This window comes from Vigna angularis, chromosome 1 (genome assembly GCF_016808095.1).
Source record: "Vigna angularis cultivar LongXiaoDou No.4 chromosome 1, ASM1680809v1, whole genome shotgun sequence".
NCBI classification, from domain to species: domain Eukaryota; kingdom Viridiplantae; phylum Streptophyta; class Magnoliopsida; order Fabales; family Fabaceae; genus Vigna; species Vigna angularis.
In genome coordinates, this window is record NC_068970.1 from 15,424,273 (window position 1) to 15,556,181 (window position 131,909).

Here is a 131,909-nt window from a genome sequence, read left to right on the forward strand (position 1 = left end):
ATGCTTATTAATACCTTCTTCACTATGAATCCAAAAACTGTTATGGCGTTCTATAATTCGAACATTTTTTGTGTGGGGATGCTCGTGAGATTTAGCAAAATTGTTGGAGAGGTTTGACACACACATAGATCTCCACACTTGGTAAGATATTGTTCGCTTTAGGCCGAGTCCTCACGGATTTGTTTTTGGTACCACTCCAAAAGAAATCTTACCAATGGAGGTAACTACGAGTAGCCCTTTCCAACCGCCATATCTTAACGGAACTTGCTTACCTGAATACCCTTTGCCACGAAGACTTTCGGTATAGGGATCATTATACTCGTCCGAGCCTTCGAACCAGTTATATAAGGGATCGACACCACTCTTTATCCAAAACCTTAAGGCAATGGATTAATGAGTCTTTCATCTTTATATACTGCTCTACTTTTTCAATTCTATCCAATGTGCGACTTGGACTCACTTGAATACCCAACAAAAATATCTAAGTACATGTTCTCTCAAAAAAGCAGAAGCATCGAATAGGGGACCAAAACCTAAGCCCACCAATACCCTCTACGGAGACTTCGTACCCAATTATCAAATTCGTTCATTGTCCTAAAATCAACTCTCCTAATTCTCACCTTATGCTTTGCTTTTACAAACCCTTAAAAAGCCTATGAAAAGAGAAATTTCAGAGTCAGATTTATTGTGATATGAAATCGTCTTTCCACCCCACCACCTATATAAATGAGCATGTCATATCAACAATCTTCTCCTTAGAAAAAAAAAGTTGACATGTACTTGCAAATCCAACAACCTGGGACGTTTCAGACTTCTGAGTTTACATACACCGTATCTTGTTGCTTACAAAAACACATTTACTTGGCAATCTAGACAACCCTCTAAGAATAATCAATAATTTGTCCTCTAAAATTGGCTAAAGAAGAGAAAGTAATTCAGATTTGTGTGCTTTTACTGTCACAACCTTATAAATTCTATTGATTGCTTCTGCAGTCCCACAAATCAACATCTGCTAGAAATATTATCCAGTACTTTTTCTTTTTTCTGTCTTTTTCCCAAGTGCCAAAGATTTCATTCACTGCATTGTGTATGAAGTTTTCTTACCAGCTGGGATTATGCTATGTAAAATAATTCTGAACGCAATTATTGTATTTTATACCAGAAAGGGAACTGCTATATGTCATATAATAGAGGCAAGAAAACTACCAAGTTAGCGTCATAGTGACCAGTGCAATGTTGGACATCCCATTATCCCGTGTTTTTGTTATTTTCATTCATTATTATTCTCGAAAGTTATGTTGTTGCCCTAGAAAGATTCATTTCCGAACAACAAGTCCCCAACATAACTCAAGACATGTAGTGGTAAACTTAGGCATGGCCACTCAGCATGTCCAAATATATGATCTTATAGCAAAATTTATAATATATTAATTAGTGTAAATTTTATTCTACAAATTAATTTTAAAACGTTGAATTATAAGTCTATTTTTTATATTGTATTTGAGTCATTCAAATTTATTTTAACAAGATTTATAATTTGAATAGTTAATGGACCATATTATTTCTCTCTCTCTCTCTCTCTCTCTCTCTCTCTCTCTCTCTCTCTATATATATATATATATATATACTACATTACTGATGCATTAAAGATCCAACTTCTTAAAAATAAATAACCTATAAAAAGCATTAGAACTCCTCTCACTGGAAGAAAGTCTCTTCTTATTCAAAGTAAACGCGAGAAAGACCAGAAAAGTGATGTCCATAGTTTGCTTCAGAAAGGTACACAATGCATGGAAATAAAGAGAAATAAATAATAACTTTTCGCACAAAATAAAATAATAAAAAGGGTATAAATGTGTAGCGTAATCAATCTTTATGATCATGTAACAAATATTCTAAAAGCAATAGTCCAAAAATTAAAAACATAACTATCATGTTTTTGTCTTTTCCTTCATTTAACAATAATAAGAAATAACATTATTTTACTTTTCAATTTATTTTCATTTTCTTTTACCCAATTCAAATTACTTTAATTTTCTTCTATTTTTATTTCATTTTTTATTCTCAATTTCCATTAGTGGAAGAGTTTATGTGGTTAATAGGACTCAGAAAATGGTGATTAGATAAATTTGGTATGTAGGTATGCTTTTGTGTGTAGTAGAATCCATACCAAGACAACCTCACAATATTAAAGTGGGCATTATATGGTTCCAAATGGGCTTTTCATATGTGTCATGAGTTTGATACATTTTGGGTTAGCCTTGTACTTGAACATAATACCAACCAAAGGCTTTTACTTTCTGCATCCCACAATTTCTTTACACACTCCTCAAATTTTCAAAATTATGTAAAAGTGACTTTTCGGAATACACATTTCAAAAACTTTTCCGAACAATATTCTGGAATTTCCGAAACAAGATTTTCTAGAAAGAATTTTTAAAACAAAATTCTCGCAATGCATTTTTTTGGAATAGAATTTTCAAAATAGATAAAATGCATTTCCTTCCAGGATGAGATTTTCAAAACAATTTTTTTAGAATGCATACAATACCTTTCAAAATGAATGTTATGGAACACCTTTACATAAAATGTGTTTCAAAAAAAAACTTTTTGAAACGAGATTGTTTTTTTCATATTTTTTATTTTTCTTATTCCTCTGCCGTGTTTCCCCTCTCTTATTCCTAATCTACAGCAGTGATGCTGACAGAAACAATGGGGATGATAACGATGGTGACGGTGATTGTGACCAGGGATATTTAAGTTTTTTCCTCTTCCATGGGATTGCAGTTCGTAATTATGAGGGTGTACGAAGCAATAGCGGCAATAAAAAACTTGAGAACTTAAAATTAGTAACATCAAAGACTAATCTATTTACACTCCTCCATTGTAAGTTTACTCTCCCGTTCCTTTCCTCTTTTTCAAACCATCTCCTAAACTAAGTTTAATTTTCTGGTTTTCACCGTTCTTCATTTACTACACTCTCTCCCTATTCTCGTTTTTCTTGTGAGGCTCTTGTCCAAACGAAATCAATAATTTGGTAAAAAAAAGAAAGTTTACATGGACAATCAAATTTAATAGAATTAAAATGAAATAAAATTAAGATCAATTTTACGTTGTTTAAAATAAAAGAAATATAGAAAATTGATAGGAAGGATTGAGAGAACAACTGAGGTGGACAGTAAAGAATAGATCTTAGGATTAACTGTTTTTCAGAAAGAATTGCATGTTTGGTAATAAAATACATTTAAATGAAGAGGTGTGTACGTAGATATTTAGGGAAGTATAAAAAGCAAATGAGGATTCATTTTTTGTTGGTTTTTTTATTCTATACACTTATTTTTCTGTCTCAATCCTTAATATCTTTTTAATAATACTATAAATACATATCGAGAAAAACTGTAACCCACAGAGTAGTATAACTGTATTCAAATTTATGTTATTTTTTTAAAAAATAACTATCTAATCTCTCTCTTTCTCTGTCTACAATGTATGACGAATTAGCTAGGTTAACTCACAGTACACAAATTCAATATTAATATTATTTTTATTCAATTATGACTCTTTTTTTAAGACAAATTACATATGTCCCACTGTTATCAATCTTATTTTTCTTTTGTATCTATAATGTTTAAAAAAAATGTATAAATATTATTTTAAAAATGTATAAAAAAACGTCACTAAACGTGTATTGATTTTATGAATAAAGTTTACTATATTTTACAATCAGATTAAACCGAGTTAAATTTTAGAATATGAATTAGTGATTATAAACACTTAAAAATACAAAAATACATGCATACATAAAATAAAAAAGTTACACAAATATTTAGTTTTAGCACAATTGAAAATGTGGACACACAATGTGTTTTAATAATAATAATAATAATAATAATAATAATAATAATAATAATAATAATAATAATAATAATAATAATAATAATGAGGATGATGATGTAATTGTTATTATTTATTATTATCTAATGATGTATAATTTATAAATAAAATATATGCTATTAATAATATATTATTACTTTTATAGTTTTTGTATGTATGTATGACTTGTAAATCAGTTGTTATCGATTTCGGTAAGAAAATAAAGTTGACAGCCATTTTTTAAATGAATATAAAAACTCAAAATTGATTTTTGATTTGTTAAAATTTGATAATTTATAACTAAGAACTACTTAAAACGGGCTTAAACTTTTCACTTTACATTTTTTTATGGTATCAATCCTTTTATAATTTGAATAATTTAATCTGAATTTGTTCTAAATAAGCTATACTTATGGATACTATTAAAAGATACAAATATTTTCTGCATGGCCACAGTTCAATACTCTGGTTTTTGAAAAAGACGTACTTGGAGTAGCTCTTATTATTTCATGAGAAAATTCATGCTATCGTAACATTAAATGCATATCTGAAATAGTGGTAAAAGTGCTACATCACCACCTTATTAAAAGGATCGCATTTTTCTCGTTTAGTTTTGTAGAAGTGGTTGGCTTCTCCTTTCTTTTCGGATCAAATCAAGATCAGACAACCATGTTCCCCTTTCTTTTCCATCACTTAATTTTTGCAATTATAGAAAAAGGTACGGTTTTTTAAATCCCGTAAAATCTTAATCCCGTCCGAGTATAAATCACGGAAATAATAATTAAAAAATGAAAAAACTATTTAAAATAAAGTTTTTCATTTGTTAAACTTATGAATAAAAGTTAATATCAAGTCTAACATACATGCCTATATTTGGAGTGGCAAGAAAGAGAGCAAATTAAGCCTGAAACGTTAAAATGGACCTAGTGAGCCCACTATTGTCGACATTGGGCAGGCCTTTCAATGATTAGAGGATAAAGAGGTTTATAGTTCCACATGTACTCTATCATCGAATTTCTCACTTATATCCTTGACCTCTCAAGTTCCCAAGAGTCAAGAAAATCAAAAACAAAAACCATGCCACCTTATGCTAAACCACATTAATTAATTCATGAAATTAAGAAACAGTGGTCGAATTCTCGCAGCTTTCCCTTAAACTACTAATGTAAAAAATCATTTTCCTTATAATGAGTACAACCCAAGATGTCTATCCTGTACCGATAATTAAATACACATTTATCCTATGTGATGCTTTCAACTTTCAATTTCAGCAAAACAAAAATAAGAAAATTAGAAAGAAAAAACAATGCGAGATGAGGTGGAAAAGCAAATGAGGATAGTGCAAACTTTAGGAGAGGCATATATATATATATATATATATATATATATATATATATATATATATATATATATATATATATATATATTAAGGTGATATTTGACGCAGCATTGGTGGGATTTTCTACGACCATCCGTGAAGGAGTTGACGACTTGAAAACCTCTCTCGGAACATGCTTGTCTAAATTATCGCCTCAAACCCACTTGGTGTAAAAATATCACACTTCTTACTACACTATCACTACGACGATGGTGTTGTACGCGGCGGCTGTGGGCCACGGTTTGAGACCCGCGGTGGTTGGGTTCGTTTGCCCACTCGTCCTCAAATTCTTGATGGGTTTCAGATTCTTCCGCGACAACGCTCTCCACCAATCCAGACTCTTCCTTTTCCAATTGGGTCACATCGCCTTCAGCACCGAACCCCAAATCTCCCGCGTCGCTCGAATGGAACACGCTCTTCGCTTGATTTGGAGAACGCTCACTCCTTCCCCTCCGTCGCAGGCGGAGAACTCCCACCTCGTGCAGCAGAGCCTCCATGACCTTTCCATGCTTTCGCTTTGACGCTCTTTTAATCCATCATCTCTGTCTAGGTTTTTTTTCCTCCTATGATATGAATTAGGGTAATTATCATTACTCATGTTGCTTGCTTGTGCTGTTGTCTGATTGATCTTACAGCTTCTTAATCGATTCTATTTTGGCTTATGTATTAATTAACCATGGAATTCTCTCCGATCTCTTTTTCGCTTTCCCCATTTCGATACTATTCACGGACAACTTTGTCCTTTGTTGACTATAAAATTCTATATTTATTTACGGCCTTAATTATTTAGATTAAACTGTTGTTAATTACCATATACATACGTGATATATCACTATCTACGTCACTGGAAATAATAATAAGCACTATAAAGTAAAAAGAAGAGTTGATTGCGTCTTCCCGACGATAAATGTGTTGTTAAATGGGTTTGGGTAGCATTATAAACTATATTAACGATACAATTATATTAGAGATGTAAAAATGTATATTAAATATTATTTGTATATTTAAATAGTTATTAATTGACATGTAAGGTTTTCAAACTCAAAATGTAAATATATATTGTGCTGAAATTTAAATAGAATATATCAAATGATGAAAGAACAGTTGCATGAATATCTAAAAAAAAATGTGAGTGGAGAAAATAGATTGGCTTTAGTTCCCTTTGATTACTTTAATAAGGGGAAAAAGAAAGCCTCCATGATGATTAAGATATGAAGAAAATTCCTTTCTTGCTTTGTTGTTGTGCAAGTGGACTGCTCAAAGACGTAGTGGGGCATGGTTTTTGTAGCGATCTATTATTTCGCAATTCGTCATGAATTTGACTTTTAGATGATCTTTATTCTTTCACAAAACCCACCAAATCTCATAATATCTATATAAAAATAATAAAATGAATCATTAAGAGATAAGAAATGTGTTGTTAATAATATTTCTGACAATAAATAGTGATGCGATTGTAAAAATGAAATATTCCCTCTGAGGAAAGTCTGAAAGAGACAATACTAGCAGTCAAGATAAAGAATATAAGTGTTACAACAATACACCAGAAAATAAATTGTGTAAATTAAATGTTTTTTTTATCCAAAATGTTAATGAGGAAATTCAATTCCTAATCTTCCTTCTCTGGTCTTCCAAAACCTTTAAATTAAGATTATATCTTTCAAATATTAATGAGAAAAGTTGACCCTACAATCTCTTACATTCTTCTTTTCATTTTTTAATTCAAGATCAATCTTCACTAGTGCAGAATTGGCTTTTAATGTCATCTTGTAGACGTCGCACCACAAAATAACCAACGTAAATTATTGACTAGTGGCATTTTCGTAAATAAGTTGGGCATCTAAATGTCGGTTAGGAGGGGCCCCGACGTCTATAATATTATAGACGTCGGAGCCCTCCTAACACACGTCTATATGCCTGACAGGTAGGTAAAAAGTCATTTTTTTTCGCCATATAGACGTCTGATCCCACCAGTCCGACGTCTATATACGATTATAGAAGTCGGCCCCCTTGTAACAGACGTCTATATGGTTGACAGGGTAGGTGAAAAGTTAACCTATAAGTCGGGCACCCTCCTAACCGACGTCTATATACATCGCGAATATTAATTTTTAAATCGAATGGACGTCATATTAGTGAGGTCCCCGACGTCTCTAGACGTCAGACACTGGGGCACCGACGTCTTGATTCCTGTTAAATCAGAAATCGCGAACCCGCGGTTACGCACACTTCATTATCTTTCTCCTCACCTTTTCTCTCCGCAGCATTGCATTTCCAGGTGCGTTTTATCTCTTTTGAACCGTTTAAACTTACTTTTACTCCGATTAAATTAGTCTTTGATGGATTATGTTCCATTTGAACCGATTAAAATGAGTTTTCGTTGTTTTTTCGTGCAGTTTTTCTCGTATCTTTGGGTAGCGTAATAACACCTTCTTCCTTTGCTAGTTTCCTCATAAGAAAAGTTTGCGTCTTGTGTATCTCTTATAGCATTTCAACCCAAAACCGAACCTGGATCCTTGTCTAGTTCTCATGTCACCGTATTCTTTTTCATTAGCGGTTGGAATGGAACTAGGCAAGGACCTAGATTCAGTTTTTGGTTGAAATGTCCTAAGAGATCCAAAAGACGCAAACTTTTCTTATGAGGAAACTAGCAAAGAAAGAAGGTGCTACTACGCTACCCAAAGACACAAGCTACTGTAAACGTCGTAAAGTCATGTCTGACGTCTATAGTGTCCTTAGACGTCGATTAAAGGCATTAACCTAACGTCTATAGTGTCCTTAGACGTCGGTTTTTGTGCAATCCGACGTCTTTTATAGACGTCGTCACCCGTAAAGACGTCGGATCGAGATCTGACGTTAAAAGCCCAAAATAACATACGTCTAAAGCTCTTTCTGCACTAGTGCTTATAACTCATTTAAATAAATTTAATTATATAATAAACAACATTGTCTATTCTTCAGATGAAAAATAATATTCATCTTTTCGTGATTAAAACTAAAAATAATGGGAATTATATTTAATATAAGACTTGCATTAATATTGTCACAATTGTTATCACTATCATGCAAAGATAATTTTAAAACAATAAATTTTTTAAACTAACTTATTTTAAAACTATTCTAGCTAGAGTCTTCAGAGTAAAGTCTTCAACCTGGAGCATTAAAATTCAATTGCCTCTTTTTATCGTGCTCTTGACCTTATTATAAACTTATATATATTGTCGTTTATTAACTTATGTTACATTTTGTTATTAGAGTGCTAGATTAATTAAGTCATTGGTGATTGGTGGAGAAGAGCTAGCTCCATGTTTGTTGTGCATCATCTCTTAAAGTTAAATTGTTTTACTGGGTTTCTGTTATGCATTGATTATTTGTTTTCCAGTTGTTCAGTTTCTCTCATATAACCTTAGAATTGCTAGTGCTTAATATGATTCGTCTCCACATATTATTGAAGAGTATATGAAATTTGTATGAGTTGTAGATAAATTTTATTTTGTAAAGTGTATTTCTAAAATTGTTAAATTTTGAAGAATAATTTGAAAATTTAATTTTCAAGGATGAATTTTATTTGTTGAGAGAATGTAAGATTTTAGAAAATTAATAATAAAAATAAATAAATGACATTAAAATAATAATTAAAAATAAATAAATGAGATTAAATAAATATTTTAAGAAAAAGATAATAGATTCAATAATTATTTAATTAAAAATATATTCTTGAATATTGTTAGATATTATCAAATGTTATCAAATATTGTGAGATATTTTTTAATATTGTTAAAAATGGCAACAAGTCTTGTTTTATGTCCTAGATATTACTTTGTGAGTCTTTTTAGTTTTAGAAACGTATTTGCATTTGATGGATTTTACACCATGAGTTAACTCAACAAGATCCCATGCTGGATTAGACATCATCAAATCCATTTCATCTTTCATAGCATCATAAGTTAAAATTGAATGAATTTGAGAGGATTTGAAGATATTTTTTATTTATTTATTTGAGTGAATTTGGAGGTAAATGAGAGTGAATTTGGAAGCAACGTTTTTGAGAATTAGTATAGAATTTGATGGATGTGATAGATTAAAAAAATTTACTTACAAATTCACTCTCAGCTACCTCTAAATCCACTCAAATAAATAACAACAAAATTTATTTTCAAATCCTCTCAAATTCATTCAATCACTCTCCCACGAATCCATTCAAGTGAACTAAGCCTTAGACTTGTGAAAACATTTCAAGATGAACTAATTCTTGTAAATACACTTTATAATTACTAGAAATTGTTGATCTTTTAATTCTTTTGTAGATTTTCTTAATATTGTTTGGTTAACTTGTTGTTTAACATATTGTTCAACAAGTTATCTAATATTTATTTATTGTTCCTCAACAACTTGATATATATTATCATCTTCAATTATGAAATTTGAATATTTGTTATCTAATACACCTTTGGACAGGGAAAACATGAATAACTTACCCATTTATTATTTTATTATAACAATTACTTTTTAATTATATCTTTAGTTTTTAGTATACAATAAAAAAGGTCACACTATTTTTAATTATTATAAACAATGATTAATTAACACCAATACTTATAATTATTATTAATAATAATAAAATTTCTTTACGCTTGAATTTTACCTTTATTAATATAACTCATTTTTATTGTTTTACTCTTCAAAATGTGTTATTTTAAATTTAATTAATTACTCACAATAAAAAAATTAGTGACATGAAATCACAACACTTATTTATTTTATAACTATTTTTATGATCTTATTTCTTATAATGTAATAATATCTATATTTTAATAATTATGATAAAAATTATTATTTTTTATTTTTCGTTATCTATGTAATTTTAAAGGAGATTTTATATATAACTTTTCTAATTTTATTTTTTTAAGTGATTATTTTAGGCCCACGAAGTTAAAAGACCCATATATAAACTTCCATATACTCGCATTCTCTATTTGTATCAGCGAAACCAATCTCCCCGTTAAAGGAAGGTGACATCAAATTCAATCCCTAGAACTTGAAATCCAATGACTACCGCCGCTCGACCTACGTGGGCACCTGCAAAAGGTGGCAACGAACAAGGTGGTACTCGAATTTTCGGTCCCTCACAAAAGTACTCTTCTAGGGACATCGCATCGCACACCACTCTTAAGCCCAGGTATGCTTTTATTTTTTCCTAATCTTGTTAAGTTTTTCCCCAATTTTGTTTTTCGTGTATTTATTCCACATCAAATTGAACACAAATAATCTTTTCAACAAATTCATATTCTTAAATTTGGAGAAAAAACAACTTCTAGTGAGATGTAGTTTAGGGTTTTTCAAATTATGTCTAAGGAGTTACAATTAGCAATCGGGGAAATCGAAAAGAAACCCAACAGTGGCAGTTTAATCATAGTGCGGAAGGGGAAATCGCAGTAGGGAAGGAACAACGGAGAAATCGCAGTGGGGAGGAACAAAGGTAAATCGCAGTGGGGAACGGAGGTATATCGCTGTGGGGAGGAACAAGGGTAAATTGCAGAGGAAGAATAGCGAAGAAGGAGATTTCGCGATGAGTGTCGTGAACGGAAAAAGGAGATGCGAAGAGGAGAGACGCCGTGAAATGTGTTAACGGGGAACCTTATTGCAAGATTTCTCTTTTTTTTTTTCATTTTCACAAGTCAAACATCAGAGAGAGGAGTTGTTTAACAACCTGTGGCTGAGCTTGCCAACACGGTCCTAAACTCGCAAGTTCGGCTGAGTTCATTAGAAAACAATTCTATTACCAAGTTAACTCAGAAAGGGTAGTAAGCTCGTTAACTAATGCGATTTTACGAGTTAAATGGCGACTTTGATAACTGATATGGCTTGGAGTAACCCTTCTATGTGGTTGCCTTAATAATAACCATGCATGTAGTGGTGCTTAAATTTAAAATTATATTCTGTTCCTATGTATGATTGAAATGTTCATATTTCTTTTTCTTCCTTTTTTTTCTCACTTTTCTGTTCTTAAACGATTAAGAAGCTTTATTGCTCTATACTTGGGATTGATGTTGTACATTATCATGTTGGAAAACATGCTGTTTTACTTGTACAAATGTTGTAGTTTCCTCGCTAGTAATTGTAATTCGACCTTTCCAGGAAAGAAGGGCAGGACACACAAGATGAGTTAAAAAGAAGGAACCTGCGTGACGAACTGGAAGATCGTGAACGGAGACATTTTTCATCAAAAAATAAATCTTACGGTAGGGAAATCAATGTGCAATGTTTCTATACATTTCTATTTGCTGCATTTGAATTGCATCAATTCTGTCAGATGCAATTTTTTTTTTGTTTTATCGCTAGTTGTAACTGTTCGATTATATTCTATTCTCTGACAGATGACAGGGATCATGGAAAGGGTAGTCATCTGTTTTTGGAAGGTATTCTATTTACGCATTTACTAAAATACTTTGCACATAGCCTTCTATCTAAAAATGGAGGAGAAGAAATGAGAAGGGAATAACCATAATTGTATTTTGTCTTTATCTTGACAGGATCAAGGAGAGAAATTGAAGACCACATTGTTGCTCGTAGTGTTGACGCAGATGATTCTGATGTTGAAGTTAAAAGTGATGACGAGAGGTTTGTAATTTAGCATGAACCTTTTGTTTAGAAGTATCAAATGTTCATTTAGTGTGTAGTTTGTATTTACATGCAATTGATTTGTCTCAACATTGAAGAATATAAAAATGCCTGTGCAGAAATATTTATAACAATAGAAAGATTTTTATAGTGTTACATCCATGAGAATATAATTGTATTTACATGCAATTAATTAGGTTTTACAAAGCAAATAAGGTTCATTATTTTATATAGGCAGGTTAAACTAGATAGACCGTTCATGTGCATGCATTAGCAGATGAGCATAGACAAGCATGCTATTGTTTTTCCGCAATTCGGCACTTTGACATGTAATGTGATGACATGAGATAGCATGCAGTCCAGCCTTTTCGCATTTCAAGTCACGTCCGATGAGCCATTGGATATAATTTGGTTTTGGTGACGCTGTTTTTTCTGACTCTTTAATGATTTCCATTTCATTACTAATGATCTTTTTCTAGCGGACACTTTTGTGTTAGATTAATTTTGCCAGGAAATGTAGGAGTAGTGTAATTGGTTTTCTAGAAAGATGTGAGATATTTGGACGGAAACAAGTGATTTAACTTTATTGCTGTTTTCCCCTGTCTCTTGGTGCATTTGGAAATTATCTATTTGTAATTTTATTGGTATTTGAAGTTAAATTCTTATATCAAAATTCGTAATCGGACAAATGTCAACACTTATTAATAATGTTAGTATGTTCTAATCTTTCCTTGTCATTCTCAGTGACGATGATGACGACGAGGAAGATGACACTGAAGCATTGCTAGCTGAGCTTGAACAGATAAAGAAGGAAAGAGCAGAGGAAAAACTACGCAAGGTCTTATATCTTCTTTTATTCTTCCTAGCTTTGTTCATGTGATGTCATTGAAGCTTTCCATATGGGGGGAACTTGAACTGCTCTGTACACTGTATTATCTTTCTAGTATAGTTGTTACTTCACTTTGTTTGAAAGGAGGGTGAGTGGATTACAGTGGCCTTCGTCCCTTCCCCTCCTGTAATTCAATTGGATCTTAATGAAAAACAGGTTGTTGTCAGGCCTCAATAAGCTGTTGAGCTCATAACATCTTTCACTTTAACAACTTATACATTGGTTGCTAAGTGGTTCCATGACGTTAGATTGGTAAGTTGTGAATTGCCCTTGTGTACAAAAATAAAAATTGCAAATGTTTCTGCAGGAACGACAGCAGCAGGAGGAAGAACTTAAAGTGAAGGAGGCAGAGCTTCTGCGTGGAAACCCACTGCTGAATAATCCAACTTCTTTCAATGTGAAAAGAAGGTTCAACTATAGACATTCCTCAATCTGCCTGCTAAAACAAAAAAATGACACTTTTTACTGTTAACCCTGTTGGTTTGGCTCCTTGATCTAAGTTGTTGGTTTTGTGTGGTTTTTTGCGTAGGTGGGATGATGATGTGGTGTTTAAGAACCAAGCCCGTGGTGAAACCAAAATAGCTAAGCGATTCATCAATGATACCATCAGGAATGATTTTCATAGGAAATTTCTGCATAAATACATGAAGTAAGTCCATGTGCGAGAAGTCGGAGTTGTCTGGACACAACATGTCTAAATGTATGATTCAACTATGATGGATATATATCTTAAACGTATTTCAACGTGGTATTCGTAGTTGCTGTAACTTCCGTATTAATGCCAGCTGGGTTTGAGAGTCATACTATAAAAATATTATCCAGTGTCTTCGTTGTTGTGTAATTCATTTACCTCCTGCATATCTGTCATTGGCATTGCAAAGTCAATATTTTAAGATTTTCCATTCGGAAACTTATTTGTTCAACGCAAACTCACGCAGCAAATTTTATTACCCGTTCAAACATTTATATTTCAGTAGCTAATTGGAAAATGTTGTATTGTAAAGTCTATTATTTCTTAGTGGTGCGGATTTATTACAATTTATTATTTCAATTCACTTCTCCTGGATTTATTTAGTGCTTAAATTAAAATGGGTATCACAATTTAGCATAAATCTTATAAATCAATATTTTAAAAAATTACCACAATTCATGCATACCTAATAAATGTTTCTGTTGGGCACAATACTATGAGAAAACACAGAAGAGTAATTATAAATTATAAGTTATAAATATATTCATAATATCTAGGGTATTCAAGTTTTGATGAAAATTATATCCATAAATTTATGTTATTTAATATATACACTTGCCTTTGGTGTAGTATTGTAACACATTTACGTATTGGTTTAATTATAACTAACTTTATTTTATAACTGGAATAAGAGTCCACATTTCTTATTTTTGTCTATTGGTGTATTAAGTGTTAAATATTTATTTGCGTAATAGTGCGAAAGATACAGATGTGTCATCCATATTTATTTTTTCTAACAAAAAAATCAACACCTTTTTTACTTTAAAGACTACTGAACTATATGAATACTAATAACAGATGCAAAAAATAATAATTTCATGAAAAATTAGAGAAACAACATAGCACATGTTTAGAATGTCAACAAAAAAATATAAATTTTATTATTATTGTATGAAACGCATAAAATACAATATCACGTTGTTCATAGATATAAATATAAAATTCAAAGAAAACATATTATTTATCTACAATTACTATTGTTCTATGATCTATTTTTTTACAAATTTAGAAATCAAATAAAAAATAATATTTTAATATGTACTCAAACATATACAGAAAACATAACTCATTGCGAAAAATATTATAAATATAATCATTTTAATATATATACATATATATATATATATATATATATATATATATATATATATATATATAACATAATGTAATAACTCATATCTATATTGACTTTTGTGAATACATACCCACCCCATACCATATCATAGAAGCAGATATTAATTACATATATTAACTGAGACACTCATAGAGTGTCATATCTGTTATAAACTTGCACTTAAATAGGCATAGTTTAAACTGAATTCAATATTTCAATGTGATATAACTGAATTCCTTTCATGGTCAAAATGCAAAGAGTTTATTAAGAAGTTAAAACCAAAATAATCTTGGGTCCTTGTACTAAAAAAAAAAACAGACAGAGACATCACAGTTTATAATTTGTAACATTAATTTTCTTGGGTGGGAAAGTGTTTATGTCGGTCTTTTTTTAATTTATGTGCACTGAATATATTGAATGTAAAGTGTGGCAGGATAATCACTCAGTGTATTTATATCTCATTTCTTCCACTTCATACAAAGTCAAAATTTATCCAAAAGCTTAGCTCCATGTACTATGGTTTACAAAATTGCCTGACTATACAATCCAATATCTATGTTAATTTTTAGTCCCTTAAAATATTTAGTTATACTGTGAAAATCTTATTTTGCATTTAAGTATCTATAGGAGTCTATCCATAATTAGACATCTAAATTTGATCCTACCACTAAAGATAGATTCAATCTTATCTGCTTCGTCCTCGTTCAAAAGTCAACTAAAAAAACCTATAAAAAAAAGCTTATACGATTAAAATATATATATATATATAAGTTGTAGGAGCAAAGATCAACTCATGAGTATTTTTTAGTATAAAAGATCTTCCTTGAAATAAATTGCTTAACAAAAAATCTTTTATAAACATCCAAAACACCTCCTCAATTTAAATTTAAACTCATGTTAATACGAATAAAGTTTGATCGAGTATAAGTTAACTTAGGTAGTAATTTAAATAAAATAATATTTTTTTTTGTTAAATTAACTTTACTGAAATTTTAAGGTCACCATATGTCAATGTATTAATTTCTTTCTTTATTCTAAGTTTCTTTATTTAATTTCACTTTTTTCTCTCTTTTTTTAAACTTTTTCGATTCTTTATTGTCGTTATATCTCCACATAAAATTACTTAAAAAAGAGAAAGAAATAATATTTTTTTCCAAACTTCTCTGTTCCTTTGTATCGTTATATCCTCACATAAAACAATAATAATACTTTGATACACGTTAGTATATTCATTTGATATTATCTTTATTATTTTTTAAAAATATAAAAAATCAATTTTTTATAATTATTTTATCATTGTATTATTATCAAATAAATGTAAAAATACATTATCTACTTACTCCATATAAAAATATAAAAAAATAATATGTTGGCCGGTGATATTTTTAATGTCATTAATTTTAATATAACGGAATAAATTAAGTTAACTTCATCTAAAAAAAATTAAAATTCAATTAAATAAAAAATTACAAAAATAAATAAATTATATACATATAGAAATAAATTACTGATTAAGTTTTTTTTTAAGACAATCTCATCTATCCAAGTCAACCCAAATTCCCTTCGTTAGAATTTGTGGGCTTTATCTTTAATTGGGATTTTGACGTTTTGTCATCCAAAGAGGAAACTAGTTCAAAAATACATCAAAATCAAATATCAGCACCACTTGAATTTGATTGAGCGACGAAGTATTTTAGACAATGCAATTTGCCAAATTTCAGTGCATATATATTATATGTTACGTTTGGTATAATAAACAGCTTAGGAGATATTGTGGGCTACTATAAATGCAAGTGTTTGATATTACTTTTAAATTTATAAAGGGTATTCCATTTTCTATTATTAGAGATTATTATGTGACACGTAATTAAATATAATAATTTTTTTTAAGTTTAAAAGTTTCATTTTATATTATTCTTGTGAATAACAATTTTGAATTTGTAATTACATAATAATTTCTCATTAAAGATGGTGGAAAATGAAAAAGGAAATCCACAATAAGATTTCTTTATATATAAAAGAAAAAGAAAAGTTAAGATTTCTTGGAATCCATTCACTATTTTTTTTTCTGCAAATAAAGTTAAGTATATAACGTAGTTTTGTTATTTGTTGTTTCATGAACTCCATCTGCAACAAGTTGTAGATAAGATTCCAGTCTTTTGTTAAATCTAAAGAGTTTTTTTTTCACTTTTAATTCTTCTCACAGACTTTTTGTGAATTTGTGGCATCTTTTTGTAAAGAAAGTGCCAATAATACTTTTGATACATCCTTATCTAAAATCCAAAGCAAGAGTGAAAAGTGACAAGCAAAGGGAAAGTGTTGATAACATTTATACTGTTCGGTCTCACTAACCTGTACCGCTCGGTTGTATTGATTCAGCTCACAAGTCTCTTGACCGATCGTTCCATCTTGTGCTGATTCTCTATACCGTTCGGTCTAGTTTACGTGAACCGATCAGTTGTATTGATTCAACGTACAAGTCACTTGACCGATCGTTCCATCTTGTGCTGATTCTCTACACCGTTCGGTCTAGTTTACGTGAACCGATCGGTTGTATTGATTCAGTGTACAAGTCACTGTACTCTGCTCGGCCTCTCTTACCTAGACCGTTCGGTTTACTGTTTGACCTGTTTTTTCTATTATTCTGCTACTATCTCATTCTCTATATATTTCTTCTCTTGTACCACTTTGACACATATCAATAAACCTCCCTTCTTTCTCTGCCACCTTTTCTCTGGCTTCTCTCTTCTCTTTTCTCTTCCCTTTTAGCCTTTTCTTTTCATTATTGTATTGAAAATCTATGATGGTATCAGAAGAAATTTTTGCTGCTCTCTGATTTCTGCACCACTGTTCTTGTTTCTTTTCCCTGTAATGGCTACCATTGACACACATCCACCTATCTCTAACCCTACACATTCATATCTTTATCTTCATCCAAATGAAAACCCAGCCATATCCCTCGTTTCTCCCGTTCTCAACACCGCAAACTATCATTCATGGAGCAAATCTTTTGTCACAGCTCTTTTTGTAAAGAACAAGGTAGAATTCATTCTTGGATCAGCCCCTCAACCCGCCAAGACTGATGCTTCGTTTCCGGCCTGGTTTCGGTGGAACAACATGGTAGTTTCCTGGCTTCTGCATTTTGTCTCTACTGACATTCGTGAAAGCATTATTTGGATGGATCACGCTTTCGATATATGGAATTATTTGAATAACCGCTTTGCTCAAGGTGATCTTGCAAGGATATCCACTCTACAACTGGAAGTCGCTACATTGTCCCAAGGCCAGCTTTCTGTTACAGAATTTTTCACGAAACTGAGAGTTCTCTGGGATGAGATAGATAGCTTCCGCCCAGATCCCGTTTGTACTTGCAAGCCCAAATGTTCTTGTGCAGTTTCTTCAATTCTTTCCCAATGAAAACATGAAGATCGTGCCATGCAACTTTTACGAGGTTTAAATGATCACTAACTAATATACAATCTCATGTTCTTCTTCTTGACCATATTTCTCCCGTTTCAAAATTTTTTTCTCTTGTTATTCAACAAGAACGCCAATTAATGACTGATCATATTACTGCATCTGTTAAAGCTACTTCTTTGTCTAATTTCTCTTCTTCAACGAATGCTTCTACTTCTGTCACTTGCACCTATTGCAATCGGGTCGACCACCAAGAAAATACCTGTTTTAAAAAACATGGTTTCCCCAATCATGATAACTGAAGTGTTAAAACCACAAATAACAACACTCGTAAGGTCTACACATATTGCCACAAAACTAGACATACCATAGATGTTTGCTTCAACAAACACGGTTATCCTCCTGGCCACAAGTTTTTCAACAACAAACCCGGCCAAATTCACAATACTATTTCATCTTCTTATGCTGATAGTCAACCGAACCATCTTCTGCCGAACGGCTTGGACCAAGAACGCCCTTCTGCCGAGACCTTTCAACTCACGCCTCAACAATATCAAGTTCTTGCTCAGTTGTTCAAAAAATCTGAGTCCAACTTTTCTAATGTGTACATTAACCAAGTTAGAACAGTTTCTACAAACACTTCTCCAGGTAATATTGTTTTGATTTTTCAAGTACACTCTGGTAATATCTGGCTACTTGATTCTGGTGCCACTGACCACGTTTGTATTTCTTTAAAATTTTTTACTTCTTATCAAAAGATTACTCTCATTCCAATAACTTTACCTAATGGCAAAATCATACATGCTCATTACAAGGGTACTGTTCGGTTAAACACTAAAATCAATCTTTCTAATGTGCTATATGTTCCTGATTTTTCATTCAATATTATCTATGTTTCACAACTTATAGGAAAATTAAACTGTCAATTAATTTTTTCCCCTTCTGGCTGCATTGTGCAGGACATACAAATTCAAGAGAAGATTGGTTTGATTAGACATCACAATGGCTTATATCTCTTTGACTCATCTGCTTGTACAAATAACACTAATTGTAGTCCTGTAATTTGTTCTATTCAGCATCCAAATTTATGGCATGCTCGTCTTGGACATCTATCACATACTAGGTTATAGTTTTTACAAACCAAACATGCTTACATAAAAAATGATGATACTCAAATTCCTTGTGATGCGTGCCATCGGGCCAAACAAAAGAAACTTCCTTATACTGCTAGCACATCTCATTCACTGAGTTCTTTTGATTTATTGCACATTGACACAACGGTGTAGAGAATTAGCACAAGATGGAACGATCGGTCAAGTGACCTGTGAGCTGAATCAATACAACCGAGCGATACAGGTTAGTGAGACCGAACGGTATAACTGTTATTAAGTGTGGATAAAAAGATAAAGTGATTTGTGTTCTATTCTTTTTTAAATGACTTATATTATTGATAAATATTTCATGAAACACCAAATAAGATGACTTATGAGTAGAATGCTAAACATAGCCTCACACATGTTAATAAATTGACATTAACGAGTACAATATTAAACAATCTTTTGAGAGTAGTAAAATGTAAAATTATCCATTACATATATTACAACGTTTTATTATTTTTAAGATCTCCTAACATCACTTCTTTTAAATAAAATAAATAAGGCAAGAAAACAAAAGTTATCTTATATTACATACACACAAAAAAACTACTTGTATGAAATGAATTTCATAGAAATTAAAATTTCAAGCCGTCATAGATAGTATCAAATAATAAAGAGATACCAAAAATATTAATGATGCAAACTACACTTATATAGAAATTACCCCATTACTCTTATGAGTTAGAAAATTAATATGATTGATAAAAGTGACAAAAGTATAATACAAATTCTTATTGTCTCGTTAGCTAATTGAATATAATTCTTGTGATATTAGACATATCCTTAAATATAACATAAGAGAAGGGAATGTGAAAATTGAGAAAAACATTACCAAAAAAATGTTTTTTTATATCTCATTATAACTATATTTTACTATAAATAGTTAATTTAATAAAATAAGTATTAATATATTTGGTTTTAATATAGTAAAAAAAATATAATTTTATTACAAAAAATTTAACTTCATAAATTTTAGTTAAAGTACGTTAGTTATTAAGGTAATTAAATTTAGTAAAGTTACGTGTTTAATCTTGTTTAAAAATATTGTACAACATGATTAAAGATATATACTATTGAAATTACAAGTCATTGATGAAAAAATTAATCTATCTTCAACCATATATGAACAACTATGTATACAAAACGAAAATATGTAAAAACATATACATATTTTTTTATCTATTATGACATACTCCTTAACCATAACCAAACATATTTAAGAAGAGTTAGAGTTATATGTACAATACATATTCAAACTTTATTCATCATGGATTATTAGTGAGTTCTTAGTAGACTATGTTGATTTTAGGCCTTGTAATGGGTCAAATAGTCTAGGGTTTCTTTTGAACCTTGTATTTGAGTCTCTAGTTGTAGTGTAGGGTTTTGGACCTAAAGGAGATGAGTTCTAAGAAGACATATGGATCTAAGATAAAAACCTTTGGTTGGAGAGCAAACCTTGTATAAGCTAGTGGGCCCTTGACTAGTGAAATCAAATTGTTCTCTTTTTGTGAAACATGTGTTCTTGTCATGTGGCATGCTCTTAATTGAGAGGGTTTCTCCTTAGTAGTGGTCATGTGTCATACTTCTAACGGAGAAGATTTCTTCTTAATAGTAGTCATGTGCCATTCTTCTAATGGAGAGGATTTTATATTAGTCTCCAAGTTAGAGTATTAGGGTTTTGCTTCTACAATTTGAATATATACCTAGGATTACCTTTTGTGTCATTTTATTTAACTTAGGTTACCAAGGTTAAAGCAACCTTCTAGGTTTTCTTTAACCACCATTCCTCTTGAATTGACCCAATCTCTCTTAGAGAGTTCACCAAACACCAACATAGCATCTCCATTTGCTTGAGTCGTATATTTTAGAGGAGAAGTCACCATATTTCTATATCAAACCCACCATATGTGCACCATATTCCTATCATCATCAAACTTCTACAACCATTAACACATTTGAAATCTCTTACTTGAATCATATAGTTTGCAGGAACTTATTCTATTATCTATGAAAAAAACTTTATAAGCCTCTATTTTTTAATTTCAGTGATTATATATTTGGAAGAGAAAATTTTATAACATAATTCATCTTGAGCAATATCCAAGTAATAATGCTTTCTTGCAACTTTTTTTTTAAAGTTACTTTTTATAATTCTACTTTTATTTTACCTGTAGTCAAAAGATTATAAAAAGTTCTTAGACAAGTAAAAAAGGGAAGGGACAAGTATAAATAAACTATGCATTCATATTATAAGGAATGCTTTTCTGCATTCAATTTCTATGGATAAATTGATAACACATGTCACCGTTATATTTGTTGATACTCTGAATAATGTGATAAGCATATTCATAGTTATTTTATGACATCACTAGTGTAAAAACATCGTATAATGTTACGCGTTCAATGTCCAACCACTGAATGATCAAGGTTAAAAATGACCGGTGACATTTTTGTAAATAAATACAATTATTAGACGTCGTTTAGAATTGTAATTCGACATCAATTTGTTATATTGGGTAAATTTTGTGAAAATGTTTGGCGTGAAGGTGAAAATGTATTTACGTATGACGTCGAATTCCCTAGAATTAGACGTCAAAAGGATATAAAACGTCTAATGTCTCAGCGTTAGACATTAAAAAAGTTAGTGAATTCAATAAAAATTTGAGCGGGAGATTGAAAATTCATTCAATTTATCTTAGCGTGTGATATTCTCTTCTCTCCTCAAACTTTCCTGGAATGAAGTTTGACAACCATTGTAATTTTTCTTTCATTTATAACAAATGCATGTTAATTAACTACTTTAGGTATGATTTTTGTTTGTTTTGACCGATTATTTTCGTGTTATTGTCTTTCATAGGCGCATTATGCTTTCTCTCTCACTGATGACATTACTTTATTTCGAAGAACCCACGTTTGAAGGTTACTTTTCGTTTTCGTTTTGAATAACTTGTTTGGTTTGTTTTTTTGAACTTTTGTTGTTTTTGTTTGGTTGAACCTGTTTGTTGTTATTATTGTTTAATTGAACTTGTTTGTTGTTTGTTATTGTTTGTTATACTACACTACACTACACGTTCATAGTTCATGCTTTATAAAATATCAAAAACTGAAATTTGTTATTTTCCTGCTTTTCAGGTCTCGTTGAGTTGTAAAAAAGGTTCACAATTAATTAAAAAATATAAAAAAAATTGATTAACGTAGAATATTGACAAAATTCGACGTTAATTTGATTAACTTTAAATTGTTCTATGTTCGATGTTAATTTAATGTCTCCCGATATAACGTCAATTTCGAACGACGTGAAATACCGAAAAACAACTATATTATATGGTGTTTTTTACTAGCGCATATGTTTGATAAATGCTTTTTGTTTTAAAATATGGTTTATTTTTTCATATAAAGTTCAATTTTATTTTTTACAAGATTTTAATTTTTTATTCGGTTTTTAATCTAAGTTTATTCATCTTTTATATCTGAAATAATCTGATATTTTTTCAACCATTCCACATTCTCCTGGTGAATAATCTAACACAATGAGTCGCTTTGTTTGTTTACGCCTATTGCTTTTAAGAAAATAGGTTTTAATGAAAAACAAATAGATTTCTTTTATACATTTGTCTAATATCTTTATTTTACAAACATTTTTTGTTTGTTTTTTTAGATTTGATTTGTTGTGCCAATAAAAGGTGTTAATCACATAATAATGTATCCATTGAATTTTCAAAGTCAATTGACAATAGTGAAACATAAACACTACACGGGTCTAATGTGGAACAATCGCTGAGGGTTATGTTTATCTAAATTTCAATAAGAAAGATACACTTTGAGAACTTCACACTACCAATCATTGAAACAATGAAAATTTATGGAGTCTAAAATAAAAACATACAAAACTGAATAAAGGCAGAAAGTTATCAATTTTTCTAGACACACAATACTCTGTCTAAATTATTAAATATTAAAAAAAACTGAGTAATTTTTATATTAATTAAAAACTGTAGTTAAAGTCATTTGGTTTTACTAGTCGCGTTTATAAAATAATTTTTTAAACATCTTTCATTACACAAGAAATAAGAAAACGTGACTAAAAGTTTTAATTAATGGAAAATTAGTTTTCGTATTAATTAGGGCGAAAATAGTTAAAATTTATTTTCATAAGATTTGCGATTACTATAACAACTTTATGAAAAATTATAAAGGCTTCTCCACTTGGAGAGACTAACTTGTTGGGTTTCTCAAAAGTAGAAAATAATATTGTATATCCAAAATAGCCAACCCAATTTTAGGTCATCGGGAAAATAAAGAAAAACATAGTCACCTTAGACTTTTTTCAATGACTATTGTATATCCGAGAAAACGATATTCTACACAGCAAGTTTCTGTCTCTTTCTCAGATATAAAAAATAAAATAGGTTGGGATATATAATTTAATTTACGTACACAATATTTTTGAACTTTTTTATGCCCACTAAAACATGTTAAATTCTCCAACTATTGATTTCTTGTTCTTGTGTATGCATTTTTTAATTCTTACTTGTAATATCTAACTAATAGTTTTATACACATGTTCAGATAAAAATAAACTTTGCTAAATTAATTTCATGGAAGTATATAAAAAGGGTTTTATTTTGTACCTTGTTGAATTTTCTTAGTTTTTCATCAGCAAAAGAAATCAAAAGGTAAAAAACGTGGTATACCTAAGTACACATGAGATGTGTGTGATATGAAGCGGGTAGCTAAAATTCAAAGTCAATATCTACTCATGTATATTGAAGTCTGAATTCACAAATTATTGTTCAGAGCGAAGAAGATTCTCAATGATGCTGACTAAAGGAGTATGGAATGTTTATACTAATACGACATCGTATAATAATACAGAATTAAGAAAAATACTATATATATACACTTTTTTTTATTACTTTCGACATTAAAGTATTTAGCGATTAATTAACTAATGATTGTTTGAAATAAATATTTATAGGTTTGACAAGGGCATGAGGTCACAAATTATTATTCTTTTGTTTCACGATCACACATCCTTCTGACTTTATCTCCGAACTCATCTGAATAAATAACTTAAAATCTTGTCATAGATATATCTATATTTTGTATTTATCATTTTCATTATCATCATATATATTTTATATTATAAAATAAAGAAAATGTCGAGGAAAAACTTGAAGCTATCTTTTATTAAACGTATAGTTAGGAAACAATTTTAAAGTGATTTCTTTTATCGATTCATCTAAGTTGACTCTAAAAGTATTTTTTTTAATATTATCTTCTTATTAAAGAAAGCATTAATTATTAAATCATGTGAGGTCAAATATCCTCTTGAATGATCATATAGTTCGTGCTATTCTAGTTCTGGTCCTATCCCATGAGGGTGTTATCTTATGTACTCATTTAAAAATGAGATACACTTAAATATGAGAGTGGGAAGAAGTCTTTGTTTTATTATTGCAATTATATAATCCAAGTGAATGAAAACAATGGGTAATGCAAGTAACACATTTTAAACTAATGAATATAAATCTTATGTAACATAAACCAACGTATTACAAAGTAATAGAAGTAGTGTATTATGATAATTAAGAATTCATAAGAATAAACATTCAGCGTGCTGTTGTTAGCTTCTGGCATGAAACAAAATCAGGTTTTGGGCGAAAGTTCCTAAATCCAAATGCGAAGGTGTAATTTGGAACGTTAGTAAATAATGTCAGATATCAATTTGTCACTTCCTTACCAATAGCATAATAATAACCGTACCAAAATATTTCTTTTTTGTTATACGTGTAGTTTGCACACCAATTATTAACATAATGTTCCAATGCACTCAAATGTATATTAGATATTTTATTTTTTCATTTAAAATATCACTTGTATTAATTTTAATATGTTGGTATTTTGGTTATGAGATCAAGTAAGGTTATATATTTGTTGAGTTCTCTGCATTCAAGTGTTTGTTTTTTATTTGGTTTAATCAAGCTAAGAAATTATATGTATAAAATACTCTCATATATTAAAGTCAATAAAAATTTGACAAACTCAATAATAAATACATTATAAATTTAATTTTTTATTTTATTATCTTGAATTTGTATTTGTAAATTTTAAAATAAATTTCAAATTATCATCATTTTAAACACGGTTTAATTGATAATGATTATAATTTAACTTAAATTAATTATTATAAAGTTTAATTGTTGTTTAAATATGACTTAAGATTCAATCGCCTGATCTCAAAGTATTTTTAATAGATGGTTCTCATGGTATGGACCAATCTTAGAGTGATCAAACCACCATAAGGTTAAGTTAGTATTAATAACAATTATGATAGTTAAGTTGGGGACAACAATGATACGTTGAATTTGTTTCTTAAATGTTAGGCCGGACCGACCAAACGGGGAATTAATTTCCTGAGGCCACTTGGTGAGTTCAATTACTTGGGACAGCTGTACGGACTTCAAATAATTTTTTATTTCCTAAATAAAAACTATAAAATTTATCCACTTAACAAATGGTGGTAAGATTGAGATTTTTTAGTTTTGCATAGACATTATTTATTTTTTGCTACTTACACCTCATACTGCCAGGTTATTTTTTAAGAACTGGTCGGTTAATTTTAGTGTGTTTATTTTTTAATCTAAAAATAAGAATATAAAGTATATATATTTTTTATTCAGAAATGAATGCAAACAAAATATCGTTGAATACATAAGTAATCAACTCCAAAACTAAAGCGTTTTGACAGCCAGACATTTCGAAATAATGATATTAAGCAATTTAAGTGATATGTTTTTATGAAACGTTTCTAAGAGATTGTCATGCTTTACGAACATATTTAACATAAAATAAATGTCATTATAAAACAAATGATAATAATGTAAACTGTTCTATGTAGATTTCTTTTACCACTCTTTCTAAGTAACTACAAATAGTCTTGAATATAAGTTTTAAAATCATTATTGTAAAGTGGTTATAAATTTTTGTGATTATAAAATAATATATTTTTTAAAAAAGTAAAGCTTTTTTTTTTCAAAATTATAATATGTAATGTGTTCAAAGAATTCAAATCACCTGTCAGTCTTTGGTGTCATATTTATTATTTAATAGATATTATTTAATGAATGCATGTGCATCAGTAAAACTACATGTTTAAAGAATTAGTATTAATTATTTCCTTTATGACTTGCTAATATTTTTCATTATTCATTCTATATATTGCTTGAATTCTATATATTGCTTGAGTTTAGTAAATATGTCATAACATTATAAGTAAATAAATTTATACTCATAATCAATAAAAAATATTTATATATATTTTAAATTAAATATTAGATAGACCAAATAATACTTGTGTTCTTCTTGATCAAGTGTTAAAGTGAGTTTTGATATGTAGATCAATTTGTTAAAATGGAGTGGATTGAGTTGAAATTTATAATATGTCGATTTGTTTTGGTCTAATTTATCTATTTTGTCAAAGTAACATATCAAAGGTCGATCAACCTTTTATTGACCTGCTAACCTGTTTTTATTTTATTTATTTCTTAGTTTAGAAAATTAAATTTAATTAATTAAAAAGTTTGAATTTCTTATATTGTATTTTTATAAATGTGTAAATATGCATTATTATTATTATTATAACTTAAATCTTCAACCTATAAATTAAGTTCTAATTATTAGTTATTGTAAAATAATTTAATATGTAAATAGATAATCATTTAAATTTATCTAATTAAAAATAATAATTAATCAATTAAAATTTTATAAAATATTTATATGATTAAATATGTTTTAAATATTTATAAATATATACACAAATAAATTTTAAAAATTAAAAATTAAAAATGTGGCAGACCAGCCCGTTAACCCATTATGTGGTAGGACAAATTGTTATTTATGGGGTATTGTTTTTTAGTGGTGGACTAATTCGACGTGTTTGATAGGTTAGACCAACTCATTTGCCACCCATATTTTCTAGTATTATACTTATATAATTTTAATCCTCATTTTTTAATAATGCCAATCATGTTATTCAAATTTTTAAAACATTAGGTATTTAAAATAATACTTAGATATTTAAAATAATACTTAGATATTTAAAATATAAGTTAAAAATTTGGTGTTAGCTATATATTACAATATGAAAAGATATTATGGGTATGATTAAAATATGAAATACTAAAATTCAACAATTACAATAGTTAAATTTATGATAAAAAAAATGTTTTAATATAAAGTCTGTCGAATGACACAATTATCACTGTATCTAAAGTATTGTTCGGGGTAGAGTATTGAACTCCCAGTTTCATCTTTAAAAAATGTATCGAAAAAATGAACAAAAAATATATTTTAATATATCTATTTATTTATAACTTAAAAAGATCTATAAATACATATTATTAAAAAAATATAATAATCAGATAACTACTGCTTTTATATATTCATTTATCCTCTTGGTAACGTAAGCCTAAAGAAATTTTAGAAAAAAATCTCTCCTTCTTAACTTTTCAAAATTCCATTATACACAAACAATAAAGTGAGTTCGCTTCATAAACTACTGGACCAGATACCAGAAACTTGAGAATGATAATTTATAATTAAAAACATTATGTTATAAGGTGATATAACCTTATTATTTAGTGACATTAAAATATTAATAAAGACATTAGAAGTTAATAATTATATATGAGGGAGAGAGAAAAGATTGGTTCGGTGTGTGTGATAGGAGTGTGTGAGAGGTACCACTCAAAAGCTGCTTCCTCCTTCTTTCTCTCTACACATAACAGAGCTTCTTTCCCTCTTTTGCCCCCCAAACTGACCAAGACTATTCAGCCATCTCACTTTTCAACACGTTCAAAGTGAACCGAAGAGGTCCACTACAGCACAGCTTTTTCAGTTCTTATATAAACACACACCACCACCTTCAATCGAGAGTTAATTTACCTGTTTATCTAATTTGGGGATGGCGTGGGGAAAGAAGAAGCGTTGCTCAAGTAACGGAGGTTTGATGAGATTGTTGGTGGTGATGGCGGTGTTGTTATCGGGATTGTGGTGTGTGTCCTGTGAGAGAGAGAAAGAGAAAGAGACAGAGAAAAGCAGAAGGAACGCGTACGCCACCATGATGTACGTAGGTACGCCCAGAGACTACGAATTCTACGTAGCTATACGCGTACTCCTGAAATCGCTGGCCACGCTCGACGCTCAAGCCGATCGCGTTGTCATTGCTTCTCTCGATGTCCCTCCTCGCTGGATTCGAGCTCTGTAAGTCCCACTCAATAATAATGTTTTTTAATTATTTAGTTTTGGTTTTACTTTATCTGCGTCTTCTTGTGCTCTGCTTGCAACTGAAGAAATGGTGTGGAAAATGAAATGGGTTTGGGTAGGGTTGAGAAATTGGGAGCGTCAATTGGGTTTGCGGTGTAGTCTAGCTAGTACAGTGACAGCGCACAATGTTATAATGGCTTTTAGGGTCTGAACGTCCACGTCCAAAGCCCTTCAAAATCCAAAACCTGGCTCCACACACTCACTTTCTGCATCCCAAACCTTTTTTTTAACATAATACAAATTCCTAAATATAAGATTTCATTAAAATCTTTTATGAACCTTCTTATTCAACATAATATAAGATTTTTAGTGCACGTCTTTCAACTGTTTGTTAAAAGTTCATCAGACTTTTATTTCTAACCGTGCTTTTTGGTATTATTTGTTTCTTAGTCTTTTGTAAGAAGTGTTTTCACCTGGTTTATATAACGTAGTATTTTTTACAGAGAAATAGGTATATTTTTAAAACGTTCACGAAAAAAAAGTAGCTATCAGCAATTTCATTATATCTGAGATTTTTTTAATGGAATGACAAGATAAGGGTATTGTTTGCCCTTGTTTTGTCATGGAGTTGTAAGTTGTCACATGACACGTGATTTGTTGTGTTGTGTTGTGTGTTTGGGATTGCGCGTGAAGTTCAAGGGCGTTTGACGATTGTATCAACGTCCTTGAGAAATGGGATGGTTCTTTCGCGTCTTGTTCCTATTTGGTCATTGTTTCTTGCGGTCGGCAAATGCTTTTCTAAATAACTGAATTTTTTTCTTTACACTCTCTTCTTTAATAGATCAAACTTATGTGCCTCCCATTCTTCATTCTTTATTTGGTATCATCTACTTATAATGAAATTTCAGTTATAAATTACTGCAACTTTTTAAGCAAATAAAAAATAATCAAAACATGTTTAAAAAACTATATTTAAACTTAGTCTGTTGTGCTGTTTACTTTGCAATATTTTGTAAAGATTTTTATTTTATTAAAAGAATTATCCGTTTCTCGAGAAATAAAATTAATTTAATAAAAAATATGAAATAGAAAAATATGAGATAAATAACGTGTGTGTATATATATATATATATATATATATATATATTATTTTCCTAACAACATATGTACATTATTAAAGTGTGATACGTAATTTTTGTAATTAATATTTTCGGACATTTCTTTTGACGAGTTATAGTTCACATTTGTTTTGTTGAAAATTATAAATACTTTAGTACAGCATCTATAGAGGGACATTTAATGTTTTATTTGAAGAAATTAATTCTCTGGAAAAACAAAAATTCCTCCTTCTATCACACCGTGCAGTTTTAGTCTTAACAAAATACATTTGTTTGAAGTATTATTTTTAAAAAGTTGTGTTTAAATTTCTCTTAAAGTACCATATTTATTAAAAAAAAAAAGTAAGTTATTCTAGTTAACTTATTTTCAAAAGTGCCTTATTTATTTTAGTAGGAAAAACTGCTAAGGAAATTTAAACTCATTGTGTAAACGAGGGAGCAAGTTTTTGTTTGTTAATGTAATAAACTTTTTTTTAATCATACATTTATTGGAAAGTACTTAAGGCACTCTATTTAATATTTATTTATTTGAAAAGAAATACAAGTACTATTTTTAATGAAAAGAAAATATTTTTCATTTCTTACTTATTTTAGGAAGCATGTTTTATGGCATTTTATGTCAAATCCAATTGTCATATTTTCTTTTACATTATTTACCAAATCAATTACTTTTTTCTTTTTACTTTTTAATCAATCTAAACTTTTTTTTTGTTTTGTTTCAGTATTAACTAAAATGACTAATGATAAACTATAATACTGAAACAAATTTCAGTTTACTAATTTTATTTTTATTAATAATTAGGTTTATACCGAATTCAAGTTTATTTTTATAATTAAAAACTTTAATAACTAATACTATAATGAATGTTTAAAATTTAACTTAATTTGATCTTTTTAAAATAGGCATATTAATAAATATCGTTTAGCCCTGATGGAGAAAGTAGATTTTTTTTTTAATAAAATTAATTACTATTTAATCAAGAATGGCTCTGACGATCTTTGATCTACAAAGTTCTACTCATTTTAGTAGATTAAGCTAATATTTAAATTTTTAAAAAGTGAAGTCTGTCTGTTGCATATTTGTAGAAGAATGAGTATTCAAATGGTAGTAATTAATAAAATATAAAATATTTAAGATTTAATTTTATAATGATATTTTAAATGATAGTATTAAAAATTAAATCATTGAATATTTAAGATTTAATTTTATAATGATAAAAAATAATAAATATATTAAATTGCTCATGGTGCAAAGGAAAATAGTTTTTGAATTTTGTTAACATTAGTTTGTTAAAGTTAATTCAAAGTACATAAAAATATTTTAAAAACTATTGAGAAACTTATTTTTATTAAAAATATATAATAAACATTTTTATCAATAAATTTTTTTTTACTTAAAAAAAAATTGACGTCACCAAAACTGATAGTAAAAGCAGTACTATTTATTATGTCGATTCTAACAAGCTCTGTTTTTTAAGAGAAACTATTTTAAGGTGTTTTTCTTTTTTCAAATTTTTACATATTAAAGGTATTTGGATTTTACTGTCCATAATTTGGGTGTTTTGAAATGTCCACTTAAATAGGCATTTACAGATATATTGCATTTCAATGTGTTTGAAATAATTTATTTATCCTTAAAAATTCATTTGTCTTGTTTAAGTTTACTTTATCATGGAATTTTAAGTTAGATGTGTCATTTAGTCTTGCACAATTATGAGGAAAGCATTTAGGACATTTGTTTTTAAAAGAAATAGGTGCACCAATCACTTATCGTTCATTTCAATGGTTAAAACAAAAGCACCCTTCTTGTCATAGTATTCTTTTTCTCTAATTGTGTCGTGGTCGTGCCACGTCGTTTGCAGTGGAATTCATTGCACAAAATTTGGCTATTTCTTAATATTATCACTAATGTAATCATGCATTATTGTATTTGTCGTTCACACCAATATATTCTCTATTAATGTTTTTTAATGAAAAATTAGTTTCAATTTATAATTAGTATTCTTAAAATACGTATCAGAAAATTCGCATCAACCTTAAAAATTTAAACGAGAGTTTGATTTTATAACTTTATCTCCTTTAAGTTTAGGATCCTCCTTTGTTTTTGCATTGTCCCATGTAATTTTGTTCATGTTAAAAATCGATATCTTAATAAATAAAAATTACAAGTATTTATATTCTTCGATAATTTTTAATCCAAGTCCATTCAAGCTGATTTATTTAGGTAGTATTCGTTTCATTGGGTTGAGTATTAAATAATTATAAAATAAAAATAGTAAAAAGGGAGGAGTACAAAAAAAAAATATGTCTCAAAAGTTAAAACGAAAATATAAATAAAGTATTAAAAATAGATAAATATATTTTTATATTAGTGTTAAATAGTCAAGTGATATTAGAGAGATATTTGAGCGGATCCAATTAATTTGGATTTATCAATTCTAAAATTGAAGTATCTCGTTGGTTGGGTCAATTCCCCAGTGGCCACTTATAGCTTCCAAGAAAAAAGATAACAATGCCATAATGAAAAAAATGATGTTACTTGGTAAGCCTCAAATGAATAAAACGTTAAGCTTGATATACTACTATTCACAATAGATATTCTTATTATATTCCATAATTATGATGAGTACAGTTGCTTGAAGATAACTGGCATTAAAAATTAGAGTTGTGCTACATGAAACTGATGGCTAGGGTTTTAGACGGTGGTGTGTAGTGGTCCCTACGATCATGTAGAAATAAATATTGGAGGCTTAAAATAAATGAGGAAGATAGTTTTTGTGTGTATGAACAATAACTGAGGGTTGTTTGTTATTGGTGTGTTGTCCAGTGAAAAGGAAGATGGTGCGAAAGTAGTGAGAGTGGAAAATCTGGAGAACCCATATAAGCATCAAGACAATTTTGACAAGAGATTCAAGTTATCGTTGAACAAACTGTACGCGTGGAGCTTAGTGGAGTATGACAGGGTTGTGATGTTGGACGCAGACAACCTCTTCCTTCACAACACGGACGAGTTGTTTCAATGTGGACAGTTCTGTGCGGTCTTTATCAATCCTTGTGTGTTCCACACGGGCCTTTTCGTCCTGCAGGTACAATTTCACCATCTACGAAACTGCGATATAACTCCAAACTTTCCATAATTATTCCCACATTTTTTTTTAACTGTATATAGATGCCATAAAAGAGCGTTATAGTTTCTTTTTACATTAATACTAGTATGTATGATAAATTTATCAATTTCTATCATAATCACTTTATAAATTATCATTATAGTCTCATTACACGACCGTCTATAAAATTACTCAAATCTTAACTAATTTTTTAATAGTGTTTTTATGTTTAATAGCATAGTTTTGTTAGGACAAAAAAGGTATAATAACAAGTTGTACGATTAGTTTTCTCAAGAGTGTGTATTACCACCTCCAAACTAATCTTAATCATTTAGATTTTTTTATTGACTATCTTTAGAGCTCTGGTTAAGAAGCATTACATACATTTTGTTGATGCAATAAAAAAATCACCTTTGTTTCTTAGGTTGTCAAATTATTTAAGTCTAGATTGATTAGGCTCATTTGAAAGCATTTAAATTTAATAGATCACATGTCAGTTAGGGAATATCTGTGGTGGATCCAATAAGTTAAGTGTACTGTATGCTAGTCTTAACTCAAAACGTTATTTATGTGAAAAAAATGATCATCTAAGATTATCTGTGTTGTACTGTTTGATATTTGCAGCCATCAATGGCCGTGTTCAAGGACATGGTTCATGAATTAGAAAATGGGAGAGAAAATCCTGATGGTGCAGACCAGGGTTTCATAGCTAGCTATTTCCCAGAGTTGCTTGATAAGCCAATGTTTTATCCACCATCTAATGGGACCAGGCTTGATGGAACATATAGGCTTCCTTTAGGTTATCAGATGGATGCTTCTTACTATTGTAAGTATGTATATATTACAAACAAAAAGGAATGTTCATCGTTTACTTTTTGAAACTTCACTCCTGAAAACTTGATGCATGCTAATACCATTTCTTACATGTTCAGATCTTAAACTTCGCTGGAGCATACCCTGTGGACCAAACAGTGTGATCACATTCCCAGGGGCACCATGGTTGAAGCCATGGTATTGGTGGTCCTGGCCTGTCCTGCCATTGGGCATCCAGTGGCATGATAAACGTCGTCAAACTTTGGGGTAAGATTGGATTTCATTTCAAATTTTCAGACTTCATAGATGATTCTGTTCCTTTTCTTTTTTACATTTTTTCTAGGACCACTTTGATTTCTTGCACATCATTTGAGCTTATTTTAATGATAACATTCCACTCAAATATGAACCATCGTAACAATTGGCGTATTATTTAGAGCAGTTATGGTGCGGAGATGGCGGTGATACTTATTCAATCAGCAATATATTTGGGCATAATAGCAATGACACGTTTTGCAAGGCCAAGCCTCTCAAAGTTGTGCTATAGGCGCTCTGACAAGAGCATCAGCTTGGTGCAGAACACTCTGAAATTGGTGGCATTGTGGAGCATCCTTGCTGCTTACACGACACCCTTCTTCATTATTCCTCACACAGTTCATCCTTTGTTAGGATGGCCAATCTACTTGCTTGGTGTCTTTGCATTGTGCTCAGTTGCAATCAATGCCTTTCTGCTTCCCATGTTGCCAGTTTTGATGCCTTGGTTTGGAATTGTTGGTGTCTTGATGGTCATGGCTTTTCCTTGGTATTCAGATGGGGTAGTGAGAGCATTGTGCGTTTTTGGTTATGCATTCTGTGCTGCACCATTTGTGTGGGCATCTATGACTAGGATAATGATAGGGCTTCACCAGTCCCTAGAAAGGGAAGCTTTTCTGCCAAGAATAGGAGGAGAATCTTCGCCCCCTTCTTGGTTTAACAAGTTATATTGAACTGTCAAATTGGTCATGCTACAATGCTTGGGACATAGATGAAAGTTCAATGAAAAATTAAAGGGGAGAAAGTGCCATGGATTCAGCTCCATCAAGATGTTTGTTATGGTTGAAATTATATGCATTCTATTCTTTTGGAGGCAGAAGGTCATGTTGCACTTACTACCAGCGGCAGCTAGTGTGTGTATATAAAGATTGTTTTGCTATTTTTCTCATACTGTAACAATTGCACTGTTGGTTCGTGTAATCAAATTTTTAACATTTACTCAATCTCTTGTTCATATTACATATAACTTAGAGAGCAACATAATATAGTGGGAGAGAACATAATCTTAGGAGTTACTTTAGTATGTTTCAATCAGAATTCAAATTTCATGTGCACACCTCATGTCACACAAGTTCTCATCATGTTGACGAGAGAGGTAACTTGGGAGATGGATAATAACAATTTTAAATGAATATTTTATTTCTCTTTTATAATTTTTATTATATAAATAATAATATTTTGGACAAAATATAATTACACATCATCGTATTTTTTTTTTCAACTATTATTTATATTTTAAAATATGTTTTATAGAATTTTATTACGTTTCTTTTATACAAGTATAATAATTATAAAATATTTAATACCTTTTTTAAAATTTACTGTTAATAATATCCGTACAGTGTATATTATAATCAAGATAAATGTTCTTTAGCATGTGAAATTGATGAGCACCATTCTCATATTAAGCCTTTAAAAATATATTGTTTACTTATTATTTAAAAATTATTTTTTCATGTCTCAAAAATTACTGATTTAATTAATGTTTGGAAAAGTATATATATATATATAAAAAAGAAATTTGCCCAATAACTGAGATAAAAAAAAAGTTCTACAGGCCGAGGGAGCCCAAAGATGGGTCCAGTTATAGCATGAAGAAATAAATGGGCCTAAACTTTAAAATTACAGCTTGGCATTTGGATCGAGTTTGACTTAAGAACTCTAGGAGTGTTGCTCCCTCCACCACCAGTGCATGCTCTCTGCATCTCAAATTCTCTTATTTTCAAAATTATCATTAGGTTAAAGGTTTATATTTTTTTACTTTTACCACGAATTTTTAATTTATTTCTCAAACTCTAATTTTACTTCATTCATATTCCTGCAGCAGCCGCACCCTCACCCCATGTCAACTCAATCTTCTTCTACTTAGTTATATCTAATTTGACAGATTCGTTAGTCATTATGTTATCGATTGAGTATCTGAAAAAATATTGTAGTATATTTTTTTATATCATTGGATATCCACATATATATTTTATATTTTTAATTTTAAAAAAATAAAATATAAACTTAACTTTTTTAGAAATTAAATTTAAATGAATTGCAACAAAATATAAATTCTAAAAATTTAATCTCTTACAAAATAAATTCAATTTTATAGGTTTAAATAAAAAATAGAAATATGTGAACACAAAATTTAAATTATTTTAAATGATTAATAGGTTTTTATTATTAATTTTATTTTCATCATTCAAATTTAAAAGATTAATTAACTAAAATTCAATAGTAATTATTAGGTATAATCGAATACATGATAGTTTTATGTACTTCATCAACAACTAGGTAGAAGACTATTGAGTTGATATGGGAGAGGGGTGCAGTTGTTGCGTTCAGAAAATATGAATAAGGTAAAATTAGGGTTTGGAAAATAAATTAAAAATTCGTGGTAAAAGTAAAAAAGTGTTAACCATTAACTTAAGGATAATTTTGAAAATAAAAGAATTTGAGGAGGTGTAGGGAGCATGTCGTGGTAGTGGAGGGAGCAACCCTCGAACTCTAGATATGTTTTCAATTTCTAAAAAAATATGACATTTTTACATTTGTTTTTATAAAGGAATATTTTTAATCACTGAAAATGTAAAATTGTGAATATTTTGGTTTTCGTACTAAATTCATATCAATTTTTTTGAATATAGAATAAGTAACACAAATTTTGTTGAATATAGAATAAAACGGAATACAAATTTTGTGTGAATTTAAACTAACAAACTTGCGTACTTTTAGAAGAAAAAAGACATTTCAAAAACAAGTGAGTCCGATTCTGTTACTTCAAAAAAAAAACTATACAAAAAAATATAGACACATACATGGATACATATACCATTACTATATAACCTAAAGACATTTAAGGTATTTACTAAAAGAAAACATATTATATATATATATATATATATATATATATATATATATATATATATATATATATATATATATATATACACTATCTTTCGAAATAAAACATTCTTTATCATGTCTTTATATGGTGATTTTCTAAATCTGTAATTTCATTAGCTTTGCTATAGTATATTTGGACAAATCGTCACTAGAAGAATAGAAAGTTTGGAGTTAGCTTAAATAAATCAATAATTAAATAAAAGATATTTTGTAAATAAATTAATAATTATATCTTTATAATGGTGATTGAGTATTTATGAAACATTATGATCACACTTGCTTCTTATCTCCACAAAGATACAAACCTATTAACATTTATATTTACGAGAAACATCAAGAAAATAAATTATGAACACATGCAATGGTGATGACTTGATGAGTTGTTTGAAGTTAAAACCTAGCAGTATTTTGTTTTAGAATGTCACAATCTAAAATTTTAGTTATAGTTTAAGAACGCTGTATGTTGGTAACAGCGAAAAGGCATTATTAATATCACTTTTCAACTGTGAATAAGATTTTACTGCTTATTCAGCCGGTGTTCTCTGACTTCTTTTTTCTCTTTTTTTTCTCCCCTTTTTTAATTCTTCGTCTAGTAAATCTATGAAATGTCATTGACTTCTGATACCGATTTGTGTTTTAGATGAAAATTTTAATCTGAATAGCCTGAAACCGAGGATGTTAGTCAGTGTTGATTTTCGAAGTTGCAATAACGTTCGAAAAAAAATGTTGGGTGGGGGCCAACTTGTGTGTCTGTTTGGTAGAGAAAGATAAAAAGTTATGTAGATGAGTTGTTTAGGTTTTATGGTATGATACAAAATACTATTCATCATGCTGGGACCATCATGTGTCATCCACACACACCCCACTTCAAATGACCGTTTGAGCCACAAAAACACATATGCTTTACCACACTTCCATGCCAATGCCAACATCAATCATATGTTTAAGATACATTCTATAAATATAATTAATACAGAGTAACCGTTTCGACTTCATTTAACTTCGCATAAAATAATCTTTATATATATGTTATTTTCATTTTCTCTAATTAATATGTGATTCGTGTTATTTTTTCCAATAAGATTTCTGATTTACTGATTTGGTTTCTGTCCTTTTGTCATTTCTTTACTGAGAAAAACAAGTACATGATTAATAAGAATTAATAATATCATTTTTAAATTTTAAAACAACAAATACAAAATATAATAATTTTGTAATATATAAAGTAATGAAATTTAAAAAAGTTTATGTATAACATTTCTAAATCCTTTATAATAATTTTTCTTACTTTTATTATGTATTGCGAATGAATATTGAAAACGTTTTACATTTATATGTTTTATTTAACATTTTCATTAATTAATAGAAAGATTTATAAAAAAAATTACTAAGAAAACAACGCATAATTATGTCATTAAAAATAGAAACGAAAAAAATTCTTTAGTTAGTTTAAAAGAATAAACTATATATTTGATTTGTTTTAAATTCAACAAATCGATATAACATTAATCTATACCAATTCTAAACGCAGTTTAAGATTTGCTTACAAATATTGAGAATAGTAAATATCTCACTTTTTAAAAGAATTCCTAAGATAACTCAACTCTTAATAAATGTATTATTTGTATTGCCACATAAAAAGCGATTAGTTCAGAGAAAAATTAAAACAAAAAAGAAATATTTCTTCTTCAAACTAAAACAACTGTCATCCTTTTATTTAATTATTTATTATAAAAATTTAAAACTATAGTATCTTGAATTATATTAACTAATTAAAGTTAAGAGAAAAATATTTTAAAAAACAAACTAATAGGCAATTGTTTGAATTTAGACGATAATGTTGATCCCATGAAATGAATGAACACGTGGCTACATATTCCAATTTATGAAGAATCACGGGTAAATAGTTGGACCTTAAATTATGTGAAACACTGTACTTCCATCACCATGCGTATGCGTATCTTACTATCAGATGCAAACCCCACACTCTTACTCTTAGACACCAATAACTATTATTTAATATAATAGAATTTGTAAAGAAAAAGAGAGTAAAAAGTAATAAATAATAATAATAAATGGGTGTAAAAATATGTTATATATATATATATATATGAAGCTACAATGTTCTTAGAAGAGCCAAAACAATATTCACATTTTATAATTTTTATCTGCATTTTTCTAAACAGAAAAGAAAAGGTGTAAAAGTGACCGTTAGAAGAAATCGATGATTTATCTCTTATGTTCTGAACTAATTACTCACAGCCTATAAATTCTGAATGCACCTCCAATGGATCTGTTCTATTTCTTCCTCGTTGCAAATTCCATCTGCTTTTTCTTCACACGCATTTCATTCTCTTGTAAGCTACAATCTCGCTCTAGTGTACTCTCCAATGCTACTGTAGTGTCATCTTCAAAATGTTTCTGCTTTTCACTGCTTGCATGTTATTATTGCATGCAACAACTGTCACATGCACAACCTACCACGACACCATTCCCAAAATGCTGTCTTCCACAAACTCATCCAGGTGGATCGGACCCACCGGACACCGAGTTATCACCGTCGACATTAACGGCGGAGGCCATTTCCGATCAGTCCAAGCCGCCGTCAATGCTGTCCCGGACAACAACACAATGAACATTCATATTCAGATAAGCCCCGGATATTACATGTATATATATCATTCTTCTTCTACTGGTTATTATTTCATACGCATTAACTTATTATCATTCATTGCATTACTTAAATGTATGCAAGCAAGTAGCTAAATTTCGTTTTGCACGCACTTCTGTTCCATTAATTTATAGCTTTTCAAACAATTTTTTTGTTTATTAATGGCAGTAAAGTGTTTGGTTTTGTTGGTGCAGAGAGAAGGTGGTAGTGCCCGTGACGAAGCCGTACATTAGATTCGAAGGAGCGGGGAGAGATGTGACGATGATAGAATGGCATGACAGGGCGAGTGACCCTGGTCCCAACGGCCAACAATTGCGTACTTACAGAACAGCTTCTGTTACAGTTTTTGCCAACTATTTCTCTGCTAGGAATATCAGCTTCAAGGTAACTTTTCAACTTCAGTATATGCTATGCTCTGTCATTGTCAATGCATTTATTGACACTTAACCCATTTTTTGTTTGCATCTCTAAAGATTCTTTTTAACGTAACATCATAAGAGTTTTGAAAATGCATGTGAGTAAAAACTGTTTCAGAAAGATCAAGCAAAGGAACTGAACAAAATCCATTCTTTTCTGTTTGTAAAGAAGGGAAGAGAAGAACATTCCCTACCCATTTTTCTACTCGTTTCACAAAGTAGGGTTCTAATAACTTTTTTTTGTTCTGGGTATATGTGGAGTTTAATGAGAAAAAACTTGTGTTGCGTGTATGATGATGATGTATTATTATAGAGTCAATAATTATCTGGTAGATGGGTCCATGCATTGCATGAATTAACCACTTTATACTATTTCGAAGCGTTGAATTTGTGGACTTGGATTATTCCTTTCGGCTAAAAGTTTAGATGCAATCAATAAATTAATATGAAACGGTGCAGAACACTTCTCCGGCGCCGATGCCGGGAATGGAGGGGTGGCAAGCGGCGGCGTTTCGCATTTCCGGGGACAAAGCCTATTTCTCCGGCTGCGGGTTCTACGGTGCACAAGACACTCTCTGCGACGATGCTGGCCGTCATTACTTCAAAGAATGTTACATTGAGGGTTCCATCGATTTCATTTTTGGAAATGGCAGGTCCATGTACAAGGTAATATTAATTTCATTAACCTATTTTTGAGTATTTTATTCTACATGCTACCATGCACCCTTTAATTTTTATCTTTTCTTGTCAGACCAAAATTGTTTTTCTCACACTGTTCTTATATTATATTTGATCAAACATAAATTTCATTAAATTATTATTTCATCTTTTTATCCACTTTCAGTTTTTTTTGCTTTTTTTAAAATTTGCTAGGGAGTAAGTGGTGCACGACATGGTGGTTTGCATGAAAAAGGATGTGAGCTTTTTGCCACTTTGCCATTATATAAATAAATCAAACTTTTTCTAACTTTTACAGCTTCACTGTTTTGGCTTTTTGTTTGAAATTTCGTACCTACTCACACGTGATTTCATTGTGCTTTTATTCTCAAAGCTGGTTCCATTTTTTTTTTAATTTAACTGTACGTGCTTTCTTATATTGATCGTTTTCTATTTTCTCAAAACTATATTTAATAGAGAAAAATTATATACAAAATAATTATTTCTATCTAGAAAAAATACAAAAACGAAACCCAAGCGAAATTTATAACTTTAGTTACTTATAATAAAATAATGATAGCATCAAATGTTTCAAAGGTATAGCATATGGTGAATGTATTTTTTTTTTTAACAATATAATTGCCAGTAGTTTAACTTCTTCACTCATTCCGTACCAAAAAATAATTTGTGGAAGTTTAAATGAGCATAAATGAATGAATTATCTGTTGTACATAACGAGTGCTATGTTTTTCTTTAGTTTATATTTTAAAATGCTGTTCCAAATACGCGTTCTTAATAAATAAAGTTTTAGTTATTCCAACATAGTGTTTCGATTTTAGTTTCTATTTTATCATTTGTTTGTTTTTTGTTTCTTTAAAAGATTTTATCTTTTAGTTTTTTCCGTTAATATTCTTTATTAAATCTGTTAAGAACATCATCCAGATGATATAATTACATAATCACATGATATGTGAACCAAGTATATCGATTAGATAACAGTAATAAAATCATAGAAAATATCACCTCAATGTTTGAGGATTAAAAGAAAAATTTATAATTCTTGTTTTATTTTATAAGATGGATATATGTAGCTACTTAGATAAATTATATATTAAAGCTTTATTAAAACCTGGTTGAACTTTCCACCCTTAGCGACTTGTCTATTTTACTCTTTCGTAATGTATGCTATCTTTTGTTTATATTAATATTAGTTCCAAAAAACATATTATTTTTAATTTAATCCTCATAAAAAAATATTTTGTATCTTATTCTCTATAAAAAAAATTATATTTTATTTTAGTCTCCGGTAACATTTTTCAAGACATCAACAGTATTAAGTTAACAATTCACAATGTGTAATAACCTCATCCTGACTGATATCAGAGTTAATAAAAAATTGTCATTGAAGGCTAAAAGCAAAAAAAAAATCAAATAAAAAAAATAACCAAAGCAAAAGCATTATTCTATTATAAGATCAAAAGGTTAATTATGCAAAAAAAAGAAAAAAGAAGCTACTTGACCAAAATTATACTAAATATGCATAAATATAATAAGTAAAAGTAAAATCATTCATGTGTAACAATTTGGACCCATGGTTCATGCAAGGTATTATACGTAGCATACCTTGAACTAGAAAGATAGAACACAGTTATTCTCTAATTATATATTAAGTAATAATACACTTATATCTTTATTTTATCTATAATTAGTATATACTTGTTTACTTTTTGTCTTTTTTTTTTATCAAACCATATAATACATAAACTTATCATTTTTATTCTCTCATTCTATATGTATATTAATTGTTGATGACATTAATCATTTTTCTTATATACGGATGATTTAATTGCATCGTTTGGTTCAGGATTGCAGGCTACACTCAATTGCCACGAGATTTGGGTCAATAGCAGCCCAAGATAGGAAATCCCCATACGAGAAAACAGGCTTCGCATTCGTACGGTGCAAAGTGACAGGAACAGGCCCAATTTATGTGGGCCGTGCAATGGGCCAGTACTCTAGGATTGTCTATGCCTACACCTACTTCGACAACATAGTTGCACATGGTGGTTGGGATGATTGGAACACTTCCTACAATAACAAGTAAGACCTAACAATATTCTAGTCATATTAAATCATACAATTTTCTTTGGGTTATCCACTATCATTTCATACTATATAATCATCTTACTATGGTATGTTTCTTCCAATTTAAATTGAAAATATTTATCTTGATTTGGGGTGTTTAGGACTGTGTTCTTTGGAGTGTACAAATGCTGGGGACCAGGTGCTGCGGCTATAAGTGGAGTCCCATTAGCCAAAGAGCTAGATTTTGAATCTGCCCACCCATTCCTGGTCAAGAGTTTTGTTAATGGGAAACACTGGATGGCACCCTCTGATGCTTAGCTAACAGCTGAACAAGCTAAATGCAAAGAGCCCCCAAAACAACATATTGCACAGCTTTAGTCCACCCAATATCATTGCTGTCATTTTTTCATTTTGTGTTTAACCATAGGAAATTCATCCATTCAATCTTTAAAAGAGGGGCCTTTGTTTCGCAACTGACAAATACAGTTGAGGGCCTGATTTGTATACTGTGTACTCTTCTATCACTTTTCAAATGCCATATCTTGATTCTTTTATTATGAATAAAATTTCATTTCCGTGTTTATCAGCTGGTTTTACTGCAAGGTTAGGGGGAGGGGGACTTTACACAAAACTCCTACAAAGGATTTTGGTGTTTGAATATTTGATAATATATAGACAGAATGGCTAGTTATGGCATCATTTACTAGTAAGTCCTTTACAGAAAGAATAATCCGTGTATCTTACCTATAAATCTACTGGTGTTTTTCAGCCTTGCAAATAGCTAGTCATTACTCATTATGAAGGCAAATGAATCTCAACAAATCAGAAAGCAAATTTTGTTTGCAACTAACAACTCGTAATATAATTTCCAGCAGAAAATATTGATATATAGAACCCTCAAAGGAGACTTTAATTGTGGTTTCCTCGTAACCTTGTCGTGAGTAGGGTAAAACATTGTAGCACATAAAACTATCTTATTCTGACACGCGAAAATCAAATATTCCTAAAAATCTGTAATGTAAACCGTCAAAGAGACTTGATAAATGGCAAGAAATAGCTTCACATTATGCAACAATTTTGCTGACCTTCAAGCATCTCTGGAGATCTGCAGGAGAAAAAGTTCACATCAGTTGATGCACATACAAGAATGTAGTTTGAAAACTGCAAGATGTAAAAAAAATGGTAGTGATAAGTTTCTGAATGACAATGGATGCTGCCAGATAACCGGTTTTGTTTTTAAAAAATATATATTGGAAAGCATCCTATCAGGGGAGAGGAATAGGTATCCTGGGGAGGATCAAAGCTTAGATAAGGGTGATTCATTCCTAAACTAGGATCTAGTCAAATTCTACATAAAATCGTAGCTTTTATATGATGATTCAATAACCATTTCAGCACTAGTAATTCACCGCAAGTTAGATCACTGTTTAAGCACTAAAATAAAAGATACAGATTTTACAGATTGTACGAAGCCATTTATTTTATTATCCAGTACTGATTATCAACATAAGTGAGAACTGATACACTGAGCTTCAACCCATAAACAACAGCTATAAAATCAACATACACCTCTTATGTAAAATTGCAAGACAAACTATTCATCTAGTTCAGAGTTTAGGAAGCTAAAAATAATCGATGCTTATTTTCACACGAGGGTCTTATTTAAAAAAAAGAAGTAAATAATGATTAATACTACAAGTACATAGTGTGATAAACACCACCAACACATAACCAAGGGAACTTACATCTGGCCAAGACTCGCTAAATCGAAATCCGGAGCAAGCTCCTGGACGATTTCATTTGGTGGTTGTCCACATTCTTGCATTTTCTGCATGAGCTCGACAATCTTGTTAAAGTTTACGGCATCATTTTCGTAAACTTCATTCAGGTTTCGTATCAATTCATATTGGTGTGCGTAACGGTCATATTCTTCTTTGCTTAAGCTAGATTTGTGGTCTTCCAGCCACTTAGGATATTTTTCTGCTATTTCTTTCATTGGTTCGTGAAGAATCTCTTTGGACAGAAGTTGCTGCATCATGGTCTCCACAATAGATTCCATATCCTACACAAAATAATAATAATAACATTATTAGCATTAAATCCAGGAAAGGAAGTCAAGATACGGTATTCCCATGATGAAAACTTAAGAAATAGCACCATTAGTCGTTACAATATCTTTGATGCCCTTAATTACTTGCTTCCTCAGTAAAAATTTATAATAAAAACATGGCAAATTCTTTGGTCTAGTTTGGTTAGCTTCACATATTTAACAGAAGATATAATAGAGGCTATGTTTATATATGAAAAGAAGTATTCCAGGCCTCGATTTCTGCTTTGCTTGGCCTATCATCTGTCACCAGTCTCTTTTCCGAGCGGAGCTTGGCATAAGGACACATAAAAGTTCGTACAGTTCAAATCTCACTAACTTTTCATTCTCTTGATTAATAGATTCCAACTTTAATTCTTCATTTAGTTTGAACTTCTTTAAGAAAAACAGAAGTTATCAGTTGAATACAAAAACCAAATTAAATAAGCTGTCATCATGACAAACAACCTTTGACTCTAGTTTTTAGAAAGTGAATTTCAAATCTAATTTGATCTTATAAAACCCATATAATGAGATTTACACCTATTTATATATAAATTTGCTCACATATTTTATTGATGTGGGATCTCCAACGGTAATATATGAACGTGAGTTGTTGCATTAAAAGTAAGATCACTGCATTCACATTTCCATAAAGGAAAAACTTGATACGCATAAAATAAGGGCCAACATCTAGGCTAGGATGAACTGAATTCGTAATTTCATGACATTTGGACTCAGAAAATACCAAACATGGTATGTCATCACAATGGTACCAACCTAGATTTCTAATGTACGAGCAGTTGGATTTTGTCATTGCATAAAAAAAAGTAAATCCCATTTTCAATTTAAATCATAAAGAAAGAGCACAAAGGAACAAAGGATATATACGAGCAATCAATCACCTTCATAAGGTAGATTCTAGCAAGTACCAGTTCAAAAGTGCCTCACAGGTAGACCACCTACTGTTAAAGTTGAGTCCCCCTCCCCACCCCTTCCCAAAGTATATCAATATTGCAAGTGAATATTTAGGAAATGCATGAAAACTTATTAAAGAAGCAGGAGGGACATCTAATAACTAATAAAAGTGGAACCTCCAAATTGATTTCTTTTTTATTGGAGTTTCAATAAAAAATCTTCCAAAGGGATTATTGGAAAGAGTCTATAATCCACAAAATACAAATGCAAGAAAAAAGTCGTAGCAGCTCAAGACTGATGAACATTTGACTTTCAGGGGTAAATGATTAAATGTAATTGGGAATGTAGTGCTAATCTGATAGGCAACCAGTAGTAAAGAACATGAGTGCAGAGGGCAAGGAGGGGATCAGATGTCAATAGAATTGACTATAAATAAGAGCGAAAGGGAATTTAGCTATAAAGTTAGAAATTGGCTCAGTTATGAGAGGGGAGGTGACCCTCAAACTACACCCATTCATGTAACTAGCAGTCAGCTTTTTGGTCACATTGAGTAATATCACCATACCATTTGAATTACCGTATTTTTTTCATTCGTTTTATCTCTTTTCCTCCTCTTATGTATCAGTTGACTACCAAAACATTGAGATGTCTATATGATGCCCCAATATGCATATGTGCAGTATAAAAGCACATTTTTTTTTAAAAAAAAAAGATAAAAACCTACGACATTACTGATTTGCCTCTGATACACAACTATTGACAGGTTAGTGCAAATAAATATTGGTCCCTTAGCTCCAATCTGTCTCTTTGATATATTATATTAACTTTTGTGTGTGTGTGTGTGTATTATATTATATTAACTTTTGTGAGAAATGATAGGAATATCATACACAGGAAACACCATAACAACCTAGTCCACAGTTCATGATCGTCCAAAGCAGCAGCAGAGAAATTAATTGCTAAGAGAAAAAAATGACAGTTGCCAAACCAACTTTCATCAGATTTCAAGGGAATTCTCAGTCTCCTGGAACAGAAGGCTGGTGTTTTTCTATACACATAGACCAAACCAAAGACCTAGGTTCCTTACACTCAAAGCAAGAGAAAAAAAAACTTTGATGATTACTCAAATTCCATCTCAATGGGGTGCGGATAGGTTTGAATAACCGGTATGTAGCCACAATTTTGGCTGCAACATCAAGGTTTTAGGAGTTTCCACAACCACAACACGGCAATTTAAAACCCTATATCACCACACCGCCCCCTCTCACATATCCAAACTGTTAGACTACATGAAGGTGCAAAAAACAAAGCACAAATAACTGCCCCTAAAATCCATTACCGATTTTCACCTCACAACTAGATAACACGACAAACTTAAAGCGCGTTGACAAGAGAAAAATACTGAATTAGTAAATCAAGTAAAAATTGGTGCAAAGGAAGAAAATGAAAAAAAGTAATACCTGAGAGCCAGCAAGCTGCTCAAACTGTTTGACCCAATCTTCCATCAATGCATCCTTCCCCAAATCATCAGCAGCAGGAGGGTTCATAGACTCCAGGCCCTTCACAGCCTCTCTGGTCTGCTCCCTCAGCTTGTTCAGCGCCTCCGCCACGTGGCTGTCCTTCGAAGCCTTCTGCTTCCCCTTTTTCTTCGTTCTCAAATCAGGTAAACCCATGCCCAATCCCTGAACCCCCGACGGCAACGAAGGACTCTCGTTTTTGCTCGCAATTGCTCCCCCACTTCCAACACACAATTAAATTAACACATACACTCAAAGATTCAGTAAAAGAAAAATAAATTAAAATATTGCAGAGTCGAACAAAGGGGGGGAAACGATAACCTTGGAAGAGAAGGATTAAGGTTGAAGGACTGAAAATCATCCAAAGCACCTGAAATAATCGAATGAAACAGTTAAATAATTTAACATAAGAGAAAGTGAGAGTTCGTGAGGAAGAACGTACTATCGAGGAGTTGGTCGAGGTCTTGAGAGGAGTCGGCCATGGTTGTCACCGCCACACAACACTGCTGCTATGGCTAATGGAATGAATAAACTAACTATGCAGTCTTCTTTCTCATCCTATTCCAATTACATTGTTCTTGGCATTTACCATATAAATATTCTTTTTTTTTCTAGTTTTTTCCAATTATATTATCATCATTCATTCGTAATCATATTTTTTTATCTAATTTCGTTAGATTTTTTTATCTAATTTCATTAGATTCTTTTTTTGTTTTTTCTCTGCTTCCAATGTATGTCCACGCGTGTCATTTAAATATATTATAACCTTTTTATTTCTTTTTTCTCAAAACAAAGAGGTATATGTTTATTTATATATTTATATAATTAAAATAAATGCTTTAATAAATAAATTGTAATATAATCCAAATTAATATATAAATTTTATTCTTTTAAATTACAAAGGAAAAAATAAATTCTGATATGTGATTATTTTTAACTACTGCAAATTTAAACGGTATACATAGAGATTAAATATGAAGATGAAGGCGTTGTACATTAAAAAAATTATATATTATAAATTTAAAGCATAAGTTGTATATCAAAAAACTATTTTTTATACATTCCAAAATATCGATTCATTATTTAAGTTTTTCACCATTGTAAAGGTTTAAATTTAAAAGTAAAACTGAAAGTATTATTTTTACATTTACATTGTAGTATATAACAATGAGTATGTGAATAATTTCTTTTGGTAGACCTCTTTAAAAGCGTTTGTACTAATAATAAATAAATGGATTGATTGTTGTTGAATGCAACTCTGGGATAAAGGTTGTGCATAAATACAGCAAATTATATTATGACATCTGTCTGTTACAAAATGAACAAATAAAAGAAAAATAAATCAACTTATTCATATAGTTGTCTCATCCATTATTACCAGCTGGTATTTTCTTCAGGTCCTCTTAAGTTCAATTACAATCTAAAAAATTATATTAACTATTTATTCTTAACTAAACTTATGCATACTATATGCAAATTACTCAGGAAAATCTCATACCAGATAATAATATACTATCATCATATATAAGTCTTATAAGTTATATGAGAATGTTTTCGTAATTATAGTTATTTTTTCTTTGACCTAAATACAAAATATAAACCTTATTTTTAAAGAAAAAAATATTGTTGTTCCAAATCTAAATTGTACTATATCAATAATCAATATTCATATTCATTATTTATATTTTTATTCATTATTCTTGAATACGAAAGATAGTTAATGTTTTTTTTTTTAAGAAAAGATAGAAAGAAAAATAAATAAGGTAGGGAAATAGAAAAGGCATTAAGTCTTTCATAACGACTTCATCCTGATTTTCTAATTAAGTGTTGACTCTTAATGAGAAAAAAAAAATCAATGTACTGTTATATGATCATTTATTTCCATAAAATATGATCATCACAAACAACAATATAAATTAATATTTATAAACAAGTTCAAAATAATTGTAAATAACATAATTCATATGCTGACTTTTCTTTAATAATATATACTACTTTTGAATTTTATTCAAGCGATCAGACTATTAAGAAATTTTTTTTCTTAATTTAAACTTGTTTACTATTCAAGCATAATCTCCTTTTTGTAAAAGTTTAAATTTTCATCATATTTTTTTTAATTTTGTAGATTGTTTATTGCTAGAATTTTATATTTTTCCTAGCTTTATAGGTTTATATATTTGTATAATAAATTATTTTATTAAAAATTTATATTCTTTTATAAACTCGTGTGAATATAAATTTAAAAAATATTTAATTTAATATTTATAAATTAATTAGAAATAATAAATTTGAAGAGTGATTATAATGAATAAGATAATTCAAATATATTGTAACTATGATAATAGAAAAATTATTATAATAAAATACTGTGATTATAGTTGTTTTTGGTGAAATTATTTTTGATAAACGTGTGTTTATTTTTTAAAATAATTTATGTAATAAAATTGTTTTATGTAATAAGTTAGAAAATAAAATTAGATAATAATAGATTATTGGTGGAAATATTTGAAATAAAATTAATATAAAGTTAAAAATTAGTAATATGAATGTAAAACATTTACGTTTATTTGTAAAAATATATTTTAAAGAAAATATTAAAAAAAGTATAGAATTACTTTAAAAACTTTTATTTAGAAAAATAAATAAATCTAAAACATATAATAATATAAAAATTCTTAATAGTACTTTATAAAAAATTTAAAATACAAAAGGTATAAAGTTTAAAAATTCAATCAAAAAATTTAAAATACAAAAGGTTATTAGTTATTAAAATTAAAAATAAATTACTTAGTAATAAAAAATTTAGTTTTGAAAAAAGTTATTAATTTATTTTGAAAATAAATTGTTAAGTAATTATTTTTTATAATGATTAGCTTTAATTTAAATAACTAATAACTTCAACAAATAATTACCTAATTTAAATTTGAATTTTTGAATTTTATACCTCTTTTGTAGTTTAAAATTTTTATAAAATTCTATTAAGGAGTTTATATTTTGTTATATTTTAAATTTATATATTTTTTCTAAATAAAACTTTCTAAAAAAAATCTATATTTTTTTAATGTTTTCTTTATATATTATCTTAATTTTCATATCATTCAATTATTATAAGGGTTAAATATGTTTTTAGTCCCTAAACTATCAAGCATTTTTATTTTTCGTCCCTATTTCAAACTTTGTACGATTTGATCCCTGTCCTTAAGGAAACCATTATTTTTGGTCCTCCAAAACAAACGGCGTTAAAATTCGGGTGATGTGGCTAACGTATAGCCACGTTGGATGACATGTATCCTTTCAAACGTTTGCCACATGTGTTTACATTTTAAATTGAAAGTGATTAATGATTAAATGAGATGACGGAGATAAGGGCTTATATACTTACTAAGGGATGAGATCTTCTTAAGCGAATGAAAATTGGGGTTGATAACTTTGTTTTATCTTGAACCTAAGTCGCGATTAGGGTTGTGGTTCCATCAATTTGGTTTGACGATTGTTGTTGCTCTAGTGTTCGTTTGCATTGTGTGTGTAAGGAAGGTGATTCGAAGAAGGTAATTTTGTTCTTTTCATTTACGTTTACTGTCACTCCATTGCTTGTTGTGCATTGTGTGAGTAAAATTTGCATTTTACAATGTAGGATTAGCAATGGTTTTTTATTTTTCTCTGCATCACATGGGGAAGTTCGTGAAGAATACGGGAATAGAATATGTGGGAGGAGAAATACATGTTATAAAAGGAATTGATCCGGACAGGTGGTCTTACTTTGAAGCATTGGGATATGTTAAAGAATTCAAGTATGATGCAGAGTTCAAGCTATGGTGGAAGGGGGCAAAACAAAAGGCGATGAACAACCTGAGATTACTCAGTGATGACAGGGAAGCACTGTTCTTGGCTAACTATGCAGATGCAAATAATGATGAGGTTGAAATCTATGTCCAACATGTACAACCTAGTCAGCCAGACGAAGTTAAGTTTCTGTGTTTTGGTGAAGAGGCAGTACAGGAGACGGAGGAAGAGGTAAATATGGAAGAAGAGGTCGAACATATACATGCATATGTTGTTGAAGAAGATGCTATTGTGGATGAAGAAGTTGGTTATGTTGGTGAAGCACATGCTTATGTGGCTGAAGAAGATGATGCAATGGATAAAGAAGATGGTTATGTTGGTGAAGCACATGCTTATGTGGCTGAAGAAGATGATGTAGTGGATAAAGAAGATGGTTATGTTCATGAAGCACATGCTTATGTGGCTGAAGAAGATGATGCAGTGGATAAAGAAGATGGTTATGTTGGTGGGGTGGAGGGGAATGTAGAAGTAGAAGATGTCCTAATGGATTACGAAGAGGAAGAGGGGAATGTTGAGGACGAATATGTACAGAGGGGTGAGGAAGAGACTTATGTTGATGAGGAAGAGGAAGAGGGCAATGTGGCTGAGGAAGAAGTGGTGGAAAATGTGGATGATAGTGAAGAGGAAAGAATGGAAAATGATGATGATGGGTTCGGGATGGAGGATGAGAGGGTGGAGGAAGAAAGAAGAAATATTAATCCTGTTTTAGAGAGGTTGAGTACAATGAAAAAGAGGAAGAAAAGTGTGAGGAGAAGAAACGGTGGTGGTGAGGGGTCATTTATGATTAACGAAGATGTTGGACAGCATGAGCATGAGATAAATGAAGATTACAATACTGATGAATTATCTTCAAATGTGGATAGTGATGAGGCTATTAGTGAGAATAGGAGGAAGTTTCCAAAGTATAGAGCAGATGATATGTCCAAGAGCTTCAAATTTACATTGGGGATGGAGTTTAAGTCATTGAAAGATTTTAAAAGTGCCCTACAGGAGCATAGCGTATTAAATGGAAAAGAAGTGAAGTTTGTTAAGTATGATTTGAAGAGAGTGAGGGCAGTTTGTTAAAAGGGATGTGGTTTTGTAATTATGGCTAGCAAGGTAGGAGGAAGGGAAACTTTTAGAGTGAAAACTCTCGTTGGACGTCACAAGTGTGGAAGGGTTTTTGGTAACAAAAGTGCAAGTGTGCAATGGATTGCACAAGTATTGGTAGACAGATTTGTAAATGTGGGAGGCATGACAGTGAACCAAATCATAGATGAAATCAAAAAGTCCTTTAGTGTTGGAATTTCTCCTTGGAAAGCAGGAAGAGCAAAGCAAATTGCTATGGATTCTTTAGTGGGTGATGGAGAACGACAATATGGACGTTTGTATGATTATGTGGCTGAGTTGCTAAGAGTAAAGGCTGGAACATTCAAGATTAAGGTCAATCAACCCCAACCCACTTTGCCACCACGGTTTGGGGCATTTTACATGTGTTTAGAGGGCTGTAAAGAGGGGTTCTTAGGTAGTTGCAGGCCATTCATTGGGGTAGATGGTTGTCATTTGAAGACAACATATGGAGGTCAGTTGTTAGTGGCAGTGGCAAGAGACCCTAATGACCAATATTTCCCACTAGCTTTTGCTGTGGTTGAAAATGAATGCAAAGAGACATGGAGGTGGTTTTTGAGCCTGCTGCTGGGTGATATTGGGGGCATAGATTGTCAACGGTGGATCTTTATTTCGGATCAGCAAAAGGTAAGTTACTTTATACATCAATATGTTTTTTCATTCCCTCTTTTATTAAAATTGTTAAGTAACTTTATTAAAGGTTGTTGGCATTTGTTGACAGGGATTAATGGTAGTATTTGGTGAGATTTTGAATGGGGTGGAGCACAGGCTGTGTTTAAGGCATTTGTACAATAACTATAAGAAGAAATTTGGTGGAGGACTACTCATTAGAGACCTTATGATGGGGGCTGCCAAGGCAACATACTTTCAGGACTGGGAAAAAAAAAAGGGTGAGTTGAAGACTGTGAATTGTGATGCTTATAATTGGTTAATGACAATTCCAACTAAATCTTGGTGTAAACATGCATTTAGTGCTTATCCTAGATGTGATGTGTTGATCAATAATTTGACTGAGTCATTTAATAGTACTATTTTGCTGGCAAGAGACAAACCTATAATTACTATGATGGAATGAATTAGGTCATATATTATGAGTAGGTTTGCAACACTTAGAGAAAAAGTGATCAATTATCCTGGTGATGTTATGCCTAAACCGAGAAAAAGACTTGATAGGGAAGTTGAAAAGAGTGGGAATTGGCTTCCAGTTTGGGCAGGGGGTGCTAAATTTGAAGTTATTCATGGCTTTACAATGGACAAGTTTGTAGTTGATATAAGTAATAATAGTTGTAGTTGTTACTTTTGGGATTTGGTTGGAATACCTTGTAGACATGCTGTTGCTGCCATACATTATAAATTAGAAAACCCAGAAGATTATGTTCATCCATATTACAAGAAACATGCTTATAACACTTGTTATGCACCTCAAATAATTCCAATCAATGGACAACAACTTTGGCCTACATCCGACACTGCCCCACTACTGCCACCCACTTATAAAACACCTCCTGGGAGGCCTAAAAAGTTAAGAAGAAGAGAAGCTGATGAATATGTCAACCATTCAAAGTTGTCCAAGAAAAATATTGGTATGAAGTGTAGCAGTTGTAATGCATATGGACACAATGTAAGAAGTTGTAAAAGGGGGCAGAAAAGCAAGGTACTTCCTCCTGAACATGTTATTTACAAATTCATTTATTTAAAACATACATCAAATCTAACTACCTTAAGCCTTTGACAGGACACAAGAGGCACATCTGCAATGGGAGAATCTATATCAACTGGAAGGAGAGAATCTGCAAGAAGAAGTGCATCAGCTGGAAGGGGAGGATCTTTATCAACTGGAAGGGGAGGATCTGCATCAACTGGAAGGGGAGGATCTGCAAGAAGAACTGCAGCGGCTACTGAACCATCTGCATCAACCTCACAAGGTCAAAGAACATCACAACTTAGAGGGGCTGCACATATGCGTCAAGGGGGAAGAAGAACATCCTCAAGATTGGCTGCACAATTTCTAGGGTCTCAAGCAAGTTGCAATTGACATCCACAGACTTTTTTTAATGCTATAATGTACTGATTGACACCCACTTAGGGAGACCATTTGTAGTGGGCACAATATTTTTTGGACAACTTGTTTGTCATATAGTGTACCACATCCAATGTTAATTAAAGTACTAGGGGACCACTTCTTCTATTAATTAAACTGCTCGGGGACCACTTCTTCTGTTAATTAAACTGCTCGGGGACCACTTCTGTAATTTCTTGTGTTATTTTTGTTCAATGCAATGCTATGTACTTCGATGACAATTTACTCTTCATTGTCCACTGTCCATTTCAGTCATTGTGCTTTAAATTACTTGTTGGATTAGTTATTTTCAAAGTAGTAGGGGGTTGGCATATTACAATAGACAGAGTTGGTCATTCTTGGTCATTCTTTATAATGCTTTTACTGGTTCAAGACTTCATTCACATGTCCAAATTACGCATACCAGTATAATGCTTTTACTGGTAGAGATTTTGGGTGTAACTGATTTTTATAAACTATGCTGTCAAACTCTTTGATTTAAAATAACAACTATAATCACATAACAGAAATGCACATAACACAGCGTAATCACATATGTTGTCCACATTTTATTAAATTTAAAACTTCAAAGTACATCCACAACACAACATTACCAATCTAATTACAATTTATCTTCAACACAAACATAATACAAAACATCACTGTTAATGCCCATAATGACAATACAAACAAGACCAACATCATTTTGAACTTTTTTCTCTCTTGCTCTAATTTCCTCTTCAACTTGTCCTTCTTCTTCCTTAGATCCAACACAACATTTTCAATACAGACTTCAACTTCTTCACTCCTCCTTTGTAAGCTTCCTTCAATTTTAGAGTCTCCTTCATCAACCCATTCAAAGTAGTTACAACTTGAAGTACTCTGCAAAAGAAATTACAAATCACGAATACAAACTTCATCACAATAAGTAAAACATTTTCTCACTTACTGCCCAATTTCTACATCTATAAAATAGTCTACCTTTGTTCTTCAATGTAGTTGCCTTCAACATCAACAATCTTTCCCCACAACCACAATTTCTTGAAGCTAAGTGAGAGGAGGATCCACATGTTTCGGACATTCCAGAACCAATACTCCTTCGTGTGCAACCATTTCCTCCTCTGTCAGCTTCCATTTCCCTGATACAGTAATTTCCAAACTAAATCAAGTTCGACTACTCCCAACAAAACCCTATATCCCAAATCCATCCATTCACACGAAACGAAAGAGGAAAATGAACTTACGTGACCAACTACACCAATGTTGAAGAAGATGAAATCCACCCTTTTGCGGTTCACCTTCAACCTTCTTTCCAGCTGAAATTATGTGCTCGTCTTTGATTCGCTTAAGAAGATCTCATCCCTTAGTAAGTATATAAGCCCTTATCTCCGTCATCTCATTTAATCACTAATCAATTTCAATTTAAAATGTAAACACATGTGGCAAACGTTAGAAAGGATACATGTCATCCCACGTGGCTATACGTTAGCCACATCACCCGAATTTTAACGCCGTTTGTTTTGGAGGACCAAAAATAATGGTTTCCTTAAGGACAGGGATCAAATCGTACAAAGTTTGAAATAGGGACGAAAAATAAAAATGCTTGATAGTTCAAGGACTAAAAACATATTTAACCCTTATTATAAAAGATATCACATTTTTAATAAAACAAAATACGTGAGAAATAACATATAAATTTTTACAATTATAAAAAAAATATCCCAACGAGTAAAATGACTTTAGATTTCTAAATTTTAAAAACCAGGATGACTTAATATGTGATTTCATAAAATTTGACAAATATATTATTTTATTCTATTGACTCTAAGAAGTGTTTTGATTTCTATTGCATATAACAATAAATACATTTCAGTTTTAAAATATGGTGTAATAAGTCAATTTAATCAAACTAATACATTTTTATCATTAATTTACTCCCCAAACACATAGCAATATCTCACATCAATATTCAAAAGCCATGCCTTAAAAATTCATTAATAAGATAAATACATACGTGTTAATTGTACATATGTCATTAGACATATTTGTGGATACAGGTCAATACTAGATACACATTACCATATGTATTTGGTTGTGATAACAAAATTTATTCACAAGTATTAGAAACGAGAATGATTAAGTTGGAGAGAATACAAATAAAATTTCATGATATTAAAAATATATTTAATCTTATATTAAAAACCATTATTCATTTCTAGCAATCTATCATGCATAGATATTTATATTAATTAACCATTTGAAAGTTTCGATCAATTTAGCTCAAATCCATAAAAAAGAAAACGAGGTAGTTTTAGGCAGTGAAATGAACTGAACGGGGATAAGACTTGTCGGAGAGTGAGTAGGTTGTGGTCGGCGACGCACCAACACGCAAATGGCTGCTATCATTGGCGTTGGCGCCGCAAAAGCGATAACAATGGCAATAGCAGCGAGGCCTTTTCGCCTGAAGCCTTACACCGCAACGACGGCACTTGCTTTTCTGTCACTCCACAAATCTATCTTCCTCCCTCCTTCTCCCTTCCCCTCGCGCCGCTCCTTCTGCGCCGCCGCTCTTCGAACTTCCGGCAGCAGAGTAGAACAGTTCCGCAAAAAGCTTAGGGTTTCCGAAATCAAAGAAGGCGATGGTGCCGACGTTCTCGGCCGCGACCTCGTCGTGCAGGGCTGGGTTCGCACGCTTCGCCTTCAGAGTAGCGTCACCTTCATTGAGGCAAGCCATTAGACCGATTTCTATTGTAATTAGCCCGTATTCGCAATGCAATTGCTGATCGAGTAAATTGTTGATTGTGTGTAGATTAACGATGGTTCTTGCCTTTCTAACATGCAATGCGTGTTGAACTCCGAGGCTGAAGGTTACGATCAGGTGTGTACTTTTTCTATCGTTTTTGTTTATGGATTTATATTTAGGTTTGTGTGAATAAACTTATCGGGAAATACTATAAACGAGAAGCAAATGAAATAAGATTTTGGGTAGTTTAAATTAAATTAGGCTTGTGCATAAGCGGAAAAGTAGCTTTTAGAAAACATAACTTGAAGAATTCTTACTAATTATTTATATATAAGTTAAGTTTAGTTTACAAAGTATATTTCATTTCTCCTTATTTTCTTCTCCTATATAAATAATTTTGGAGAAGTTTATCGGGACAAACCTTTGTTATCATCTCTCTTGAAGGTTTGGAGGTTGTTAATAGGTAGAATCTGGCTTGGTTACCACTGGTGCTTCCGTGTGGGTGCAAGGAGTTTTGGTGAAGAGCCAAGGATCCAAACAGAAAGTGGAGTTGAAGGTCAACAAAATAGTGCTGGTTAGCTCTCCCTCGTTCGTAATGAAACAACCTCTCACAATTTTGCTCTCTTTTATCATATCATTTTTTTTTGTTCGTTTCTTCAAGACTTTATCCATTTTTAACATGTCTTTTTCATTTGCGTATGTATTCCAACATAACATTTCGCATGCTTCCATTTTTTCTTTTTCATACTTGGAACATCTTTTATGTACGCAGTACCGGTGTGGACAGTCAGTCTCACCTGGCTGCATTGTTAGGTGTTTACTTTGGTCTTTTGGTATTGCTTATGAAAACATTGTCTTTAAACTTTTAAAGTTTCATTCTTTGTTCAATAACCACTGTTTGGTTGTTTGTTGAATCTAATTTCCTAACATGATTTAGATTTTAGACCACTGACTTCATTTTTGCTTTCATTATGCTTTCGCTTTGTTTTTTTTTCCTGTCAGTGTAAATGGCAATGGAAAGGACAACTATTCTCTTGACAACAAATCTTGTGTCTAAAATTATCATTAGTGCTGCAAGTAATTATAGTATACAGGATTTTATTTTCTCTTATGGTCTTGCATTGGGCTCGTTACATGTTTCCCACTTGGTTCATTTAGATCTTTAGCTCCAAGGTGACTCATGCAAGACTTTGGTCTTACAATTTCAGATTGGCAAGAGTGATCCCTCTTTTCCCATCCAAAAGAAAAGAGCGAGCAGAGAATTTCTAAGGACAAAAGCACATCTTCGTCCAAGGACAAATACTTTTGGTGCAGTATGGTTTCCTATTTTTGTCATTTTTTTTTAACCTTGCCTTCTTATGCCTTTACTTAATCATGCAAAAGAACAATTCTTAATTGCTTTAGTTTAAATCGTTATCTTAAATTTCTTTATGAGCAAATACTGTTTGGGGGTGCTGGTAAGGGTTGGGGTAGGTGTCTCCAAAATTTGTTGCATTCTATTATTGGAGATATTTCATTGGTGTTAATCATGCTTCATGTGGAGGCAAAAAATACTCTAGCCTAACTAGCTTTATGTCTCTTCTTTAGTAAGAGTTTTAAGTAATGGTTTATTTGCTTAAAACTCTAACCATCAATAAATTTTAATCACCATCTTATCAATTATATCCAGTGAAGCTACTTTGTAGCCTTTTGCAATTTATCTACGACGACCGTGCTCGATCAGTTCATATCTCCATAGGTTTATGCAGAAAATTCATATAGTGGCAATGAATTTTTAGGTTATGGTTTTCGATTTCCTTTCCTCTATTTTTCATTTACATATAATGTTTTTATTTTTATGTACTTTATGTACAAAATTCTTGACTAGGGTATTAATTCACGTAACTTCTGTTTTGATTTTTGCTTATGAAATTACCTTACTTTTTATTTTTACAGTTATCTTTATCTTTTTGTTATAAAAAATAATTTCAGGTTGCAAGGGTTAGGAATGCGTTGGCCTATGCTACACATAAGTTCTTCCAAGAAAATGGGTTTGTTTGGATCTCAAGTCCCATCATAACAGCTTCAGATTGTGAGGGAGCGGGTGAACAGTTCTGTGTTACTACTTTGGTATTTCCAATTCCACGATCTACTTCCAGAATAATTACTAAGACTACTTGTTAGTGTAGTCAGTAGGACTAAAATAGGGGATAGTGTGTTGGGTTATCTCTAATCATTGTACCTAGCAGTCTAGGACAGTGACTTGACCTTCTATCTCTCTATTGTATCAACTCTTTATCTATATAAATAACAGAACATGAGAGGTGTCTTTCAAGCCCTCAAGAACATATTTTTATCTCAAGTTGGTATCAGAGCAGGTTCATCCTGCTCTGGTTTTTGTCCTAAAGTGGTCCACCAGCATTGTCATTGCTGTTTGCATCTGTCCGGTGCCCATTGCCGCCGTCCGCGGTTGTCTTGCCACTGTCTGCAGCTGTCAACTGCAGTTTGAAGCTCTTCAACTTGGTTCTCTGCCATCTCGCATCTGTCCGCCACCGTCCGCTGCAGTCCGCCGCCGTCACTGTTACGTCCGGCGACCACTGGATCTGGTTCGCCTCTTCATGCGACGACCAACCCCACCGGTGCCGGCGTCTGATTCTTCCCCACGCTCCGCCACGCGCCGCTTCTTTGTGCGTTGCGAACAGGCGCGTGCAGCTCACGCGCCGCCCTCTGCCCGCTGGAAAGTCACCGTGACACCTCCATAGCCGTCGCCTGGACCTCCTCCCTCTACTCTGCCCCTCGAAACCCTCATCCCATTTATAATTTTCTTAGCTATCACAGATTGTCGCCCTCCTTTTATTCCCTTTTATCCTCAGTGTCCTTTGTGGTTATACCCAAAAATGTGAAAGAAGCACTTGATCATCCTGGATGGCGACAAGCCATGATTGCTGAAATGCAGGCTCTTGACCACAGTAATACTTGGGAGCTTGTGTCACTTCCTCCGGGCAAAAAGGCTGTTGGTTGTCGATGGGTCTTTGCAATTAAAGTTGGCCTTAATGGTGACATTGATCGGCTCAAAGCCTGGCTAGTTGCAAAAGGGTACACTCAGGTGTATGGCCTTGGTTATTGTGACACATTTTCTCCCGTGGCCAAGATGACTACCATTCGTCTGTTCTTTGTAATGGCAGCAATTCGTCATTGGCCACTTCATCAATTGGATATCAAGAATGCCTTTCTCCATGGTGATCTTGAGGAGAAAGTTTACATGGAGCAACCTCCTGGGTTTGTTGCTCAGGGGGAGTCTGGTATGGTTTGCAAATTGCACCGATCTCTATATAGGCTGAAGCAATCACCACGTGCTTGGTTTGGAAAATTCAGCTCCATTGTTCAGAAATTTGGGCTAAAACGCAGTGAAGCAGATCATTCAGTCTTTTATTATCACTTGTCTCTCGGGAAATGTGTTTACTTAATTGTATATGTTGATGATATCGTTATTACAGGGAATGATACTGCTGGAATATCTCAATTGAAGGAGTACTTGTGTAGACATTTCTAAACCAAGGATCTTGGAAGCCTCAAATACTTCTTAGGCATTGAAGTAGCTCAGTCAAAAGATGGAGTTGTAATCTCCCAAAGGAAGTATGCTCTGGATATTTTGCAAGAAACAGACATGATTGATTGTAGACCGGTTGAGAGTCCCATGGACCCAAATCAAAAATTAACAACAGAAGAAGGTGAGTTATTCTCCGACCCGGAGAGATATAGGGGGCTAGTTGGAAAACTAATCTATCTCACTATTACAAGGCCAGATCTATCTTTTGCTGTTGGGGTGGTTAGTCAGTTCATGCAAGCTCCATGTGTTGGCCATTGGAATGCTATCATTCGCATTCTAAGGTATCTGAAAAAGGCTCCCGGGCAAGGGCTGTTATATGAAGAAAAAGGAAGCCTTCAGGTATCAGGATATTGTGATGCCGATTGGGCAGGTTCTCCTATTGATAGACGATCTACTACTGGATATTGTGTTTTCCTTGGAGGAAACATTATCTCATGGAAAAGTAAGAAACAGAATGTAGTGGCTCGGTCAACAGCGGAAGCTGAGTATAGGGCAATGGCGTCACTAACATGTGAACTTATATGGGTGAAACAGTTCCTTCAAGAGCTTAGCTTCTGTGACATCCAGAGTATGAAGATGTATTGTAATAACCAAGCTGCTCTTCACATTGCATCAAATCCAATGTTTCACGAGAGGACTAAGCATATAGAAATTGATTGTCATTTTGTTCGGGAAAAGTTATTGTCAAAAGAAATATGTATCGAGTTTGTTGGATCAAATGACCAACTCGCAGATGTGTTGACTAAGTCATTAAGGGGACCTCGGATCGAGTTTATTTGTTCCAAGCTTGGTACATACAATCTGTATGCTCCAGCTTGAGGGGGAGTGTTGGAATAATTACTAAGTCTACTTGTTAGTGTAGTCAGTAGGACTAAAATCGGGGGTAGTGTATTGGGTTATCTCTAATCATTGTACCTAGCAGTCTAGGACAGTGACTTGACCTTCTATCTCTCTATTGTATCAACTCTTTATCTATATAAATAACAGAACATGAGAGGTGTCTTTCAAGCCCTCAAGAACATATTTTTATCTCAAGTCACTTTATATGAATATTTTTTACCAAGTTATATGTTATGGATGCACTTTGAGTACTCAAGGGTTAAATTCTCCACTCATCTTCCCTGCCTGGAAATTTGTTAGAAAACCATGGTTGTTGGGGAGCAGTCTTTCATTCCAAACTACTATGAATCCCACAAGAAAATAATTCCCGAAAGTCACAGTAGAGCAAACTAAAACCATTAAAAGTAAATGTTATATTATCCTTTACTGTTATGCTGTGAGCCGGAGAACGTTTGGTTTTAGCTTAGACTCTGGAGCGGGTGGGATCTCTGGGGTTGACACTCTTTAGCTTGTTAAGAAACACTGGTTGATAATAATTTAGCAACAACAACAGCCAAATCACCTTATGTTCAAGCATTGAATACTGTTTAAAACAATTTTAGTAAACTATTTGGAGTAAAGCCTTCTCATTGGTTTTTCCTAATGTTTTCTTTGATGCAGTCCCTCTTGTCTGGAAATTTTTATCTTTTCTGTTGTAAAAGAATTTAAATTAAAAAATTTTATGCAGTGAAAATTTGTTTGAATTTTTTATATATTTAGATTTTGAACTATATCTTTGAAGTCTACACAGGACATGCAGAGTGTATTACCTTGTTTACTCAGTAATCACTAGTTATAGCGGCCCCTTGCTAATATTTTCCCTTAATGAAGGAATTTCATTTCCATAATTTAAAAATGGTTCAAGGATTGGGTTATAACTTATAAGTCTGTCGGAAGTACTGATTTCTCATCTTATTAAGCATTTAGTTTTAGATTTTCCCCCCTTCAATTTACAGATACCAAGTTCTCAAGATACTACGGATTCTCCTGTTGATGTAATTCCAAAAAAGAATGACAGATTGATTGATTGGTCACAAGTGAGACAAATTCATATCCCTACTCTTTTAATGTGTAAGGCGGTTATTGTATTTTTTGCACTAATCTGAAGAATTCTATGAATCAGGACTTCTTTGGAAAACCAGCATTCTTGACTGTTTCAGGTCAACTCAATGCTGAAACTTATGCAACCGCTCTCTCTGATGTACATATGTCACCTTCTCTCTCTCTCATTTTTTAGTAGTTGTCTCGTCTTCATTAAAATTTAGTTATTTAAAATTAATGAGTGAAACATGCTTAGTTTGAATATTGTACTTATGCAGGTGTATACCTTTGGTCCCACATTCCGAGCAGAAAATTCCAACACTTCTAGGCACTTGGCTGAATTTTGGGTTAGTGATTTTGTTTTTCTGTGTGTTCAATTTGAAAAAAGAAGCTGGATTATGCATTTTTGCTTATAAGCTGCTTAGTTTTTCTGATTAGTTGTAACGGGACAATAACTAAAGGACATTATCATATTGTTTATTCAGATGATTGAACCGGAGCTTGCATTTGCTGATCTTAATGATGACATGGCTTGTGCATCTGCTTATCTCCAGTTTGTAGTATGTTGCATTCCACTAATACTACAAAGTTGTCATCGATTTTTTATTATTTTTGCAAAGATTTTTTTATATTACTTCCTCATATTAAAGCTTGTGTGCTTCATGTTCTTGAAGATAAAATATATTCTCGATAACTGCAAGGAAGACATGGAGTTTTTTGATACATGGATTAGTAAAGGAATCATTGCTCGCTTGAGTGTATGAGTTCTCAGTGTAACCATCATCATATTCCTTTATCTAATTTATATCTGTATGTATTGGTTATAATTACCAATTTGATCACTACATATTAGTTTGATGTCATTATAAAAGGATGTAGCAGATAAAGATGTTGTGCAAATAACCTACACTGAAGCAATAGATCTGCTGTCAGGAGCAAATAAGAAATTTGAATTCCCGGTAACTCGCTAAATGTTTTTCTTTTTTTGGTCATTTTCAGTAATCCTGTTGAATGTACAGTTACCCTGTGCTTTATCTTATGTTTAGTTCTATCCCATGACCATTTTCTAAAATCAAACATGTAACAAGTATTTTTTTGCTGTAATGTATTGTGTTTATTGTTTAGCGAATCAAACACACTAAGAGGACATCTTGTAACTTCTTTTATGTTTGCTCCTCCCATCCCTGGACATTACCTGTCTTATACTTGCTTGCATTTTGTTCAAAATTGCTCATCTGCTAAATTTACTCTCGTTCATCAAAGTAGCTGGTCCAACTAGTGACTCAAGATTTGATTGTCGTTGTATAAACTATTTTTCTAAATGTGAAATGACTTGATTCGTAAGTTCTTCCAATTTTTTGTATTTGACATATTTTTCTACTTGCATTCATAGGTGAAATGGGGTTGTGATCTTCAGAGTGAACACGAGCGCTATATAACTGAAGAGGCATACAATGGATGCCCAGTGATAATTAGAGATTACCCAAAGGCATGCTACCTTCTCCTCTCATCTTTTGGACATGGCATATGGAAGACAGCATGGCGTTATAAATAATTTTAAAATGGGTGTCAGTTCTAAAAAAAGACCTAGAACTTTTGACCTAAGAGGCAAGATCTAGAATTCACAAAATCTGAAAGAAGTGGCTGACAAAATAGAGTAGAAGTAACATTCTTCCGACCTTTTTTTCTTCTACTCAACTTCCCCACTCCTCCCTGCACAAAAATTATAAAGAAAAAAAATGTAAATTTTGCCACAAAAATGCTTTGCCATTGTTTTACTTAACTTGCATGAAATGGACCAGCGATCAGGATTCTGTTATACACAAAAAAGAAGGTGAGTAAAACGTATTGAAGTTGTTGAATTTAATTTTTTTCAGGATATTAAAGCATTCTATATGCGACAGAATGATGATGGAAAGACAGTTGCAGCCATGGACATGTTGGTTCCAGGGGTACTTCATAAGATTTCTCTTTCTTATTATCACCATCAAATAGTGTTTATAAATAAAATTTTCAGTACAATAAACAACCCCTTTCGTTAATCACATAGTATAATCATTAATCGTGAAATAATTAGAAAAATAAGGCGTGTTGACTATAACTAGGTAGAGGAGTTTAAGGTGTAGTTAGTCATTGGAGAATCAATTTGGAGGGTAATGGATCTCTCGAATATCCAGAGAATTTCCTTTTCTTTGTACAGTTTCAGTTCTTGGTACTGTACCCATGTTGGGGCAAGTTTGGGAACCACGCTTCACCAATAAAGATTTTTACTTTACGCCGATTGTGATCTAGTTGTCATAGCACTATCCAAAAGAGTAGTGGTTTAGGTTTGATAGGGCATAAAAATGTAGAAACTTCTGTGTCAAATAATGTAGAAGAGTACTAGCAGCATCTTCATTCTAACACATTCTCTAGTGTATTAAATGTACTGAAGGTTACTGAATCATGATTGAAATTCCTTAAATAGAGATACAATTTTTGTGATTTTCAATAAATTTCAGTTAATAGTAAAGGTTGTATGAAAAAAAATACGTTGTTAGTCTTTCTCTAAGGTTATTTTGGGCTGGGAGTGTTTGCCTGATGAGGTAACATGGGAGTTCTACTCTAAAAAGTTCTTAGTATTATGTTTCCTATTTATGCACAATGCAAACTTATCTACATGTCTGTCTGTTAGATTGGTGAACTTATTGGTGGAAGCCAAAGGGAAGAAAGGCTTGAGTATCTAGAAGCTCGTTTAGATGAATTAAAGTTAAACAAGGACGCATATTGGTGGTATCTTGATTTGCGTCGATATGGTTCAGGTTAGATGTCTTTCATTTGGAAACTCTCATTTCATCTTTTGGGGAAAAAGGATTTTGCTGTTTTTATCCAACTTGGTTTATAAAATTGTTGTTGTAGGTGGTAAATTGCAAGCTCTGCAATTGTTTCATTTTTTTGTTGTTGTTGAGAATGGTCTTCCAACGTCACCTGTTAGTTCTCAAACACTTTTGAGAGTTAAATAAGTGTTTGGTACTTGGTCTATATTGAAATCGGTACCTCTAAATTTTTTTTAGTGTTTTCTATTCCAACATTCAAAAAGTATGGCAATTTGTTCTTGATAGTAAATATTATCTTTGAATTGATGGTGTTAACATGTAATCATCTTATAAAATATTTGTGATATAAAGACATTACATTAACAGACTTAAGATGTCAATATTGTTCGAAGTAACATGAATTATCGGGAACAAATTAAAATATTTGTTAAATGTTGGGATGAAAATATTGAATTTTTTTTGTGGTATCAATTTAAGATGAACTAATTTTGGAGGTATTAAGATCTTGTTTAAACCAATAATTTATCATCAAATTAGTACTTAAAATAACTATAATTCATACTTATGTTTGTGTCTCCCATAAAGACTATCATTTCTTTAATTTGATGATAAACATTTAAAAGAGTGTTGGGGCGACGCTATTGTTGTATCAACGAAGGGGGCCTATTATTGTTTGAACTTTTTAACTCGATGATATTGACAAGATGCAGTGTTTACTTGATGCAGTACCTCACGCAGGCTTTGGTTTGGGATTTGAAAGGCTTGTCCAATTTGCAACAGGAATGGACAATATAAGGGACGTTATTCCTTTTCCTCGGACACCTGGGTCGGCAGAGTTTTAGAACTTGCAGATATACTCAAATATCGACTCAACATTCATTTGTACGATTCAAACTCTATTTTAGGTAATAAAGTTTCTTGCATCTTTTCGTTTTTCTTTTTATTTAGAAAAGCAATCCGCTTGGTCTAAATGAAGTATTTATACATTCTGAACTGAGTACAATACGATTTTGAGGCAATACAATTGTGCTTGCACATTGAGCTTATAAATTATCAAATTGTGTGCGCCAAATTGTATTCGGTATTCAAATTTATGATAAGGCAACCTGTAAATACAATAAATCGGCACGTTCAGAAACAAGAGAGTAAATTAGATCAGAATAATAAATGTAAAATTGGAGCCCAGGAGGGGGAATGTAAGTAATTATCCGAACCTTATTCAACCCTGGAATTATTATTTTGACTGGTTTTAAAATTGAACAAAACATATGATCTAAACTTTTGCGTTTTGTCTACAGTTTGACCAATTTCATAGACGCTTTTGATCTTAAGTTACTGTTTTTTTTCTTGTTTATGTATATGTACGGATAATTCTTCAATGAATTCTGGTTTTGAAGTGGAAAGTTATAGATCCATAAAAATTATATCTGTATTGTCCGAAAATATTTTATTAATATTATTAAATTAAAACAGCTAAATTATTTGAACTTAATTACTTTTTAATTTAAATATAAACTGAGTACAATCAACTTTTAGTCTCAAAATAGTGCCTGTCCTAAGAGATTAGAGAAAGAAAATTATTCTTACCTTTCTAAATTCATTAAGTGTAGACGGCAATCTGCATTGAAAAGATCACATTTTTTAAGCATGCTGGCGTTTTAGTTTCATAGGTTTCATAATTTAAGAATGCAATCCCCTTCATTTATTAATTTTGGTAACTTTCATAGCAGAACCTTTATTTTATAATATTAACCTGTATAAAAATCATTTTAACTTCGGATGAATTTCATCCTAAGATAATAATTTCAATAAATATAAATTGCCTACAAAAACCCTATGAATTTAATCGATACCTTTTACATTCATAAACAAATCGTGCATGATCATTGACAAAACGAAACATAAAACAATATAATAATTACTTCGCCTATTAAAAACATTACTTTAAAAACGACTAGAATTTCGACTTTGAATTTTCAAATTAAACCAGCTAATAAATGTAGTGACAAAATTACGCATACCCATTTTATTATAAACTAATATTCTTTTTCACTTCATGTTAACTAACTATTGAAATTTACATCCTTGACGCTATTATGACATACATTATATTGTGAGACGAACAAGAGCATGCTCAGAGAAGAGAACAATTACAAGAAATGGGGAATAATAATATGGAGATAAAAAATTTGTTAAAAACCTTTAGGTTGAAAAACTATTTTCAAAATGACAAATAACATTGTGAAACAAGAAAAGAATATTGTCAAATTATGATTTAGTATTTATTTACCATTACTAAAAACCAGAGTCGAAGAATAGGGAGGGGATAGATTAATGATTTATATCTTAAATGTAGGGCAACTTTTTCTTTATAATAATAACAGTTTTGATGACAGCTGATTTTGTAAACGTTAATAATTTGTACACTCTTTCTAAAACTCAATTGATAAATTTACACAACCTAAATAAAGAGAATATGACCATTGTTTATGATGTCAATTTTTTCATTTAGAAGTGTAAACCATACATAAACTATTGAAATTTAAGAATACAATCTTAGTAGTGCTCTAACCAGTTGCCCATTTAGGAGTTCAAGAACACAACTCATGTTGACAGTACAAAATTGGTGAACAACCTAACCAAGTATATCTTAAACTTCATTCATAGTTTGTTACTGCATGTATTCTATCACAAGTGTAACCATTTAATATAAACCCAATAACTATATCATCATTCTGTCTTAGAAAATAAAGACATGGCTTCAAATGTACCAATTCCAGAAATCAAAATCCCTCAATGTTTTCCAACATTTATTTAGCAATTATTAACAAAAGCCAGAAATGAACACTTGATTACAACACCGTCGGAGGCAGATATAAGATGGTGACCAAAATGATGCTTTCCTCTAATAGGCCTCCAAACGGTATTGTTTGTAACATTTAAAAAAGGACATGACATAAGAACTGAATAGGCTAAAATCAGCACAAATATATATCAGTTATAAGCTTGGTATTCCATGTTTGCTTACTTCACCTCTATATTCAATAGAAGCAAAACAAAAAGTGTGGAGGAAAGTCTCTAAAACAATCGTCCGTAAGAGGGAAATATAAAGTTTTGAAATAAACTAGCCAAAAAAACTCCTTCATTGAAGCATAACGTAACTATCAAGGTTTCAGTCATCAATCAAATAAAAACAAAAACAAGTGATACATTTTGCAAACTACGAAAACCCAAAATCATCCGCAAGCCCCTCACTTCTCCGACGAGTTTGGTCCACGCTTCTTACCGAATCCCACCACTACAATCAAACATAACAAAAAATCAAAATTTAAAACACTACATTATGAAAGCCCCAAATCCAAAAACCCTATAAATCTAACACACCAAAAATATTATTTTTCGGTAGAAAAGAGAAAATAAGGTAAAAATTAAAGAATTGGAAAGTGTTGGAAGGTGAATTTAGAAATAGGGTAAGGTAGGGAAAGGAGAGAAGAAAAAATTACCAGCGGTGACGAATCGGCGGTTGTATTGCATTCGCTTGTGAGCGCGTCCGCGTGGCTTCTTCTTCTTGTCTTGCTTGGCCACCTTAGGAGTTTGTCCTCTCACTTTGCCCGCACGTGCGAGAGATCCGTGAACCTTACCTGTAATCGAAACATCAACCAAACAAGGCATTTAGACATAACATCATCGTCTCCTTGTTCATGGAAACCATGAAATCTCATTGAAATTGAAAAGAAATTGGGAAATAACTCACCCATTTTGATGAATAGATGCTTCTCTCTCTGAAACGTTCAGCTGCAGCGGCTACCGGTAAAATCCCAATGCCAGAGGTAGATATCCTCTATTTGTAAAGGTAGGGTTTATGTTTATGAGGTCTTACTGGGCCTTAGGCCTGTTTAGCAAACTTACTGAGCCCACTTCTCTTATGGACCGAAACACTGTTGCACGTGCACGTTTCTCTTTTTCGGCCGTGCCTAATTTTATATTCTAAGGGAGCTTTATTTATTTTTAGTTGAATGAACTTACTTTAAAATAGTTTATGCTTAATTTATCTTGGGGAATGATTTTTAAAGTCTTTTTGTTTATTTGGACTGCAAAAAATTATTCTTAAAATATTGTTACAACATACTTTAAAAATTCTATGGATTTTGCATGAAGACTTTACCTTTTTTTTTAACCATAAAAAACCACATTACCATAGCACATTCCCTTTCTTCGATTTTCTCGAGAGCCACGCTTCATTCTTCTTTTTTGTCACATTTTTTTTCCTTGGCATATTTACGTCTCATTTGTAGTACGTCTTAAGTTCAGTGATCAATAAAAAAAAATAATGATAAGTTGAGACCACTAAAGATAAAAAAAACATTCATATTATAACTCAAAATAATAGTATTTTAATTAATATATATTTTTTAGAGTGTAAAGTATTATTTTTCTAAAAAAAAGTGCACACTAAATTCGTGAACCGTACTTACGAAAGGTCTTTACATTTCAATTACATATATTTTCATCTTAACAAACAATTTGCATTTCATGCATTTGATTCAAACAAGAAAAAGAGGGAGAAATTAACTCTACAATGAAGGGGAGGATAAAGAAAGATCTTCCTAAAAGGAGAAAAAAATAGAAAGAGAAATCTGAAGCAAGATTGACTTAAAAACCTAGCACAATTATCATTAAATTATATTTAATTTCTGAAATGAAAATTACAAAAGGGAAAGATATTTCACAATTCCATAAACTATTCTTTCTTTTGGATGTGTTGAGGCCTGTTTTCCTTGAGGGTCAGTGTGTTTTCTTGTGTAATAAAATGAACAAATGAGTTCTACTACTTATACTCACCTACGTGGTATATCCCTTGGCATTGAAAGTAAAACAACTGATGGGAAGAAAAAGGTTGCTCTTTTTTAACTTCACCCGATGGCTACCACCATTTAGAATTTGAGAGAAATGCAACAGGGATGTCCCAACTACTCTGATGACCATAAACAAAATTTGATATTTACAACTTAATTATGTGCTCAAAGTTGAACCTCTTGAAACATTGTTGGTGGCATTCCCAAAGCTTCACCAAGAGAACTATTTTCTCCCAATTCTGTGGAACTAAATCGATCACTAATAGCCTCACCACCCCATGAAGCTGTTCGCCGTGAATGAGGAACTTCAGAGTTGCTGCCATTCGTCATTATTTCCTGGAAACCAATAGTATCCATGCTTGGAAACCTTGGCCGTTGTAAAACTCCAGGCGATTGGTACAACGTTGAAGGATTTTCATTAGTTAAACTATGTTCGTGATTACTTTCTGTTATAGCTTCCATTGCCTGCTCATTTGATGATGGTGTGTGAGCAGGAACAAAAAACTTTGCATTGGCAGCCAGATCAGGTTTGACAGATGATGACTGAAACAATTTTGCAGAGCTTCCACTACCAGGGTTGAACGTGTCAACGTACCTGTATAGACCACAAATTTCACTAAAGTTCCACTACGATAAATAGAGTTGAACTTTGCTTTGTTCCAACAAGGAGACGATCGTAACAAGACTGTGATTATCTTACCTTGATCGAACACCAACGCGACCTCGGCCAGAGAATTGTGTTGAGCTTGGTGGCATTGGTGGAATCCCTGGATTATGTTCATGACTTTTTGTTTTGAAATCATATCCCTCCATAGAAGGCGTTCCTTCTTTCTTCAGTGCATGTTTTAAGCTGTAGTCAGTTGAACCATTCTGGAAAGCAGCAGTCTTTGGAGGCGGTGGTAATGCAGTTTCTTCAGATTGAGATTGAACGCCTTCCTCTACCCATCTTTTCAGTTTTTCATCATAATAAAACTTGTTCTTTTCACCCAATTTAGCCTTCATAAAGCACCATTTGAATTGGCTTAGTCAAAAGCACCGTTTGAAACTATAACAGAAAATAAAACACGGAACATGAAACGACTAAAATAATACCTGTCGACCGGGGCGAGGTCTCAAAACTAGTTCCACTGTCTTTTGTAATAGTTGTGAGCCAAAACCAAAACGAGAAAAGCGAGATGCAGCCCCTGATACTGATGTTTTTCCTTGACCTTCAGGTGAAGTTCCCTGGAAAAAATCAACCATTTTCCCCAATAAAAAAAAAAAACACCAAACAAAAACGAACACATGAAACTGAAGTTTTTTGAATTATCCTAAATAGTAATCACAAACCTGGCGAGGGCTTCTACCAAAGTCTGGCTCTGAAACACTTCTATTAGGTTTTGGTGTTTTATTATCGTCAGCTGTCCAATCACTGATGGGTTCCATTGAAGCGGATGGAACTAAGGATGACATTGCCATTGTTGATTGGCTATTCGATACTCTGTTTGCAACAGGCTGGTGATGTTGTCCATTTCCGTGAACATATCCTTGAGATGATGACGATGATGGAGCAGGTGGTGGTAAACCACCACCAACAACTCGATGTGCAGTACTATCAAAAAAGTTGAGCAATTTTCCCACTAATTTTGCAGGTGCCAAATTTGCGGCATACCCACCCTGAACACATTGTTAATTAAGAGTATAAATAACAAAACAATCAAAAGACTCAGTCAAATACAAGGAAGTACCTGTTGGTGGGTTCTAATCCTGTCTTCAAGAGATAATACGAACTGCTTCCATGTTTCTACTTCTGGTGCACGACCAGTTTTTAAGCATTTCATTACTGCTTGGCAGTACCTGAAGCAACATAATACCAATAAGGCAGATTACACAAAGTATAATACTGTACAAACCATATTCTAAGAACTTACTTCAGCGAGTCTGAAACCTTTCCCACTTCAGCTAGCATGTATGCATAAATAAGCTTATATGGCTGAAATGGAAGCAAAATAAACTGAGAGTTTCCAAGCACCTTTGAATATTCATATAATTCAGTTCTCTGTTCAAATAACCATTAAGTTAGATCAGTTTTGTGTACTTCAATACATCTCACAAAACAATTGTATCATATTTAATATTGAGTTTAAATGCTCATGCACTATCAATATAAAATATTTTATTTAAATTGTCAATTACAATTCACCAATATAAACTAAGTGATAGCAAGATCCAAGATTTAATATTAAATATGTCAATTACAGTCTCTGGAAACCAATGCACTATCATATTTAATATTTTATTTAAACTAAGGTTTTAAATATGGGGATGTTATCTTCTTAAACATTTAATGAAAGATCCAAGATTGAGCATTGTAAAATCCTAGAAAATCAAGCAATTAGGAACCAGAAAAGTCCAATGGAGAGAGGAAGGGATGGCAAATATACAGTGTACATTACATTTTCCGGTAAAAAACTCAAAACATGTTCGTGCTATATGCAACAGAACAACCAAATTTAGTTCAAGAAGCAACCTAAAGAGTTAAAAGATATTTCAACGAACCTGGATAGCCTCTGGACTAGCATAAGTTCGAGGAAATTTCCAGTGATCTGCTCCAATTAGACAGAGCCTTGCCCTATCTGAGTATGATTCGAAGTTCGCTTCAGCAACTAAATAGCATATGTGTGCAGCAATGATCTAAAATATGTCTCCCAAGTTAGAAGCAAAATTGAAATCTGCATAATCATTAAACAACCAGAAACATAGATTGAAAACTATACCTGACTTGTTTCTCTCCACAAGCAATCACCAAGATGAATAATTACAAGTTCGTCATCTTTGGTTCTGTTTGCAGTTATTACAGCCAAATTCTCCTCCCAATCACCAAGCATGTCAAAAGATCCAACCTGAAATTGCAGAGTAACAAGAAAGTTATGAGTTTCCTAGTTGAATTAAAAAAAAACATTAATCTTTGAAAATAATGAAACTTGGAAAAATGAAAACTGAAGTGCATAATCCTTGCATAGGTTCCTAAATCATCCCATTGAGATCACCTGTGTAGGCTGCTGAGGGATATTCAAAGAGTTAGGATCCCCACCAGCTGAGCTACCAGGAGAGAATACTTCAGCTGGCTGTCCAGCGATTAGAAGGCATAATGTGCGCAAAGGTGATCCTGAAACTAGCTGACGAAGTGCCATTTGCTTCACTGTGTCAACATAGAACTGCAATACATAAATGTACAAAGTTCATTCCACAATAAAAGCTGATTAAAAAAAACTATAAGACATGTAAGGGACAATCTAATTCAGATATTTCAGTATCAATAGTTCAATACAGTATTCAACACCAGAAAAAAGACAGCTAACCTGATCGCCAAGTTGTGAAGCAAGAACAAGCGCAGGTCCCCACAATTGACCTTCTTGTGCGTACTGCAAAGCCTCCTTCTTTTTTCCAGAGACAAGAAGGTTTTGTACCTCAGAAGCCGTTGCCTAGATCAAAATAAAAATCAACAAAATGTGCACATTTAAAAATATGTAGGGTTTGTCTGGAGTTAACTTATACACACCCGCATTTGAGCTTCAGAAGGCAAATTTTGCAGACAGTGACTTCTTAGCACACCGTATTGAGTGAACTCCTTGCCAAACGTCTTGGCAGATGCAAAAAGCTTTGCAACTGCTGCTTCAGGAGTATCATTTTCCTGTTCAAAATACAAATAAAGAAGGTCACCAAATCTGTAGGTGATACTGTGCGGAAATGGAATATGTAACAATTGAATCAAAACTATCAATGGGGCATGATAAGGTTAGAACAACCACATCGATCATTACCAAATATTTCCTGAACACTTCCACGTTCCTATTTGGACAAAGTTTTCCTTCTCGTGCTGAAGAAGGTACGGCAAATACATTTACAAGTAATAATTAAAAAATAAAAAGTTGTGAGGTAGTTTAAAGATGAGGGGTTGTGCGTTAATACCTGTTGAATATTTGAAAGATCATTTACAAATTTTAAATCAGTGTGTTCAGTGAAAAGTCATGGAATAATTATAAGCTATTCTACTATAAAAAATAAATAAATAAATCAAACGGTGTAGTTTATATGTCAAATACAATAAAATTTACTCAATTTCCTCTCTAGTCTCTGTTCTATGTTCCTAACTAACAACACCATAACATATATCTGCTTGTCAAGCAAAAGAAATATGAATGAGAACGATTGCTCACAAGAATGACTTTTCCAACTATGAAGATATTATGGCACAACAAACATTCCGGAAAGCAATTAAACTTTAATAAATCACACCATAAAAATACGATTAAAAAAATGCAGGAAGCAAAGTTACATATGTTATTAACATCCAGGGACAGAACACATATATTGAAACAGGGGCAGTCACCCCCTAACCCACAAAATGTTATCAGCATTTGCATTAATTCCTAATATAATATATCCATCCCTTCTAAATTTCAATCTTGCACCCTTCCTTTTACTGCACCAATCGTTTTAGATTTACAAATAATTAGTATTATCAGTACATTTTGCTAATATATTTGATGTTTAACCAAATCTGGAAAAACATAGAATATATTATATGTTTTAACTATTAATGTTATTGAGGCATAAGGGGGGAGCTGAGTGAGTAGTGTTATTAAGTATTATATTATTTTGGTTTGATAACCTTTTTTGTCCTTAAATTCATAATAATGATTCAATGTTTTTTCCTATTTATTTTTTACTCAATGTGATTCTTATAAATTTATATATATATATATATATATATATATATATATATATATATATATATATATATATAGAGAGAGAGAGAGAGAGAGAGAGAGAGAGAGAGAGAAATTCAATGTATTTTTTCCATTAGATCAATGTTAACTTCATTCCTCCCATTTTGCTGCTAGAATTGGACAATAAATTGATAAAAAGAGTAATTGTATTAACATAATGGAAGGACCACATTCAATATATTTAGAAAATATAGAGATCACATTAAGTAAAAAAATAAATAAAGAAAAAAAAATTGAATCATTAAACATGTATAGGGACTAAAGATGTTATTAAGCCTATTCTATTTTTTCCCTTCACTTTAGTACCAAGTGATGAAAAATGTTTTTTTTTAAATGTTTTTTTTAAGACATTAGAAGATAAGAATAGAAAGTCGAACAGCTTTCTTTCTTCTGGTTGGTGTTTGTAGCGGGTCTTCTTCTTTTAAATATTGCAATATCTTGTTTTTACATTAATATTTAATTTGTTTTGATTGCTTTTTATAAATTTTATGTATGACTATATTTATTAATAGAAAGAATTGATATATATATATATATATATATATATATATATATATATATATATATATATATATATATATACAGAGAGAGAGAGAGAGAGGACTGAACTACGTTTTTAATAAATAATTTTGTTGATAGAAAGAATATGTCTTGTTTTAAATTTTGAATTTCAACTTTATTTTTGATTTGGATTGCTTTTAATTACTTCTCATAGATATACATAGAATATGTATTGTTTATTTGCTTTTAATTGTCTTTTCTCGGTATAAATATGCTAGATAATAATTTTGTTGTGTTACTTATAATTTATTTTACCAATAACTTTATTTATAGTTAACTAGGAGTTATAATATTTGAAATTTAGTAGGTAAATTAATTCTTACTGTAATAAATTGTTTCTTATATTGTAATTAAATTATGATAACTCTTTCTCCATTTTTGAAGAAGAAAGAAGTTAATATTTTATTTATTTATCTCAAGCTCGTCTTGAGTCTCAAAGTTAAAAAATTTCAGCATAAGCTTGTAAGCTCTATGAATGACCACTAAAGAATAAAAAATTTAATGATTTTTATTAATTACTATATTTAGTTTCTATACGAAATAATTCTTTTATCTTGACTTTGTCTATGTCATATTAGTATTGGATTAAAATACCATAATAAATATACTCAGACTAAAAGCATGCAAAAATAATTTGATCACCTGATAATTAAAAATAACGTGATCTAAATTGAATTCAATCATTTTTTTCTTAGCCCATTTAATCTATGATCTAAGATCAATGGATTTACAAGATCTAATCCGTAAATTTATGAATTAGTCAACTTCTAAAATAATAATAATCAAACAAATAAAGCAATATAATTTTATTAAAACATATATACATGTATCATAATTTATATATTAAAACTTGCATATCTAAAAGTTAAAATAATTTTTTCTTAGATTTTTTAATTTAACTTATTTCATTTTATTTTTTGAAAAAGAGCTAAAATGGATAATTAGTCCTATGGCCTAAATTAAATTAGGAGTGTTTCTTGAGACTACAAATTGTAGTCTATTTGAAAAATGGGTCAAACAAGGTCATTAAACTTTACCATTCGACCTATTAGATCAAGCTGAACCAAACATTGGTAATGTATTTTGAAAATTAATATTAATTTCTTAATCTCTTGTTAAGTATAATTTATGATTTTCTTTAAGAGAAAAAAGCTAATAAATTTTCTTGATTTCAATAAAAAAATTATATGATTCTTTTTCTTTTTATTCTTATTCGTTTCTACATTATAATAAATATATAAAAGAAAGAGTGGAAATTACTAATCAAGCCATAGTTCTGTAAAATAATGCTCAGCACAAGTCTTCACAAAACTTTTTTTATCAATCTTGCAAAGAACATGAAATTAAATGAACAGTGGCATAGAAAATATAAAAAAAATTTGAAGGGTAATAAATTTAACTTACTTTTCGTATGGTGTCTGTACCAAAAGGAGAACGTAGTTTTCCATAATGTTGACAGGCTATTTTAAGCAAGGAGAGAAGAAGTCTCAACCTTTCACATTTCTTATAATCCATGTCAGTCGATCCAGAATGTGCAATCCTCTCATCTATCCATTTGTACAACTCTTTATTTCCAAAACTTCCACTAACCAATGGACCAGGGAAAGATTGCTGAGTGAGAGCACGGAAATAATCACCAGCGCCACTGCCAACGCTCGAAGAATCAATACTTCCATTGATAACTTCCATCAAGTTTAACACAGAAACAGATCCTTGGACAGAAGTCTTCAGATAAAAGTGAACGACAAGTGTTAATTACAACAAAAATCAAACGAAGCATCGATCAAAACTGAAAACATGAACCAAGAGTTGACCTGGCTTCTATATGATGAACTCGAAAAACTAGAATCTTTCATTACAACGACTTTTCCACCAAATCCAAAGGTTACTAAGGCATGAGGAGGACGTCCAGCTGATGATCTTCTAACATCAGGTGCACAAGACTGATGCGTATCCTGGAACGATGGCTGTGCCTGGGAGTAACTGAAGGGCTTCTGACTTTTAGCATATTCATTTGAGAAATTATTTGGTTCATTAAACTGTGTATTTGAATAATTAAAATGTTGAGGAATGTTCCCACTGGGAGCAGAGTTTTGTCTCTCAAGAGTTCCATCAGCCAAACCATGATCATGGTTCACTTTACTGTACGAGACTGTTTCAAATGAGGCAGGGTTATTTTGTTGATCTTTATTAACAGAAATATTTGAGCCAAAAGAATGCCCAAATGGTCTGTTTCCACCAGAAGTTGCAGTATCCTCATTTCTAGTAGCCCTCTCAGTTGTGTGTGTGTCTTGACCCTGGAGATGGTGAATACCATATGAACCACTCCACTTGTCATCTGTAGTCTGAGTACCAGCATCAAGTGACCCATAATTACCATCTTGACCATACTCTCTATATAAACTGACATCATTGGACAAATTTTTTTCAGTAGAAGCACGCCTACTTTCCTGTCCATGACCAACAGATTGAATAAATGAATGGTAAGTTTCTAACGAGCGCCATTCTTGAGCAATCATGTCATAATACCAACCGGGATACTGAGGATCAAAAACCATATGTTCAGGATACCCATTATTCCCCTGCGAAGCTTGGTTCCAGCATGATACACTTTCAGTTGTGTTAGTCCCAGCTAAAGTTCCAACCATAGATTGCGCAGTTTGTTGCATATAAGAAACCTCCGATACAGTATCAGAAGCAGTTGTCCAATTTGCAGTTGTATTGACCATAGAGCTTCCCTGATTATCATTATGGCCATCTACCATATACCATTGCCCAGTGTTCTGATCATACTTCCAGCCAGGATAAAGATCCTCCCAGTACTGAGTGCTACCCAGATCTTGCCCATTTGTTTTATTTACCTGAGATGTATCGTAACCTTTACCCTCTTGATATGGCTCATAATTACCTAAAGAATTTGACCCATCATTTTGAATTTCATTACCGGATTTCACCTCATTATTGAAATCATTACATGTTTTTCCAGATTCTTCTACCAATTCACCAAAGAAGTCAGAATACGATCCAAATCCATTATCTCGATTTGCATCAACATTAAAAGAATTCCAACCCACCTCCTTAACCTCGGAATTGTTGATCCCATTGCTCTTACTCACATCGGAAACTGACGCACTCTCCAAACCCGTCCCATGATCACCATGATCCATCGCATTATCACCTCCAAATGAACCAGAGGACGCCAAAAAAACTCCTTCTTGGGCATTCCCACCATCCAATTGCACACCGCTTTCGTCCCATTCTTCCTGTTTCCTCTCATTCCGACATTCTCCAGCATCACCATCGATCCCTAAATTCGCAAACGTTTTCACGTCATCAGAATTATGATAACCTTCATCACCATGGCCAGAATTAACATGTTCATTGTCATCCTCCACAAGTTTATCGAAAAAATCCTCGTCCGTCTGATCCTCCGGTGGAGGATTCGAAGCCATCACGCCCAAACCATAAACCTTCTCAATTGCACCGGTCACCAATTCGCCGGAAATCGTCACAACCGCACCCAAACAATCCTTGCTTTCACCTCCTACAATTCGCAACCACGAGATTCGAATCCGAAATAGCCACCAACCAAAACAGAAACGAGATATGCGAATCCTAAGATGCACGCAATCCAATAACGCAGAGGAATTTTAAAAAATTAAAATATAAAGGCATTACCCGGAATTGCAAAGTTTCCGTCTCAATAAAACGCAACGTTTTGGGCCGCAGAGCAAAAACATAAAAAAATAAAAGAATGAGGTTGCGTCAGAGATCCATTTTTAATCAGACAGAGAAAACAATCAAAAGAGAAGAGACGAAAGAGAGAGAGAGAGTAGTAAAGGGTGGAAAGCCCTGGATTTCGCACCACCTCACCTACTATCAAGAACACCAAATTACAATGTTTTCTTTTTGTCAATTTTAGATTATTTTTTACATTTACTATTGCTCCATTCACTTCTCAATTTTTTAATTCTGATTTTTTTACTATACTCCCGCATACACAATCCTGTATTAAAAAATTAATTGAAAAGAAGAACAAGAAAAAAAAATGTACGTGTATTATTTGCATGCAATTGCATCCGGTATTTTGCTGCAACCGTTGACGACTAGGGGCTGTGCTAAGGTCAAAACTCCCCATGTGTAGAAAGTGACTCACCCAACATAATAATATATCTATATATATAAACACTCATGAAGAAAAGGAATGAGGAAAAACATAATTCAAAAACTATTTTCAAAAATATATTTAAAAGTGTATGAAACCAAATCATGATTGATTACAAATGAAGATGACCGTAAAATAGTGTTTAAAACAAAACATGCACTTTATAAATATTTGGATATCCATTTCCTTTCTCAAATGTATCTAATATATTATTAAAATTGTTTTGAGTTCTAGGGTCAAGGATTCAAAAGTTATTTTAAAATTCAAGTTATTTCTAAGAATTAAGATTAATTATTTTGATAATTGATGGATTTAATTTTCAATCTATCGGTTTGATTTCTCGGCTGTTCAATCCTAATAATGACTTATTTATGTGTACAGTATGACGATTCAGTCATTTAATGACCAAGCGATCGACCATCGAATCTACCGGTTCATAACAATCATTAACTGGTAATTAATCTGGACAATAATAGTAACTAATGGACATTTAAGGAGAATAATAATCATTTATTAGTAATAAATAAGTCAGATCTAATGGTAAACTGATTATAATATTTATAAATATATATCTTATGAAAAAGGCAGGTAATTAACTCTAATTAAGCAAAGTCACTCACTGCAGCGTTAGAGTGTATTCTGCACAGGCACCCTTCCTCAGGACTGGGACAATGAGAGGAAGAGAATAACACAACTAAATGATGGAGCGAACAACTTGAAGTGCTTTGAGATCCTTACTCAGAACATTATGTGTTCAAATACAAATTATCGTTGAATATTAATTAATCAGTGATTAAAAAATTATAATGAATATTTTTTATGTTGTTTATAATTTAACTATATGAAAAAATATCTAAATCACCGTAAGTGTGTTTTGAAAATCCTTAAGAAAAAAGGTTTATAAGCCAACGTGGACAAATATAATTTTTGGTGCTAATTTATTTGGATTTTTGTTGAATACGAAAGAATGCAAGTTAAGGAATCAAAGATGAAAGTTATAAGAGATTAACTAACTCCCACCACTGTTAACGAGGTAATAGTTTTGATTTGTCGGCTCTTTTTTATAAAAGGTTCATTACAAAATTAAGTATAATTGTTTTTCTTCACAAAATTATTATTAAAAGAAAAGTAGGTGCAAATAAGATAAAACCAAGAGAAAGTTTTTTGAGAAAATAACATATTTTTTAAGTCAATGTTCCCATTCTATCTCTACCTTGACAACTTCCAAAAAGAATTCTTTGAAATTAAATGTGATACTAGCAACTTGGGCATATGGATATTTAATTCTAGAAGGACATTCAATTGTTCACTTAATTATTCCACTTACGATAAATATTGTATTATATTAGTGGAATTTTATAAACTCGACAACTATTTCTTCAGAAAATACTTATATTACATGCTGATAATGAGTCTCTAAAATATTTGAAAAGTAAAGAAAAACTAAATAAAGTAATGTAAAATTGATAAAATTTATTGAACAATTTTGATATGTAATCAAACACAAGTGCAAATAAAAATAAAAATAAAAATAGCGGTGGATGCATTGATAAGGAGACATGCATTATTAACTATGCTGAAAACTAAGACTTTAGGATTTAAGGGCATAAAGAAATTATATCTACAAAATGATGACTTCTTTGTTAATTTTTTTGGAGTATTCTCAAGAAACTTAAAAGGGATTATATAAGCATGATAACTTTCCTTTAGAAACAATATGTTTTCTATTAAGGGATCTTTAAAAAAACTCACTAAAAAAGGTTACGATGATGAATTTAAGAGACATTTCGATGTTGTCAATATTAGACATTTAAAAAACAAATTTATTGATCTTACATATGTTCAAAAGATGTTCAAAAGTTTAATGCAAATTGTTTAACTAACAAGAAGGCTAAATCTAAAGTCATATAACATAATGAATTATGTACACTTTTTTTTTTCAATTCTTACTCACCTTTGGTTAAATTTCTCAAAGGATGTTATCGTGAAGGTTTACGTTTATTACTTTCTTATATAAATTTGATAATAAAACTTTCCAACCAAGTTGGTACACAAAGATTTAACTTTTATAGTCAAGAGAACTAGAATTTGTTAACTTAATAATGTGTTTTTTTTTAAAAGTAATTTTGTCATATTTCTAGCAAGATATGGATAAATGATGTGTTTTCCTATATTTATTATGACATTAAAGTTTTCCTTATTCTTGTGTATAAAAAAGATTAATTAGTTATTTCATATTTGAAAACTTTAATATCTTTATGCAAATTTTATTCCGATGCTTTGTTTTAAGTTTGAGCATGTTCGTATTAAACTGGATTCAGATATAACTTAATTAATCCATTATAATTTAAATAACTTAAAATTTAGATTCAACCGTTTAATTTATCAACTTAGTTAGATACGGATTGTTAGTTAATTCGAACAATTTTTTAAGACAATTTTTTTTATTGTAAATAAATAAAATAAATATAATATTTTTTAACTTAAAAAATAACATAAGTAATTTTAATAATGATTATTATAATGGATTAAAATTTTATATAGCTTGTTATTAAATTTTAACAAAAAAAATATCATACCAAAAATAAAATTTAAAATTTAAAATATTTATGAGTTTATAAATATTAAAACATAAATTCACATTAGATTAAATATCTATAAAATTTTAATTCGTTATTTAAATTTAATCATAATTACCTGTTTCACTCAATCGAATAATGTGTTTAAATTTATCTCAAATATCTTCCAGGTGAGTTGGATATCAATAATCTGTTCAAACTTTCTTTATTCAGAATTCTCATATTCTATCAAAATTATGATTAAAATAAATCTCATTTATTCAGAAAATTTTAAATAAGAAATGCTCAATTTAAAAAATAAACATTTTAAATATTTAATAAATTAAATTTTTTTAATTAAAAATACATAAATATTACTTAAAACTTAATTAAATTAAAATTGAAAATTTGTGTACAAGTAAAATGTCCCGATACTTTATATATAATATAATTTCTTTTCGTTGGTAAAATTAATACAATTCATGTTACTAAGTTTTTACTAAAGATCAGGATAAATCTTTTATATTATCACGCTATTTTAAATCATGATCATCCTCATCTTTACTTCTTTTTTTTTCTTTTTTTCCAATAAAGAAAGTCAATCATAAGTTAAAACGTTGAAATATTTATATTCTAATTTTTTTTGTAAGAATTTTTTACTTCGTCATTTGTTAATATTTTATATATGACATTATAACCAGTTTAGCGAGATAATTTTAATTTTCATTTCATATTTTTAATTTTTTTTCCCAGGTCAGTGGTATGTAAAGAAGTGAGGTGATGAATATTAAATGAATCATTAATTTTTTTTATATTGAATGATAGTTAATAAGATTGGTCTCATAAGAAACATTTAATGAATTGTTCAATAAGGTGACATGAACAGAAAAGTTGATCTTAAACAAAAATTAGGATTAATTTAAGTCAAAACACAATTATTATAAATTGAACATAATTAGATGACATTAATTCTAAGTTTATTTCGAAATATATAAATTTAATATACATTTATTATTAGAATGTCAAATCTTTGTTGACTTTAGTATCAAAGTATCTTATACAAATAACTCTCAAACGTAACCGAACAAATTAAATGATAAACATTGTAAGACATACTAATGAATTTTAGAAGACACTTGACCTCAACACCACAAATGAAAACAATTTCTATTCTTTTAATAAAATATCTTCATTTATTTGTTATACTTTAATAACTTTGACAATATTACTTGTAAAAAGAAAAAACATTTTTTGTATAGTCATATATAATGATTTATTGATTTTATGTATGTTTTCAAAAAATATATCCAACATGATTTATTTTTACAGGGCATATTACTTCTAAGTAGTATATTATGTAAGATTCTTTTTATATTGATAGTATAAAATTATTGTGAAATAACTTTAATGTATTTTAGATTTGTCACTTGTGACTCTGGTGAAGGTTAGATTCGTCCAATACAAACGGAAACCCAAATAAAAACAAAATTTAGTCTAGGAAAAAAATATTTGTCTCTTAAATTATACACACAAATATAGAGTCAATTGAAGTAAATAAAGAAAAAAAATTATATTAGTTTTTGTTAATACTGGTGAATAATTGCTTTTATTTCGTGATTTATTGCTTTTTCTATTACTTTTCCTCAAATATTGTTTTATTCCTGTATTCATACTTTTACAAAGAGACTCTTTAGAATTAAAATTATATTTAAAATCCCATTTACATTATACAATAATGTTAATTTTAAAAATCGAATTCATTTTATAAAAATATTTGTATCAAAATCAGGCGGTATTATAAATTTAATTTTCTTTAAGGTTCAAGTCACTTTACTATGTTTAAATATGAAATCTTTACTAGTGTTAAACAAAACTCCACGAAACTTTATTTATTTATTATGTAAATAAACAGTCCTTTTGATTACCAATTTTTATCTAAAACAACATCAAGTTTATATTTTTCTTAAATGAAATTTAATTCAATTTTTTCATACATAAAATTAGTAAAAATGTTATTGTAAGAAAACATAAGCACATAGTTCTTAAATTAATGACATAATTTGTTTCAAAAAAAAGCTCGAAATTAAAGACTATATACTTAACAATAACAAAAAATATTTATGTTTATAAGTATTTCCAAATAGTTAGTATTTATACACTATCAATATTTTAATATCGATTTATAAATGGATTAGATCAAGTGATTATCCATTATTTAAAAAAAATTAAATTTAAATTAAATTAAATTAAAATTAAAATTAAATTATATTTTATTATGGTAAATTTAATTTAAATTATATTTTAATTTATATTATATTATATATATTTTTATTATATTATTTAAATTTTATTTTTAAAAGTTATAAATTGTTTTTTGAAATATCCAAAGATATCCGTAAATATTTATAAATTTTAAAATTTCAGGAATATTTTTTAAACATTACAACAAGTAACGAGGAACAAGTCAATATTTTTTTGTTGTAGAATGGAATAGTGGATAAACACTCTTCCTACTCAACCCAACCATTTTCATTCTTATATACATCACATGGATACATTAATTAAGACAAAATTACCCCTCTAAGTTACTATTTGAGGGATTTTTAATCTTATGTTGCGCATTTTCTATAATTTAGTATTCCATGTTATTGGAGAAATTACAATGGCATCCCTTATCTCTTGGGTTTATAAGTGGTCACTGTAGATTTGAGTCATAGATGAGAATCCTTTTATTTTAAGGAATATTGACCAAGTGTGCTCCTACAAGTCACTCTTAATTATCCACATGTCTTTATCACATAACCTTCTTTGCAGTAAATGACATTTTGATGCTTTAGTTAGTGGAAAAGAGATTTTACTACTCCCACTCTCTTCCAACCCGTGGAAGTTTCCCACACCAAACGCTTCATTTTCTTTTCATATTATGTGAAGCTGTAATTTATCTCATTTATAATCCTTTCACATTTTCACTCTCAATTTCTTTTCTATAGTTGTTGGCCGATATTCCCTAATTACTTATCCTGGGCCTCTTGAAGATTCTCATCCCTCAAATATGGTTGTAAATTATTTTTTTATGTTGAAAACATAATTTGAAACTTCTAACAGCAAACTAAGCACACGCATTGGCTTAAGTGGGTGGGGACCTGTATCAGAAAGAAAAGAAAGGGACAAAAGTAAAACAGGAATCCTGTGCCAAAATGAAAGATCAACCGTAAAACGTATGGATTAGGAAACAGATATGTTATCTTTGAGAACACAAATGACAATTAACACATTGGAGCAGAACGTATGGATTAGGAAACAGATATGTTATCTTTGAGAACACAAATGACAATTAACACATTGGAGCAGAAAGGTTGGAAATAGACGACAATTTTCTTCTAAAGTAAATCTTGTCGTTTATTCATCTTATCTAATGGCCAAATTTCAACCTCCAATCCCAACTCCGCTGCAGCATCTTGCAAACCAAGCCACTTAGTTAGGACCATGTCTGGCTTCTCGTTTGTCCTATTTTCTCACCTTCTTTGATTTTCTTCATTCAATCTCTATCTTTAAGGATCCAAATCAATGATCCATAACTCATATTCATGTTACCTTCACCTTCCTATACTGCTTTAGAACCAAACCCAACACAGAAAAAATAAAACAATGGATCACTCTTACTGTTCAAGCAAATTCTCGTGAAGCAAATTATCACATGCACAGAATCCTCCTTGTTTAGATTTAGTTTATTGATAATTTTATCTGAATGAGCATTTGATGGGCATATACTTTATCATATCATAAGTCTGACTGATTCTTCCACAGCAATAGTACAACCCTCTTCCTTTTACCCATCATTATACTTGGGACTTTTCAAAGAAGATTAAGTCTCAGCTTAATAAAACAAAAATATACTTATCCCTATCCCAGCAAACCAAAAGCTTCGTCAGAAATTCAAGGGAATTTAAAAATCTTCCCTGATATCTCTGAAACTCCAAAAGCACCATAACACACAAAAACAAATAAACAAATGAACTGTACAGTTCTATTATATTCTAACTCCATCTTTGGAATCATTGCTTTCACGTTTCACGCCAAGTCCTCAATACAAGCACAAAAGAAGGCAAAACCGAAGCCGGAATTAAAAAGAAAGAAAAAGAATCGATTTATTTATTTATTCCTACCAAAAGTGCAAGCTGGAAGGACAGAACAGAACCAAAGCATTAAAACAGAACTGCAGCGGCGCTTTAGTACTTGAAAGGCCAGAGTTATTGGTCCACAACCACATCACAAATTCGCATTGAAACTATGTTTAAGATTAGTAGTACGATGAACCAAGTTCTGTACAATACAATAAAATTCACCTGTTAACTAGTAATTCACCATGTGTAAGTTATAACTAACTCTGCTCATACACAGAAAAGTGAAAAAAATAACCAACACCACTTATACTCAGGCCACCATTGTAGAATAAAAAGCATTTGATCTATGAATAAACATAAGGAAATATTCTCAGTCACTTTTATATAAAAAAACAAAAAAGATCACTCTAGCAGCAACAACTAAACATTAAACAATTAAAGATATGGAAATCAGGCATCAGAGACAACACTAAGGTCATCCTCTTCCGGCTGCGCCGGCATGTTGAGATCTATGAAGGTCTGTTTGAATTTAAGGGAATCGTTAACTGTTGAAGACGATGAAGGGATTAGGTGAGATCTCTTGTGTCCACCCAGAGCTTGACCAGAGCCGAACACCTTGTAACAAAAGGGACATTCGAAAACCTTAATACTATTGTTGTCGTTGTTTTGATTCTGAGATTCCTCTTGACGACAACAAATGATTCTGTGACTCCCCAAGGCTCGAGAGGATCGAAAGGCTTTGCCGCAAGTGTGACAGAGGTACTTGCCGCGGAGTTTCTTGAGCTTGGTCTCTGATCCCGTGCAGCGCCTCTTTGATCTCTGCGGTGGACCTGCATTGGTGACTACGTTCCACGTGTCGCGGGAGAGCATCATGAGGCTCATGGCTACGTCTTCCTCCGGGGAGGTGTCGGAGACCGAACTCACGGGTTCGGGTTCAGTGACGAGAGGTGTGGAGACGACGAAGCTGAGCTTGAGCATGGTGGATTTCCGGTTCCTCTTGGATCGTTGGCGAGTTGGGTTCTTTGACTCGGTCTCGCTCTCTCTGTCTTCAGGATCCGTTACTCTGAAGGTCTTCTTAGGATTCTCCCTGAGCGCGTAACTAAGGGAATCTTGTTCTTTGAGGTGTTCTTGTTGAGAGTCTGAGGAAGAGGAATAAGTGAAGGAAGAGTGAGTTAAAGTTTGAGGCTTTGGAGGAAGAGGGAAAGAAGCTAGATGAGCTTTCATGTGACCACCAAGGGCTCTGCCATTGGTGAAAGACCTGGAACAAAGCTTGCATTTGTGTCTATTGTCCATGAGGAGCAACCACCAGTGCTACTTCTACTACTTCTAGTACTTGTTCTTCTTCTAATGTTGTTATTGTTATTGGTTGTTGTTGTTGTGGTGTCTCACACAAGAGTGTTTTTGGAGGAATTCGGAACTTAAAAGGAGTAGGTGACAAGCATTCCTCCACCAAAAGACACACCCCAAAACTATGATTTTTTTTTTCTTTGGCCTACCATAAAATATGACTTGTGTGTGCGAGCTAAAATGTCAAAACACATTATAACAGTGGCATTAATTATCCAGCGCCCAAAATTAAGAAAGTGTGATCCTCAACAGAGAAAGAGCCATAAGTAACATGCAAACCTTGCTGCCCAATTCCATTAACCTTTTTCCATTTATTGCTTCCAGGGCTCTCCAAACCACAACTTTAAAACTGCTTTCGCAAACCACTGCCTCCTCAGTAAATCCACAGATTACCATCATTAATCATTTTTATTAACTTCATCCTGCTATGTAATAATATTGTGTATTTCAGACTTCGTTTCCAAATTATTAAATAACATATATTAATCTTATATTTGGTATGTATGACCAGAATTACATGAAAAAAAAAAACCCTATGGGACCCTGAAATATATTCATTTTTCATTGGAATGAAAGGTGTGATAATGGATCATTATTTGGTTGTGATGTGCAACTCACTAATCTGAATGATTGGTGGTTCTATTAAATTCTGATTGCAAGATGTAACCAAAATGTAACATTGAATACAATATGACGCTACCGAGACAAATTCCCAAATTTTCCTATCATGTGATAACTTCTCTACATGTAAAAAATAAGATTGGATTCTCTCTTTTATAATAAAAAAAAAAAAAACTCCTTGCACTCCATTTTTTGTAATTTAGTTTATTTAGAAGCAAAGTAATGTATTTTAAAGGATAAAATGCACTTGATTATAATTAATTTAAATTTTTGTATACGTATACAGATTGGTTAAGAGAGATTTGATGAATGTAGGTAGGTTAACTGAAGTTAAGTTGTGCCCGAGACTTAAATCCAACAACCGGTAATGGAAAGAAGAAGAAATGTGAGGACACTGACGATGATGATGGTCCTCAACAAACGCAGACTAATTGCGAGAGCAACAAACTCTTGGAGAACAAACTCTTGGTAATTGGTGTTTTAGAAAAACTTCCAGATTACGAAAATAAAGAAATAAAGTATCTACTCGGTCCAATTTTTCTCCTCCACTATATATACCACTAACTTCTTTCAGCCACCACTCGTACCAAGAATCACCATCAAAGCACAAATGCTTCATGCCACTCCAAACCTTGCCAAACTAAAGCAACAATGCACTGTTCTATTAATGCCATTTTTCATCTCTTTTATAAACCCATGATTTTGAAAGGTTAATAATACCAATTACTAACATGTTAAAAATAAATTGACAGGTGTACCAAGCCAATTTCTTCTTACCTAACATGTGCCAATCATATTTCCAAAATGCCATGCTTCTCAGTAGTTACAACTTGGAGGCTAAATAGACTATGCACTCACTCAATATTCATTTTAAATCAATTCAAGAGTGGAGTAACTCAGAACCCATAAAACAAGTTTATTATGGCTACACGTTTTATGGTATGAAATACAAAAAGAAATATATATCTTTTATCATACACACTTTTTGAATTCAAACTCATTTGGGTACATTTTCACGGATATGTATGCGGGAGAGATTTTCCCCTTCAAATGGAAGGAAATAAAAAGTTGAAAAATTGTTACGAACAAATGTATCGTTGTCCTTGAAGATTTATTCGTATTATATTGTGCTAATCTCGAGAATAAAAAAAAACTTGATTTTGTGTATTTTTTAGAATGCAAAAATTGTTTTATCTACGGTTGTCACAATAATAAATAATAAAGACGGACACTTATGAACTTTAATAAGAAAATAAAAACTATATATTTATGAACGTTAATAAAAAAAATAAACATTGTTAACTAACATTTAAAACTAACATTTTTTTGCAATTATTATTTTTTTACAACAATAACATGACATTTCTTTTGCAGTAATTATTTTTTTACAACAATAACATACAATAACATGGTTCGTTCATATTAGTCCTGCATTTTGTAGTAAAAAATCACATTGATTATGAATACATGTATCGAAAAGAGATTATACGCTATATTCAGTTTATATCAAGCTAAGATAATTTCCCAGTGTCTGTTTGTTTTCGTTTTATAGGTATCATTTATCATTATATGTGTACAAAATAATTACTCTAATGCTAAGATTATTAATGTGAATTTAGTTTTGCAAATCTTCCCTTTAATCTATGTACTCGAAATATTTTCCTCATTCATATCTTATTTTTACATATTTAAAATCTTTTTGAGCAAACATGCTTGCACAAACCATCTTTCATGTACCTGTGGTTTTCATGTAATTGTAAAATCATTAAGTTCTTCAAACATGATCAGTAGTTACATTATTATAATTAATAATAAATTATATAAACAAAAATATAATTATGTATTTAAGTGTTTAGTTGGTGAGCTTAATTGTTATAGATCGTCTACCAGACTCCATATTGATTTAAAATTTTAGCTTAAAAATATATATCACCTGTTAATTTTCTACTTCAATTTTAACAATAATTTTAAACATCAATTAAATAGATTCTTTTAGCAGTGCCATTATCAATCAATTTTTTGTGAAATAATAGGGGGGGAAACATTTAATATCGTCAAATTTCAATCATTTTCAACCATTTTAACTACCGCAGAAGTTTCCTTATATCCATCATTTGGTGAAGTTTAAGGCATTTACAACCACTTTATGACAGAAGCTTCCTATTCTAAGATGAAGTCCTCATATTTAACTTGAAGTTACACCTACTTTGCAGTTGGATACAGTAAAAGTTGATTGCAGTTGCTTGTAACATCAACTATTCGAATCTACTTGGTGAAAATAGATTAAAAAACATCAAGGTACCGGTCACACACATCATTGATTTTGTTTCAGTGTACGTTGCTTGGGTCGAGGATGCTTCAATTCATTTTTCTATGATGTGCTTTTTCTTGTCCTAGATTCTTCACATTAATACTCAAGTTTATGATTTTTATGGTAAAAGAAAGTTAAAACAAATTTCAATCGTGGAAAGATTAGTCATAAAATTTGTTCTACGCATCAAGCTCACTGCTCACGCAATGATGCAAACAAGGTCAATACGACAATGTAAACAGTTAGAAGCATTCTAAATCTAGACAAGTCACATTTACAGAAACCAAGACTAAAATTCTTATCTGAAAGGGTACCAAAATTCTTCAAAATCTGTGGCTATAATTGCCTCTTTACACTGTGCACTTGTTTTAATTCTCAAACTCTCTTTACTTACTTCAACATTCAACAAAGCATGCAACTGCTACTGGAAAAGATATAATTGGAACTCTGCATACGCCTAAAGTAAAAAGGGAACGTATTTTAATTTTTAAACACAAGATGCCTTTTAACTTAAGCAATGTCATTAACCAAGCAAACAACCCAAATGCTATTTTTTTTCAAATTTTCCATAGAACAATACTAATTCAATTCGATTGATACAGAAGGTCATGTTACAAAGCTTCATGAACATGACGCTAATGAATGAGTTAAACTGCTATATAAAGATAGTTCCGGAGAATTCTAAATAGATAAGTAATTAATCCGTTGAGCTATTGAGGTTCGTGTTGATGTGGAAAAAAAGTGTTGTGGTGAGAGTCCAGAAAAATTTAAAGAAGCATCTGACAAATAAAAGAAAAGTTGTAATTATTGTGGGTATTAAATGATTTGCGTAAAACCAATAAAAAGTAAAAGGTATAGGTAAGACAGAACATCAAAGTCTGCTAGCATCCATGAGTAGTGGTTGGTTTAGCCCAGTATAAATTCTGTGACAGTGATAAATACCAGCCTTGTGTTTACCATATTAATTAACAGGCAGGGATTTCAAATTACAAGATGGTACTGCTTTAAATCATTCATGTCTTGTGACAGAAAATAAATAATTAGATGAAATTGCTACTGCATTCAAACTGAACACCAAATAGTAAATGCTGTCCGAACAACAAACATAAAGTGGTAAATCTTTTTTCTTTTTCTCTTTTTGTTGATTCTGCTTTTTGCAAGCAGAGTGGTACTAGTGGCTAGAGTCTAGTGAGGGCAAGTAGTGATTCTGACAAGGAATGGCATCTGGCACTACACAACACAACACAGTTACACAACTCTTTCCTTGCACTTCGGCTCTTGCAAATTTTCATTCTTGAGGAGTTTGACTTGACTAGGGAATGAAATGAATGTAGGGTCGGGTCACATAAGGGGAAGACATGGTTAGAAAAATGAAAAATGTGGTGATCTTTGAGACTTGGTTTGCTCCAAAACAGAACCAACCTAGCTTTAAGTCTTGCCTATCAAATGTTTGTTTTTGGCTTCCAAGTCAAGCATATTATGACAGACATCATGACAACTATGAGGTCTTGCTTTTGCATTCGAACAAGAGATGAATCACGAGGGACCACACTTCGGTGCAACAGGAATAGACCAAACATGAGAGACATGTGTCAAGGTTATCGAATGGCCTACAACACTGGACGTCTCCTTCCCTTTTGTTCCCCTTGTCTGCTGGAACTGCAACCAACCTATATAAACTGCTATACCTACAAAACACATAACCCAAAAATAAACATCAACAACATCCTCAAAAATTGCATCCTAAATGCATTTGTATACTTTAAATTTACCTCCATTATTTATTATTTAACATCAGACTAAACATTAATAAGAAAATCAATAACGAATGAAATAATATATGGAACAAACAATCAATTTTGGTAGAAAAAAACACTATAGTTCCTTTGGAAAAGCTGAACCTAAAATTCACTACTTTAACAACTTTAATATATAGACTTTTGAATTAAACATTTGAATTATACGATAGTTATGTTGATAACTACTTTACCTATAGAGTAGAAGCATAGAGTCAGAGTGCAAAAAGGAAGAAACAGTCATAAAAATTCATGGTTGTGTACTTTAATCATTTATCTTCTGACTAGTTACCGCACTTTTATCGGTGTTGAGAGATGATGCTGAGATAATAAGAGGGTGGATTCTACTGTGGAATGCCCTCACATATGCTCCACCCATAGAAGCATTCATCATCACCATCGGATTCATTGCATTATAAAATTGATAATCAGTTAAAAGAGGATCTAAGATGGTGGGTGAATGAGAAACTGATGTTGCATGGAATGCACAACTTGCATTACTATTTATTAATTTGATACCATGTTACCGAATCCCGAGTAATTGCTCGATCAACGCCGGCAAATGCAATTAATAAATAAATGGTGGAGAAAAGAAATAGCTACCGGATTTGTTGAATTGTATTAAACACTACAGAGATCCAACCTCTACCAAAATTCTTGGTTTTTCTAATGGAGGTGTTGTAAAAATTCAAAATTAAAATATGATGAAACTTTTAGAGTGGGGTGATAAGTCAAAACGAATTTTCTGGATAGGTAAGTGGCATTGACAGTTCATCCATGCGAGAATTCAGATTAGACTTTGAAGAAACTTTTGACGAACTGGGAAACGATGACAACAAATGTTGGATTGGTTCATCTTGAAAATTTTGTCAATTATCTAACTCAATCGTTTGAAAAGTTATGATATTGACATAGGATGATAGAATTTGTTAATGAAATGTGATATCTTCAAAGATACTTAGAAAAAGAACATTTACTAGGATTTATGATAAAGTTTTAGATCAAAACATATTTTTTTTTAATTTTATAATGTTATGTAGAATAGAGAATTTAAAAAAAAAAATTAAATTATGAGTATAATTAAAAAACAATTTATTAAATAAATTTTAATTTTAATTTAACTTTAAAGAATGTTAAATTTATTAGAAGAGTAAATTTGTATTCATTGAACGAACAGGCATCTTAACAAAAATCTATATCTATAATTTTTACTGTGTATAATGGTAAAAAAAAGCTAATATAAACATTTTTAAGTCAGTATTTACATTTTTAGAGAGAAAGATTATCCGAGCTTAGAATTTGTTGTTGGTGAGAATTTGGTTGCTGAAGAGGAATGAGAATAGATTAATGTTGTGCCAAACTGCAAATGGAGTGTCCGATTCCGAAAATTGTGTTTTCAGCATCTAACTTTGGTGACTTGTGTGATGGAACATTGAAGACACTACAAAGAGAAGAACGTCTTAAAGGTGTATTGCAATGGGCAAAGCAAAATTCATGTTGAAATCAGCAGGTCATATTGGAACTCCAAAAAAGAAAAAAGAAATAAATAAGAGTATGACATCAGTCTGCGAGAAAGTTGACACATTGTGGCCATTAACTCAGATCGGTTTTGGATACTTTTCAATGGAACCAAAGTGATTCTCATAAGAATTGTTGAACATTTATAATGATATTATTGGTTGGTCTTTCAAAAACATTTATTAGGCTATCGAAGAGACATAAGTTCAATCTATACCACTTTTTAACGTAACATCATAAACTTGCTTACATTCAAAATAATTTCTTTGCTTTAAAGACAACCGGATGTGTAAACATTTATCCAAAATTATGTTCATTTATATTTCAGTGTTATTTAATACTCTCTACTTTGACCTGAGTCAAAATCAATGCAATATAACAAGTTTGGTTTTGAACAAGTTAATTTAATACGACTTAAATAATGAGAAATATGAAAAAAAAAGAAAAAGAAAACAGGTCATGTGTCTATTTTTAATGTCAAATAGAATTGAACAATAGAGGGATTGAAAATGGATAACTCTATTCGATATTTTATGAGTATGTTTGCACAAGTCTACAGGTAATTTTTATTCGAATCCATTTCAGATATATATAATGTCATATATAATCATTTTATAAAAATAAAGATAAGTTAAAAAAACTGGATTCCTTATATATTATTTTTTAACTATTTTTAACAAGAATTTGTTGGAACAATCGGTACCGTTATAGAGTCGCGCAGCGGAATTAAAAACTTGGAAAGCGTGTTACGGTCACAAATCAAGTTTCGATGGTCCGTTTTAGAAAAACAGTTTTCTTAGAGAAAATTTATCAAACAATTGATGTGCTAAGAGTTTAGGGATCAAGAAAATCAACATAGAATTTTTATCCTGGTTCGAATCAAAAGATTCTACGTCCAGTCGTTAATCACTAAAAATAGTGATTAACCTTTTTCACTAAAATATGGTTTCAAGATTACAATCAGATAATCAAAATAAGCAAAGAATAGAAAACACCTTCCTTCGACAAACGAACGGAAGAACCTGCTCAGCCAACTTGAAAAGAACTGCTTCGACCTTTGACGCACAAAACGCGAGCTTCTCCTATTCACAAGACCAGGCAAGAGCACTCTATCACTTTGAGAACTTCCTCAGACAAACTGTATTCTCAAAATGGCATAGATCCTTTTCACTCACAGAGAGCTTCCCTTAGGCACAAAGCTCTAATACTCTCAATTGAAAAGTTACTTTCTAAGAGTTGTGAAGACCTCTATTTATAAGCCTAGTTTCGTGCAGGGTCAAAAACTGAAAAAACATCTCCCAACTGCCACTGATAATCGATTATCAAAAGTGATAATCGATTATTCAAGTCCGTTACAGGGTTTTCAAAATGTGATAATCGATTATATGATGTGATAATCGATTATTCCTGTATGACTCTGTGATAATCGATTATTGCCATTCCATAATCGATTATTACAGTTAAAAATGCAAGTTTACAAAGTTTACGAGAATTTCCTACTATATTTAATTTCTACAAATTGCTTTTAACTAATTCTAATATCTTCTTCAACTAAAACTTCTTGCAGCATCATCAAAACACATTTCCTCAAGATTTACCAATACTCCTTATTGGTAACAGAATTAAGTTTCGAATTTCACGTTTCTTTTAAAGCCAATAAACTTTGAGTATTTTGTTTATCAAATTTGCACATGGTTTATCCTCTAAATTAACTTTCGTTTTAAAGGTTAAGGATTTTGCATGTGAAACTGTTATATCAACAAGACAATTATGTTGTAAAAACTTATTATACGCTAAAAAAGTCATATAATACCATAACACTAAAATAAACTTGAAAAAAATAGAAATAGGTAAAATAATTTAAGTATAAAAAAAATCATAAAATATGGAAAAATTAGGGATAAGAATAAGAGATTTAAAAAGTTGACGATAATAATAGTGTTTTCTCTTTGAACGAAGGAGAAAGCAACTATACTCTCGAAAAGTAAAAGGAATACAGAAGAAGATACTTGTATTTATTGGCTGAGCTTAAAAACAGAGTCTAGAATCTGTAATGTTTGGCAGCAAAAATAGTAAGAGATATTTCTCCTTCCTTCAACATTTATTGGTGGCAAAAAAAGTAGGAAACTTGCACCATTAAAATTTGCTACTTGTTTGATTAATATTCTGTGACTCTTTCACGTCACAAAAAGTGTCTTTACCACTTTTAATATCCACCACTTAGTTATTTTTAGTGAACTGTCGAAACCTCCCTTAGTAGTAGCTTCATCTTATTTATCTATATCTGAAAGACCACAAAAAATATACACCATATATAAACTCGTTAGTATTCATTGATACCATGATAGCGTTTACAGTCTTCTCAATCTTTTTGCATGTCCATCTTCTTTCTTGTATAGTTTTTTTAACAAAATCATGTCAAATTCTTAAACAAAAAGTGTTAATTCCTCACAATGGTGGTCCCAAAATGGCATCACAAGATCCTGTGCTGCTACATCGAGTTGCTTTAGTTGCATCCTATGCCATATCTAGCTAGCTCAACAATTAAAGAGGTGATAAATCTTAGTTGTCAATAAGCCTCTACCTCCTTTCAGCGTTTTTAAGAGAAATTTAAAAAGATGTTTTTTTCAAGAACATGGTTCTGCCAAAAAGTTAAATTGTGGTAGAACACTTGTTCGACACGTCTGGAGATTACTTTGTCGTGTGACATAATATCATTGGTGTGAATATTGTTTCATAATACTATTTACCGCTTTTGATTGCCATTAACCGCTTTAATCTAATTGCATCGCGTATTTGATTAGAACTTAGAAATAAGATTTGTGAATAAACTTCTATTTCATTTACTCTGTTTCTATGGATAAAAGAAGTACATACTACATACTATTCCTTTTGACATTTGAAAAGGTTAACTTAAAAGGGGCTTCTCTGCGTCATATTCACTCTCAAAGCAACCTTCTTTCCCTTTGGCCCAAAGCACAAAGTAGAGCCCAGTGAACATCAGGAACATACCTGCTAAGCTGCAATACAGTACTGAACAATAAGATACTGTACTTGAGAAGTCATATGAAACATAAAAAAGAATTTAAGTATATTATGAAAGTACCTTCCAATGTTGGTGGTGTGTCCTAGGGTAACAACTGAGAAAATTACTGAGCAGACTGTACCAATAGGACTGAACATGGACACCAACACTGGCCCTCTTTTCTCAAGTGCCCAACAATTCACAGTCAGGCACATTCCACTCACTACACCTGCCTGTGCATTACATTTTAACAAAATGTTACTTCTAAGGTAAATTGTATACAAAACTATTAAGAAATGCACTTTACGTCTAATTCAACTTTACAAAATCAACTTATAAAATAAAGTTTGTATCCATTTATATAGTGTAAATTGATCTAATATTTAGTTAATATGAAACTTCCAATTCACCTCTTCATGTCAAAAGTGGTTGAAATATTATATCCAACAAACAATAAATTTAGTTAAAAGAAGCTAATTAGAGATCAAACGAATAATTTGCAAACATTATTTTATAAATCGATTTTATAAGAATAATTTCGACTTAAATTAGTGAAACTTGAGCCGAAGTCCTCTAAAAGCTACATTATACAATCACATGCTACCTCTTTTTCAATGTCTCTTTAAATGTTGGGTTTTAAAATTGTCAAAACGAATTATAACGATGTTATCTATATATTGAAATTACCAGAAGAGAATATGCAATCATGTCTCCGACACTCACAATAGGCCAACCAGTTTTGAATTCGTGATCTTCAATTAATTGAACTGCGACAGTCATGAATGTCCCAAAAAAGCAAGTTATTGAACACAACGACATCGGTGCAGGAAAATCTCCTAGAGTAAAGGCCTACAAGAATCACAATTTCCGGTAATAGCATGTTTGAAAACATGAGAAGTAAGAAATCAATTGTTTGATGTAAAAGTCTCACAATGTAAGTTACCTGTAGGACAATGTTGCTTGACAATATGAGGATTGCGACCAAAAGATAGAGACAACCGATTAGCTTGTGTCTGTCAAATGTTACATGTGTTGGTGGAGATGGTGATTGAATTGTTCCCACTTTATTGGACTTAGGAGGTGCAGAGATGCTTTGCATTATGCTCAGTGTGAGAGCTCCTAATACACAAAGCAACGTGCCAACTATTTTTACTCTACTATATGTGCAGCTTAACTTTACTTTTTCCAACCTGCCTAACATCAAAATTTTCATTAATTAGCATTCAAATTATATAGATACTAGCGAAATCCTACACCTTTTTAATTAACTAAACACATACATATATAAGAGAAATACTGAAATTATAAAGTTCATGAAAAATAGATCATATTACCGAAAAATCCATGCCATGATGAAGATGAGACCTGGTGCAAGATTTGGCATGGCTGTTCCCATTGCTGGCGAGGTTAGATTGATTCCTTTTAGGAATAGAGACTGGAACATTGTTACCCTGCATACCAAGATACCAACCCTGTATGAATAGATACCAAGAGAAAGAAAAAGGGATAAACTGATTAAGCAAAAGAAAGGAAAAAAGGTAAATAACATTATACCCTTTGGGTCAGGTAATTAGAAAATGGAGTGATGATTTGGATTTGTCATTTTTTGTTAAATCCAAAACGCTAACTGGTCCATGAGCCACTGGTTCTATACACAACAATTTATGTCCTTTTACAGTCATCAAATTCCTTAAAATAGTACCTACCTTTCATTATCAAGGTAAGCCTTTGCAATCCAATGAGAAAATTATAAGATAAGGGTTCCTAAAATTGAGGGTTTAATTAGCTCAAACTACGGTGTTTGCACTTAATAGTTGGAAAATATAAAGACAATTCTGGTGCCCGACACAAGCAAGATTGTGTTAGATAGATTCTAGGGTTCAGATTATCAGATATTCCCAAAAATCAATGATATTGTTTCTATCACCCTTCAACAATTCCCTAAAATAATTATCCTTCAATTAAATTCCTTCCCATAACTGGGATTCAAAAGTCAAAACCCAGCATGCTCTATGCAACTTTTTTGTTGGATTAATATTCAAAAACAACTTCCATCCCCGAATTTTGAAAAAAAAATGGAGTTAATTAAAAAAAATGTATACTTTACACCAGAAAAGAAAAGGGACCTGAAAACATGAATTTAAATTGAGATGAAAATTTAATAAAGAAATTGAGAAGTTAGTAATAAGATTTGCCTACCCTCCCAGTGCAAGCAAGAAAAGCTGTGTAAACAACTTGAAACCAACTTTAGTGGGCCATCTACACCTGCAAAAGGTGTTTATCATGAAACTGCATGCCAAAAGCAGATAAATGTATAGAGAGAAGGAGAAGAAGATGAACCTTTCATAATAGAAGGCAAAAGGTAAGAGAATAAGGAACGTAGCAAAGGAAGTAAAAGTGACAATGGTAAGAGATTCGAGGCCCAAAGACATAAGATAACTGAGCAACAAAGCGTTTCCTGCGTAAACAAATTGCACCCCTATCAACACTCCAATCACTGCAACATCTTCCACCAACCCTCCATTCACCATTGTCGTAACTTTCCTCTCTGCAAAATCAAATCAAAACTGATACCAAGAGAGGACATATATACCACCCTATCCTCTCTTCATTCTCGTTTCCGTCCCTTCCTTTCAACTTCCTTTATTGCATGTTTCTTATGGTTGCAGACAACGACAGACGCAAATATAGAAATGTCGTTTTTTTGTGGAAACTTATTGCATGAGAAATCTGAGTTAGATTATAGAACTGAGCTGGCTACCCTTCACGTTCTTCTACCAAACTTTCTTTCTCTCTTGTCGCCCTTTCTTCCTTGGATTTCTTTTGTCGTACCAACTTTTCTCAGTTTTCTTCTGTTGATTTTTTTTTCAGACATAAATAGAGGGAGTTCTTTAACGTTCAAATGTTGTTTGCTAAATCTAAATCTAGATTTTCTTTTCCTTGGATATAGGGAGGATTGTCCATTCCTTTTGTTCTTACAAGTAACTTAAACTGTGATATTTTTAATGTTATTCGAAAATAACTTTGTAACTCGCGACAACTGTTTTGTTTTATCTCTTATGCAAGTTTTTTTCCCAGAATAAAATTTGAATTTAAAATTATTGGTTTTACTATTAAATTTATATTTATATAAATTTTTAAAGAAAATAATAAAAAATTATGAACAATGAAGGCTCAATGTGATTTTTAATTTTATATATATATATATATATATATATATATATATATATATATATATATATATATATATATATATATATATATATATATAACTTAAAATTAATTGTATCTTGACACAAATATGCAGTTATTTGTATTAGAAATTCAACATGCGGCAAATTAAATAATAAAATAAAAAATAATAATACTTTAACAATATTTTAATATCAAAAAAATGTTATAAAAAGATGTTGTCAAAATATCATTATTCTAAAATGAACATAGAGAACAATAAAATTATTTTCATTACAAAAGTTATCATATCATAAAAGTCATCTTATTTTTGTGGGTTTACTCTCTTAGAACCTTTTTTTTTAACTTTTACTCCAATATAAGACTCTTATAAAACTCGAATTTTAATTAATGTTTTACTTTATTAGCAAAAAAAAAACGTGTTTTTAACACAGAAAATATTATTTTATTTTTTATGACTGGGAGTTTTATCTAAGACCGTCCAAAATCTAAAATTTCATGTTATGTCGGCATACTTAAATTTATTCGTGTAATAGAGTCTAAGGTTTTTATAAGTTTTGATTCACTTTTTACGGGTTTTAATGTGATACATCACTTTTAAGACATTTTTGTAATTTTCATTCTATTACAAGTGTCTTAAAAGACTCACACACACCTTATAATTCATGTTCCATTTAATTGTTGCAAAAAATATTTGTTCTCCTTAGTGAAATCAAAGTCTTAAATTTTATGTTATATCAATATATTATAATGGAAATGTCTTATAAGACATGTCATAAACTTATCACCTTATTGATGAAGATATCTTAAGTAGAAAGTCTTATTTTCTTTAATGTTTTAGGTTAAAGATAATTTTTTTTTAAAGTTCAACACTGTCTTAAATAAATTGAAATATGATTTTTTTTAATACAACTTTTTTTTTTGTTTATAATTTTTTTTCAATATTAATTGTGCTTCTTCCATCTGATATCATAACTTTTTAGATACACATTTTGCATTTGTTTTTAATATTTATGTTTATAAAAAAGGAATTAAATTCAGATGTTAATAATATTCTAATGAAATTTTTAAAATTTATATATATATATATATATATATATATATATTAAAAATAAATTTAGTAACATAAATATTTTTAAATTTTTAATTGACTAATTTATTATATTTTAATTAGATAAATAGAAATAATTATATATTATAATTAAGAATTGAAATTTAATTTGTACATGTTAATGATTTAAATTATAATACTATTGTATATTTAAATCTTTAAAAATATAATAAAAAAATTTAACTTTTGAAATTATTTTATTTTAATTTTTAATTAAAAAATAAAAAACACACTAGGCCAACAGGTTAAAAAATCCAACCTATATTTTGACGAGCTCACCCACGGACTATAGTCCATACCCATTTTGTCATCCTAGTATAAATTAAAAATATGAATCTTGATTAATGTATGAGTTACTTACTTGACATCAATTTCAACATAAAATCTTAAAAATTAATGTTTTGTTTTTCTTATATACTATCCAACTTTTTTATTTATATACAAGTCTGAGTTGGATTTTAGCATAATATATTTATTCATCATTTATCTCAACACATTTTTACTTATCAACCATCTCTACAATAAGTTGCTCATATAAGAGATTTTACACCATTTTTAATATAAAATCTTAAACCTTAATATTTATGGATATTATTTTTCTTAACTAACATTTTCATTTTTACTTAACGTAGAACTTTTAATTTATATTTAATTTTTTAAGAGTTGTATATTGAGTAATTTCAATGATTAATATTTATGTCAAATTATTATAATTCATTTGTTTTCTAATATAATATGAATGAGCTTTTATTTCTTTGGCATATATATTATATCACTTTCATCGAGCATATAAACAAATAATACAAAACAATTATATACTTTTTATTCATCAAGAACACTTACTTTTATCTTTACTGTCAAAAGAAAGATTGAAAACAATAAGAGAAAAAGAAAATCAAACAATTTAAAAATGAAGTCTAACCTCGAGCAGTTGTTTACACACGATAGAAAACTTTGTGAGGCAATTGACGCTAGTCTCCCACCTTATCTCCATTTCTGGACCCCAGTAACTTGTAAGTCAGAATTATTTACCAATTGCTGAAGCTGTTATGCAATGACAAAGCGAAGTTCAAGAGATGCATGCACAATTTCCTATTAGTGAAAGGTATGGGGCAGGCATCAGAACCGAGCAATAGAAGAAGATGAACAAGAAGAAGATGAACAAGACGAAGAGGAACCGGTTCATCTTCTAGACTATTTACAAAGCTGTAGGGAAATAAAGATGCCGAATAGATGCCTGCACCTCAGAAAGTACAGGATTGGGACCGTTCGAATAACTAAATCTTCAAATTCTTTATATCCAATTTTCATGAATGGACAATTAAAACTTCCTCCTATAGTCATCGTCGTCGATGGTTCAATGGCTCTTATTTCCATGTGCCTAGGGTTTCGGAACGATTTGGAGATCACCTCTTCTCTGCCCTCTCATTCAACAAGAGGATGTGAAGGAGCTAAGGCGTATGGAAGTGCTTCGTAACCGAGACTGCTGCCTTTGCTCAGTTTCCACAGCAGATTGAAGTTCATCTTAAGACCAAACGTGGTAGGAACAAAGTGTTGCGTTGGATGGGAGAGGCCTTTCCCTCACCTTTATGACCTTGTATGCCGTCCGTGACAAAGGTTCCTCACCATCCTCCCAAATCACTCATTTACAAACTATTTCACACGTTTCCCAACTTATATTCAAATCCTAATTACCCATCACTATTGTTGTTAGCTATTTCCGCTATTTAGTTTATGATTTCCAAATTTCTAAGATTCAATCTTACCCGTTCAATAAGAATTGTCTTTTTCAATATTCTGAGTGCCTTGGCCAACTTAAGTTTTTCAAACCCATACATATTTTGTCTGTTCATTCATTGGGGTTTTGATGACTGAGGCTAACCAATGGGGCCGAACAAATCTCTGTCTAGTAACCATTCCGTACTAAATATGATATTTGTTTCTAACATCGTTTACGTTTTCTTTTGGAATATTATTTTTCATGAGATTTGTTTGGTTACGTTTTTAAAAGACAACTTAAACTAATGATATTATAGAGTTTATTGTTAATAAAATAGGTCGAGTATTACTACTTTTCTTTCTTGAGCTTGGTAACTTGGTCCCAATCTTCATCTACTTGAATTCAAATCCACACTGACGCATGCAGGGTAACTGGCTGTGAAAAAGAGGTTTTACTGGCAGAGACATTTTCGTTTGAGATCAAGTTGCAGTGGCAGTAGGCAATGATTTGATAAAAAAAGGTTTCCACAACGACTGTCAAAAGAGAAAATGAAAAATTGATATTTCACTCTAAACTAAAATGAACTTATCCAGAAACTAATTTTTAACTACTCTTTCTCATCATTTAAAAAAAGTCGTGAATAATATAATTCTAATTTATAAAAAACTAATACATTTTTCTTCCTAATTTTCATAAAAATCCTTTTTAAAAAATCATATACCCTAAATATCATACTTAGAATGTGTTTTGGGGTTTATTAATTGCAATAATTGTAATAACTGAAGAACTTGGGCTTAAAAGTAAAGACGGCACTAAACACGAGCGGGGAAGGCAAGTGAAAAAATGTAACATTCAGGGCGAGAATCTTTTATTCAGCAGATATTCATTTTCTCAGACTGAAAGAATCACAGTGTTTACAGCCGCTTACTGCGCATTAGGGTTTAATCATCTAGATATCCTCACAAACACAAGGCCTTCTTCAATCTCTCTCGTAGCAGGTATCACCTTGGCACTGATAAACCAAGCTCTAAAATAAAATAAAGACACGGTTAGTAACATGCTTGAGTTAAAAAACACTAATTAAATCAAAGGCCCATTGAGTTGCAATGATGTCAAGGTCAATAAGGGTAATTATGGTTAATGAAATTTATAAGCTCTGTTATTCACACCATGTCTAAACATATGTTCTAAGCACAAATTGATAGACATGCTAATAGAGAAGATGATTGTCCAAACTATTCGGACAGCAAAGACAAAATACCACACCTTAAAAACAGCATGCATGTCTCACGTCCCATCAATTCCATCTGATGAAAGTAGCAGTTATGTTATCGTGTTATATTTATTTACTATAAAGTGAAAAGTCAAAATATCATAAACTTAAGACAAACATTTGCATTCAAGAGTCTGATTGGCTATCATAACTGTCCTTTAATTATCCATTGCACCAATGCCCAATTCACTGCCTAATTTCCCTATGTACCAATATAAGGCCTTCCATTTGTTTTATAAAATATCTCCCACCACTGATGAAAACTTAATCCAACAAATCATTGTTAACACAAAAACACGTTAAACCAGTATACTCATTCTCAATCAGACATGCATTATTTGCAAACGTGATTAGTTAGGGAAGTGGTATTTCCAGCTCGGGTGCTAATGCGCTGGAGTCCTGACTGAGGGTGACTTTCTTCCAGAATTCCATGAATCTCAATTACAAATCACTCAACAGGAAGCAGTTTGTGTACTTATATGTTTAATTATTTAAATTCGTCGCGCTCATCACCCTAGAAATGAAGGTTACAGAGTACGATAGAGTATAATAGATCAAGGTAATGAGTTGAAATCATTAACAAAAGGCTTCATATGTAAATGAAATGGCTATTTTCTAAAAATCATACAGGACTGCCCTCACCATATTATGTAGTAAACTGGTAGGTTGACACTGTTTTTACTAATGGGAGAGTGAGAATACATGTGTCAAAGAAAACATAGATCATCGATTTATTATATAGAAAAGTGGGACATCATTATTTCCTTTGCTTAGGAAACATTCGAGAGAAGAGAGTGTGAGAAATGGAAACTGTCAATGAATATAGACTTTATAGTATTATACAAGATACATCCTCTAACTTCTTTCTCCCTCACAATTTCATTTCCCACACAAAAAAGAAAAACGACGACACTATCACAAAGGACATCCATTTAGACTTCAAATATCTGCAGAAGCTGCCAACAGACTTTGTTTTAAAGATAGCAGAAATCGAAGTCATTCTAATATTGGTTGAAGAGATTACACTATGTTAAATAAACACTAATTTTTTCATACTTGATAATGAAGCAGTACGCCATAATTGGCTTGTCCCGCAAAATCCAAATTACTATGTGCCTGCAGGAACCAAATTTTACAGTTAGTTAACGACAAAACTCCTGGTTAAAGCACTATTACGTCTTACTCACAGCCACCAATTGTTTTCCATAAACCCATCTACTGAACCATAACACCCCAACTAAGCCACACAATGCCGTCTGAAGGACTAAAAAAAGATACATTCTTGATTAGACACGGCATGTTGAAATTATGCTATCGTCAGAACAAATTATCTAGCTTAGTATCTATAACGGCTGGCTTAATTATCTATAGCTTCCTAATTCTAAACTTCCCTGCACCCTCTTTTTTGGCTAAAATATCTGTATTGCATTTTTTTGGTTCATTCTCCATACATCATTTAGTATCAACTACCCACATTTGATGCAACAGTATCATGAAGAGGCCAAATGATGCTAAAATTTAACGAGCAGAAGCAAAAAGGCTACAGCCTTTTGAATAAGTTTGGAAACTGAAACTCGCCAATTAAACTCCAACGAAATACTTTTAATTACTTAAGAGAAATACCAGAGCATGGGTCCTAATTAAACAAAGAAATAGAATAAACGTATTAGGTTTTGTATTATTTGTTGTAGTTTGCTTAAAACGATTTATTCAGAAATGGAAAGAGAAAGAAAATCGAAAGAATAACACAATCGGAGAAGCAAAGAAGCTACTCACACTTTGCGTATAATTTTGAAAAAGAAAGTATTAGAGGCCGGGAGAGGTGCAGCAGAGAGTACCCTGAGAAAGCGCTCGGCAGCTTCTGGAAGTTACGCTCAAACAAGAAGTCATTCTAGCTGCCGCCACCGCACTGTGCAGCGGCAACAGCGACTGTGCGCATCTCAGTTCCGGCGAGATCCTACAACAGACCAACCACAACAAAGAAATGGATTATTTCAGAGGTTTTGCGATTAGGAACAGAAACGAAAGTCGTAGATGGAAGGGAAACCTGGTCAACAAGGATTGTCGAAGAGGAACGGAAGTTGAAGTTGGTTTGGAAGAAGCGCGAACATTGGACTTAATGACGGATTTTGCAGACGAAAATAACGTTCGTTGCGCAATTCTGCTGCACGCGGAAGCCATTGACGATAGATCAGATCGGAAGAGGAGACAGAACAGCGCAGAAAGGGTTTAGGGTTTTGCCTTTTTCTTTATGAGATTATTTTAATTTTATCTATTTTCTTCGAAATTAAAAGCATTGGGCCTTTTGACAGGTTGAGCCCGACCTCTCCCATCCTTTAAGGGGCTTCTTCCTGCACCTTCAAATCCTTCTTTCTGCATTTCCAAAATTTCATTTAATTCCAGAATTAACCTTTGATAGATGACATAGGGTAAATTTTTTTTACTTTTTTTCTGTTCTATTAAAGTGCATAACCACGTCATTTACTCAAGTTTCAAAATTTAACTTAGCGCACCACCGCAAGCATCTGCACCTTTTTCCTTTCCACCTTTTTAAGGATGTGTTTACCTTGAAAAAATTATTATTATTATTACTCTTATTAATTATTATTATTATTATTATTAATTATTATTATTATTATTATTATTAATTATTATTATTATTAGTTATTATTATTATTATTATTATTAGTTATTATTTTTGTTTTCTTCATTGAAGATGGAATTGGAATTATATGCTTGTATATGTTTCTCTTGCTTTGACACTGAAGATTTAGTGTAAAATTTTTAAAAGTTGAAGTTAAAATTATCATTTTTTCACAAGTAAAGAAGGGAGGGAGAACTTCTATGTTTTACATGATGTGATAAAAAGAATTAAAGGAGTGCTGGAACTCGATACATCAATGGAACCAGATATACACTAATGGAACCGAATACACATCAATGGAACCGGATACATCATGGTTTCACTCATGGGGAACTGAATACAATACAGAGGAATCGAATATAGGTTTCTTTATATTTATTCATAGTGCTGGAATCGAATATGGTTCACGTGGAACCAAATACGTACCTAAAGAACCCAATTCCTTCAAACTTTGTTTTTCATCTTCAACCACTCCTCTTCATCTTCTTCATCTTCAAGCACTTTGTTATTCATCTTCATCTTCAATATAACCATCGACCTCGCATGAACCATATACCAGTCTCGTTCTTGGTTTTCATCTCTAGCAAACATCCGTGTAAGCTCAAAAACAAGAAAACTTGACCAAAAAATAAACTAATGCACCGTGGTATTATGGAATAAGTCAAGGACAAATGTGACTTTTTAAGCACAATCCTCTCAAATCTTGGTAGTTTCGCGAGTGATGAAAAAGTTATAAATCTCGCAAATCAGCTCAAATCTACGCTCGTCTTTCTTCTTGAGCAATAAAATCCCTTCATGTGAACAGAGCCTAAATTTGCATACTATCGCAGTTATCGCGAAGATTTCTTTCTTACTACACTATAAAAAAACTTGTTTTTCATCCCTGTACATGCGAGACAAGATAGGTACACAATTGTTTTCGTTGAGATTTATTGGTTTTCATTTGAATTTTACAATTTATATGGACGAATTTGTGTGATTTTGGTTGAAATCCAGTTATTGTTATCACCAAATTTCAAAAATTGATTAAGGATCTACTAGATTTAGGACCAGTACAAAATCTGGTGAGGGCTTATAAGGATTTTGAAATCCGGTTAAATTCATTTTTAATTTTGAAATCTAGTTAAGTCTTTCATGAATTTCAAATTTTGGTTTCTATATTTTTTTTCTTTTTTGTGTTTTTATATTTTTATCTGTGTTTTAATATTTAATGAATATTTTTGTTACAGATATGACAAGAATATATGAAATGTATCTACATATCAGACTGAGGGTTCTTTATAAGATGAATAGAGAAGAAAACCTACGATATTTCGTAAAAGGAGTTGCCTTGAAGAAGTTGAGGCATTACATGATGTTGATGTTCATGAGGAGTATGAGAATGTTATTAGACAACAAGATGATGTTCTTGAGCAACACGAGGATGTTGTTCAAGAACAAGATGAAATAGGTAGATTTTCAAGAGGTCGATATGATACATCACTCTTGACAAACTATGTGGATAATGTTATATATGTGTTGTGGTAGGATAAGATTATTATTGTACTTGAATTTTAATGGTTGATGAGTTGTTTGAACTTTATATCTAATTGTTTTGTGTGGGACCAAGAGGATACCAAGTTAGTTTCTCGTGGAAAAAAAATTAAACAAGTTTGGAACATGTCGTGTGGCTATCCAACATTTTGTGTTAAATTTTGGTTTGATGTCTCTATGTGATATTTCTTACTTAACAAAGGTCTGATATTGACGTTTGTTAAGATGTGACATAGAGAGAGATAAACAATTTTCATGTCCTGATTAGTGAGATAATTGATACATTAGATAATGTGATTGTGATGCTACGCCTACCTACAATAGGATAATTATGCCAGAATGTAACATTGGATTGAAAAGTCTTAGTTTGCTATCATTAACCTTTGGGCATGAATCACACTAGGGCTAAGACGAAACAAACACGTAATTCCTAAGTTAGGCTCAACTAATTAAAAGATGTTTATAATAAATGTTGTGAGTAACAATAGTGAGAGTGTGTGACACGAACATACTTGTTACATCTGATTAGAACATTATTTTCATGGATAAGAGAGCTACTTTGATCCACATGTCTACTTGATGCTCTTTAAAAATTAGAAACATGTTGCGGATATACTTGAAGTTGCCACACTGCTCTAGTTATATGAAGATGTTAACTTTATTAAAACAAAGCAATTAATTAAATATCTTGGATATAATTTCAACATATCATATAGGATCAAACAGATATAAGACACTCTATTTACATATAATTTCTAAAAAGTATTATATTATATAAGAATTACAAATAAAATTTTATGAGTCTCGTCTGGATATATATTATACGTATAAATCTAGCTCTTTCTGGGATTCTAATTTATTCTCTATTTTTCTTTTCTTTTCTTTTTTGACTTTGAACTATGCTAATTACTGAAGTTTGAATGGCAGACATAGACATCACGCTGTGTGACCTGAGATTAGATCTACAACTTTGGCGAATGAAATGCCACAAATACCCTTTTTTTTTCACATTTCATTTTTTATAAGATAAAGACATAATTACTTTAAGTAATTATACTTATTAAACGTCATTATTATTATTTTATTTCTAATCTTTTTGAAATACCAACATATCTAACATAAAATTAAGGTTTAATGTCTCGGTAGGTCCCTATTTTCGGCGTGAATTTCAAATAGGTCCCTTTTCTTTTCGGCGTCTCAATTGAGTTCTTTTTTGTGTAAAATTGGAGCAATTAGGGGTCTGCCGTCAAATTACACAAACGGCCGTTTAAGTTTGCCTACGTGTTATTAAAAATGATTTTGAATTAATTTTTGTATTAAAAAATGGATTTGTTCTTCAAGGGCAAAAAAGGCAAACTGGGGCAAACCCTTTTCTTCTTTTCTTCTTCGATTGGAAGCGCGGTTCTTCTTTTCTTCTTCGATTGGAAGCGCGGAGGGGAAATCCCTTCCGAATGAAGAACTTACAAGAGGTCACGATGCTATTCGCTATCAGGACCGCCGGCGACGACGCCGGTCACCACCAGGGCTTCTCCCAGCGCCCCGCTTCACTTCGGGCAAAGCACTCCTGCACCAGCGTCCACAACCGTCGCGACCCCTCGAGATCTCCAGTCAGGCGACCGTTGCGCGACCACACTCCGTCAAGCTAGGACAGCCACCGGCGATGATGGTCACCATAGGAGGAAGATTTACCAGCGTCAACGCGACCTTCTCCTTCTTCGCTCTTCTCCGACAACCTAACTTCACCGTGCTTCTCACTGTTCCTGTTTTTTGACTGTTGGAGACATGAAGAGAAACTCAAAATTTGTTTTGTTTGTGCCCGAGTGGTTCTTGATGGTTCCTAGTGAATACAGGTGAGTAATGTGAGGGGTGGAGAGTAGTGTGAGAAGTGTATGATAGATGATGAAGGCGTTGAGGTGGTTACGGATGAGAGGAGTCAAAGGTTGGAGTTTGTATGGTTGTAGTAGGCAGAGACTGGGAAAAAAAAATGAGTGAATGAAGATGGTGGTGATGGTTGGATATGGGTGGTCGGTGTTGACAGAGAATGGAGGAAGTGATGAGTTTCTGAGTAGGTCAATATGTTGAGTCAACAGAGGAATTCATAGCAGTGTTAGAGAGAATCCCCTTATCCCCTCCTTTCCTCGTCTTCTTGATCAGTCTCTCTGCCTCTTCTCGCAATTGAATTTTCTTTTTTCTTTTATCTTGCATGAAGGGGTTAAAGTCTGAGGGTTGTACCCTGACACTCCATTGCTTCCTGCTCCAGCCATCCCTGTCTTCCGCGCTTCCAATCGAAGAAGAAAAGGGTTTGCCCCAGTTTGCCTTTTTTGCCCTTGAAGAACAAATCCATTTTTTAATACAAAAATTAATTCAAAATCATTTTTAATAACACGTAGGCAAACTTAAACGGCCGTTTGTGTAATTTGACGGTAGACCCCTAATTGCTCCAATTTTACACAAAAAAGAACCCAATTGAGACGCCGAAAAGAAAAGGGACCTATTTGAAATTCACGCCGAAAATAGGGACCTACCGAGACATTAAACCTAAAATTAAATATCCCAACATATCTAAGATAAAATTAAATAAGATTTGAATATTAATAAACAATTAAAAATGCTAATCAACATTAAATTGTATTTAAAGATCAATCTGTTCGAAATTAATCAAGGAAGTATTGTTTAAAACACTTATATTTATTAGAAATTTAATGCACTGAAATTAATCAAGGAAGGGTCATAAAATTTAAGGAGTTTCACTTTTAACTTTCAAAATCATTGATAAGAAAAGGTTTAAAGATGATACACTTATAGTATAAAACAGTTTTAGTAATACCATAATGTAAACATGAGCTACATAGTATGTGCCATTTCTTTTTCTTTAATGTGTAGTGTGTCATATGATGTATTATGCAAGTTTTGACTTGAATTTTGACATGCCAATTGTATATATGCATCATGTGACACACACCAGAATCTATGATGTGTTTTCCTCTTTTTTTTCTGTCTTAACTAATAAAACCACTTTCAGACATTATTTCTCACCTCATATATTTCTATTAATAACGGAATCTAGGTAAACCAAAACAAACCAAACTAAATCACACATAAAATTTAAACATCTCAGACATTTTCATTTTCATTTTGGGAAAGCAAACAAAAAAAAATCCTCCTCCTCCTCCTTCTTCTTCTACCCCTGCGCACTCTTCCATTCACATTTCTGCAAAACCCTAAATCAGGGTTTTTCGTTGCCTCGGCTTTTCTATTACTCGGAATGAGGAATCGGAGATGGTTTTGGTGATGTGAAATGGGAAACGGTGTGTGGACGGGTCGGTGGTTTCGGACCAGCCTGGCTCTTTTGCACCCTAATGGCAAGCACGTGTCTTGGTCGATGGTTTGTGGGGTAATGCTATTCGGGTTGGGCCTGATTTCCCTCTTGACGGGTCACGTCGCCTCTCATCTCGAATGGTACTCTCACCGACTCCACCGCCGTACCCTCTCCACACTGGTTCGTAACAACATTACATAACATCAATGTGTTTCTTGATGCTACTGATAATGACGATGCTAACCGTGTTTTAATTGAATGTTTGTAGGATGGAGGTGAGGATGAGCCAATTGATATTTGGCAATCGCAGTATTCTAAATACTACTATGGATGCGAAGAGAGGGGGCGGCATTTTGGTCGTGAGTGAAGTCTTCTTGCTTTCTTGTGTTAATGTTGCTGTTGTCTCCTTGTTATTTTGATGTGTGGTGGTTGCTTATTATGGATGAAGGTTTATGAATCCTAACGGCAATTTTGGAATTTTGGGATTTGAGATTGTCGTGATTTTCCTTCTTGCTAAGTTGGGGCTTAGTTACTCTTTGTCTGTTGTTTGATTTCTTTGCTGCTTTGGGTTGTGTGATGTGATATCCGTAGGTTCATTATAGATTGCTGCAATTTTTACGTGAAGTTCAAACTTCAGAGTCCTTTTTTACCTTGTTGTCTCTAACACTAAACCTCGGGAGAAAAGAAGGAAATATGTTTCATTTGAGATATTTTAGCAAGATTAGGATAGTACATGATACTTTAGGCCAAGAAGAAAGAATAGAGTTTTACTGGGTGCAGTGTGTGAGCTTTCCAGTGATTTGACGGATTTCCATCACGCTAGTCAATGTCTTGTATGCTTCTGGTGTTTACCTTGTGTTGTATCAGTGTTCAGTAGCTTTCTTTTATTCCAGAATAACAGGCTTATAACAGTAGAAGCGATTTTAGTGTGACAGTTCTAGGCTAGCATTTTAAGCATGGAGTTTTACTGCTTTTGTATATGGTATAGTTTTACTTCCATGTTACATATGACAGCTGAATGGTTTAGAAAACTTTAAATGGTTTCCCGTTTTTCTTTAAATCAGTTTGCTAAGTCATCATCTTCCTTTATGTGCCTTGTGTAGAAATCTAGGGGTTGTTGTCTTATGCTTTGCTTTTCTTTTAAACAAATGCTTATGCATTCCTTGTGATTTGGTTGAACTATCTGATTTTTCTACATGACACTTTCTATCTTGTTTGGTTATTGGATAATATAGCTGCTGTACGTGAGCGCAAGTCCAATGGCTACTTGCTGATTGCTACAAGTGGAGGACTTAACCAACAAAGAACTGGGGTAAGTAGGACATAAGTTTTATGATATAGAATATCTTCGTTGGAAATAATTTTCTGTAAGATCTGACGGTCACTGGTGGTGATTAGCTGTACCTGTATGAATGGAAACTAATAGGCCATTTGGTGGTCTCTCCTATTCATTAAATCATGAAAAACATTTATTTTAGCTCATTGGTTCTGTTTCAGTTTTTAAAAGAGCATACGAGGCCCAGATTCTCTTTGTTGTCATGATCATAATTTTTTTTTCTCATCTAAAGTGATTCATACGCCCTTCTTGTGGAAATGACAATGGTATTCTTGCCTCTAGATAACAGACGCAGTTGTGGTTGCAAGAATTCTTAATGCTACACTAGTTGTTCCTGAGTTGGATCATCACTCTTTCTGGAAGGATGACAGGTAAACTGCAGATTCTAACATTCATTCAATATGCTGATTACAGTGAACAAAATCGAGTCAACAATTCTTTCTTTTAATAGCAACCGTTTTGGTTGAATACAGTGACTTCGCCAATATTTTTGATGTGAATTGGTTCATTACATATCTTGCAAAAGATGTTACTATTATTAAAAGAGTTCCTGATAAGATCATGCGGTCTATGGAAAAGCCCCCTTATACAATGCGTGTCCCAAGGAAATCAGAACCTGAATATTATCTTGATCAAGTTTTGCCAATACTCTTGAGAAGACGGGTAATGGCACTTTTTATTATGATTGATATATGTTTGAAATTTCTTAATTAGCTTCCTTGAAAATGTTTTGATTTTGTAAACAACTTGCATACTGAATTGTTAGTTTTGTTTAATATCAGTTTTGATAATTCCCTTTAACTTTGGCTGTGGTGGTAACTGATTTCTTGGATATTTTCAGGTTCTACAATTGACTAAATTTGATTATAGACTTGCAAATAATCTTGATGATGAGCTGCAAAAATTACGCTGCCGTGTTAATTATCATGCTTTGAGATTTACAAAACCTATACGACAACTCGGTCAAAGAGTTGTAATGAAAATGCGTAAGATGGCAAGCCGTTATGTAGCAGTCCATTTGAGGTTTGCCCAATGAAACTGATGTGTAAACTTCAAATTCAACTTCCACCTAAAGCATCGTTGTTTGCTCTGGCATGCAATCACTTAAATTTTTGTAGATCTCAGAACCAGTTTTCTTTTCTTTGGTCACTTACTCTCCCAATCACACAATTTCCACTCTTATCTTTTTTAATATTTTGAGCTGTTTTAATCTGGTTGATTTAACTTTCCCCTTTTCACATTCTCTATACGATTTTCTGAAATTGGTTGATTTGCGTTGAACAATTTGAAATTGTCAAATCTCCAACAGAGTTTAATAATAACAATGTGGCAGGTTTGAACTGTGGCTATTGCCTTCACAAAAGATTAAGGATCTCATTCATAATTATTCATTGCAGGTTTGAGCCAGATATGCTAGCATTTTCAGGTTGCTATTTTGGTGGGGGTGAGAAAGAAAGACATGAGCTCGGTGAAATCAGGAAAAGGTGGACAACATTACCTGTAAGACTGCAATCCTGACTTCTAATAGCAATCTTATCATACTGGCAAGACGACAACTTGATGGCAATTTGTTTTTTTCTTTCGTGCTGAAGTTCCGAAGCACTTAAAACTAGTTATTTCTTCGCTGATCTTGATTAACCATCATTTTGTGGTATTTACAGGATTTGAGCCCTGATGGAGAGCGAAAGCGTGGGAAATGTCCTCTTACTCCTCATGAAGTGGGTTTAATGCTGCGAGCGCTGGGTTTTGCAAATGACACATACCTCTATGTTGCATCAGGAGAGATATATGGTGGAGATGAAACCATGCAGCCTCTCAAAGATCTCTTCCCCAACATTTATACAAAGGAGATGCTTGCTGAAGAAGAGCTGAAACCTTTTCTTCCATTCTCCTCCCGCCTTGCTGCTATTGACTACATCGTTTGTGATGAAAGTAATGTGTTTGTCACTAACAACAATGGTAACATGGCCAAAATCCTAGCTGGACGTAGGTAAGAACATATGGTATCATCCTTTTATTCTTCCTTTATGTTTCAAAAAGTAATACGATGAACATGTTTATTGCATTTGTGCGAATCAGGAGGTATATGGGTCACAAAAGAACCATCAGACCTAATGCAAAGAAGCTTAGTGCACTATTCACATCAAGGCACGAGATGGTCTGGGATACATTTGCAAGCAAGGTTAAAGCATGCCAAAGAGGATTCATGGGAGAGCCAGATGAGATGAGACCTGGCCGAGGAGAGTTTCACGAATACCCAAGCACGTGTGTGTGTGAGAAACCGTTTATGGATGATCTGAGTCAAGATGGAACCCGTCCGAAGAAAGTGTTGTAAGCAGACAATGAAATTGTTGCCGGCGAAGAAAGTGTTGTACTAAGGTAATTGGGAGAAGGGCCAGAAAGAGATAAATAAACATGAGTAAATTTGGTACAGCGTCCTTAATCGGATAGAGAAGTAAGACCTCATTAATGGCAAGAAATGCTCTTCGGCTACTCGTCCATTTTAAAGTCTGATTTGGCAACCATCAAATTAGTGGTAATTATTCAGTCATTGGCCACAATCAAAATCCTCTTTATTTACATAGTGAATGGCTCAATTCAGATTCATGCATAGGGCTAAACGTAAGAGACATTAACGCGTTGCATAATGTTGATAATAGATGTCTTATAGGTAATTTGATTTTGCAACATAATTAGTTTTTCCCTCATGTGCCCCCTCTGTATCATTACATTACCTCACTACTCTGACATCATCAGACATTCATGGAAATTTGCTTTGGAAGAGCTTATGATCAAAGTTATTGTATAGATTCACCTATGATTCCGCCTACCATTTCTGAATAAGTGCTCATTTATCCGTTTCATTTTTCCAAATTATCGTTGTTGCAGATAAGATTGAAAAGAGAGATAACGAAGTACAACGGGAGATGAACGCAAGCTGATATTCAAAGGAGAAGAGGAACATGACTTTACCATTTGATCATATCAACAAACCTTTCTATAAACAAGTCAACATGGATAAATTCCATATACAGCCTACAGGATCAAATTCAACCATTCTGTAAACAACATAAAATCGATATTAACATCTACTGGACTAGTCTGCCTAAAACAAAGGAAACAAGAATTTCCATTCCTATGTTCCCTATTATAAATAAATATACACATCTATGCCGAGTGTATTGTTCTTCCAACTAAACCGCATATAGCAACTTCTCGTTTAACTTTGGTTACCTGTGGCAGTAAAAAAGTTGAAATGTTATTACATTCATAAGGTTACTCAAGAGCAGTCGACGCACTTGAATTATATATGTACACAAATTCTCACCCCCTAGAAATATTCCGATTCTGGTTTTTGTGACCCTTTTCATGTGAAGCAGCAGGAATCTTTGAGATAATCAAAGAGCTCTGCAATCCTTCTAATAGCTGCCAACGCAAAGTCAAAACCATCAGACTCAACAAAAGACAACAATATGAAAAAAAAAATTACAGGTCAGATAATAAAAATGGCTTTATTGTAGACGCATAAAATAAATAACATGCGAACTAGAACAACCATTTTCAGTTAACGTTAGTCATGATCTTACTCTAGAAGTTGGCTGTATCCTGCGATTGGATCTACGAGGCTCAGCGATATCAGATGTTGACTTCACAGGATTTCCATTGAAGGCTTTTTCCTCATCAATCTTAGCCAACCTTCCACCAGCAGCAGGTGCAAGTTTTCCTTTACTTGCCCTTGATGTTAATGTCTTTTTAGTGGAATGAGAATCAGTTAAAGACTCAAGGGACGAATACAAGATTGGTCCAACCCCAGCTCCAACGTTCCCTCTTTCCACCTGATTTTCACTCTGAGATACATTCTTAAAATGACTTGAAGAATCCTTGATCCTTTCTGCACGACTTGATAAAGTGTTTTCTTTCGGTGGGATCACTCTCCCTGAAACACTCTGCTGTTTTCCAAACTTAAAAGCAGGCCTGGAGCCAGCTCCGAGTTTTTCCTTGGTATCATTTTTTGAGGTGTTTTTCAAGCCACGTGATCCACCGGTACCTTGTGGTACCAGGAAGTTTGAAAGCTTAACCGAATCATTTCCATCGTTGATCTTACTTGTCCCATCAGCAACGTAATGCTTGCTTACTTCCATAAATTTCCTTTTCTTCCCAGGTTTAGGAACACCAAAAATCCCTCTTGATCCTTCTTTTGGAAGACCAGTCTTTACCATTCTGTGTGCATCAGATTTATTTTCATTCTTGCTGTTCTTCCCAATATTGAACACTTTATCATTTTCAGTCAAGTCCAGTAACCTCAACTCGCCAGGATTTGCTGACTCTACGGCAGTAGTTCCTTTCAGAATCCTGCCCTTACCCTTTACCTCTACTGAAGGACTACCTAACTTGAGTCGTTTTTCATGAGGTGTATCACCCTGCATGCCAAACGTACAACTCAGTGCAGGCATGCATAAAATTAAAGCATCAGAAGAGGTTGCAAACGAAGTACCTCATGCGTAGAACTCTCATTTGCACCAGCCATGGGAGCCTCAATCCATTTCCCATCCTTCCAAATAAAAGATTGACGTAGATGCCAAGCTCTGAAAAGTGATGTTTTTCCACTAACTGCAGCAAACAATTTAGACGGTGTGTTTCAAAGTGGCCCAACATACACAATTGTTAGCACAATATTCATTAAAGTTTAATCAAATAATGCAGATACCTGGGAAGTGAACAGTTATTGTTTTATCGTTCTTGTTCTGATCTGTGATAACACCCTCCTGCCAGCTGATAAAAAACAATAAAATGAGATAGCCACAGTAAAATATAGGAGTATTATATAGAACTATGGCCCAGTTTAGATAAGCTGAGATGATATATTGATTTTAACTTATGGAATAAGCTTAATTAGTTTTATTTAATTTTCTTCACCTAAAAGTGTAACTAAGTTTATCTAAACAGAACCTATGTCTGAAATATTAATTAAAAGTGCTTCAGCTTTCCAAAATTGCAACAATAGAAGAAATGCTTCCGTTCAAAACAGATTTTGTAACTATGAAGCTTCTACAAGACAGGCTAATATCAGGATGAGTTGAATCTGATATTTTCATACACTTAATCTTTAAAGAACCAAATGTTCATTTAAAGAGTCCATTTATTGGTATTATCTGAAAAGCATTCCCTAGAATGGTGCAATACTGATTATTCTGTGCAATAAATCCATTCTCTTTTGCAAATGTCTTGATCGCATCTTAACTATAATTAATAAAGATATAAAAACTTTACAGTCTCCATAATCAAACATATATCAGATACAATCAGAGGTCGACAGAATTATTTGTTAAAAAATCTGTTGTTTCATTTACGTTGAAAAGGTAATAGGAACTAAATCGCTTCCTCTTATTCTGTTGTTTAGTGTCAAAAAACGTAAACCTTAAAGCTTCCTCTAATTCTGTTAATTAGTGTCAAACAAATAAACCTTACAGGCACTAGAAAGTGTAAAACTATACCTGTCTTCTACCCATGCATCAACCCTATCCCCAACAGACCAATTATGATCTACCATAGCTGCCCTCTGTCTCTTCCTTGTCCCTTCGTTACGCAAACCAGGTATATTACTAGCAATGCGTATTCTGGGAGGTTTGTCTTCTTCACCTTCAAGTGAAATCCATTCCTTCAAAGGCCCTGCACCTGTAAAACAATTGTTTTCTCAATTTTCCAACCTAAATTGAGAATTGATGTATTAAAGCTATGGCAGACGCCAGAAAAATATCAAGGTCCACTGGCTCTTGTGTGTAGTACAAAAGTTGAAAAAGAAACTAAGTAGTTTGTCTCACATGTCAAGTAATTAAGGTATCTTGTTCTTAAAAACTAACCTTCATCATCAACAGGCAAATCGTAGCTTACATAAGCTTTACCATCCTTCACACTTAATACTTTGGCTTTGTACCATGCTGCCTTAAATCCTTCTCCATCTTTGAAAACCTGAAATATATGATTGCTTCAGATAACCAGGAAAAGATTAATTCAAAACCAGTTCCAAAATTGGAAACGTTGCATCTAATTTTAATTAACTATGACATAATAATCGCCAAAGATGTTATGCCTACTATGAAATCAAATGGGTATTATCTAGTTAACCTAATCAAATTCACTAATAATGAAATCAACCTCTACAGGTGAGCCCTCCTTTATGCTATCTTCCTCCACATCTTCAGGTCTATTGCCAGCTGTGGAAGCAGCCTGCATTTCAATCTCAGATTCAGGAAGCTCGTCAATGGGATTGACTAGGTTTGGTCCTTTTGAACTGTTTTCATTGACATTAATAGAAGAAATGCCATCAATGCCTTTCATATAGTTCTGAGATATCTCACTCTGCACTGTATGAAAAGGTGACTTCTCTCTTGCAGCAGTCTTCCCCTTTTCATCAGATGAAATATCTCTATTACGTATCTGGGAAGCTCCAGGTCTGTCTCCAATATTGTCAGCGCTAACCAGACCACGGGTCATGTCTTTTAACAAGCCAACTTGCTGACTTGATTCTCGGGCTGCATTCCAACAACCCTCTGGACCAGCTTCTACTAAGTCATTTAATGCCAAAGGATCACCCATAGTTACAATCTTTCCAGCCTGGGATACAGCTTCTGCTGCCAGCTCAGCAGCCTTCACAATAGCATCCATATTTTCAGCTCGTTTTCTAGCAGCTGAAGCAGCTTCCACTCTCTTCCTTGCAGCCTCCTTTGCAGCTCCGATGATAGAACTAGAGCTATTGGTTCCAATAGTACCCTTCAAGATGGACGCAGGGGTTGCTTTTCCTAAGTTATTCATACCCTCTGAACAAGAAATTTGGCAAGAACTCTCATAACCAGATGAAACTAATGCTTCATCAGCCATTAATTTTGCATGCAATGCAGCATTTGATGCAACATTGGCAGCAGCAGCAGCTGCCTTTGCAACAGCAGCAGCAGCGGCAACTGCTACTGCAGCAGATGCTAATTTGGCCTCAATATCTGACACCAGTCCAGAATTTTTGTGTTTATCCAACTGTTTCCATATCTCCAGGCTATGATTCACAGCAGCCACAGAAAGAGCAGAAGCTTCCTCAGCATTCTCTCTAGCCTCCTTAATTTTTGTAAGAGACTCATCTGACAAAATCCTCATCTTAACATTCCAGTCACTTGTGAGGTGTTCAGCAAGAGATAGAGGAGTTACAGACACAACTGATTTTTCAACAGTAGTTATGGGCACACTCCCAACAGGGGTTGCAGTGGCAACAGAAGTAGATATATGGCTGCTTACAACAGGAGTTGCTACTAGTTGAGACTGCAAATGCATGGCTTTCAGCCCAAGATCCTCAGACACCATACTTTTTTTTCTTTTTTTGGGTTTTGGATCTGAAGAATGCTGAGCATTCAATACCATCACATTGTTTGTATCATGCAGAGGGGTAGTTGCCAAAAAGACACTTTGCCCACCTGCACTAGAAGGTGGCAGACCAAGAGGAGCATTTTTAATACTTGGAGGAACCGACGATCCTTTGACAGAATTGAACTGAATTGTATCAGTGAGAGGTAACGCAGAAATATGGGAAGTGTTGCTATCAGAGGCAGGAATTGGAGTCCATGATCCACGAAGAGGGGTTTGGGATAACCAAGATGTGTTGTGTCCCAGAAAGTTTCTGAAAGGAGGGGTTTGGTAATGCGAAGAAGTAAGTGCCTGTGAATAATCCACAATAGAACCTCTTGCAAGGGCATTTTGAAGGGAATCACAGGAAGGAGTTTGTAAACTCCAAAGGGGTGATGAAATGGGTATTAATGGGTTGGCAATTGTCGGAGTAGCCTTGTTGCCAGCTACACCAAGAGGTGAAGAGATACCTTGAAGTGCATTTTGCTTAACTGCTACATCAGTGGTTCTTGCACCTGCAGATCTCAAATCTATATAGTTACACGATAAAATTATAGAAAAAAATTAAACAAGTTAATGTAAGTAAGCATATAGGATACCGGATCTTGATTGCAAAGGCATTTCCGGGTTCATGGGATGAGATTTTTTACCATGCTGCCTCTCCATGCAGGAAGACCAGGCATTCTGCCAAATACTCCTTCCACCATCTAAAGAGCACAATGATACTCAATACTTTGTACAAAAAAAGAGAAATGAGTATGAAAAAGGAACATGATTTAGAAAAAGACCTGGGCCCCCAAAAGCTGATATCATATAGGCCTCATCAGGTACCATGCCTTGACTGCAGCAACATCAATCAATATGAGAAATAACAGGCGTTGTTGACTATCACAAAAGGGAGTACAGAACATAACAAGCCACCTAAACAGATTACTATCTCATGAAGTTACTTTGCTTTAATATAGTATATTGATTGAACGAGCATAAAATAGGTGTGAGGCTCAACAAATCAATTAAATACGAAATCCATAAAATAAAATCAGATCCCATTTTTAATTAACCATGGGAGTTTAGGAGAGACAGGTACAGAATACTTGTGGGGAATGGATGAAGAAATACAATTCATAGGCATGTGTGCACATCACATCAATTCCTCGACAATGAAGAAACTAAAATATATAACATAGTTAAGATTTAAACTCACATCAACGCTCCATAGACAAAGATCTGTGCACGCAATTGTATTTGCTGAATATCCATGAAAGGCTGTTGAAACAGAACAGGTGGAGAAGCAGAAGAGTTCAAATCTGGAAGGCTAGAAGTGGAAGCATTTAAAATAGCAAATTGCTTTGTACTGACAGAATCAACATGCCCGTACTGCTGCATCTCATTCAATTGCATCACCTGGTAACCAGGGGACGGGCTCAAAGACAAGCTAGTTGATCTATCCCCTCTTTCTGAATGTTTTCCTGGACTTTTTCCTTTATTTGCTTTCCTAGAAGTTTCCTTTCCAGCTGTCTTATTAGAGGAACGCCTAGGTTTGTGTTCAGGTGTTCCTTGAGACACAGTGAGTGCCATGACACCATCAGATATTTGTGGAGTCCCAAGGGAGATATTTCCAGCAACTTTGGTTTTGGGAGCACCTACTACAGAAGCAAGCGGAGATTCCTCTCCAACCTTCAAATAAGAACAGAAGAAAAAGGAGAAAAAATGAGTGCATTGGAATTTGAAATAAAAAACGAAGAATTTATTGTATAATGAATTTTTCAATATATAAATATTACAGAGAATAGATTTCAGATAATAGAGCCTTTAGACTTAGATCATGAACCACAACAGGGATTACCATTGAAGCTTGGTTGGCAGCAGCTCGTTGCCTTTTGCCAGAATTTGTTCCTTTGGTGGTCTTTCCTGAAACACTTTTTTTGGGCAAATTTGCCACAGGAGCTAAGCTTCTCTCGTCTTTAGATGCACCATTCCCCTTAGGATCATGATCCGTTGACATGTTCAATGCATCCTTCTTTATGCTTTCAGAAATTGAAGGGTTTAGATGACCGGAAGGCTTAACTTGATTCACATCTTTTTCAGTTTCAGGTTGGCTTTGAAAATTAACAGAGGTACCACGAGCATTATCAGTATGGTTGGCAGGACTGCTTCCCGTTTCATGCAACTTGGTGCAAGAATCAGCCAAAGAAGATTTGGAACTTATATTTGCCGATAAATCTTTACCTACAATTAATTAATCATAGGTGCAAAAGCCAGAAGAACTTCAGTAAAATGTTAAACAGGAAGGGATGCATGTTACAACTATAAAACAACTAACACATAATTTGCACGTTACATTCAACAATTCTATCATCATATGATTGGATAACTTTTAAGACAGGACAAAATAAATCGGTACACAATTACCAAACATTTACAACGTTCACCAGAAGTTCACTACTGGCTTGGCTGTGCAAGGAAACTGCCAGCAAAAAAAGAACAGGGCAGGCCCAATAAACATTCTAAAGGTAGACAAGTAACAAGGAATAAGAATGCCACCATATGCAATAAGCAGAGACCATCACTCTCAAGGGCACACGACAAAATAAAGAGGATGAGGTGACGTGGAGAGAAATATGGTCATTGTAAGCATGGTAAGTCAACCTTCTGACAACACACAAAATACTTGTGACTTGTTGTCACGTGAGTATCTGCTATAGCAATGACACGTGACAACACACAATCTCTTAGGTTCATCCCTCTCGTACATTTTTTCATCTCATTCTCTACTAATGGGAGATTTGCTCCTGATTTTTCTTTTGGAAGGATGTGTTACTATGGACCTTCTTTCGTGAACCCTTCTTCTCATAACAGGCATCATCCATGACCTTGGTCCAAAAAGTATTTGAAACCTAGCCAGAGCCCTTTTGATCGCCCATTAATCAATATTGCCATTATTGTTTGTTGCAACACAGATCATAAACTCTGCACATTCTAAATTGTATAAGTTTCAAACTTCAATTATTAATTTTTCCTATAAACACCTCTCTCCCCCAAAAAAATTAAAAAAGAAAGCTTAGGTAATTGAGGAATTATATATGCGGGTAAAACAACTCAACTTCCTTTTTACTTTTTTGTTTCCCTACTATTAGTAAGAAAAGAGGAGTATTCAAGAATGTATCCAAATAAATAAACTAATCCAAAACAATAGATAACCAAAAAGCTGCATTAATTCATTTGGGGCGGTTCAATTTTTACTTCTCATGTTCAAACTTCAAAATAAAAGTCAATGAATAATTGATTATGAATATGTAATTGTATCTTTAGAAACTTGAGATTATTTTGACAAGTGATTTATAATTTTTGGTTGTGATATTGGATGAAACTTGATAATTTGATTAAGTCTTTTAACAATTACAGCGTATTCAACTTGTTATTGAATAAGAACTAATAACTAAATTAAAAATTATCTGCAAGAAAGATTGATGCATGTATTAGTTCAGGCCTTTACTCTTACTCTAGATAATGAAGTTTCATTTGTTCATTGATCAAGAGAGTGTGTTATCACCTTAAGAAAATACACAAAAAATGAAATGAAATAATTTGATCCAAACCAAAAAAGATTAGATTGACTTGGTTTGAATTTGATACACCAAACAAAGCTTTTTTAATGATTGGAACAAATTATTTTTGCCACTAACATATTAAAATTGAACCACAAACACCCCTCAAAAGTGGAAACAAGAGGGCAAGTTTTTAGTTTTCACTTTTAGTCGAAAAACAGTCCTTAATTCAATCAAAAACAATTTCTATAAATTAACACATGTTTTAGGGTGGTAATAATATAAGCATTTTCAACAAGTCTTCCATTTTCACTTTTAGTCGGAAAACGGTCCTTATTTGCTTTTCTCCCCTGATTTAACTTTGACTTTTCCTTGCCTTCATCATTTCTGCTCAATCAATCACACATGTATATATCACAAGTAAATGTATTACTTTCTAGTTTCTTGGGGAGAAAAAAACTGACAAGTCCTATAAGCCAATGTTGAATTTAAGATCAGTTAGCAAACAAGAAATACAATCCACAATGAAGCCAAAATAAGGCTACGCTGTAACTTTTATTCTAGATATACTGCAGAGGCTTCCCTTACTCCAGATATTTTTTGCTTGGTGCAGAAAAATTCTCCCAAAGACATGAAATGATTAAGAATCACTTGTAGTTTAGAATTAGTTCGACATCTAAGAAGCCACAAAATCACTATTTTAAAATAAAATAGTCAAGCATTCTTCAACAACACAGTTTTTTTGGCTAAAACTTTATTAAGTGCACCAAAAAATAATAAGACGAAAAAAGACAGCAGGAACAATGTTTCTCATTGTGTGCAATAATAAACAAACTGAAGAATAATGAGATACCCATGATATCATATTTCATGAATTGATACATAATAACAATGCTTTGCTTCAGGTTACATGATGTAATCAAAAGTCAAGACCGGTAAGAACATAAGCATAGATCATTCAATTAGGAAAAAGTAGATAAATGATCATAATCAGTGTTGTATGCTACATTATTTTTTCCAATTTTCTATTAGGATGGCCACATAAATCACTTACAACAGGATTTTAAAGAATACCTGATACTTTTGAGGATGACTTGTCATGGAACTCTGGTATTGCCTCCTTGTCATCCTTGGTAAAAGAAATGGAAACTTCATCACCCCCCATCTCTATTGATTCATGGAGAACTAGAGCCTCACCAGCCTCTTTTGCACATTCCTGATCAGCCTTATCACCTGGTGTCTCTTGAGGTTTATCCATCTTTCCAGAAGCAGTTGTCACACAACTGCTTATTGTCTCGCACAACGGCTGTCTTGATGTATCAAAAAAATGTAACTTTTTAGTTCCAGTATCAGGACAAGGAGCAGTTTCCTGTTCAGAAGACCCAACAGGAAGTGTTGAACTTGCTTCATATGCTACTTTAGCTTCAGAGCTTACGTCACTAACTATTTTAGCTTCAGAGCTAGATTCATTGGCTCTTTTACCTTCAGAGCTTAATTCAATGCATATTTTAGCTTCAGCGCTTGCTTCATTGGTTTCTGTAGCTTCAGCGCTTGTTTCATTAGCTAAGGTAGTTTCAGCACTTGCTTCATTGGCTACGGTAGCTTCTGTGTTGTCCTTTTCATCAATAGAAGCAGACCCAACAAGCATCACTCCTTCAACTTCAAAGTGGTCTGTAACTCCATGTGTGGATACAACTCTGTTAGGTAGTGTAACATCTGCCATTTCACAGAATGTTAAACTAATATTTTCTAATATATATTGTTAGTCTGAAAAATAAGACAAAAGAAAGATATGTAGTTAAATCATATAATGACTTCATTCATATCCTTGTGTTTAATCCACTCTATTTTATTAGTATACCTGAATTATTGACAGGCTCAACATCATCTGATACTCTGGCAGTAGTCAAGTTAGTTTCCAAGTTATCTGTACTAAGAGATGATGAACTAACTCCACAATCAACATGATGTGGTTGGTCAACATTGCAATGCATTACGCTGGAATCAGTAGTGGCCTTTTTATTCACTAGGTCAATGGCAGAAATATCTTGAAAAAAGCTTCCTTGGTCACCCTGCTTGTCAGGCTCATCATTTTCACATACCTGTGCTTCCTCACCCAAAATACATGATGTTGTAGAATTCACTGAACTTAAACTTGCGAAACCACCTGCTTTGATATCATCATTCCTTTTATTAATAGTAGAAGTTTTATCATTCCCAACAGAAAAAATAGATGCCTCTGACTTACTGAATGAAAGCTCCATATCCATCTGGTTACCATTGTTTGCTAACTCATTTTCCTTAGCATCACTGTTTTCGCTATATGTAGTCTCAACAGTATTCTTCTGAAAATTAGGACAAGTACCATGGTCAGATTTGCCGACCCCAATTATTTGCCCCTCAGAACTGGAATCGTCTTTAATTGCAACGATTGGTGAATCACATGTATTTACAGCAGATAGATTATCCACAATTGTATCTTCATTTGCATTGGCTGAAGACAAATCTCTGAAACATGCATCTTCATTGGATCTTCCTGTGTTCTGCAAGCCAGAAATGTCATCAGATACCATGCCCAAGGAGCCCCCTAAACTACTTCCAGAAGTCTCCAGGCCTTCAACTACATTGCCACTTTTCAATGCTTCTTCCATAGGAATTGAACAAAGAGGTTTATCAGAAAGAAGTTCTTCTGCCCCAACTGCCTTTAAATTTGAAGTTCGAATTTCAACATCAGAATCTATGTTAATCGCCAAAGAATCCAAATCGTGTTCCTTAGATTGCATCTGTATAGAACTTTGCTCCTCATGACCCATGTGAACTACATGATTCTGCACATTTTGAATCTCTAATACTTCACAAGTAGAAGAGATATTTTGTATGGAAGTTACAGTAATACTATTATTCTTCGGCCCAGACACAGCCGAGTCCTCTGGTGTTTTTTCTTCAAGAGAACCATCAGCCACAATCTCAACTTTTTGTTCATTTGCATCATCACTGTTGTCATCGGTAATGGGAATTCCCCTAGCCACAGGCAAGTCATCATTTCCCAATAAATCATGTGGTGGCAGATTACTTAAACTCCCATCAATGGACAGTTCACCTTGGGAAACTACAGCCAGAGACTGGTCTCTTTCTTCTTCTTTTGAACCAGCCAAGTTTTCATGGATAAAACCTGGTGTCTTTAAATCAGTAGCGTTATCTTTATATTCATTTCTATCATCAGGTTTTGGATCAGGCTCCATTTGCTTAGCTAAGCATGCCAGTTCATCAAAGGCATCAGACTCCTGTATATCAGTTTCTCTTGGGATAAATTCCTCCTGTCCAACAGATTTTAATAGCATTTCAACAGATTCTGAGGAAGTGGCCTCAGACCAAACATTATTGTGCCTTGAAATAGAGCAAGTTTCAGCAGCAGTTGAACCAAACTCTATTCCACTACTCCCACGGGAGTATGCTTCAATCCACTGATTATCTTCGTTACTTTCAATACCAAGGAAAACTTCAGTTTCAACCAAACTATCAAATCTTAAATGCCCTTGAAGGCTTTCGTCCAGATCAAACTTAGGGAGAGCATAAGGCCTTAAAACAGGAGGAAATTTTGTGCTCCCTTCACCAGGTATATGGAGATTCTGGCTTTGAAAATCATTGTCATCATAATCCATGGATGTATCCCTGAAACATATAAGCATATTAGAATATGAGAAATAAGTCAAATAACTATAAATACACGCTTAAATTTTATATACTAATATTCATAAATATAAATATATATATATATATATATATATGCACATACAGACAAAAGAATGCTTCCCTAAGAAGCTTCCATTAACATAGAGCAGAACAGCTAGAGTAGCAGAAGATTAAATACTAGAAAAGGTACTTTTGGTTATGGATGCTCAATGGGTTCGCTGATCTAGATCTAGAAACTGAAGTGACCTTTGTCCAACCAGATCTAATACAGAAACCCCAAAAGTAACTGCTTATGTCCACCACCCATGTTTCTGAAGTGCCAAAACTGAGATGCACCAAATCAATATATACTAAAAACAGAGACACATGCATCTGGGAGCTGCAAACTCCGCCCACCTAGCCCCACTCCGGCTGCTATTGATTACTTAGGAACAACTACTCCAATGAAGCAGGTATCATATAGCCTCAGCAGAAAACAACTTCATCATGTTTCATAAGTTAACATATCATTCCAATTCAAGAATTCCCTAAAATATCATAATTAAAGAAAAAACAAAAGTCTTTTTGAAAAATTATCTAGTCACTAATACGGATTAAATGATTAATATATATGAATATTCTCCGCACAACTAACACACTGAGAAAGCCACTGAACATTCAGGGTAGGAGGCAGTGGCAAACGACTTAATGACTGTCAAGTGGTCGGGGAATGTTGTTTAAGAGTATAAAATGTGGCAAAAAACAAAAGGTATGCATGATAAAAACAGCTAATTGAAGACATCCATGTGGTTTCCATTCATTCACCACACAGATAGGTTAAAACAAGCATCACGTAGTAAGACTAAGGAAGCTTCTTCTTTGTAGTGCTATTGAATAAAAATAGCACCGGCATACGTCGTGAGAGTTTTCACGTGAAATCATTCATGAATGGCTTGTATAAAATTAGCTTTCTCACAAAAATTGTTTCATGACCTATATCTTCCTTTTTTTCTTGAAAACACACCGGGTTTGCAGTTACACAAATGATGTCCACTTTGCCAATTGCGTGATCAGTTTAGAGTTAACACAGAGCAGCAACCCTTCCAACGAACTGACAAACAGTGCTTCTTAACAATATATCCTTAAAAACCTTCCCAATTAATTTACTGAGATTGGCCACCTTGTTTGAGGAATTAAACGCAGTCAGTCTCCACGTCAATTAAATTAGTCAAACCCAATCAGAAATTAAAAAAAGAATCACCACTTCACCCCCATAAAGAAAATATAAACACCAACAAACCTATATCTTTACTGGAAAAGAAAAGGAGCAATAAACACCATCCAAGCCTAATAAAAAAATAGCCAGAACCCCTAAAAAAAAGCTGGACATGAAAAGTACCAGAAAAAGAAAATCTAAAGACGCTACCTCCCTCCATTCGGCGAGGAAATCCAGCCCCTCTGATCTCACCTATTCCTCAATCGTACAATCATTTACTGCATCAACAATTCAAGTTATGTCACTGTAACTTCAATCAAATGAACGAACTTTGAACATAGAAAGACTAAGAAGACCGACAAGGTCCAGATGTCTCGCTGAAAGTCAGAGACTCACCGGTGAGTGCGAGTTCCGGCAGATCGAATTAGGGTTCCGGTTAATGACGGAAAGATAGAGAGTAGTGAGAGAAAAAGTAGAAACGACACCAACACGCGAAGTGTGTGACACTTTCCCAGCAGATTTTTTATTTTTGTTTTTCTTTTCTTTTCCTTTCTTATATTCTTTCCCATTGACATTAAATTTTACAGAGGAAGTGTGTATTGTCAATTTGTCATTCTCATTTGTCTTTGTGTAGAGTATTGAATACTAATTCTATTATTACTTTTATTTAAAATTTTCTTTAAAATAAATTTACCATTAATAGAATTAGCAAACAAAGTTAATACATTGATTTAAAATTACTTAAAAAGGATTAGAAAGTTACTATTAGATGTTAAAGTCAAAAGCAGAGCCAGCCTTTTACTTATTTATTTATTAGTTATAAATGTTAACTAGGGTGACTCTTGAAGAACATTAATTAAAAAATTAAAAATAAAATTATCACATATTATTATTATATCCATCTTAATACTGGTACATTATTTTCAATTGCTATCAATGTCAAAATCGAACACATGGAAAATACTCAAAACAGGTGGCCATATTGGAAAGTGAGAGTAGAAAATAGTTCAGAAAATAATATTAGTATTTTAAATGGTCCTACTTTTTTATCTCATCAAAATGTATATTATATTTAATATTTAATATTTAATAATAGTCACAATTAAAAAGTTTACAGCATACCAACTCATTAGAGGCTTCATAGATTAAATTAAGGGTTATAGATTTTTAATACACAGATTATTTATCACTCAATAATCTCTCCCAATGTTTTTTTTCTATTTATTTCCTTTTATTTATTTAAATAATGAAATTTTCGTTTAGAAGATGAATTATATTGTCAAATTATACTATCTATAACAATATATAAATACTTTTCTTTTTGTGTATACTTTACATTCTTTCATTCCTAATTATATTTTATGATTAAAAAATCTATAAATATACAAAGAATATATATATTTAATATTTACATTTTATTTGTAATTTTATTTTAAATTTAAAAATATCCAAGTACTATAAGTGATTATAGCTAATTATCTAATTTGTTATGTAACTGTTATTATTAATTTTGTTATTATGAAGTGTTTTTTTTACTGATTTCTATATATGTTATATAAAATATTATATTCGTAGTTAGTTATTGTATATAACAATAAACTTTAGCACTTCAATCACTGAATTAAAAATTTGCATTATTATGACTATTCACATTAAATTTATTGTAATCCAATAATACTAAAAATAAAACATCAAAATAAGAAATTAACTTATTGTTTTCGAGTTGAGATTCGCTAGGTGAGCAAATTGTAGCGCTGTAAGCAAATTTTTCTTCAAAATTGGCTCCTCTTAAATTCAAATGTTGTCTCCCTTATTCTTTAAGTTTAACGAAGTTGGTTTTATACAAAATTTTAGACCTATAGTTGGGACAAATTTCAAGTTTAAAATTATATCTAAAATCCTCACTGATAGGTTGGCTACTGTTGCTAATAAAATTGTTTCTGCTGATCAGTATGATTTTGTTTAAGGTAGAAATATCAAATTATGTACTTGTTTTGCTTAAGAAGCCATAATAAACATGCTATCCAAGAAGCTAAAAAGGGTAATGTGACTTTCAAAATTGACATTAAAAAGGTTTTTGATACCCTTGATTGGAATTTTCTACCACAAGTTCTGAAACATGGTTTTCACAACACCTTTTAACCTTGGATATTAACTTACTTATATTATTTTTCATTGGGCTTTCACTGTTCAAATGTTAAAGAAGGCTCAAGCACGACATAATTATGATTTATGCTTTGATTTGTGTCTAATCTTTGTTTGATGTTCAAGCGGTGATTTTGTATTGATTTAGTTGTTTGTCATGCGAGTCGAGAGTCGAAAGTGAATTTTGTGACTCAACACTTATTAAAATAAAAATATCATTATGTCAATATTTTTTTATTGACCTTTACAAAATGACATTGAATTGAAATAAAAATGTATTAAGTGTGTTGAGAGATTAAATAACTATATAGTAGATTGCAAATATCATTTATTGTAATCTTTTATCAATTTTTTTCTTCTTTAGACATATTTATTATTATGATTTTCTACCTCCTTTTCCTATCTCTCTTACACTCAATGCAGATGCAACTTAAAGAAAAGTGCACTGCCATTCTTTTTAATAAATTTTCCGGCCTTTCTATGTTTTTCTTAAATGTTTCTTGGTAAAAAAATCAAAAGTGAATTTAAGCTTTTAATAAACATGTCATTTTGAAGAAAACAAAAACTACAAACACTCATAAATATTAGTGCAAATTCTCACACACCCAACATTTCTTTGTTGATATAGGATTTTTTTTGCTAAATTTTAAAATAATAAAAGAAAATTATGTTTTACAAACTTTATGATCCAAAATTATCAATCTAACTTGAAAAATCTCACCATGCAAACAATTTAGTGATGAAATATTTTAAATTTCACTATGTAATAAAGTTCTTCAGCCTATTGGCCTAATACTAAATATCATTACTTTTATCATTTAGGATATAGATGAATTTGGGAAATTGTTAGTATATAAATTTGGATGGATTTAAATATAAAATTTGTGTTGTTCTTTTAAAAAATTTGAAGGTGAAAGTGAATAGATTTGGAATAAACTTGTTGAAAGTTTGTAAGCAATTTAACTTACATGAGGAATAAAAAAATGTTTTAATAGATAGAAAAAAAATTATAAAATTG

General features: G+C 32.3%; 13 protein-coding genes across 30 annotated transcripts; 6 read left to right on the forward strand and 7 right to left on the reverse strand.

Moving 5' to 3' along the window:
- The first annotated feature begins 10,216 nt into the window (after positions 1-10,216).
- On the forward strand, positions 10,217-13,684 carry LOC108339248 (uncharacterized). The gene is made up of 7 exons (XM_017576410.2): positions 10,217-10,430; positions 11,390-11,493; positions 11,629-11,670; positions 11,785-11,872; positions 12,617-12,710; positions 13,069-13,169; positions 13,291-13,684. Exons 1-7 carry the CDS (start codon positions 10,300-10,302, stop codon positions 13,412-13,414), a joined length of 684 nt encoding a protein of 227 aa, XP_017431899.1. The 5' UTR covers positions 10,217-10,299; the 3' UTR covers positions 13,415-13,684.
- Positions 13,685-27,902: 14,218 nt separating this feature from the next.
- LOC108323865 (putative glucuronosyltransferase PGSIP8) lies at positions 27,903-34,761 on the forward strand. Its single transcript, XM_017556666.2, has 5 exons — positions 27,903-28,464; positions 32,413-32,671; positions 33,317-33,518; positions 33,625-33,772; positions 33,948-34,761. The coding sequence occupies exons 1-5, from the start codon at positions 28,166-28,168 to the stop codon at positions 34,489-34,491; spliced, it is 1,452 nt and encodes a 483-aa protein (XP_017412155.1). The 5' UTR covers positions 27,903-28,165; the 3' UTR covers positions 34,492-34,761.
- Positions 34,762-39,026: 4,265 nt separating this feature from the next.
- LOC108337404 (probable pectinesterase 68) lies at positions 39,027-43,122 on the forward strand. Its single transcript, XM_017573962.2, has 5 exons — positions 39,027-39,381; positions 39,578-39,767; positions 40,259-40,465; positions 42,321-42,556; positions 42,703-43,122. The coding sequence occupies exons 1-5, from the start codon at positions 39,128-39,130 to the stop codon at positions 42,857-42,859; spliced, it is 1,044 nt and encodes a 347-aa protein (XP_017429451.1). The 5' UTR covers positions 39,027-39,127; the 3' UTR covers positions 42,860-43,122.
- A 284-nt stretch (positions 43,123-43,406) lies between these two features.
- On the reverse strand, positions 43,407-47,659 carry LOC108337498 (peroxisome biogenesis protein 19-2). The gene is made up of 5 exons (XM_017574072.2): positions 47,505-47,659; positions 47,384-47,432; positions 47,006-47,282; positions 44,287-44,603; positions 43,407-43,646 (listed from the first exon to the last, which is right to left on the reverse strand). Exons 1-5 carry the CDS (start codon positions 47,542-47,544, stop codon positions 43,601-43,603), a joined length of 729 nt encoding a protein of 242 aa, XP_017429561.1. The 5' UTR covers positions 47,545-47,659; the 3' UTR covers positions 43,407-43,600.
- A 4,332-nt stretch (positions 47,660-51,991) lies between these two features.
- On the forward strand, positions 51,992-54,047 carry LOC128196507 (uncharacterized). The gene is made up of 4 exons (XM_052877671.1): positions 51,992-52,639; positions 52,734-52,939; positions 53,111-53,666; positions 53,748-54,047. Exons 1-4 carry the CDS (start codon positions 51,992-51,994, stop codon positions 54,045-54,047), a joined length of 1,710 nt encoding a protein of 569 aa, XP_052733631.1.
- A 2,293-nt stretch (positions 54,048-56,340) lies between these two features.
- Positions 56,341-66,082, forward strand: LOC108347395 (asparagine--tRNA ligase, chloroplastic/mitochondrial). Of its 3 annotated transcripts, none has more exons than XM_052878855.1 (15): positions 56,341-56,796; positions 56,881-56,949; positions 57,278-57,388; positions 58,023-58,127; positions 58,786-58,923; positions 62,239-62,319; positions 62,406-62,483; positions 62,602-62,670; positions 62,809-62,883; positions 62,998-63,081; positions 63,196-63,282; positions 63,717-63,812; positions 64,201-64,275; positions 64,998-65,124; positions 65,222-65,402. In XM_052878855.1, the coding sequence occupies exons 1-15, from the start codon at positions 56,464-56,466 to the stop codon at positions 65,323-65,325; spliced, it is 1,632 nt and encodes a 543-aa protein (XP_052734815.1). In that variant the 5' UTR covers positions 56,341-56,463; the 3' UTR covers positions 65,326-65,402. The 3 variants fall into 3 exon arrangements, with proteins under 3 accessions (XP_052734815.1, XP_017442093.1, XP_017442103.1); XM_017586604.2 differs by lacking the exon at positions 65,222-65,402 and adding an exon at positions 65,866-66,082 and having other exon boundaries at positions 56,342-56,796; XM_017586614.2 differs by lacking the exons at positions 58,786-58,923; positions 65,222-65,402 and adding an exon at positions 65,866-66,082 and having other exon boundaries at positions 56,342-56,796.
- A 2,182-nt stretch (positions 66,083-68,264) lies between these two features.
- Positions 68,265-69,043, reverse strand: LOC108336537 (40S ribosomal protein S30). The gene is made up of 3 exons (XM_017573017.2): positions 68,894-69,043; positions 68,643-68,780; positions 68,265-68,437 (listed from the first exon to the last, which is right to left on the reverse strand). Exons 1-3 carry the CDS (start codon positions 68,895-68,897, stop codon positions 68,391-68,393), a joined length of 189 nt encoding a protein of 62 aa, XP_017428506.1. The 5' UTR covers positions 68,898-69,043; the 3' UTR covers positions 68,265-68,390.
- A 744-nt stretch (positions 69,044-69,787) lies between these two features.
- Positions 69,788-79,392, reverse strand: LOC108321520 (protein transport protein SEC16B homolog). Of its 4 annotated transcripts, none has more exons than XM_017553294.2 (14): positions 79,007-79,391; positions 77,143-78,872; positions 76,733-77,053; positions 73,537-73,668; positions 73,337-73,459; positions 73,025-73,192; positions 72,752-72,877; positions 72,534-72,668; positions 71,906-72,033; positions 71,723-71,831; positions 71,325-71,651; positions 71,088-71,219; positions 70,696-70,991; positions 69,788-70,590 (listed from the first exon to the last, which is right to left on the reverse strand). In XM_017553294.2, the coding sequence occupies exons 2-14, from the start codon at positions 78,778-78,780 to the stop codon at positions 70,161-70,163; spliced, it is 4,065 nt and encodes a 1,354-aa protein (XP_017408783.1). In that variant the 5' UTR covers positions 78,781-78,872; positions 79,007-79,391; the 3' UTR covers positions 69,788-70,160. The 4 variants fall into 4 exon arrangements, with proteins under 4 accessions (XP_017408783.1, XP_052736912.1, XP_017408791.1 ...); XM_052880952.1 differs by having other exon boundaries at positions 77,143-78,189; positions 78,403-79,391; XM_017553302.2 differs by having other exon boundaries at positions 71,906-71,967; positions 77,143-79,392.
- A 7,140-nt stretch (positions 79,393-86,532) lies between these two features.
- On the reverse strand, positions 86,533-87,745 carry LOC108336227 (zinc finger protein ZAT4). The gene has a single exon (XM_017572592.2). The coding sequence runs from the start codon at positions 87,466-87,468 to the stop codon at positions 86,626-86,628; it is 843 nt and encodes a 280-aa protein (XP_017428081.1). The 5' UTR covers positions 87,469-87,745; the 3' UTR covers positions 86,533-86,625.
- Positions 87,746-96,587: 8,842 nt separating this feature from the next.
- Positions 96,588-99,826, reverse strand: LOC108324812 (WAT1-related protein At5g47470). 3 transcript variants are annotated; one of them, XM_017557753.2, is made up of 7 exons: positions 99,134-99,826; positions 98,993-99,058; positions 98,128-98,265; positions 97,737-97,983; positions 97,517-97,642; positions 96,875-97,026; positions 96,588-96,788 (listed from the first exon to the last, which is right to left on the reverse strand). In XM_017557753.2, the coding sequence occupies exons 1-7, from the start codon at positions 99,322-99,324 to the stop codon at positions 96,677-96,679; spliced, it is 1,032 nt and encodes a 343-aa protein (XP_017413242.1). In that variant the 5' UTR covers positions 99,325-99,826; the 3' UTR covers positions 96,588-96,676. The 3 variants fall into 3 exon arrangements, with proteins under 3 accessions (XP_017413242.1, XP_017413230.1, XP_017413236.1); XM_017557741.2 differs by having other exon boundaries at positions 97,481-97,642; positions 99,134-99,822; XM_017557747.2 differs by having other exon boundaries at positions 97,481-97,642; positions 98,128-98,244; positions 99,134-99,818.
- Positions 99,827-103,652: 3,826 nt separating this feature from the next.
- LOC108331299 (protein NONRESPONDING TO OXYLIPINS 2, mitochondrial) lies at positions 103,653-106,346 on the reverse strand. Of its 3 annotated transcripts, XR_008245826.1 has the most exons (4): positions 106,137-106,346; positions 105,928-106,046; positions 105,146-105,205; positions 103,653-103,843 (listed from the first exon to the last, which is right to left on the reverse strand). XR_008245826.1 is itself a non-coding variant. In XM_017565954.2 (3 exons), the coding sequence occupies exons 1-3, from the start codon at positions 106,268-106,270 to the stop codon at positions 103,818-103,820; spliced, it is 279 nt and encodes a 92-aa protein (XP_017421443.1). In that variant the 5' UTR covers positions 106,271-106,346; the 3' UTR covers positions 103,653-103,817. The 3 variants fall into 3 exon arrangements, 2 of the variants coding, with proteins under 2 accessions (XP_017421443.1, XP_052726049.1); XM_017565954.2 differs by lacking the exon at positions 105,146-105,205; XM_052870089.1 differs by lacking the exon at positions 103,653-103,843 and having other exon boundaries at positions 104,901-105,205.
- A 4,796-nt stretch (positions 106,347-111,142) lies between these two features.
- Positions 111,143-116,101, forward strand: LOC108331285 (O-fucosyltransferase 29). Of its 3 annotated transcripts, none has more exons than XM_052870081.1 (10): positions 111,143-111,765; positions 111,854-111,944; positions 112,821-112,897; positions 113,204-113,292; positions 113,395-113,584; positions 113,763-113,944; positions 114,319-114,421; positions 114,583-114,911; positions 115,001-115,300; positions 115,811-116,101. In XM_052870081.1, the coding sequence occupies exons 1-9, from the start codon at positions 111,565-111,567 to the stop codon at positions 115,254-115,256; spliced, it is 1,518 nt and encodes a 505-aa protein (XP_052726041.1). In that variant the 5' UTR covers positions 111,143-111,564; the 3' UTR covers positions 115,257-115,300; positions 115,811-116,101. The 3 variants fall into 3 exon arrangements, 2 of the variants coding, with proteins under 2 accessions (XP_052726041.1, XP_017421429.1); XR_001832356.2 differs by having other exon boundaries at positions 111,145-111,765; positions 115,001-115,457; XM_017565940.2 differs by lacking the exon at positions 115,811-116,101 and having other exon boundaries at positions 111,145-111,765; positions 115,001-115,729.
- LOC108331249 (uncharacterized) lies at positions 115,866-129,296 on the reverse strand. 7 transcript variants are annotated; one of them, XM_052870070.1, is made up of 17 exons: positions 129,143-129,296; positions 128,957-129,024; positions 126,107-127,530; positions 125,720-126,025; positions 124,933-125,574; positions 122,157-122,539; positions 121,515-121,987; positions 121,099-121,151; positions 120,910-121,017; positions 119,078-120,825; positions 118,783-118,891; positions 118,417-118,597; positions 117,630-117,694; positions 117,417-117,532; positions 116,509-117,342; positions 116,250-116,347; positions 115,866-116,155 (listed from the first exon to the last, which is right to left on the reverse strand). In XM_052870070.1, exons 3-17 carry the CDS (start codon positions 127,518-127,520, stop codon positions 116,152-116,154), a joined length of 6,534 nt encoding a protein of 2,177 aa, XP_052726030.1. In that variant the 5' UTR covers positions 127,521-127,530; positions 128,957-129,024; positions 129,143-129,296; the 3' UTR covers positions 115,866-116,151. The 7 variants fall into 7 exon arrangements, with proteins under 7 accessions (XP_052726030.1, XP_017421417.1, XP_017421409.1 ...); XM_017565928.2 differs by having other exon boundaries at positions 121,515-121,576; positions 121,715-121,987; positions 125,720-127,530; XM_017565920.2 differs by having other exon boundaries at positions 121,515-121,576; positions 121,670-121,987; positions 125,720-127,530.
- Between the last annotated feature and the right edge of the window lie 2,613 nt (positions 129,297-131,909).

Coding starts and splice junctions, on each gene's coding strand:
- LOC108323865 (XM_017556666.2), top strand. CDS start 28,166: ATGGCGTGGGGAAAGAAGAAGCGTTGCTCAAGTAACGGAGGTTTGATG. Junction 33,519..33,624: donor GATGGATGCTTCTTACTATT/GTAAGTATGTAT, acceptor TTACATGTTCAG/ATCTTAAACTTCGCTGGAGC. Junction 33,773..33,947: donor AAACGTCGTCAAACTTTGGG/GTAAGATTGGAT, acceptor TATTTAGAGCAG/TTATGGTGCGGAGATGGCGG.
- LOC108331285 (XM_052870081.1), top strand. CDS start 111,565: ATGGGAAACGGTGTGTGGACGGGTCGGTGGTTTCGGACCAGCCTGGCT. Junction 111,945..112,820: donor GAGGGGGCGGCATTTTGGTC/GTGAGTGAAGTC, acceptor TGGATAATATAG/CTGCTGTACGTGAGCGCAAG. Junction 114,912..115,000: donor AAAATCCTAGCTGGACGTAG/GTAAGAACATAT, acceptor TGTGCGAATCAG/GAGGTATATGGGTCACAAAA.
- LOC108321520 (XM_017553294.2), bottom strand. CDS start 78,780: ATGGCTTCGAATCCTCCACCGGAGGATCAGACGGACGAGGATTTTTTC. Junction 72,034..72,533: donor CTAGTCCAGAGGCTATCCAG/GTTCGTTGAAAT, acceptor TTATTTGAACAG/AGAACTGAATTATATGAATA. Junction 70,591..70,695: donor CGCGTTGGTGTTCGATCAAG/GTAAGATAATCA, acceptor TGGTCTATACAG/GTACGTTGACACGTTCAACC.
- LOC108331299 (XM_017565954.2), bottom strand. CDS start 106,270: ATGGCTTCCGCGTGCAGCAGAATTGCGCAACGAACGTTATTTTCGTCT. Junction 106,047..106,136: donor CGACAATCCTTGTTGACCAG/GTTTCCCTTCCA, acceptor GGTCTGTTGTAG/GATCTCGCCGGAACTGAGAT. Junction 103,844..105,927: donor CTGCCGAGCGCTTTCTCAGG/GTACTCTCTGCT, acceptor ATTTTATTTTAG/AGCTTGGTTTATCAGTGCCA.
- LOC108331249 (XM_052870062.1), bottom strand. CDS start 127,520: ATGGATTATGATGACAATGATTTTCAAAGCCAGAATCTCCATATACCT. Junction 121,018..121,098: donor ATCAGCTTTTGGGGGCCCAG/GTCTTTTTCTAA, acceptor TGTGCTCTTTAG/ATGGTGGAAGGAGTATTTGG. Junction 118,598..118,782: donor TTTGCCTGTTGATGATGAAG/GTTAGTTTTTAA, acceptor ATTGTTTTACAG/GTGCAGGGCCTTTGAAGGAA.
- LOC108347395 (XM_017586604.2), top strand. CDS start 56,464: ATGGCTGCTATCATTGGCGTTGGCGCCGCAAAAGCGATAACAATGGCA. Junction 58,924..62,238: donor AGTTCTGTGTTACTACTTTG/GTATTTCCAATT, acceptor TTCAATTTACAG/ATACCAAGTTCTCAAGATAC. Junction 63,813..64,200: donor TAATTAGAGATTACCCAAAG/GCATGCTACCTT, acceptor AATTTTTTTCAG/GATATTAAAGCATTCTATAT.
- LOC128196507 (XM_052877671.1), top strand. CDS start 51,992: ATGGCTAGCAAGGTAGGAGGAAGGGAAACTTTTAGAGTGAAAACTCTC. Junction 52,640..52,733: donor TTATTTCGGATCAGCAAAAG/GTAAGTTACTTT, acceptor ATTTGTTGACAG/GGATTAATGGTAGTATTTGG. Junction 53,667..53,747: donor AAAGGGGGCAGAAAAGCAAG/GTACTTCCTCCT, acceptor AGCCTTTGACAG/GACACAAGAGGCACATCTGC.
- LOC108336537 (XM_017573017.2), bottom strand. Junction 68,438..68,642: donor CCGCCGATTCGTCACCGCTG/GTAATTTTTTCT, acceptor GTTTGATTGTAG/TGGTGGGATTCGGTAAGAAG.
- LOC108337498 (XM_017574072.2), bottom strand. CDS start 47,544: ATGGCCGACTCCTCTCAAGACCTCGACCAACTCCTCGATA. Junction 47,433..47,504: donor CCTCGACCAACTCCTCGATA/GTACGTTCTTCC, acceptor CGATTATTTCAG/GTGCTTTGGATGATTTTCAG. Junction 43,647..44,286: donor TTAGCGAGTCTTGGCCAGAT/GTAAGTTCCCTT, acceptor TTTCTCCTGCAG/ATCTCCAGAGATGCTTGAAG.
- LOC108337404 (XM_017573962.2), top strand. CDS start 39,128: ATGTTTCTGCTTTTCACTGCTTGCATGTTATTATTGCATGCAACAACT. Junction 39,768..40,258: donor CTAGGAATATCAGCTTCAAG/GTAACTTTTCAA, acceptor GAAACGGTGCAG/AACACTTCTCCGGCGCCGAT. Junction 42,557..42,702: donor AACACTTCCTACAATAACAA/GTAAGACCTAAC, acceptor TGGGGTGTTTAG/GACTGTGTTCTTTGGAGTGT.
- LOC108339248 (XM_017576410.2), top strand. CDS start 10,300: ATGACTACCGCCGCTCGACCTACGTGGGCACCTGCAAAAGGTGGCAAC. Junction 11,671..11,784: donor TAGTCATCTGTTTTTGGAAG/GTATTCTATTTA, acceptor TTATCTTGACAG/GATCAAGGAGAGAAATTGAA. Junction 12,711..13,068: donor CAGAGGAAAAACTACGCAAG/GTCTTATATCTT, acceptor ATGTTTCTGCAG/GAACGACAGCAGCAGGAGGA.
- LOC108336227 (XM_017572592.2), bottom strand. CDS start 87,468: ATGGACAATAGACACAAATGCAAGCTTTGTTCCAGGTCTTTCACCAAT.
- LOC108324812 (XM_017557741.2), bottom strand. CDS start 99,324: ATGGTGAATGGAGGGTTGGTGGAAGATGTTGCAGTGATTGGAGTGTTG. Junction 99,059..99,133: donor TTTGCCTTCTATTATGAAAG/GTTCATCTTCTT, acceptor CACCTTTTGCAG/GTGTAGATGGCCCACTAAAG. Junction 97,027..97,480: donor TGATTGCATATTCTCTTCTG/GTAATTTCAATA, acceptor TGTAATGCACAG/GCAGGTGTAGTGAGTGGAAT.